Source organism: Nipponia nippon, unplaced genomic scaffold (genome assembly GCF_047370975.1).
Source record: "Nipponia nippon isolate SJK-2023a ecotype South Korea unplaced genomic scaffold, ASM4737097v1 scaffold_1, whole genome shotgun sequence".
Lineage (NCBI taxonomy): Eukaryota > Metazoa > Chordata > Aves > Pelecaniformes > Threskiornithidae > Nipponia > Nipponia nippon.
In genome coordinates this window covers 63,110,543-63,254,721 of record NW_028262290.1, presented here as the reverse complement: position 1 = coordinate 63,254,721, position 144,179 = coordinate 63,110,543, and the positions used below count along the sequence as shown (strand labels likewise).

At 36.9% G+C, this 144,179-nt stretch overlaps 1 protein-coding gene across 5 annotated transcripts; it reads left to right on the top strand.

Annotated features, from left to right (window-relative positions):
* Positions 1–51,083: 51,083 nt before the first annotated feature.
* Positions 51,084–136,894, top strand: NETO1 (neuropilin and tolloid like 1). 5 transcript variants are annotated; one of them, XR_015704741.1, is made up of 12 exons: positions 51,084–51,418; positions 54,968–55,021; positions 56,641–56,778; positions 66,434–66,682; positions 90,852–90,893; positions 91,013–91,140; positions 102,581–102,809; positions 113,819–113,932; positions 116,223–116,781; positions 117,968–118,042; positions 131,021–131,208; positions 134,378–136,894. XR_015704741.1 is itself a non-coding variant. In XM_087757652.1 (11 exons), the coding sequence occupies exons 1-10, from the start codon at positions 51,391–51,393 to the stop codon at positions 118,026–118,028; spliced, it is 1,602 nt and encodes a 533-aa protein (XP_087613778.1). In that variant the 5' UTR covers positions 51,084–51,390; the 3' UTR covers positions 118,029–118,042; positions 131,021–131,918. The 5 variants fall into 5 exon arrangements, 4 of the variants coding, with proteins under 4 accessions (XP_087613778.1, XP_087613793.1, XP_009469578.1 ...); XM_087757652.1 differs by lacking the exon at positions 134,378–136,894 and having other exon boundaries at positions 131,021–131,918; XM_087757667.1 differs by lacking the exons at positions 131,021–131,208; positions 134,378–136,894 and adding an exon at positions 119,284–121,597 and having other exon boundaries at positions 56,641–56,758.
* The last annotated feature ends 7,285 nt before the right edge of the window (positions 136,895–144,179 follow it).

Genomic DNA, 144,179 nt, shown 5'->3' with positions numbered 1-144,179 from the left:
TATGCTTAATAACATTATTTCTTCAGAGTTAGCCCTTTTTATTTTTTTTTTTTAAAGGAGATTTGGCATTTAAAAAACTTCTCTATCTCAGCAGACCATTTTAAGTGTTCCCTGAATGTTCATAAATTAATATGTTCTGCTGCTTTATCACCCCTGTTTCACTTTCAAAGACTATGTATAAATTTGCCTATGTGTACGTTACACATATAAACTCATTTTCCATTGCATCTACTTGTTAAATAAAGAATATTATTCCAATATTTTTGATCCAGTTTTATACACTGGTTATATAATTTTTCTGCTCTTTTTGTTCAGCCTTTTTTTCTTACCTATAGTGATATTTTAAAGCACAAATTCAGTGATTAAATAATCATAAAGATGCTGGGAAGATTAATTGTCCCACTGCAGATTTATCTCAAATATTATTTGTTCTCATGTGGGTTTCTTGTTTAAATTATGCATATAAGGGCTGAGAGTCATCTAAAGATAGTCAGCCATTCTTCTGTCTCACCCCAATATTAAGATAGACAGCAAGATTTGTCTTTGAAGGTGTTTATCTTTTACGACTGATAAGTAAGGAATGCAGGTAAGTTTAGATGCGTAATGTTATGGGGGATATAACAATTAAAGATTCTTTCAGTGCACTTTTTCATATTAAGTCCTGCATCATTCCTAAACTCTGCTTCTTCCCACAGTTGAATAACAAGTTCATTTTTTGAAAGCAGTCTAGTCAGAGACCACCTTATCACACATAACTGTAGAAACAGTAAATTTCTCCTCAAATATACACAGTGCAATTCAAACAACTGTATTAAGTGTTGAAATAGTCAAAAGCAAATAATGAAAAGAAAATAAAATCTAAGAAAATATGCAAATGTGCTCAGACTGTAGTTTCCACTGCTAATCTCTAACATGTACACTTATGACAAAAGACAGCAGTTTTACAATAATACAGAAAGTATTAGAAAGATTGGATTGATTTTTATAAGGCATACTGAAATCCTAATTCAATAAGGACAATCCGACATTTTAAATATCCCATCCCATGCTTATCCTTTAGCTTCAATTTGCATTCGCAGAACATGCCCCCCCCTCAAACCCAAAAGGGTAATTTTTCATTTGCTGTCATTACTCTGTGTGATATATGAGTTATTCATCCAATAAATTCAATTTACAAATAAAATATTGATGTTTAAGAAAGTCTCATGAAAAAGACTTGTGTGTTTTGAATTTTGAAAATAAAAAACTCCTGCTGCTTTTGTTGAAACAAGATCTGCACCTCCTAGAAAATGGAGGGTGGAGTAGATTATGGAAAAAATGCTTTTCTTTTCTCAGGCTCTTGTGGGAGGAAATATTTGTTTGCTTTTGTATTCAATCCCTTCTAATTCATTTCAGCCATCAGTCTGGTTGCTGTCTTAGAATTTGTGATCACTTAAAGTCAACATAATTATCATCCCCTGAAATCTGACATTTATTCATGATACTGTATCTGTACCATACACTTTTTAAAGCTTTTTAATCTAAAGAAAGTCTTATCATTCCTGGTCATAAAATATCTATCCAGAGTTTGGCCATTCTCAATATTTCACAATATCGTAGTGTAAAAATATAAAAAATAAACTGAACATGTTGAAAGAGAAGTAAATGAACAGATTTGTGGCTAGTAAATCCTGGAAGCCTCTTTTGCTATTAATTCTCTCAAAGGCAATAAGATACGTTAGAGAACATATATTAAGGAAGCTAAAGGTACATCTACACTGAATAAGTCACAGTGTATTATAGATACTGTCTGGTTTAAATTTTAAAATATTTTTATTATTTTAAAATGTCATTCTCCAAGGAAGGTAGATGGGAAGGGGCATAAGATAAGGAGAATAAAAGTGGCTTTATTTGTGGCATGGATTAGAAGGAGCTAATTATAAATGTCGTCAGTTGACTTTGCTAATTTCATTGCTTGTTTAAATATAACTTTTTTTTTCAACAAGGATTGCATGAGATTTCATCCCATGCACACATAAAATACACTATCAAGCATGATAGGGGACCATTTCCTTTTCACTTGGATGTTAATGCTCAGAAGAACATAGCTTCTCATTTGGGTGTTTTTTCCTAAATGTAAGTGCAAAGGGATGACTAAACTTCACTATTCCTTCATCCAGAGAAAGATTATTGTCTTGATGAGGGCAAAACAAAATGAACAATTTAAAGGGAATTCAGTTTGTGAAAGAAAACAGAAACTATCATCTGCTGCCTTTGTAAAATGAGGGAGCGCCCACTTAAGTTGTTCATAAAAAAGAGAAAACATGGGGGGAAAAGTAGGTCTTGTTTTCATTCAGCTATTAAGTAGACATCCCTAGCAATCAATGAGTATTATTTGGTCAAACTCAACAAGCCTGCTTGAGAGAAATCCTGTCCACAGTTCCTCTGCAAAGATAACTACATTTGCACTTTTACACCTTTCATTCAAGTTTTTTTCAAGCAGTTTCCAGTCAGCGTCAGGAAATTAAACCTTTCAGCAATGTTCTGAGATACTGGAAGTTTTTTATCCCTATTTTATGACTTGAAGTATAAAAGTTTAAAGCCTTAATCCATAAAAGGCCTTCAATTTCTGGTGTAACAGTTAAATGGAATTTTAGGGAGCCCAAATCCAAAACGTAGGTCCTCAACTCTTACTTTGCCTACAGTATAACCTTAATGCTTAAACTTAAACTTAAACTTAAAATTACCCTCTCAAATGAATTTCTTGGAGAGAAGGAGATATTGCAGGTAAATTAATGAGTGTTAAGATGTTTTAATAAATAACTGGAATAAAAATACGAAGCAATTGGACCAGGGATTGGAAACCAGGTTTCCTTCCTTTCAGGTGCGTACATCGTGAAACATACATAGTGTAACACGGTCATTCTCTTTTTCTCAAATTTTCCAGTCCAATGAACTTGTAGTTTTCCTTTGCAAAGTGTACATCTTCAAAAACAGAAATAGACAGTGATGTCGTACTGCCATGTGACCAAATCATTCTCCAGGGGTATAGGAGAGAACAGAATCAGATTCCAACATCCTGAATGGACTGTTCTGAGTTACAGACTGACATCTGTTCCTGAAACATATTTTAAAGATGGAATATGAAGACAAGGGATTCAGAAAAGAAAAGAAAAATTGGAAAGGAAAAAGGAAAATCAGATGGGAAAGGGGATGGGGCAGGGGAGTGGAAAGGGAATGGAAGACTGGGCAGAAGTGCCTATATACCATGTGCTAATAAATTAAGAACGGTATTACATTTAAATGGCTATACTGCTTCTACTTCTTCAAACAGACTGGCTATCTCTGTAAAGTATGGCTTTGCACAATACTGAGAAATCCATCACAGTACCTGTAAAACTATTATTAAACATAAGAAGACACCAGTTTGTGTCCAGACCAATGTTTGTTTGGATGCATTTTTTATATTTCTATAATACTACTAAAGAGAACTACTCAACTCCAAATGAGATAAATTTCAACTTTCTCCATGAGATGAAAGCAGAAACAAATCAAGAAATATATTCTAAAAAGACCTGGCCTGAAAGCAACATCATACTGCAGCTATGGTATAGCTTTTCTTCTAATCAGCATAAATGGGTAAAAATGACCATTATTTCTTCAACAAAATTCTGGAAAGGAAATTCTTTATTTCACAAATGAAAAGAAAATCCTACTTTTGCATTGGCTGTCCTCTGGCCATCTTCCAAGCACTTATACTTTTTCCCATAAAACTGATGACTCAGTCTGGCTTCAATGCTTCTGATTCTGTTGATAAAATCCAGGCTGGAATTTACAGAGGAATCACAAGTCATGAATTAAGAATAATGATGTGCATCTTAACTCCTGCTTCGACTGAACAAATGAACACTCTTTCTCAGAATAGCTTTGAAAGAATGAAGAGAAGTATTCACGTGTTTTAACAGAATAGATGAACAGAACAAGTACATTTCCTTCCATATATAGTTAACATGTCATATATAGTTAAACATATTTAATCAAACTAACTTGTCCATTTGCTTTTGCAAAGTCAGCATTTCTTCTAAAGTTAGTAAGAAATTGAATACATCTGCTGTGGAATTTGCAGGTTTTGTTTTGTTATTTTGTTACCAGTTGTATTTCTTTATTTTTATGGTTTGGTTTCTGATTTTCCACTATACTGTAAACTTGTTTTGAAGGTTGATCTTTTTTTTTCAGTGAAAATAAAGACTCCTATACTGTGCTTGTAGAGAGTTATTGGCACTATAAAGGAATGACTCCCACACTAGTTTATAATTCTTGGATGAATAATATCTCATGCTCCGTGTTTTGCATATTTGCCATCATCCTGCACATCAGGTTTTTAAGAAGAGGAGATAATGTTACTTTTAGGAACATAGGATTTGTATTGGTCATTTTTGGTATAAATAACATACTTCAAGTATTATTAATTGTGGAAAAAATAAAGCAAATCTATTATTGACATGTTCAATTGAAGACTAACCTTCATATATGGACTTGCACTAGCTCTCCACCTTCACTCCTTACTTATAATTTGCATGTTCTTTTCTCCTTTGTTGTTGTTGTGTTTGTTTCCTTGCTCCTCTCACTCTTGCTTTGGCTCCCTCTCTCCACTTCTGCTTTTTTCACAAGTACTGTCCTTTCCAGTTCCTTCTGCCTATATTTTATCACCCCTGTTTGCCTATGGAATAGCAGTGATCATGATGAGACACACACAACTGATGAGCATATAGCATAAACAAATACTGCTTGTTGTTAGCATTGTTTACCACATCAGGTTGACACTAAATTCTTTGAGTAAATCTGCTAATTTTCTTAAAAAGTACTGGGTGAGAAATGTACCTACTCTGGACTATCCAAAGGTTACAAAATTTGTCCAATTCCTTTCTCTCTAGCTCTCCTCATCCTCTTTCTCTCTCACAAGTGATGAAACCTATTATGTGCTCAATACCTCTAAGCTCTTCTAAGCATCTCATAATGAATAGTCATGAATAGTAAAAATATCTAGCTCCTGCAAGTACCTGTACTGTGGGAGTTGGTGGGGTTTATTTGCTTTAATTTTCTACAGTATTATATAGAACAATAATAAAATTATCTCTTATATTATAAACAAATACTTTCTGGTTTAATTTTGTTCTGTTGTAGAACTCGGATATACTTCTTAGAAGTTTTTGTTCGATAGTTTTCCATTTTTTTTTAGTTTCATATTCAAAATCTGAGATCCAAGTACTAAGAACTGTAAAATAAAAGCTAAGGAATATTTTTTTTTGGATCTGGATACCCAGGGCCTACCTGGAGCAGACAGTAGATGCTCAGAATTTATTGGAGTTCGTGAAAAATCATAGATGGTAAGTTTGCCTGATCACTGAATAGAGAGCATAATGGTTGCATTCTCTTGGAAATGTTCTACAGACATTGGTTGTATTTTTTAAAAAATACAGTAGCTGTTGACTTCAGAAATAACGACCATTTGTCTTAAGGAATGTTTGTTGCTTGTTGTAACAGTGCCCAAATTGCATTGCCTTTGCATTCTGAAAGTCTGCGACAGCACACTTCAAAAAAATTTCATCTCACTGATCGATAGATAATATGCATGGGTCACTGACCTGATGTATCCATAAGTTTTGAAAAAAATGTATACTGATTGTACTAGCGTCTGACTAATTTTCTTCAGCGCTTAAGCTCCTGTATTCCAAGTATCTGATTATCTATTGAGAACAATGAAAATGGCTTACAGGACGATTTTCTCATAGCATATTTTCCATTTCTAGTATCTTTTTCATAGGCATGCTTTTCACATGGTGTAAAATTGTACATAGTAGGTATTTCTCTATGTGTATTCAATCACAGAAATTGAATTTTGATCTTCCAATGACTTCTCCAGCTCTGAACAATGTTTGCTTATGTTCTACTTCCAACTACTTTATAGAACTGTTCCTTTCCAAGGAAAGCTAGCTCCCATAAAAAAAAATCAAGCAAGGAAGTTTCTTTTTATTTTTTTTTTGTTGAAAAGGAATGACATATATTGTATTTTCATAGAAATTATTTTAAGTTTTGTATACTTTTGAAACATGTACTGAAAGTGGAAGGCATTGAGTTAAGGTTGTCTTTCATTAAGGTTCAGAAACTCAACCAAATTTTGCCTTTTAGAGAACTAGCTACCTGTTTCATATCACTGAAAAGAGAAGGGGGAGATACCAACAGAAACAAATGTTTCAGTGCATCTAATTCTATTGTTTCTAAGAAACATTAAACAAACTGCGGTTTTTGTGATGTGAAGCTCCATTGAACTAGATACTTTCCAAAGTTTCCAGTATTTTGGATACAGTTTCTTGTCTTAATTGAGGCCTCTCTAAACATTTCACACTTTCTTGACATTTAGCTACTGTACAACTTGAGTTTGTTAATGATGTCCAAATTCAAGGCACTCGCTACCTCTTAGTATTGTAATACTTACCTTTTTTTTGGAGATAAGCTAACAGCTCAGCTTTTTCAGGACATTAACATATATAGTAGAAATATTTTAATTTAGTCACAGTGGAACTTTTGATCCCAAGGCACTTCATCCAGTCTATATTCATATGTACAGGAGGATATTAAGTAAGTTACAGTTTTGGTGTAAGCTGAGTTGGTTTTGAGTACACTTTTGATTGTACAGCTTGGTCAGCATCTCCAGTGTATCCCTCATATCAGATGGCATAGCAAATTCCAGTTATGTTAGCTTTATCACACATTTACTTTGTATCATGTCCTGAAATAATTCAATATGTTTGGCATGTATTGGATTCACTCTTTATGTGTAGCAATGTTCTGTGCATGGGCCGTGCTCATTTCCCAGGACTGTAGTTGTGCTGTAGCCCAGACAGCCAGAAATTCAGTAGATCAGTGCTAAAAGAGTCAGACCTGTGGCTAGTATTTTGCAAAAGGGCAAGACAAGAGGATATCATACTGTCTTTCTCTCTTCTCCCTTACCACCATCCACCAATATTTGTAGTTCATGGTAATTTTGAAAGAGGTGGTAAAAATCTTTGTTTAGGCTTTGTCTGAAAATCACAGTCAGCACTTCATCACTCATAACTGCCTGTTCCTCCCTGGAGTGGAGTGGGGCAAGACAGCTTTTGCCTAGTACGAACCTGAACAATTCTGCTATGGTAAGTATTCAAACCATAGCTATTCTTTTAACAGGTCCTAAAAGCTTCATTTTACTCTCTTGTGCCTTGCCTGTGATTCTTCTTCTGGCAGCAAAAAAAAGTGTCAGTCTGCAAATGTTTATGTGCTATGAGATGACCTTCCCCCGGAGAAGACTTGGATATAGGGAGGAAATTCTGTCCTCTAGAATACAATTCTGTGCTGCTACTTTAAACTCCAGAGGGCAAGTAGTGATAATAATTCATTTTGGGGTCATGTCTTCTCAATAATTAAGCGAACATGCTTAATTGACATTATAACCAACAGTGCCATAAATATTAAACCCCAGGAAGGGGGGAACACAGGGACTCCAAATAACTTGTCTATGATCTCATAGCAATTAAACTAAGATGCTAGAGTAGAACTGGTATTTTGGCTTACAGGTCACTGGCACTGTTGCATCTCAGCCTAGAGAAGTCGTATTATCTAGATTCCATGTTCTCAAGTCAAGTCTGAAAATGAGTCCCGAGTGTTGCAGTGGACAATGCAAGTCAGGTTAGCAATACATTCAACTTGAATTAGATGACAACATGCCTAATTGCAGCAACACCTAAGTTCATGGTTGATAATTGTAGTGACAAAAAGCTGCAGAATACATTGAATGGCCAGCACCTAGTACAAACCTGTTCCAAAACCACCAGTTTACGGCAGATCACCCAAAGGCACATTTTGGTGAAGATTATTTCTATTCTGAAATTTAACATTTAGTCCCTGGCCACATAACCTAGGTGTGTTTCAGGAAAATGCACCTTTTCTAGGTAAGTACAAAATGCTTCTTAGAAATAATAATGTTTTTTTAACAGGCCATTACAGGAATGCTTTCTCTAAATAAGAAATAGCGAATAGATGAGGCTGCAATCTAATCAGCTAGATGGTGAGTTCGAGACACTAACTCTAGTTAACCTGTACAAATTTAGGCCAGGCCTCTGCCCTTCAATATAGAAAGAAGTCTATTACCTGTTACTTGCAGAAGCTCACGGATATATTTTCTAAGAACGTAAGATGCCCACTGCAGGTTATACCAAGGCTCCAGCTAAGCATGCCCTCTGTCAACGCAAATGCTCCAGGAAAAAAATACAAATCAGCGCAAGTATGTAGTGATAATCCCTGAATGCATTTCCAAGAACCAGTGAGCTGAAACCCAGGGAGTCCTGGTGACAGAAGCAGGATATTCCATGGTGTATATAAAAGGCCATAGATCCTCTTCTGTGAAACCGTCCAAACCCTTTTTGAATCCTTTAGCACTGGAAAAGTTTTGTGGCAAGGAGTTTCACAAGTCCTCTATGCATGGTATATGGACATGTTTTCTTTAGGTTTTTTTGTGTCTGCTAGTTTATTTGATGCCCTCTTGCTCTTGGACTAGAAAAAGCAGTGAAAAATATTTCTTTTCCCCTCCTCTGTATCAGTCGTGGTTTTATTGTCTGCGAACCAGCCAGTCAGAGCATGAAATTAAGCAAGATATTAAACCCTAAACCCTTCAAACTTCAGTAATATTTTAAGTTACTTGCAACTTAAGTCAGATTTAGATAATTTTTTTTAGACTTACATAATTTGTTTTCAGTCTTATCTAATATAACAATTTTATATAGTCTAGCTAAATTTCCAAGCCCAAATCAAGAATTGAAAATATTGCTTTAAAACAGAAGTGTTAAAATGGGCTGCAATATTTCTAGGCACACAGCAAAAAATATTGAGAAGATAGTTTGCTTTTACTCTATAAATACATCTGACAAGTTTTCTGATACTCCTCTGCAAGGTTAACATTTGTGTCAAATGGAGAAACCTAGAAAACATTTGTACAAAAAATGAAAGTAATAAAAGACAGACAGACATGAGCTGATGAGAATGAAAACAGTTTAAGCCACCCTTAACTACCTAACCTTTTAACCAGTGCTTTTTTAATGATGATCTGGGAAAAATATACTTAAGCAGATGGTGTCATTAACTGAAGATGTAAATCTTCATAAAACTACTGATGAAGCCTGACATTTTCCTACAAGGTTAAAACAATGTTACATTGCTGTTTGTCCACTTCTGTGAAGGAAAATACATTTTAGAGGAATTTGATGAACACTAGAAGCCACTTAACTGAAATTACCCAGAGAATGACTTATCATTTTGATTATCAAGCTCTTCAGGTCTGCAGTCATATAGCAGCAGCAGCAACATTTTGTCTAGACCAGCGTAGCGTTAAAAAATCTGTAGTTACTGTTTGGGTGCTTTTTGCTCTCTGTCAAACCTTGCAATGCTTTGCAGCTTTGCAAGAGTTTACTCAGAGTACTTGTGAGCATCATGTTTTGGAAGCATTTAGGAAATACCACAGCAAGAGCCTTAGTTTGCAGGAACTCTAAAGTAGATAATGAGAAAGCTTGTTTGGTGTTTGGTGGGAAAGATGGCATTTTGACCAGTGCATAAGGGGCATTTGCCACATAGGATTGATATTACATCTCAACTTCCACTGGCAATTAAGCTACTTTTGTAGTAAAAGTCTCATTTAAAACATAGGTAATGGTAGGTAACGGTATGTAAGGTGAGAGAGCAAGATCTCTTTCCCTTATAGTAATGTCCCACGCCTTGTTTTGATTCCAGTCAGAAGGCACAGAGCACATCGGACCACAACTGCAGCTAATACTCTCCTTTGATTTTATTTTTACTTGTGAACTATACTATAGAGGTTAACTAAAGTTTACTTTTTATTTTCCTGTATTTTCTGCATAATTTTCTGGACCTTTAATGCAATATTTGTCAAGTCAACATATTCCAAAGGTGCCACTCTGTGTAACTTTCTGTACCATTTCTTTTTCCTATGGTAGTATTTCTTTATATTAGCCGGTAAAATGGGATATTTTGACATAGCAACAATGACTGTGGAAATTTTTTTCTGAGTTCAAAAATTGTAAGTTGTTGGCAATATACGTGCAACAAAAGTGATCAATAAAAAAAGACAATTCAGTAGAAGATACCTCAACAATAGATTGAAATATGTTTCACACATTCACTGTTATTTAAATTCTCTGTTGCTAATAGTGTTTTACCAGGTGCAGCAATTTTGTCTTGGCAGAAATTTAATTCTCCAGAATACTGAGCTTTCAAAATATCCTTATGTAGCTGGAAAATTAAAAATATTTAATCTAAAATCTGAGTGACTGGTATGAATCAGTCACATGATGCAAATCACAATTCCATGTAATGTTACAGTGTGGCAGTTTCTGTCTTACTCAAGCTTCTGGCTCATTAACCTCAGACTAATATTAAAACCAAGATCTAAGTCTATTTAATCTATGATGTAAAGAACAATATTTCTCTCTCTTTATTGCCTCTCCTGTCTTTAGAATATCTTCTATTTTTAACATCTTCTAAAATGTTACATGGTTTATTACTATTTTTCCTTTGTGGAAATTATTACTCTTTTATATTAAGTTTTGGGAAATTTTTTTGTTTATCAGCCTGGAAAACATCACTTTCATTGAATAGTTGTCCAGCTTATTTTGGCAAGGGTTTACCTATTTTCTAGCAAATCTAATATCCACCACGTGAAACAAGTCTGACCACAGAATTTGTACATGCCATTGTATCCTCTTCATTCTATGCCTGTAGCTCATTTAGTTTCTCTCTAGATGTAATCCATCTTCCCATTTGTAACTGACTTGACATGGTTCTCTAATTTTATCTGTTCCACATTGTTTGTTATTATAAATGCCTGGTGCTTCTGGTATCAGTGTATAATTGGGTTCATTGTCTCTTTGCTGGCACTTGCTAAAAAATGCTTTGGTATTCTGATTCCATTACCTTTTATATTCAAGTTATTCAAAGAGTCAAAATCATCTTCTCAGTTGTACTGTGGAAAGAAATGTGCCACCATCTTTGCACTGCCCATGTGCTGTCTGCTCTGTCTTGAGAGTCTCTTCTTGGTTCCTTTTCTGGAGTCTGTCTTTCAAGTGCCGAGATTTTTGTAGAGAGCTGCACTACAACAGTAGATCAATAAATAGGACAACACAATTTTTTCCCAAGAATATCTTGAACAGCTTGATTCACTTATTCCTTTGCTGCCAGCCAGTGTCCAGGATGGCAGAAGGTATCATTCCTCCTGCATCATTCCTCCTGTCTTCACTATCTGAATAATTAGGTGGTTGAAACATAAAATATTAAAGGAACTTGGATCTCACTACCACCCATTTTCTGCTCTTCACTTGTCCTTGAAGGTATACACCTAATTGCTGAGGTGGAACTGAACCTCTTTGAAAGTTTCCAATGTGAATGTTTTAAGTTTATCATCTCACTCAATCTCAGTGTTCAAAATGTGTTCTTTTCAGAAACATAGATGGTTTGCTGACAAACTTGTTCTTGGAGGGTTTTTTCAGCCTGTTTGTCTTGTGGATACTGTTGACCATCTGTAATATCAAACTTTAGAATTTAGTTTTGGAATCCTATCACTACTGCATGTAAACAATGTAATAACAGACAAGTAGAATGTCCCTATGCTTGAAGTTTGAAAGCATTTCTCTGGCATTTTTGTGGCACTTCAACAATGTTCTGGGGTTTTTTCAGTAGGGGGCATAGGGGAAATAAAAGGAATGGGTATTTTTTTATTTTTGTTGTTGAAAAATGCTTTTAATATACTTGTGTGATTGGTCTTGCATGGTACTGAGTTTCACAGGAAACTTTGTTACTGATGATATATGTTCCATGAAGATGTATTTTGATTGATACTGCAATTTTGATTAACTTCAATTTCTATGATTCTGATTTCCAGAATCCCATGGGAAGGGAAAGGAAGAATGAAATAGAAGCACTGAGATGACTCTTCAAGGATTTTTTCAGACCACCTGGAAAATTCTTCCACTGCTTAGCATTATTGTTTTTTTTTTCAAGTATGTACCTAGCTTTCAATACTGCTTCCTATATGTGCAACCCTCTTCCTGTATGGCTATTGTATACCACAAAATGTGTGCATGACATCTTGTGTTTTTCTGATACAGGAGTTGGTTATGTTTCTTTTTCATCCTTTTCCATGTGCAAGTGATAGTGTTGGATAATGATGGTTTGGTGTGCTTTTGTGACTTTCTTCTCTCAGGAAGTTAATGAGTTCCTTTTCCAGGATAGGCTGCAGACACTCACTTAGATACATAATATAACAAAGCATAAAAAACAAGGTTTCATCTCAAAGGTTCTTTATTTTTCTCTAATAATTTATTGTGATAGAAGGCTTTTAAAATTGTCTTAATTTTAGTAATGAATAATGGATGTTGTAATTACATAGAAATAGCATTTAATTATGCTTTTTTTCTTTGCATAATATGACCTATTAGCTACAGTTATTGAGGCTCATTAAACTGCAATAGACAATAGCACTCACACAGTGTGTCTTGGTCATACCAGAAGCCTTTTGTATCATTCTGTACTGCTTGACATTGCTTTATTATGTTTGAGTGACTGCAATGAAATATGAACTCTATTGTAGCTAAAATTAAAAATTCAAAACTAATTATTATTTGAAATAAATCTTACTTTGTAATCCTAACATTGTTCCTGAATGCTAGCGCTTTATGGTCTTTCAGTACAGCTTTCTAGTGTATTGAACTAAAAGGAATAATTATTTATTAATGGAAAAGTATATGGAATGTTAAACACGTTTAGCTAATTCTACTCATGAGCCATAAACTACCCTTTGCCCTAAATTAACACAATCCTTGAAAAATGTATAGGATAGCAAACAGTTAAAGAAATCTGAAAATATGAATATGTAAATGAAGGACTGTCCATTCAGAGTGACAGATATCAAATTTGGAAAATGCAGTGGATTTTTTTGTAGAGGGAGCAATCATATGGATGAGGAATTGGTTGGATGGTCACATCCAGAGGGTGGTGATCAATGGCTCAGTGTCCAGATGGAGATCAGTGATGAGTGGTGTCCCTCAGGAGTGCGTATTGAGACTAGTACTGTTTAATATCTTCATCAATGACATAGACAGTGGGATCGAGTGAACCCTCAGCAAGTTTGCAAATGACACCAAGCTGAGTGGTGTGGTTGACACGCCTGAGGGATGTGATGCCATCCAGAGGGACCTGGACAAGCTCGAGAAGTAGGTCCATGTGAACCTCGTGAGGTTTAACAAGGCCAAGTGCAAGGTCGGGGCAACCCCTGGTATCAGTACAGGCTGGAGGATGAAGGGATTGAGAGCAGTCCTGCCAAGAAGGACTTGGGGATACTGGTGGATGAAAAGCTGGACATGAGCCGGCAATATGTGCTGGCAGCCCAGAAAGCCAACCATATCCTGTGTTGCATCAAAAGAAGCATGGCCAATAGGTCGAGGGAGGTGATTCTGCCCCTCTACTCTGCTCTGCTGAGACTCCACCTGGAGTACTACATCCAGCTCTGAAGCCCTCAACCTGTTGAAGCGGGTCCAGAGGAGGGCCATGAAAATGATCAGAGGGATGGGATATCTCTCCTATGAGGAAAGTCTGAGACAGTTGGGGTTGTTCAGCCTGAAGAAGAGAAGGCTGTGGGGAGACCTTATTGCAGCCTTTCAACACTTTAAGGGGTGCTTATAAGAAAGATGGGGACAGACTTTTTAGTAGCGCCTGTTGTGATAGGACAAGGGGTAATGGTTTTAAACTAAAAGAGGGTAGATTTAGACTAGAAAATTTTTTACAATGAGGGTGGTGAAACACTGGAACAGGTTCCCCAGAGAGGTCATAGATTCCCCATGCTTGGAAACTTTCAAGGCCAGGTTGGATGGGGCTCTGAGCAACCTGATCTAGTTGAAGATAACCCTACTCATTGCAGGGGGTGTCAGACTAGATGACCTTTAAAGGTCCCTTCCAACCCAAACTATTCTATGATTCTATGATTCTATGATTCTATGGTATGAAGTAAACGAATGAGTAGGGAACCTTCTCGTAAGAAATAAGAATTCATTCACTTGTATCAGTGAAAGTGCTGCAGGACTGATAAAAAAATAAAAAACTTTCCAGTGAACTGAAGACCTGAAATATAATAAACGGCAAAACTATAGAAAGTCAATACCAATGAAGTGCTATGAGTAATACTCTTCACTGTCTGCCTGAGAGAATCTGATCTGATTTCTGGCTTTGTTCTTTTTCCTTATCAGGCCACCAAGTAACTGCACAATTCTAGCCAACATCCCCTTTCGCTAAAATAAGCCTATGTCTTTGGATGTTGTCCAGCCTTTGCTGAAAGCATAGTGACTGCTTTATTTTTCCATATAGTTGGTGCCCCTTCAGTATTTAACCCGTACCTGGTAAAATACATCTGAGCACCATGAGTGAAAAGAGCTACTTAGGAACCTAACTATTCCCCCTCAGGTACTTATGGGAAAGGATGCTGGAAAAAGAGGTATAATTCCAGGGTGTGAATACTCAACGAAATTCACTCCAGGAAATCACAATCTGTCTTTAATGAGAGCAGGAAAAGTCAAGTATAGCCTCCATAATGAAGACCAAGATACAAAGCTATGAGATTGCTGTCAGAAAACCATGTTTGTACCCTACAGCTGAGCTAGTTTGCCAAGCTTCACAAGTTTTTATTTATTGTGAGTACAAAGTAGCTAATACACAACTACAGTACAAGTAAGATCATACTGTCCTTAGCACCTCATCTCACTCCACCTCTTTGAGAGCCTGATGCTACAATCCCAGCTCAGACAAACATCCCTTGCAATTGTGGCTAGCCTCATCCTTTGCAGTGGATGTCAAACAGATGAGGAACAATTATTTCTGTGAATAGAGTGCACAAAGGTTTAAATATCTCATTGAGAAGCAGTTGCTCAAACTGAGCTGAAAAGGCACAGAAATATTTAAATGTGACCCTTCAAATACATAAACCACACTTTCACAAAGGTAGAGGAGTCAACTTAGAGAAAATCTTTGCAAGGTCTTGGAGCTTTGCTGAGTAGCTTAACCTCCTTGAGGATGAGCCATCTCCGCGAAGTGAAATAAACCCGTGACTACAAATATGCAGGGGTCTGAAGTATTTCAGCTATACTAGTCCAGTTCTGTTTTACATATACCAGACTCTTTATATATTATGTAATAAGGAAGAAGTACCAAACGGAACTGTTAGAGTTTGATTAGAGTATCAGTTAAGTTTTTATCTAATTTCTATTTAAAAAGCATAAAAAAATGTGTATCTTGGAATCTGATCTTCAGAGTAGACAATGGCAGACTGAATTTTTTCATTTGCCACTTGAATTTTTGTCATTACATACCACAGTAGTGCTGGGGGTAAAACTCACTATTTAGTAGGAAATGCCATTTATACTAATATGAAACAGTGGCTTAGAATTGCTGCCTCTAGCGTTGCATGCAGATGTCTGGAGAGCTACTGTTCTCCAATGTAGTGCTAAGGTTATGAAGGTTGAACAAGGATAAGGATTTCCTCCGTTTCCACAAATTTACAGGTATTGAATCAGAATTTTTTTTTTATTACTTCAATATGTTCTCCTTGAGAAATAATGTCTTAAAAGAGTAAGATAGTTGTACTTGCTAGTTAATTTTAGGAAAAAGCACTTTAAAAAGCCTAGGAGAATCTCTCATCTGATTATCTTTTCATTTGAAGAGCAACAAACCAAAGTCACTTGTACATATATTTGGCAGTGATATCAGCTAAGATGATTAGGAGCTTTAAAATCCCAATGAATTCTTGAGGCTTGGCAAGCTGCCAATGTGACTTTCCAAACTCGAAAGCCTCATGCAGGTTATGTAAGACAAGATACAGACAGAAGGCTAGATAATTCCAACTGTTTGACACAATTTACTCATACAGTTGTCAAGTATACTGTACAAGACAGTTACTCTTTGGGATGCATTTAGTATGCTGCAGGTGCTTTAGTGCTAAACCATAACCTTCAAGTAATGACAGATATGATGCAATCTGGGATGCAGCAGCTGCTAATGAGTATTAATACTGCATAGGAAAAGCAATTGTTTTTCTTGGCCTGTCAGGCTGGCTTTGATTAGAGAAACGCAGCAGAAATATTCAATTAAACAGTTCTTTCAGAAAAATGGCCTGTCCACCTTGTTCCTTGAGTATTTCCAGTGTGTAACTGGACCTGTATAATTTGCTGTCAGACTTGCCAACTCCTGTTGAGTTTTAGCTTTTGTTGTGCTTTCTTTAAGTATTTTTCTTTTGCAGGCTTTTTGACAAACTGAATTAAAGTGTCATCGCAATCATTACTGAGTGAATAACACAGACATACCACAAGGACCACAGCAGAAGGTAAGGAGACTGCGCTAGTAGCTATTGCAGGGATCTATGTATTTGCAATCAAATTAGTCTTGTCTATATGGTGTATACTTGTCTTTCAATTTTGTGTATTTTTATAAGCAGTGGATGAAATGCCTTGTTTTATTTAAGATACAGCAATGATGACATATAAATCTTTGCTTCTCTCATCAAACCTTCACTATATGACTGGATTGCATTTCCTATAAAGTGAGAAGCTCTTTTCTAAGGGTCTGAGACATGACTGACCTTAGGAGCCCAGACTCCTAGTCCAGACACAGCAGCTGCCTTCAGGCACATTAAGCAGTCCTTTGCCAGCCCCTGCTTGCCAGCTCACTTGGGAAAAGATTTGAAAGCACAAGTCTAGAGTAACAATACTTCAACAATTTCTATTATCAGGGCTTGTGAGTCTATGTGGAACCTGTCATCTCCTCAGAGGTTTTATACACATTTAACTCACAGCTCAGTGTCTTGGTTACAGGAAGGCTGCGGGTCAGAGACAAAACACAACTCAGGTCCTTCCTCTGTTTCCACATAGGCTATATTTAGCACATTTCTCTTCAAATGTTAACTAGAGATAAAGACAAGGAGCCGCCGTCTGGGCTGTGTGATCCCTCACCGTAGTTTGGGCCCCCTCTGAAAATGCCCTTATTAAGTGAAACACAGCAAGTGGGCAAAGAACACAAACATTCTTCCTTCACCTTGGGGTGAAGGCCTTCTAGGCTGGAACTCCATTCATTGACAGGCTGGCAGTGAACTCGCCTACTTAACCTGTAAACCAAAGACATGAGTTTGTAGGACTTAATGCTTTACACAAGTTGTACAAATAAATGACTGTTTTCCTTCCCACCTCTCATCCCTGGAATGGGTAACTAGTGCGTGCTAGAGTTAGAGGAATGAGCACAAGTGTGAGAGTGTATCACTGTGTATTTGCAATGGATAACACATGTATTTCTTGAAATATTTAATTTCTTTTGTCAGTCTTTGATTTGTTTTTTCCTTAGTACTTACCTTCTCATATCTGTCCTACTTTTAACTGTGATAATATTGCAATAATCTCTATGTAGAAGTATGATTTTTACAAGATAATAGACAGCAGCTGTCAAAATGGAAATAGCTTCCATTAGTGGCATTCCAAAAAAATCCTCTGCCAGTTAGCATGGCTATTCCTTTCTGAGTCTGAATTTTATATAATATGTGTATATAACTTGTTTATTTCCTAAATAATGTCTTTATCAAAATCACATGAATTGTGGAAACATTTAGATATATTTTGTTCAGCTTTGCTAGCTTTGTTGAACATAATGGAGTGAAGGATGCTAATTTCAGCAGAGATCAGTTGATGTACATTGTTTGCTATTCCTGGAGAAATTTGGTCCTGTGCCTAAGTCCCTTCAAAGTACAAAGCATGATAAGTGATGGTAAAAACCCTTTTGTTCCTTGTGAATTTGTGGCAGTAGATCTACTCTTTTGCTTCACAGCAGCCTGTGTCTTCCTGTTAAATAATTTTTTTTTGATTCCTTGACTTGCCAGTCTTATCAGTCAAGGAAAAAAATCTAAAAAATATAACAAAGTGTTCATATCTGTGTTGTGTAGGTCCTCCCCATACTCAACTTATAAGAAGCACAACCTTGTGCAAAGCACTGCAACATATATATACCATTGTGCATATGGGATGGGGAGAACAGAGATTCTCACTTCTTTTGCTTCTGTTGTAATTTAAGAGTGCCAAATAGAACTCAGATTTTTGGACATCAATTGTTCATACCCTTTTCTAGCCAGTATCATATAAAATTGAATAATGTTCTTTTTTATTTTTCAGTTACCAAAAGGCTCAGTTACCTGTAGGAGGGGAAAGTAATAACTTAGAGTGAATCCTTTAGACAGGAGTGTATCCTAAAGGGCCATAAAAATTGGAGACTTGATGTCTTGCTGTGAAAAGGTGCCAAGCCATTTTCTCTGAAAACTTTGTTCAGTACAAAGTCCAAAATCTTGTCTTTCAAAAAAAAAAAAGCTGTCCTTCCTTAAACCTTTTAAACACAGCTGTCTGTCATGAGATTCATTTGCTGCTAAAATCAGAATCACTTTGAGCCTGAACAGATACCCAGGATGCTCTTTCTCTCAAATGGTCTCTGTAGAGTCCTTAACTGTAGATCAATGTTTCTGAATTTTTATACAGGCTTTAAAGGGAGTATTGAAAGGAAATGCTCTGTTTCCTAGAGCTAGTCATGGGCTGTTACATTTGGAGAGATTTTACAAAGTAGTTTTCTTACTGATTTGTCAGTGTTATTACCTGAAGGGTGTGTGGGGCTTAAGTTGATGTACCTCATTCTTTCCCATCTGTCCGCACTACTAGACAGGGATAATATCCCCAAATTCTTTGTAAATATGAAAAGAACTCCCAGTGCTAGAAAGACTTCTGGAGAGAGCAAGCAAAGCAGATACAGGTCACGAAAAATGAAGGGATTCCTCAAAATAAATGAGGAGTGTTATGGAATAGGATGGAGTGCTCTTCAGATTGTTTAAGACCATGTTTGAAGGGCTTTCTTGAATCAAGGTCAAACCTCATTAGGTATAGGAGCTCAAAGTTTGATTTAAAGTGGCATACTCATTTTGCTTCTGGCCTGATAATTTCAGGCAAGCAACCTGAACAAAGAGAATTGGACAAAACACTTATTTCAGATTTTTCAAGAATTCCAAAAGTACTTATGCTCCTAGTTCTTAGTTCATTCACGATCTCATCAACCTTGTTACTAAGAGATTTATTTTCTCTTCCAGTCCCAAGAAATAAACCGTCATTCTTGTAATTTTCTTTGATGTTCTTTGAATGCTAGCATTCCAAGATGTTAACCTAGTAGTATCTTACAACTTTTCTTATTGGTTCATACAATTGATTTCTGTAAAATATTTATGCAGGAAATCCATAGGGTGTATACTGCCGGCTTCTGAAATCACACATCTGTCTTCAGGTTTCCATTGGCAACAGAGATCACTGAGGAAGTTATACAGAATTAAAACCAAAAATCAGTGCTACAACATCCTGTCTATAATTTATGGTAGTTGGGGTTTGGGGGGGGGGGTGTGTTTGTTTGTTTTTTTGTGGTATTTGGTTTGGGTTTGGCTCGTATTTGTGGTTTTGTTTTTTTAGTAGTTTTTTTTTCTGGTTTTGTTGTTTCTTTTTTTTTTTTTTTTTTTTTTTTTTTTAGATGGCCTAAAATCTAACTGAGTACAGACATAGGCAACTTTGTATTTATGGTGTGTTGAACTAAAAGTCTATATCCAGACCTTTCTGAATTTCAACCTTTTGCATACTTACAGCTTTGAGGGTGAATGTAAGTGCTTGGGCTGATTTCTAATGCGTTGGAATTTGTGAACTAGTGGAAGTATTTAACTTATTTTTCTCTTACATTTTCTTCCCACTTCCTCTCTTTTTCATCCACCTTTCCCAGTGGAAATAGAAAGAAGGAAATGTAGAAAAATAATACACTTGTCAGTACCTATATTTGATGGGGTTTTGCACAGTTTAAACTTTTAGATGAGGAGTGATCAGGATCCAAAACAGAAATCTATGTGAAATGGGAACTGCAGTGAAATATTACATTACAAATAGGAAGAAATACGGTAAACTTATTTACAATTTTATGAGCATGTAGTCTGATTTGTGATATGATACTCGCTACTGATGTCCAATGAGGTCCGTAGGAGAAAAAGTATTTTATTTTCTCACAAGACTCAGTATTAACTGAGCAATACCCTAATAAAGGAACAATACTTGGTGATTGCTGTTAAAGGAGCAAGAGAAAAGCTGATGTGTCCTGCTGTATTGTCATAACTGAAACCTTAGTAAAGAATTGATCATTAAGAGAAATTACCTTTGAGATAAGATCAGAGCAGTACAAAGTATTTAACTGGTGCTTTGAACACAAGCAGAAATTAGTCAGTTGATGTCTATTCATATGGGAAGCTTGGTGCTGACAGTTTTATTCTGTGTGACAAATACAACTGCAGATAAATGACCTTGATTTCCAGAGTTTAACTTGAGTGCTTTTCAGCAAACTAAACTGCAATTAAAGAAAAACAAAACAAAGAAGTGTGGAACACAGGTCTCCATTAAGTTATAGTGATTGATCTGAATAATCACTACCACTGTTTCATTTTCACTGATTCAGTAAGATTTCTGGAAGCACAACACACATGCATGCACACACACAAGAAGGTGGCTTATCTACTTGTCACATTGTTTAAGCCACTGGTTGTCAAGGGACCTGATCAAATATAATGAAGAAAGAAATCTCATTAGTTACAACAGACAAACAGATACACACACAGGGATGACTAAGAGGGAAATGGTTTCCTCTGAGATTTCAGGAAGTTCTTTAAAAAATATTTTATTTTTTTCCACAAAGAAGGACATAAAGATTCACTGTGGTGTTCCCAGGCTCAAATTTCCATTCTACCTGAGCCACACACAGAACTTCAAATCTGTTCTCCCAAATTCCAAGTGCTCTAACTTCTACGTTTTGGGGATATTCTGTTAGAGTCTGTGTAAATAATTAGTCCTAACAAATGGACAAGAGTCACATCTCCCGGTCAAATGTATTCAGTTTAATGAATCAGCAATACACCACTTCTGAGTCTTGCCTTGTCAGCTTCCCTTAATTCTGTCCTGGAAGTACATGAAAGAACAATTTATTCTCCTGTTAGCTACGTTGTTGACCTTTGCTAAGTGAGCTCACAAGATACTTAATATCAACCACTGTAATAATTTTTTCAGCCTTGATTTACCCACTAGGTAGATCAGTGAAACACTCACATTGACAAACATATTTTCACTGAAACCCTTCTATTTATAATCAGCCTGGATAAACTTGAACCAGGTTCTTGAAAAAGGTAACAAATGGTTGTTACTTCATGACACAGTCAGGAGTCATAGTCTCTTCACAAAGGGTACCCAAAGACGTTCCAAAATTACTGTGGATTAGCCTTTCAAGTGGACTAATTAAATTACATTAAACCTCTGTGTGGTGATGCTTAATCAGAATTACAGGATTTCATTCAGTTCAGTTTAGTTTAATGTATTTTTAAGTGAACTGCACCAAATCAATTATTCCATTTAAATTTTGCATGAACATGTTCATATGAGTAGTAGATGGTGTTAAGTAATCTACTTCAAACTCACACCTTTAGTTAACTTAATTAACTTTTTGACCATGTCCATGTACCCTCAGTCAATTTCAACTTTTATACAGGCACAAGGAAATTTAGCCCCCATTCTTTTACCTTTTTTCAGGCCAATATTTTAGAATAACTGGAGAGAATGTAGAGTTACTTTTTTTCTGAAAATACTTTCTCCCACTGACTGCTTGATCAAATCAGATCAAAAAGTTATTGAACATATTTCACAAATTAAAAATTACAGTAATGTCTTAGGTGCTTGATCTTAAAATAACTAAAGAAATGTATTTCTTACTTAGGTAAGTAGCATTCATCAAAGTTGATACTCAAGGAAAAAAAATAACCCTTCTTAATAGTTTCTGTTCTCTTTGCACACAAATTAGGGAAATTAAATCAAGTTAATTTATTGCCAATTAGCAAACTTTTTATTACTGATTCTTGTGTTGAAAAATAAAAACAAACAAATAAACACTTAGGGAAAACTTGTCAGCTTTCATCTGCACACATCTCCTCCCCCTTTCCTGGTCTCCAGTCCACTTGCTGCAGGTTATACTCAGTCCCTTTGGGGACGTGACGGGTAGCACAGGAGATAGGGGTCAGTGCATTGTGGTTCCTACTCAGCTGCTCCAGTGTGGGTTCCTCCACCAGCTGCAGTGCCTTTGTGGTCATGCCTCTACCTGTATCTGCTCTCTGTCCCCGCTTGGGTGTCTCTCTCGCTCCTGCCCTGCTCGGCGTGGTTAGCTTTGCTTCGATGTTTTTCCTGCTCTACCATCCCTCCTGCTCTGGCATATTTCTTGCTTCTCTCCTGCCCCTGCCCTGATGTTGTCTCTTGCATCTCCTCCATTGTCCAATGTCCCTCCTTTGGCACTGTTTTCTTGGTGTTTACCATCATTACTTAAATGTGTTCACAGAGGCACCATAAACTCATCACATATTGCTTCAGTTTTGGCACACATTGCGTCTATGTTCTTTGTTGTGGAGACGGCTGGAAGTGGCTGTGTCTTGTACAGGGCAGCAGCTGGCCCCCTTCTACACAAGTTCCCCCTGTCCCCCTTCACTACCAAAACCCTGACAGTTATGTGCAATACAGTAATGGGCTCCTAAATTTCCTGTTTGGTTAGACTCTGACAATAAACTTGTCAAGATTTTTCCTGTGAAAGACCTTTAGAGAATCAAAAGGTGTACACTGTAAATAACAAATTATCTGATATTATCCTGCACCCTTGTATGCCTAAGGCTATTCTGCTTCTGTCAGTGACCAGTTTAATAACCCATTGACCTTTTTTTATAGTCTTCATCCAGACAAAACTTTCTTGGCTGCTAGCATGTTGATGCTTCCAAAGTGACACAGAAATGTCTCCTTATAAACAAATAATAAAGGCCTCACCATGTTTGAGACATTTGCTTGCAAAAGTGGTATCTGCTGGGAAAACGCAATCTGTTAAGAGTGAGATGTTCATCAATTTCAATACAGAAATAAATTCAGAATTTTTTTCAGTTTCGAATTTCAATTAGACCTTGGCAGTCCCTCCCTAAACAAAACCAACCTGAGACGATGGGCATTGCCCACATCAGACTTTCACCATGAGTTGATAGTTAACTGGTGAACTAAATCAAGAAGCAAAATAAAAAATAAAGCCAGATCAGTTCCTGCATCTGATTCAGTGTCACACAAAGGCAGAAATGTGTTGCTAGGCTGAAGAAAAGACAAGGCTACTTCTTATGGAGACAGTGATACCTCATGCTGTCTAATGTTTTCATGAAATTTTGGGCTAAATCTTCCTGTTGCTTCTCCCTGGCACATTTTGGGGTTTTTTTGTTGCATTCCCAACAATCACTTCAAACGCTGTAAGGCTCTTCAAACCAGTCCACTGACTACAGTAGGGCACTATTTAGCTCAATATTTTCAGTGGGAAATGTATGCCTGCCCTGTCTACTCATCACCAAAGACCAGAATATTTTCTCACAGGTTAAAAAGTCAGAAACAATAGCTCTGCTAACAAAATACGATCACGAACCTAAAGCAAGTCATAAGTAAAGTAGAATGAGAGAAAAGATGCATCAGTAAGAATGAAACTCAGAGGGTTTCAGCATAGTTCAGAATCTCAGAAGTGGAAATCAGTTATGCATGTGACTGGATGTAAGATTTGTACTATGCAGGCAGAGCTGAACTACTTACAACTGCCTAGTGGTGCTTGGATCCAGGATTAGCTTTTGCATCTCATCCCTAAGTTAACTCACCTGAAATTACCATTTTCATATTAAAAGGTGGAGGACTGTAAAATTAAATTTTGACCCACCAGTCGCAGAATATCTGAGTGAAATACTAGGGCAACATGCCTCAGTCTTTGCATGTCACTACTTGACAAACCTTCTAAAATATGATAGGTCAGTAACTTACTGTGGCTACTGGTAGATAAAAACCATGCAGGGCATCCTACGTCACTATTTTTTTCAAGTGAAACAATTCCAGGATCCCCAAATATCCTTTCTACAGTTACCTAATCTATATATAAACAACTTTTTGATATTTCTATAATAGTTCACATAGCTGTATAATCATGAACATTTTATTTCAAATTAAGGAACATGCATTCTTAATTTAAGTATATTTTTTACTTCACTGCATGCAAATGCATCCAATATAATAAGAGCTAGGCTAACTGTACTAAGTATTCAGGTTTTTCACAGCTTTTAAAGACCTTTACAAAACCAGTTTTAAAAAGTTTTCCTGTCCTTCTCAGTGAGTGACTCTACTAGTTTGTAGGGCAGCAGCCGAATATGGTTTTGTAACGAAAGCTTCCAATGTATGAAGGAAACTTTAAGTATCATTATGCAGATCATCATTTAGCAGCCACTCATATCTGAACAGATGGTAAAATAAATTCAAATGAATATGTAAACATATTTTCAAAGATCACAGCACCCTAAAGAAGAGTGCTAGAATTTATTTATCTTGAACAATTTTTGATGTCTTAAAATAAAACAGGGATAAGACTACTGAGACAAAGATTTTTCACTGATAATTGCCATTTTAGATGCCTAAATCCAAAGTTTAGATCCTTAAAAATCTCTTCATAGCTGCAGAGGTTCCAGAATTTCTAAAGTACCAAATTTTAATGCCAAAAGGACCCTTATAAGCCAACATTTCTGAAATGGGGCATATTTCTATCTGACTAAATTTGGCCACTGTTTGATGCTTAGTGTACAGTGAGGGTCCAGTAATATTCACAGCTTGGTGATTTAGATGTGTTTCTTGGTTCAAAAGGCATGACCGGTGCTACTTCTCTACCTCTCTAGTCAAAATTTGAGAAGGTGCATGCTTTTCTTACAAAATACAATCCACTTACAATCCACCTGGAGAGCCCACCTGGAACATATGAGACCCAAGACTTGTCCTGTCCTCTCCTGCACTTCCCTTCTTTTCCCTACCTTTCCTCCCTGTCACTGTCATCTATGCCCTTCTGTTTCCCTAAATTCTGATTTTAAAATCAGTTGCAGGCCATTTATGACTGACTGAAATCATAAAACTTCATTTTTCTTATGATGATAGACTTCAAGTGTTGCACTCCATCATTCTGGAGCAAAGCAAGACCTTGGCCTTGTTAAGAACACTTATGGTAGTTGTATGCAACTACCATAGAATCAGCTTGTCATAGCATACATTAAAAATCACATTTATTATTGCCAAGTACAGCCAGGCTGGAGTTTGATTTAAGGCAGTAGGTAATCCCTTTAAACATTGAATGACCTCTCTGTGCGTTGTTAGCAGATGACACAAACCTAAGTCCTGATTCAGACTTGCACTTACCCTACTTCCCTACTGTGAAACCACATCTATTATATTGCATTAAGGGCTTTGAAGGTTCAAACTGATGATCATAGACAGAAGCGAAAAGCTTGTTGCTTTGATGAAATCTAGTATACATGTAATGAGAAGTTGCATTTAGGATATTAATTCTTACAGAATGAATGACAAAGTAAATAATTTTTCAAAATCCTCTTCCTATTTTCATTGAGTCTGAATGGCCATTAACTATTTTAAGAAATGGGATGGTTGCTCATATTTAACTATTCACATAATGAAAAAAATGTGAATCTTAGTATTTTCCCTGAGATCTCTTGGTATTCTTGAATAGTAAAGCAAAGACATTTATTGCAGATAGCTATCTTGTTACTTGCTCTTGCTGAATTATAACTTTTTTTTTCCTAGTATACCAAGATGTTTGAATTAGAAGTGATGCCATTTATGGTGTGAATACCAGCTCTTACATTCTTTAAAGCCTCAAGGCTTTAAACATTTTGCCAAACAAATAAGGAGTCCATTCTCCTTCCCTCTCTTCACTGCCTAATCCCCAGGTCCTACCAGAGTGCCTCTGTGAAGAAAGCAAGGACCATCTTTTACATGTATTTTGCAAAAGGCACATTAAATCATGCACAATCCTTATGTGTGACATTAACAGTCAGAAGAGACAATTTAGCCATCATGAAAATCTTTTGAAGTGTAACTGACTAACATCTCTTTTCATCTTCTCTATAATTTCAGTCTCATCTGAAACATGTCTAGTTAACAGGAACAAAGAGTATCCTTAAACCCATCTTGTCATATCCTTTTCAACTCTTACTGAACCAAGAGTTCCCATGTCAATTCAAAACATCTTTTTTTTTTAATTCCACATGCTTTTTTTCCTTACTACCCTACAGTTGTAAGTACAGCAATTCAGAAGAATTTGGCCATAGAGTTTGCATATGGAGAGAAAATACTAGACAAAGAAAATCACTTGCAGTTAAGCAATTTTTCCTCTTGGCAGCGGTCTGTGTCTACCTGTGTCTAAAAGCAGTTTCCCTGTACAAAAGAAAGCCAGGCTTTCTGACGTCAATGACAAACACTGTGTATTTATGAACACACACACACACACACATATTTACATAGATGGACAATAAACAGAAATCTTATATTGAAGGAATAATTATGAATTTATCATCAACTATAAAAGAACATTATTTGTATGACAAGTTAAACAATTTACCTTTAAAATACATTGTACAATAGTTGATTGGAAAGAAAGGTAAACAGCAAAATCATGTTTTTTCCTACTCTTACAGAATAACCAAATTTTTAATCAAGCCATGCAGTTTTATCATTTTGTTTGTCACAGTATATGTCTACTGCGGTCCTCACTGTAGACAGAGGAGCTTCCACGGATCTGCTGTGTAACATAATAGTAATTGTCTGAGGTTAAGAAATATCTTGATCGAATGATCAAGTGATAGGAAAGATTGTAAAGGCTGAAGAATTTTAGGACTCTAGAAGAGTAGGAAGTAGTAATAGCAAATTGAGGGAATAAATCAAGAAGAACCCATTAATTGTTAATATCTTAGCAATCTTTTTTAAAAAAAAAAAAAGGTTATATTTTAAAGTACACTTTTCCACTCACTTTTTATATTTATTTTTCCTTTTTCTAAAGCTTCCAAGTTTCTTTTGTATCTGATCGAAAAAAGGCAAATCCCATATATCTGCTGTAGCTCTAGAAAAGTGCTATTGCAGCTCATCTAAGAGCAGAAAAATATGGAAGAGGAAAAAATATGTATTAAAAAAAAGAACACTTTACTGTCTGATATTGTAGAGAACTTCAACTGTGTATCATGTGATTATACCGCCAAAAAAATCTTTCTTTGGTATGTGCAACAATCTAAGATAATTATCAAAATATTATTGGGAAAAAAATATATAAGCAAACATTTTTTTGCAAATACAAACTGGAGATATTTAAATTTTAGTTGGCATTGCCTGTAATAATCAAGGCACAGAAATGCCACTGTAAGTTTACACTCATTGCCAAAGGCCTGAAGAGAAATAAGATCAACAACAGCTGAAACATTGTCTGCCAGTATGTCTCTCTGTTAGATTTATATTTGATTGGTTTGATAAATCCCTTTCCTGAAACGAGATTATGGCAAGATGTGGTAAGATCTTTGCAGCAAAAGGCTATCTCTTTGCACCAAAATAAGCCTAATAATCTAAACCCCAAAAGGTGTAGAATCCATGAGACAGACTCCTCACTTACTGTCAGTATGAACTGAGCCACTACGTTAGTCATGGAAAAAGGAGGACATTTAGAATACAAAACTACTATACAGTAGTTCATGAACAGCAGAAGTTAAAGGAGTTCTGGTGTATTTCATCTCACCCTGTACAATATAATGAAATTATTTTTGCAATTACTGCAATGCAGCTGGAAATAGGCTACTGAATTTTTACTGACTGAAAATCTGCTGAAACCAAATGCAGTGAAACTAATAAATAAATAAATTCAATGTATGTTTGGGTAATTGAACTTTGAATGTGCATGGCAGATGATTTCTCTAGATATTAGAAACCTGTGTAACATAGCACCGAGACAAGTTTTCTCATTCCTCTTTCCAATCAAGAAGTTTCTGTCTGCCTACAATTTAAAGAATTGACTTGTCTGATTTGTCTATTTAAGCATGCTCTCTGGAAAACCTTAACTTATGGTTTATTCTTTCTATAACGTTTGATGGTTTGTGACTCATTTTTCAGGTGGCCAATCTACAGGGATTTCTTAACGGAAAAATACTACTTCTGCTTTTCTAAAATCATTCAGGGATAAGTTGCTCATCCCTAACTGGGAGACAGTAAGGTCACAAAATATTTGTAATTTTGAGGAAAAGGTTAGGAAGCTTACAATACATAAGCAGTAAAAATCAGGATAACCAGGTGAAGAAAAAATTTTGTTTGTCAGAACATTTTTGTATACTTTTTGTTCATAGAAGCACTTCATTCATTTGTACCTTTTTACTTGTGCTGTTAAGACCTGTTGGTAGGTTCAGAAATCTGCTTTAATTGTCACTAAAAAATTACTGGGCATTGTCCTGGCCATAATCCCCATTCATTCTTCCTGACTGTCACTGGACAGAGAAAGTAAGATGGCTCAATAATTTATATTAGTGCCTTAAGTACCTGGACAAGCTTGTACCCTTCTGAAACTAGCAAAACTGCCATAAAGTTTTAAACAATTTCTATGGATGTGTTTCTTTAATAGGCTAAACATCTTCATCTGCCTTGATTTAATGTTGATTTTCCCTTAAGACTGCAATTATCCAGCTGGCAAACACAGGATGGTCTCCTTAGTTATTCCTCAGCTTAAATTTACAGAAATTCATCTAAACAGAGTCTAGCAACTGAAATATGAAGCTGCTTTGGAAGATCAGGGAGAAGATAGCTCTTAATACTTCCTCCTGTCACTTCTCAATGTCTTTCAAAATAGAACTGCATGCATGGGTAATAATTCACATATGAGTGAAATGCAAGTTATGGTGCATGGAGTAATGCAGGCTGGGAGTATTGATATTGCGTGGTAGCTTGAGCTCCTGAGGAGGACTTTTGAGATCAAATTTGAATGTGCCATCATCTGCACATGCAGGATACTTGCCTAGTCATAAGCACATATGATTATAAATGTTTCAGGAAGTATTTGGAGAACATGAATAGAAGCAGATTATGTAGCTGTTTCTTGGATCCTAAAAAATCTCATTTATGTACTTTTACAATTCAGTGTCTCAATTAACTAAAAATTAAATGAATGAAAGTATAACCCCCTACTGTCAGTAAATATGATCAGACTTGTTTTGCTCTGGACTGTTAAACTGTATGATAGAGAACTCTTTCTTTGCTGCATTTGAAAGAAAAAAGTTCTTGCCAGGCAGCATATACTGGCTGTAACTTTTAGAGGTCTTCTGAAAGTGTTTTGATAAAAATAGATCAGAGTGGAGACTCTGAGACAAAAATGTGTTCAGAAAGAAGTATTTGTGACCTCATCTTATGTCAGAACATTTTTTGTTGTATTGCATTGTTTCCCTGTGTTGGTGAAAACGTTATCTCAGGCCAATTGCTCAAGGTCCTCACCTGCAGATAGAAGATATTTTGAGTGAGATTTTTCAGTGCAGACCAAAACCTGTTTTGAATCTTATCATCCAAGTGAATACCCTAACCTTTACACTTAAAAGGCACACACTTAAAGCATTCAAAGGCTTCTATTTTATTTTGAATCAAAAAATGAAAATAAATCATAAGAAGAATGCAATTATTATCTTCTGCTGTGTTTTATTCACAGATCTTGCAGCTTAATGCATTGATCTATATCAGCTTTACAGAGGATTACAGCAGTCACTTGGTAGTTCATAAGACACTGGAAATTCAAGTGGTTGCTTATTTTGAACTTGTAACTAAAAAAGGCCCAAGGACCTTTTTAAAGGTTATTAAAATTACTTTATCATTCATCACAATTATTAGGCTGCCTTTAGCAACATTATAAGTGGTATTTACACATGAACTGGTAATTGAACAGCTTGTATAATATGTACCTCCCTCAAAAATAAATCACTATCAAAACTTTCATACCTCCAGATATGTGACTATACCATTAGCAATGGCTGTTTTCCTGCGTGACCTTTTTCAATGTATTCAGAACTGTCTTATTATTCTTGACACTACCAGCATTTGACACCATGTGAAAGATTTCAAAATAAGTGTCTGCAGGTATAATTGCTAAATGAAATCTTGTCTGACTTTTCATTACCTCCTGGAAGAGCTACATTCTCTTTTCGCAATGGCTATCCTGTAGAAATTGTAGAATATACTGCTCAAGGGTATTTTGCAGACAGACAGGCATTTTCTGCACACAGTGTTTTTACATTATGGAATATCTTGTTGATTTTGAAACTCTAACAGTATGTTAATATATCTGAAAATGTAAGACACTCATTACCACACGAACATTAGTCGCAAACCTAGATATGTCTTATCATCTCATTTTTCAAGCTACTAAAGAATGAAGAGATAAACTGCCACACATTGATTGCCCCAAGGACAGTGAACTGTAGGTGTCAAAGCAGAGAAGACTAATTAGTCACCTCTCACTACCTCAAGGTCAGAGGAACAGGTTTTTGTAGCTTGCATAAAGTGATCATCTACACTCTCATATGGTCAGAATGTCCCTCTCCATTTCCACCCTCCACCCTGTACCATCAGTATGGGCAGCCATGAGGAAAAGACTGTGATACTGAAGTCCTATTTTTGCAAAGTGCTTTGGTCAACATCAAGTCTTTGCGTAATAATTTATTTTCTTCATGGAGTCAGTTGATCACGCAGTTATCTTGGCTGTATTTTAGTAAGTAGGTAGTCTGCCATTGAAGTCTGTTTATCTTCGCATGCATTGTCATGTGTTTTGGATCTTTTTGATCTATGTCAGGATTCTGCAACTTTGAAGACTAAAGCTATCTTGTACTTCTGTGTGTTTAATGTGCATGTGTGCTTTCCTCTTATGATGTCTTTGACATAGCTTAATGCTACACTAATGCTGAAAATAAGTTCTTCATCATTTCTAATGCACTGTGTGATGTCTGTTCATTCACAGCTGTTTAAAATTTCACCCAGTGTAAGATTTTTCCTAGTCAAAATTATTTTCTTTAAAGCAACCTGTAACAGTCACATTTTGCACCATTCAATATTTATCTAGCCACAACTATTGCTCAAGTAAAAATTTCACAATTTAATAATTAAAAAAAAAATCTCACTGTACTCCTGCAATTGATAACACACAACTACAACACAGAGGCACATATTCTTTTTCAAATGGGTTTATTTTACCTGTGAAAATATGACAACTCTTCAAGCTTGGCCATGCAATTCCAGTCAGATGGTCCACAACCATATACTTTAAGAAGGGTAGATAGGATGGGTATGTTTGTTAGGTTTTCAAGAGAGAAGGGGCTTCCTCTTGTGCTGTAGGAGAATGAAAACAAACTTGTGACAGATGCTCCAGGAAGAGTTCTGCTTATTCTGGAATATGGCCAAATCTTATTAATGCAGTTCTCAAAAATGTCAGCTTCACCATGGAACAAACACTCCCTTCCATCTATGACATCTGTAAGGCACATAATAAAATAAATCTACTAGCTGGCATCTTCATCAAGCTTTTATTTTTTTATTATTCTGTTCTCTTTTAATTTAGTCAGTTGTACAAATAGAACATTGGCTCCCATCCAAACCGCAGTGTCCAAAACTAAATTATTTTAAAAGAAGAATCCAGTAAGTCTGTAATTAAGCACAGGGGAAAATATGAATATCGGTTATGGGTCCATGTTAAATCAAGAAAAGAAAGGACATTCAGTCTGTGATTAAGGATGAGAGACTGGCTTTGAAAACAAGAATTTAAATAACTTTTTTTCTAATGTATAGCTCAGTGTATTGCGTTGTATATTGTGATTATAGCAAGATTTTGGGAATATCATTCATTCAGTGCATTCAAAACACATATAAATGCAGAGTACATTGTGGACTAAATAACAGCAAAACTTCTGAATGAATTGCATTTCTTTCCTTTTGTGCCGTGAGTCATACCATGAAAACGAATTTCATTCTTTCTCTTTTAAATATGGCCTTTTCATGTGGCATTATGAAAAGAGACAAATATTAAACAAACTCTATTTTACTCAGGATTGTGAAACAGAGAAAAGATTTGACTCAAAACGCAGCTTTTGTTATAGCCAAACTACTAACTTTTCTGTAAAGTTCTGTAAAATGAGTGTTGATCTGTTGGGTTTGGGGGTTTTTGTTTGGTTGGGTAAGGTTTCTCTGCATTCTTCATAGGAGTCTGTAACAGACCTGAGTTGTAGAATTAACAGTTCGATCCCTATATTGATTAAATTTAAGCTGAGATTTTGCCTCTGGGAATGTAAATGAATCAGATCAAATAATTAAGTGTATATTTCAAGCACTAAAGCTGTATAATTGACTACAGGTTTTTATCCAAATTGCAGAATAAGCACAGGCTGTGAGACATTACTGGTGTACTGACAGTGGGTCAGGATTTCCAGACTCTGTAGCTGCTCAGTGTTAAATCAGGGACTCCAGAAACCCCAGGAAGGATGTTTGGCTGAGAGAGGACCTTCTTGCTCACCCCTAGAGTAGAAAGAACCTGAAAACTCCAGACTCTTAATCACATTCAAGGGCACTTTTAGGAAGACTAAGAGCCCTTGGGACTTCTAAGTACCTCAGGAAGCCTCAAATATTGCAACAGCTCTGTGGTCACCAAGGCAGAGGAAGATTGCTTGGTAGGACTCCCTTGGAGCTTGAGAATCTGAATGTCTTCAAGTCCTTGTTACCTACTTGAGAACACACAGGGAAAAAAAGGAAGAATCTTTCAGGTTTTTTGTAGCAGTTGGTTTAACTAGATACCTGACAGGGAAACAGCTAGCTTTGAAAGAACCAGCATCACCCAATGGAAGTCTGTACCAGCACATACTAGTACTTGGCCAGTAATTCATGTGATATGACCAAGTCCAGGTAAAAATTTCCTTCTTTTTAGACTTACCATACAGAATGCATGTAAATAATACTTTGACATGAATTTTTTGAAACAGAGCCTGAAAAGCATGCTAATAAGAATATTTTAAAAAATTATGCATTGCATCAAACCAAAATCTTATTCAATGTCCTGTCCCTCACAATCAACAAGAGCAGATTCTTAAAGGAAAAAAAGAAATAAAGTATTTATCCTCCAGCTTTCCCAATTCACCCACTTCATGTCACTGATAATTCTGTGGGGCCCCCATCATATCTGTTATCAGTGGTCTCTCTCCAAAACTATAGAAGCTACTCCATTTCTCTCAACACACTTCCTAACTTTTGATGCATATTTTTTCATTTTAATATAAGTTTTTTGAGACGGGATGAACAGGACTGTAGGCAGCATATAAGAAAGTGCGTTCTAACCAAGTTACCTATTTTGTTCTTTTTTCTATTCCTGATCATGGCTAACACTCATTTTGCCTTTTTGCCTGCTGAAAATTTTATCTGGTATTTTCAAAGAGCTACTCACAAAAAATTCAACAGCTCTTTCATTCATCATAACAGTCTGTTATTGTATGTCACTGGGTGATTTTTTTTTTCAATTAATTACCTTCTATTATCTCATTTGAGTTGATCTGCCACTTTATCTTCCAGTTTCTTGAGTCTTCATCCAAATATAAGGTCCTTTTGTTATACTTCACATTCAGCTTTGACTCTTCTGCATGATTTTGTATTCTCAGCAAGCTGTACCACATCATTGCTCACATAATTTTCAGATTTATTTGTGAACATATTTAACAGCAGAGACCCAAAAAGGTTCCTCTGAGAAGTCCCTGTGACTGTGAAAACTGACCATTTATTCCCGTGTTTTGTTTCTTACCATGGGAAAATCTTACCTGGTATCTCTGATGACTTAGTTTATTTAGGAACTTTTGTGTAGAATATACTGAAAAGCCAAGAATGGTCTATTAACCAAATTGCCTTTCATTTTCTCACAAGTTTATTGCTGTCTTGGAGAACTCTGGTGGATGTATCAGACATGGCTTTCTTCTACAAAAGCTGTGTTGATTCTTTGTAGCATGCAGTATTTATCCTCAGTTCACCTTTTCCTCTTGTTTCTACCATTTTGCCAGCTGTGGAGCTCAGGCTGATCTCTAGTTATCCAGATCATTAACCAGCTTTCTTTCACAAGCTGGCACCAATTCCAATTTAAACAGTACTTTAAACTCACCCATGAAGTTCCAGAGAGGAAACATCTTGACCTCCTCTGTGATGAAAACCAATACATAGAATTTACGTACTTCTTTTTCTGATAAAACGTTAGTTTTCTTGGATATTCTTTATATATTGTCTGTATCTGCCTTACATATATGCCTTATATATCTGCCCTGTCAGGTTTTCATTAAACAACAAAGCAATGGAAACTAAATGAACACATTCCCTTTTCCACTATATCATGTATTTCTGATTCTGAAAGTAGTATGAAATCCAATGCTAATCCCATTAAAATTTTCATCTTATAACTCAGAATGTGAATGCAGCTTGTGGTGGACTTTTTTGGCAAATACAGCATTTCATTAAATTAAATGAGTGATATGTTTATTCAGTTCAGATCTACTGTAGCAATTAAACTTGATCAATAGGATTTTTTTAAATTGAAATAATTTATTTTGCAAGCATAAGGACAACTTACTGATGAATTTGGGTCCATTTTTTAAAGCGCATTTCCAAGAAAAGTTAAGGACAGTATAAATTTTGTAACACAATAGTCATCATACAAAAGGATGAGAAGACTATAACTCTCAGAGCATTCTTGAATTAACTTTTGAATCATCTCAGAAATGTTATCACCTGTAATTTCTCCCTTTCTGTATGACAGGTAAGTTTCTAAATATTTTGAAAGTGAACTGGTATTATTTATGAGCATTATTGCTTTATTATTTTCACAAATGCCATCATCTGACTGTTCCTGAGATTTATGAGAAAATGTAGGGATTATCTGGGAATTATTTAGATTCCAGCAAGCATGTTCTAATCACAGGGCCTTGTGCTAGACTATGTCTTAATATTATATGCTGTGGATAAAGCATAAAGACCTTTGTGCTTACTTCATAATTTATCTTTTTTCTTGTTTATTAAAGCTTTATGCAGAAGTGGGCTATCAGAACCAAATTCTGACTGGAAGCTGCAACCAAAATGGGAAAGGTGAGCAACAGTGAGGGGCATTGTCTCATGTGCTGTACTAGGCAGCCAGGAGGAAAATGTGGAAAGAATGCTTGGCATCCCAAATGTCTCAGGTATGTGATGTTATATTATATCCTATACCACAAACAGCATAAATGGTATAACTGAACTAAAACTGCAATGCTTTCCATAAACTTCTGAGAAATCACTTAAAGTATCTCATATATAAGCTTGCAGGGGCAGTAGCTTGGCAAAGAGTTCCTCTGTAGGTAGTTTGGTGGGAAGGACTATGAGCATTAAGCCCACAGTTTATGTTTTAGTTTACCTCTTTCTTGTACTCTTCTTTTGAGATCTCTGTTTGAGCCAAAGACTAGACTAATCATAATGTTTAAGTGCAAAATCTAGTTCCCTTAATGGGGGAGTAAGCTTCAACTGAGCAGCAACACTGCACCCAGAGCAGTGTAAGCCCAGAGTCTCGTGATGCTTAAACACACTCAGCTGGCCTGTGGCATTTTGTCAGTATATGGTGGATTTGCATTCAGAAGGATTCAGACTGGATATTAGCGTTACTGTTTGTAATAACAGGGTTACTGAAGCATGGAAAGAAATTGCCTGTCGAGACTTTGTTAACTCCTTCACTAGAGATTTTTAAGGACTAGCTACACAAACATGTATGAGGAAAGACAAAGATATAGTTCATCTTGCCTTGTGCCAGAGAACTCAGTGACCTCTTAAAGTCCCTCTCAGCTTTATTTTCCTATGATTCTATGAAGATTTGAAAATAAATATAATAAAAGCTTCAAGATGCTCACAGAGTGCAGTAATGGAACCATATAATGTTTTGAATAGATGACACCAATGCTGTCTTCCTGGGACTTTTGCCAGGTAAGTGATTTTGAACTACAGCTTTTGTGAACACTTATACTACTGAATCCCTCAATTTATTTCCAGTGAATCCTTTGTTCTTAAATCCATATGAATAAATCAGACATCTGAACAGAAGGGAACACATTCTGATTGTTAGGAATTGATTATTATGCTATGAATGGTAATAAATATAAACACCTCTATAAAGAACATTTCTCTGATTTAGATCATTTCCTTTTTGACCTTTGGAGACCTCTTTCAATTCTGATCACTGTGCAGGTCATCTGATTAGTAACATGCACATGCAGATCTCAGAGGGCTATATGAGTCTTTTGTGGCTTTCAGGCCTTTTAATATTGTCAATGGAAAAAGGCAAGTTTTCTGTGGTCAAAGGCTCATTTTAGTATAAATTTTAAAGATGTGTTAATTAGTGCAATGTAATTTAGTTATGGCAATGTGTATAAAATTGATAACTACCTTAAAAAGTACTTGAAAACATAAATATAATATACATTTAGAAGTTAGGTATGCTATATGTCAGATTGTTTGATATCTTAATAATATCTCTCATTTGTATAACAATAGTATAGATCCTAATTAATTTATCACAATCTATTTTTTTCTAAAAAGATTTTTTTTTCCACAAGAACGAAGCAATAGCACCATCTAGAAGAAGTATACTTTAAGTTATATGTTAGTCTTTTCATATCTATCTTTTTCCTCTTTCCTTCCTGCTGGGTGGAAGATAGCCCTAATGTGTTTCTCAGTCTCCTAATTTGGTCAAATTTGGGTAGTTTTTTATTACTTTTATTATTTGTATAAGGCATTAGAAATTTAACTTAAATTCTTATCTCTCTATTTAAAATAAGTCTTTATAAATTTTTTTAGTGAAATAATTGTTATAAAGAATTAATTAGCAGAATTTTTCTCCTTTACATCAGACTGAGAAATGGCTGAACCACTCTTGACATCTTTCCAAAGTATGAAGATAGAATCAGATACTCGGCAGAAAAAGCCTACACAAATGGATAAAGCTTAGAAAAGTATAAGAAACTGAGAATGGACCTTAAAATTGAAAATGCTGAAAAACTTGAGATAAGCCTTGGTACACCATCCAGGATATGTGCTTATATCATGGGCTCATATCACTGGGACAATATTAACATGTCACATGACAATAGTGTAACTTGCAAAAAATTCTGTCTCATATAATACCATGATAATCCTGACAAAATTTTCTCCCATAAAAAAAGATCATGACATAAAATTTTATCTGTAGGCAAAGAACAGTTACGCAAGCGTGCAGTACATCAAAAGCAAGTTTCACTGATCCTGGATTAGCGAATGGCCAACTCACCGAATAGCTAATCTCGTTCTCTGAGCAGAGAATGAACATGCTTCTCCGGGTATCTCTGCTAGTAATGTAAATTCAGGAGCCAAATTCAATAATGCTCTTCATATGGATATTTATGCTTTACATTTGGAGTTTCAGTCTCTAATTCTGCAATTGATCCTACCTGACACCTGAGCTGAAGAAGCCTCATGGACTGTCCAACAGTTTTTATGTTGCACGAATTATTGTGACTAACACCATTTGAGTATTTGATATTTCATTGTCTTGAGTATGCAGTGGAATGCTTTGCTTTGTTTTTTTCTAGCTTGCAAATGTATTATATTTTGGAAGGGCTAGGATTTTTCAGTGCAGCAGTTTGTTGGTTTTTTTATTAAAACATAATGACTTGTTGAAGTGAAATATATTGTGGCAAGGAGCTAGTTTCACGAAGACATATTTTGGGAAAAATTTCTTCTGTCCAGCACTGGATTTTCCAGAAAAAGTAAGTAAGTAAAACAAAAGGCCGTGGTCAACATCTTGATAATTACTTAGGATGCAGCACCCCTAGATTAAATCTGTAGTTTGAATCAGGAAAAAAAAACCAACAAACAAACCAAAACCAAACCAAACCTTGAACAAAGTTTTCTCAGATTCCAGATGCAAGTTTCCTGTCCAACTCTAAAACTGTGTTAGAGAGAACAAGGTCAAAGAGATAAACCTTGTAGCTGGGAAGAAAGGGGAATACTATTCTGTCCTTTGCTTCATAGTGATGACAAAACCTTGTGTCAGTTTCTTAAATTTTATCTGATGCTCTTACAGGCTAGACCTATAATCTACAAAAAACTTTTGATTTTTTTTTTTTTACTAGAAGAGTAATCCTGTTGTCTGTGTCTTCCTCCCCAAAATTTGATTTGATCTTTTAGTTTCCCTGGGCCTTGTCCATAAAGTAGCAATTGAATTAGAAATTATAGGGAAAGTCAAGTATCATGGAGAGGGAAGGAAAAGCCTAGTCTTGTGTTCTTGTCAAAAGTATGTGCCTTTTAAATCTTCTTGCACGAGCTGGAATTTTTTCCACATGGGAAATTTTGTAATGCACAAATTACAAAATTTCAAATTGAATTGCATTACTGCAGTTCAACTACAAGCACGGCAGGCATAAGTAATAAGGCATATGTTGTGCAAAGGAGCTTCATATATAGATACCTGAGCTAGCCCCAAGCAGTGCTGATACAATCATGTGGCACACACAGTGTCTTGCTCTAGAAAATAAACCATGTTTCCCATGGGTGACTTGTAGCTCAAGCTTCTTCAGGCCATGGTGTTTATCCTGTTGGAGATTCCTGTTTGGCAGCGAGTGGGATCAGTGTCAGTCTGGGAGCAGCCATGCTATGCTCTATGGCATTCTGCAGACATACCTGCTGAGACTTTCACTGTTCCATGGGGAGACAGAATTGCCAAACAGAAGACTGTAACATTGTAGTAGAAACTAAACTCCTAAAACTCGTGTTTCTTCACATGTAGAGTGTTCTTCACATGTTCCTTGTGTATAACCTAAATTTTGGACAACCTGCAGAAGGTATAAATTTACAAAGCATAGAAAGCACTATTCTACAGCTTCAGATGAGAAGTGTTTTGGACCTTATGTCTTCTGTGGACCTATAGGAGGCAATTGTCATAACTACACAACTGAGGTATGGCATCTTATGTGACATGAATATGGTGAAAAGACCTATTATATACCAGTTGATTTTCCTACTCAGCATAAGTTTGAAGAGAATCAATAAGAAAAATGGCACAGCATAACCAAGAAATATGGTATATGATCTCTCTAACTTTTGGTTTTTTTTTCTTTTGAGTCAGTTTATAAATAGCAGAAACAGGACATATGCCTTTAATATATTTCAACTTACATTTTAAAAGTGTGAAATGTAACTGATTTAGACTTTTTTATTTCATGTTCTAAGTACAAAGAAGCAGGACATTAGTGTTTAATGTTCTTTTAATTAAAATAGCAGTTTACTCTAAGCCCTGGAATTAATTACTTTTTTAACTGCTTCTTGGCTTTACTAATAAAGTTTGGCAGTTTTAATATAGAACAACTAAACTTGAGGCTATTCATTTTAGAAAGCTTATGCAAAATACACTGAGTAAGCTGAACTGGAATTTAGAAAACTGTCATGTGCAAGTGCATGCTATTCATTTAACCATGAAGACCTCTTTGAAAATTTGCATATGCACACTGTGAATGAAAGGCCATTCAAAAGATGGAAATCAAGGCTAATTTTAACATTATTGACCTAATGATACTAAATTTTGCCCTAGCTATGACTTTAAAGACAGACGATTATTTTTCCATGAGCCCAGCCCTTGGAAAGAAATAGTTTGCATTTCACAGGAAATGTTTACTAAAAATGTTAAGTTTTAACATATTTTTCTTAAGTATGAAGAAGTGTTACAGGACTTAAATGACAGGACGTGCATTTTAAACCAGAAATTGAGAAAAGTTTTCACCTGGTAATAACTTACTGATGTAAGTAATAGTGAAGGAAGGACTCTGTATTCATAGTTATCTTCTTGGAGAAATTACAGCCTTAATACCTACTAACACTTTGTCCTAAAGCATAATACAATCATTTTGCCTCATTTATAATATTTTGATGCCAGTCCCCTAAAAGTAAAACCCCTATGTATCCCGAACAAGAAAAACACCCCAGATAACTTCAGGCATTAATAAAATAGGCTCCTACATAAGACAACTGAATTCTGGAAGCAGTAAAAAGACCCCAGTAAGGACAGACGTGGCATCAGTGTGTCCTGTGCCACTATAGACAGGGACTGGCTGTATGAACCACATGCGATACTGTGATGGTTTGACCCCAGTAGGCAGATCAGCCCACACAGCCGCTCACCCACTGCCCCCCAGAGGGAAGAGGGAGGGAATTGGAAAGGTAAAAGTGAGAAAACCTGTGAGTTGAGATAGAGACAGCATAATAGGTAAAGCAAAAGCTGCTCATGCAAGCAAAGCAAACCAAGGAATTCATTCACTACTTCCCATCGGCAGGCAGGTGTTTAGCCATCTCCAGGAAAGCAGGGCTCCATCATGCGTAATGGTTACTTGGGAAGACAAACACCATAACTCTGAACATCCCTCCCTTCCTCTTTCTTCTTCCCTACAGGTTTTTATTGCCGAGTGTGATGTCATATGGTATGGGACATCCCTTTGGTCAGTTGGGTCAGCTGTCCCAGCCATGTCCCCTCCCAACTTCTTGTGCACCCCCAGTCTACTCAATGGCAGGGTGGTGTGAGAAGCAGAAAAGGCCTTGAATCTGTGTAAGCACTGCTCAGCAATAATGAAAACATCCCTGAGTTATCAGTACTGTTTTAATCACAAATCCAAAACATAGCACTATAGAAGCTATTATGAAGAAAATTAACTCTATCCTACCCAAAACCAGTACAGATACAAGGGCAACAATCTCTTCTAGACATTTGGGGTGTTAACGAACACTCCCTGCAGCAGCAGGCACCAAGCCCACTTGTGTAGGTGCTGCTAGGGCAGTGACTCTTTGCAGTGCTTTTCAAGTTGTGCCTGGGTCAACTGTTCCCATTTTGGGGATGCTACCACTCAAGTTTGCTTGTATTGCTGAGAACCTCAGTGTGATTCTCTTTTCACTCATGGTCACTGTGTTTAAAACTCAAACACCTCCTGGAGGGTGTAAGCTGGGTGGTATGATCCTGAATGAATCTTACACTGGTGGAGGTTGTCTCCAAGTACTTCTGCCATGTGAATTCAGGTCCTCAGAAGTATTTAGATTTCTACTGCCAAATGTTGATCTGATATTTAATAGTGGAGCTTCCTGGATTTTTAAGTATTTGTAATGAAGCGGTCTTACCCAAGAAGAGTTAGGTCTGCAATGTTATCCATTAATATCCAAGTATCTCCATTCGGAGTATGTCACACTTGCCTTTCATATATGTACTCTTTCCATCCCCTGCCTCCCCTTTCCTCCCCACCTCAAGATTAAGAACAGAACAATACAGTGAAAGTCTAAACTATATGTTAATATAGAAACTAGCAATTAAAATAGGACTTCATTTGGACTGATAAATGGGTGTCCAACATCTTCAGTGAAATTTTGTAGATTTACACCTGCTGACCAAGCTAGGCTTCTGCTTCTAATTCAGTGTTCCCGTATAACTCTTTCTCTTTTACTGTCATCTCAATCTAGTTTTCAGTACATCATTTATTTACTTGTAGCTTTGCTGTATATGCTACATATATAAGTTGTGTGCTAGATATAGCAAAGATGCTGACTTGGCAGTTAGTAAATTGCCTGCAGCATTCAAATTCCTTTTCTCTAAGAGATTATAAATAAGTGCCCTTTTTGAACCAGGTTTACAATAATGAATACTTTCATGGTGTCTAACAATAACTAATTTGAGTCCAAAATGTGTGACCTGCCACTTTCTCTCTCACTTTCTCACAAGGATGAAAAGTCTGGTAAGACAGCATGATTCATGCTCTTCTTTCCATGGCATGATATTACAAACTTTCCATTTAAATAATAAAGATGACCTACCCTGCCTCCCTAGAGTAAAAAAGACTATTTGTCTTAAAATGTAAATTGAGTCCTTTTAACAATCTCCTGGAAAATTTCATTTAATCACAGTATTCTGCTGGAACACTAATGAAATAAAAATTAGTTGAAATTTCCAATTAATCCTTTTAAGATTCCATACTATTAGGTAGGAGAAACGGTGCTGTTTTTTCTTAATAAGGAGGTAATTTCTTTTGTCAATGACAAAGAGAATATTTAATGAGCTTCAGGAAAATATGCAAGTGTCTTTATAACTAAATTAAACTTTGCCTTAAGATGCAATGAAGTATATACAAGTATATACAGTCCCTACATATGTCACATTATTTTTAAATACAGCTTTCAGGTGGGACCCCCATTTGGTATTTGGATATATTTACCCTATATACAGTTATAGGAAAAAGAGTCCAGGGCAAGCTGCAATGGGATGGCTCAGAGGTAAGTGCAGATGAATTAGCTAATACTTAATGTCACCAGAACACAGCTATACATTCTACTTTGTCTGCATATTGTGCTGAGGTCCCAATGGCATCAATCTTTTATTATTTTTTATAATTTATTACCACAATAGTTATCTGCCTTATTTCCAGTCATTTTCTATTCACACATGGCAGACCAATAGGCAAATGAGTGCTCTGTTATCATATTTGCATATAACTAGTTAAAGATGATACAGGAAGAATTTGCTATTCCTCCGTGACTCAAATGGGAAGGTGCTCCTTCAGAAGAGCAACAGGAGTGAGGCCCAGAATGGTCTTACTTGCATGAGCAGAAAGTTCCTGCAGTTCATCAGCAGCTTCTATTGGCTATCTACAGGCACTGGAGTCCTCCTATGGAGTATGCAGTCAGACGATTTTATTGAGAAATCCATCCTAAAATTCACATTTCACTCCTCCACTTTGGAGCCCTGCAGATTTATCAGATGCTTTCATTTTGGATTAACATTTTCTACAGCTGGCATCATATGGGGAAGATTCTTTTCTCTCCCTTTTTTTAGGATTGAGCAAAATCTCAGCAAGGACTTCTTTTAATTCCAGTAAATATGGAAATGAATGCTCTGGCTTGTATAAGTATTCGTACTTGAACTGGCATAGTTCAAAAAAGATGAAGTTAGAAACCTCAAAGTTGGCTTATTTCTAGTCTTCATTACACAAGATAAAACAGTGCTATTTTGAATACCTAATTAAAAAATTCTGCATACGCATGTTTATGCATATATGTAGCATTTGATTTTAGGAAGATTTAAAAATGTGAAATTTAGGATATAAAAGTGAAAGATAGCCTAGATATTTTACACATTTGAAAAATTCACAGACTTTTGTTTGTGTAAATATGAATCACAGAAGAGCATATTTTCCCATCCACGGGATTACTTTCAGGATTTAAAAATAGGTATGTATAACAGCATTTTGAACGATTTTTAATAATTCTTTGAATCCTTTAATATCATACTGTTCTTGAATCTAACATAGTCTTTCTTAGTATTAAATAGCAGGTTTAATAATAAAGTAATTACAGGACTGTTAAAATATTTATCATTAATATATACTGATATATTTGTAATTTATTACTTCATAATAAATATCATATAATTTTAATTCTTTAATGTATTTGCCCAACATAACATTCTGCTGAAAAGTGTTGTATTTGATTTTGCAATAAATCTTAATTTATTATACCAATTATTGATTATATGGTGGTTATCAGGTTTAAAGGGTCACCCTGAACTGTGATATAAAGATCTGAGTCTTCCATCTCAAAAGTGGGCCAGTCAATGTTATGTGGGACCCAAATTTAGTAGCACTTTCTTACTGTAATATTAGTGGTTTGAATTAGACTGATCTATGTAAAAGAGATTTTGACTTTCACAAAACATGCCCATTGTGTGGAAACTAGCTGGAAGTTATTCTTTAGAAAAAATGCAAGGAGCAATTTTTAAATGTTTTCATTGTGTGGTAAGTTATAGAAGTTTTGTAAGAAGTAAGTTATCTATTTTAAAATTAATTTTAGCTTCTGCCATTTAAGTTTTCAGTTTTCAATTAAGCATATTCCCATAGTTTATCTTCCACAGTTGTCTTCAAATTCTTAGCCTGTCCTTGATGATTCAGAATATAATCTTGGGAAAGGTTTACCATGAAATTCATGTAGTCTTACAGTCGTTTCTTTGAAAACTGATTATTTATCATTTTTTCTTGTTCATTCTTTTTTTTTTTTTTAGCATTTATTATTTTTGACAGAGAGTAGTAATCATAAAATTCCTACTGAATGAGTTGGAAAGGAGAAAATATTTTCAAATATTCCTGTTTAACAGCTTTCTTCCAGATTTTGTCAATAATGAGCACGGAATTTCTTGAGTTCTTTCAGATAGCAATATGTCTATGTTTAATTCATAAACCAACTCACCAACATGTGAATTGAAAAAAAAAAAATATCCCATATTCTGTACTAAGAAATTCCGCTAGGAATGACCCTTATTCTTGAAATGGTAAAATCAAAGGTTCTTGAAACCCTTAATTTAAGTGCCAAATATATCTCAGCCTAAAAATTGGAATCCTGGCTAGAACTTTTGCAAGTACCACTTGCTCCAGAGAGCATAGCTGGCAGTGGTTTTCTAGGTCAGTTGTCTCCAAACTTTTTTGATCACGAACCCCTGTCAGTAAAAGATTTTTAAGCACACACTCCCAATATATGTGTATTTATTTATTTACAAATTATATACATATGCTACTGTATTAAAGTATTTTATACATTATAAAACATATACAAAAATAGAAATTAAAAAGGATGAGATAAAGATGAAATAAAAACTATTTAAAAGAAGTTTTTAATTTTATTTATTAATGGTACAAAAAATATTTTCTTCCCACACCCAAGTGGCTTGTATTGTGCACCCCATGAGTGCACAATCTCCCCCCATTTTGGAGACCACTGTTCTAGATAAAACAAAGAAAACAGTACAGTAGGTAACCTTGCCAATTCCTGTATCATGTGACAAATACTTTTTAATTCATTCCACCTCAGAGTGAGACTAATCAAATGGGAAGAAAAAAAAAAAAAAAAAAGAAAAAAAAAACCTTAAGCATCCTGTAGAAGAGAAGTCTGTTATCTCATTGAAATTGTGGGGTATCGTGTAAATCCAAATTGCACTTAGTAAATCCTATGGTAATTATGAGTAACTCTGCAAATAAAAAGTATCAGATTTTTCTTCTTTCCTTGTTTAAAGTGTTTTCTCTCATATTTAAGTATTATCACCCAGACTGGCTTGTAGAAGGAAAATACACTTCAATTTCCAAGAAAAGTTTGTGAGAAGGGGTGTTCTAATCCTGTTGTGTTCAGAAGAGCCTTTGTTGGAAGGGCACAGACCCAGAGTCCTCCTGCACCTACAGGAGAGAGGTCTGCAAATGACCAGAAAGTGGATAATGAGAGAATATATTTTATTTTAAGGGATCAAAAGGTGCCATTATCCTGATATCAAACAGGGATATATATATTATGCCTCTCAGTAGGTGTTTCATCACGAAAAGAATGGAGTGTATTTCAGTTTTTCTTGCTTCAGATTCTATCCCAGTTGAAAGAAACATTGGATAAGTCCACATTAATAAGCAACCCAGTGAAAAAGGAGCTTATCTGAAAGGTGAAATGGTTGGTACTGAGATCTCCACACCTTCTCTGTATCTGTTTTAAGGGGTATTTATTTAGCATTAGTTTTGCTCTGTTCCTGTGGACCACATGCTCTTTAGAAGTTGAAAAACAGACTGCTCCTGGAACACATCTCTCAGCTTAGTTTCATCCATAAGTAAAACAGCTCACACATTCAAAGACTGTTCCGATTTGCAATCCAAAATGCAGTAAGTGGGGGCAATTGGGAGATTCACTTTAAAACCACACTCCTAATCTGAACTAAAACACGAACGTAGATGTGCTGATCGGCTTGATGATTCATTTTAGCGTTTCCAAATGTCACACTGTGTATAGCTATATAATTCTGAGCCTGTAGTTTTGGATTTGCTACATTCTAGCAACAAAAACCATTCACAAAGAGATCGTGACAAAAAGTGCATCTGCGATTACATACGTCAGCACAGAATCCACACTGCTTTTAAAGAAAATGTAGAGAAGTGAAATATCACTCTCTTATTTCTTCTTTCCCACCCTCAGATGGGTAGATTGCTCTCCATATAAATCAGGATATCAGTGTCTCCTCTGTTTCATAATTTCGCTGTTTCTTGCAGTTCAAGGAGCTGTTCAGTAGGAATGTGGGAGTAACTCATGGCTACTTTGAATCCTTTAAGTCTTTTATCTACACAAAGAGGATTTAATTCACTTATTAAGGGGCGTAGTTAGAACAGTAGTCAATGGCAGAGCAGGGATAGGACAAGACTATCCAAAACAGCCAAGAAAAGGTATAAATGCTGAACAGATTCTGTTTTCAGAAGAAAGAGTTTAACAGAGAAAGGTACAGGGGCGATTTACCTAGGATGCCTCCATGTTGGGATATTTTTAACTGAGACTGAATAATTTTCCATTTTAACTGAGACTGAATAATCTCCTGTGGTTCAAGAAGAAAATAATCCAGATATATTGTCTAATTCTGTTGCATGTTACAAATGAAAGCAAGCTAATTCAATCCTGAATATTAAGGAGCTTCTTTTGCTCATTAACCATTAAAACAAAACTTTTCCCCTCTGTTATGCTCCATTGTCCCCCATTGCTTACAGAATCACAGAATCATGGAATGGTTGAGGTGGGAAGGGACCTCTGGAGGTTGTCTGGTCTAACATTCCTACTCAGGCAGGGCCACCTACAGCCAGTTGCCCAGGATTTACTTCTGCTATATGTCATATAAACACAGAGATTAACCACAGAAGGGGAAAACGAAGCAGAATTGTTTTTTTTCTTTTCTTGTGATTGAAACACCAGCATAACAGTTCAGAGGCGAAAGCTTTTCTTCTAAGTGTCCAGTCTTTCACTTAGCTTTTAATAAAAGACTGCACACTACTGTTTCTGACAAAACTGTTAGAAATATTTTCATAATTGTTTGTCTTTTTTCATTTTGTAATCTCAATTAGAAAATGTTCCATAGTGCTTAAATTGGTCTTGAAATGGTTGACCTCCTTTCCGCCATGCTAACCATCCTCAGGCTGATTAGTGTCTTAGGTCAGCCTAAAGATGTTAGACCACAGGAAGGAAGTGCTTCATGTCTTGCTGAGTAAAATATTCTAGGTTCAAACAAACTCCCATAAAAATCAATAGAAAAACTCAGCTGTGAAAGTGAGAGAGAGAGGCTGACAGAATGTGCTATATGAAGAGATTACCATGTAATGGATGGTTTAAAAGTACAAAAAATAACATTATATGTACTGAATCAAGGAACATAATTGTGTTTGGTTGTCTTGCTTATTCTTAAAAAATAAGATTTCAGCTGACATCCAATAAAGGACTAATAAAAGTACATTTCTAATCTAAAAGTGTAGCTGTCATTCCATGTAATAAAATAGGACAATGTTCTTACTCTAAGGAAAACGCAAAACTTCAAACTTAAAAAAAACTTAAACCCATTTAAAAATCAATAAGACTCTTACCAAGTAAAATCCAAAGGATTCCAAACAATTCGAAGATGTCATTTGAGATGATCGTTTATGGTCACTATTCTTTTCCATTACTTTTTTTTTACATTTTATGTTTTATTAAGTGTGAATCCCTTTCTCCCTTTTTTAGTTTACTGCCTAGTAGAAATGTAAGGGCATGGTTATTGGCTAATTAAGGATGCAAAAAACTACACACTAAATATATAAATATTTACTCATACAAAACCAGCGTAGTGAAAGGTGCATGCTGGCTATGCATGTGAGCTACTTCCTTTTTAGAAAGAGTATTTACCAAAACCCAGATAAACAGATTTTGCAACAAAATGAGACGTAAAACAAAAAAAGGTGGTGGTGAAGACTTTAGCAGTTGTATGTTCAAAATTTCAAACTCTCTACAAGAGGGAGGTCTATTGAGGTAGAAAGTTATTTTGATGAGCCTCTAACTTATAAACACGGAGTGCTTGCTTATAAACACGTCTGAACAAGCTTTTAGGATCCAGCTATGTAAATCCTGAGGTATCCCCTTAAGGTCTCATTAGCAGAAGATGCAATGGCCACTGTGGCCATTCGTCAGCTATTTTGTGGATGTCTCACTCCACAATGATGGTGATTGATTACATTTTGGCATATTTTAAACATACCTCGTATGTACCACATGCTATTTGTTGATATTATTGCAATGGCATCCTTAAAATTAAGAGCGCCGATCAAGAGAGATCTAAGATCTTTGAAGATGAAAACACCCTATTTCAGAAAAGGAAAAATGTTGAAGCTCACTGTTACATGATGTGACACAGCACATTTTCCCAGAACAGCAAAATCAGCTGTTTTGTGCCTACTTGTTCTATAACCTTTTTTTTTTTTTTTAAGTAACTATAACTTGAAACTTAGCCATATGGATGTCTGCATCATCCTGCAGAAGAAACATCTGACTGTCTATAAACACTCCTATGACTGTTTTCAACACTATCCTTTTTCAGTTACTCTACTGTTGCTTGACTAAGGCGGACTACACATCTGTATTATAGAAGTTTATTCTATGGATAAATCAGGTGACTTTCAACTACTGCACAAATAAAGTTCCTTAACTTGAGGCAGGAGAGAATAGGGAAGGTCAGAGAAAGTGCTGAGAAGGTTAGAAAGCAGAGTAGGACAGTTTATTAAGATTAACAGCTGCAGACTTGGTGTTGCTAATGGCAAGACAGATTACACAAAACATAGGTGAATCCTTTCATGAAGCCTTATATCTTCTATATTCCTTATTATAAGGAGCTTACTGCAGAGCTCTGTAGCTGAATCCTGTGCCCTTCTCACCCAGCAGGTTTTTTAAATGCTCAAAGTCAGGCTGGCTGGGGTGATGGCTGGCTGGCTGGTTGCATGGATGAATTCTGCTAGCCAAGATCACCTCAGACTTATCCTAATGGGCATGCTGCTATTGCTGACTGTCTGCATTCGTAAGCATCGATGGCAGATATATTCATCATTTCAGAGTACAGAGCAGACAATCCACAGGCTGAAAAAAAGCCCTGAGGTTCTTTGTTAAAACACAGCGATTTACTGAAAAAAAAAAATTTAAAAAATCGAGGCTTCCTCATCATTCACCTTCTGGAACAGCAGTTGTGCTGTTCAGTGCTGTCCCAAAGGGAGTAAAGGTAGCCCCCTCATTAAAAAGCTGCCCTAAAGACAACAGGTCGCCCACTATGTTATTACTACCCACCAGGTAGCCGGCAGACCCCGGGCTGGGCCACCCGACCGCGGCGGGCAGCCCGGCTCCGCGGGTGCGCACCGCCCCTCCGCGCCCGGCCGCGGGGACCGCCTGCAAACAGCCATCCGCGCCGTCTGACCTGCGCTCGCCTCCCCTCTGCCTTTCATCATCCGCGCAAAGGTGGATCCCGGGCTGCATTTTATTTTTAATTGATTTTCAGCCTCCTCCCCAACACCCTCCCGACCCCCGCCCCGGCTGCGCTCTTCCAGACACACTTTTCTCGTTGCAAGCAGCGTCAGCATCAGGTGCGGGCAAGGAGGAGCGGGGACACTCCTGCCTCCGAGGTGCTGGCTGCGGCGTGGGGAGCCCGGGGAAGGGGCTGGGTGTGCCCCGGGGCCCCCGGCTCTGCCCCCCCATCCCCGTGGGGGACGGCGGTGGCTCTCCCGCGCCGGCTTTTCCCCAGGCTTGCCGCCGCAGCAGCGGTGCAGAGGGGCCGGGGGATCCCATTCTGCTCCCCTCTCACTTCTGTGGCACAAACCTTTTCCTCGGCTCTCTCCGCCGCCCCAGCCGTGCGCTTCGCCCCCATCTATCCCCTCGCCCTCCCCTCGCCCGGGCCGGGGGGTGACGGGGCCGCGGCGCCGCGGGAGGCAGCTGCCGGCTGCCGCGGCCCTGCAGGGCCGGCTCCCAGGGCCAAGAGGGGACACTGCCCTTTCTGTCCACCCGCTCCTCCTCCTCTCTTGATTTTCTCTGAGGTCATTTCAGCTTCACTCAATACTCTTATTAATAATATGTTCTCCGTACTCTATTCTTCCTCCCTCCCTTCCTGCCCTGGCCACTAGCCTTCTGAAACCTCGTCAAAGGGATGGGTGTTTGGGGTGGGATGTAGCTGGGGAGGAAGATAAGCCTGAGAAAGGGAGGCGGGAGCGAAAGGGAGAGATTTTGCTGTCGTCTCCGGGCTGATTGGAAGAGGCAATCATCGTATCTGCGACCGGAGGATTAGCAGCTAAACTTTTATTGCTCCCTTTTGCGCGTGTCTGTGTGTGTGCGTGTGTGTGGGGGGTGTAAATGGAGAAGTCGCATCTCAAGGGAGAAAATCTTTTCAATTTCCCTTTGGCCGGTGCAGTTCAAGGAGGAACTCATGAGCATTTTGTCTGATCCATGAACTGATTAGGGGAGGGGAAACGATCCCTCTCCTCTTACTCTTCCTTTCCCAGTTTTGAAATCATTCTTTCCCCACCACCGCCACCCTCCCGCCCTTCCCCTCCCCTTCCCCTTCCCCTGCACTGAATGAATGGAGGAGTCTCCAGGGTTTTCTTCTGCTTCTCGCCCTGGACCGGAGAAGTGAGGGGACATCTCTCTATCCTCATCCATCTCTCTCTCGCTCCATCCATTCCCGAGAGGATTTCAGACGGTGCAATGTGTTTTCAGCCTCTTGCCGCTGCTGCCACTTGATACTATGCTACGCGCAGGGAGAGGTTTTTGCGAAAATGGATTTGTTCGATTTTAAAGGATTTCTTCTCTAATAAGGATCGAATTGCACACAAATATGACTAAATCCCCTATTTGGTAAATCTTTCTTCCTCCCACCCCTCCTCTTCGGGTTCCCGCCCGCCCGCCCCCACCCATTCAGAGGAGCAAGCACAGGGAGCTGATGACGGACCCATTAATCCCTTCTTCAATGCATCAAAAGAAGCCGAAAGGCTGGAAGTCGCTGGGCTCGGAGTCCTGCAGGAAATGCTTCGATCTGCTTTTGGTTTTGTATGAAACTGGTGACTAGGGGCTCGGCTCGCCCCGCCGCCGCCGCCCGCCGGCACCTGGATGCGCGGGCCGCCGCCGCCGCCGCCGCCGCCGCCTTGCCCGCCGCCGCGATGCAACGCTTATGGTGGTGCTGATGATAGCTCGGGTGTGATGGGATTGAGCCGGCCGTGATTATTTGAAGGCGGCGAGGGAGAGCGAGTGAGAGGAAGGGCTGCTCCGCTCTGCTGTGTGTGGGCTCCGGGATTTTTTTTTTTTCTTCTTGTTCTTTTCCTACTTCCATCCTCTCCCCGCCACTGGAAGTCCTCCCGTATCTAAATGGAATTAGTGGAGACCGAAGCCCCTTGTGTAAGGAACAGACATGACCCATGGGCGCAGCTTCTTTCACAGTGAGTATCTCCCCCTTCCCGCCCCCCCGCCGCGCACGGGCTCCTGCCCTCCGCTGCCTCCACAACTAGCGTAACGGGACGCCCAGACCTCCGCGGTAAACTCCCCCCACGCACACACAACACCCCTTTTCCCCGCCACTCCGCGGTGCAGCGGAGGGGAGCCGGTGTCTGTCAGCGCTGTGGGGCGGGGGGGCACGCTCCTGCCGGCGGGAGGTTTTTACCTGGGCACGAAGCGTCTGATGGCTTTCGGCGTGCCGGGGGAGAGAAGGGGGAACGGATCCCGCCGGCCGCGGCGGTGCGGTGCAGCCCCAGCCGGGGCTCGAACCAGTGGCCGAGGGGAGAGGGGTCGCGGGGCAGCGGCGAGCGCCGCGGCGGGGACGGCCCCAGCGGGCGCGGATCCCAGAGGGCTGCGGGTGGGGGCGGCCTCCTCGGGCGAAATCCTCCAGGAGCAGCAGGGAGGCACCGAAATGTAACAATTATTTGTCGAAGACCCCCAGGGGCCTCAGGTTGTGCGGATGGGACCCCCCTCTCCCGCCTCAGTTTTGCAGAGGGTCCACTCTACCAAAGGGGCTTGACTGGCCACAGTTCCTTCCAGCACCTCTTTCTACACCCACACCTATAAAATAGCAGCGCTATGGCCAGGTATTGCTTGTCCAACAACTCTTCGCTAGACTAAGCCATGTCTATGCCAGATCACAGCCTCCAAAAAGCTGCCTGGCCAAGAGAGAAATCTCTTAATGTACAGCTTGTAATGGAAAAATGCACAGATCAAAAAAGATGCAAAGATGCGTAATCAGAGTGGCACTAGAAAGCATGATTATAATTACACCCGTGATTAGGAGGGAAAGGAGGAGGAGGAAGAAAGAGAAAATGCAACAAGAAATTTGGTGGGAACTTCTTTAAAATAATTCCCAAACCCAGATAATCACAATATTGTTGCCGTACTGTCAAAGCTTCCCAAGTGATGGTTTTCAATGACTGATGATGGCATGATTGGTCTCTTCGGGGTCTTTTTTTTTTTTTTCCCCCCTCAGTGAAAAGCACTATTCTTTTCCTGTGGCTTGAGAAAGAAAAAAGCAAGGGGTCATGGAATAAAATGGACTGCCTTGACTGCTTTAGTAAAAAATATTGTGTTATCTTCTCCCATAAAGCCCATAATTTTAATTACTTTCTGGCAATATACAAATTTTGGTGATGCTGGTGTTAATGCCACTAAATCAAGAGGCTTTTTCTTTTTTTGAAATATGGGAGAAGCATTTCACTTCATCTATCCAAATGTTATATATGATATGGCCAGAAAAAACCAGTACATTTTATTATCAAGATTATTTGGACTCCTTATTAATAATCAATACTGACATGATGATATGTAAGTATAGCTCCCTGCTTTGGAATAACACAGCTCTGTGACTTGGAAGCACCCTTTCTAGCGGTTACAGCTGGAATTGAAAAGACCTGTGTTTTTTCTGTCATCTTGGTAACAATATCTCTGTGACTTGGACCTACTCTACTTCTCTGAACTTCAATTTTTTCCATGTAGAAAAGGAGTGGAGAGCCAACAGATAAAGGTTCTTGAAATGAACCTGTAAGAATCAGATATGAATTTTTATTAATTGCCTAAGAAGAAACGTTTCTTACATGGGGTTTGTTTGGCTGTTGTGTGTCCTATTCTAGCTTCCATAAATTTGTGGGCAGAAAGAACACCAGCAGCTGGCTCCACATTCTAACACCAAAGCACCTTACGCTATTGAGAAACTAGATTTTAACTGGTGAGGATTACAGGCATAGATGCAGTATGTTCACTGCATGAAACACAGCTAAAGTAAATGAGCAACTTAGTAAATGGGCGAATCCTGCATTGCCTTCAGATTCTGACACAGACGGCAGACAGAGTCCCAGCTAGCACATATTTCTAGAATCCATCCCTGAGGAGAGTAAAGGCATGAATAGTTGGGTAGCATTCAGACCCGAGCAGAAGATGTAATGTTCTCACTTAATGCCCATGACACAGAAGAGTTTTAAACTACCAGCTCTGCCAACATCCGTCTCTGTTAGCTGAGGGATTCAAAAAGACACACGGGCTGTGATCCTGACCAAGCAATAGTGAATACGCTGCCAAGCCTTCATTTTCCCAGAACTTTAGCCTTTCCCTGCTTAATAAGGTAGCCATCATCCATGCCTTAGACCCTCTGTCACACGGGAAGGGTAGAAGGCATAGAAATAGAGATCTCAATGCTATCAGAATACTGGAAATATGGAGACTGGCTTCCTTCGGGGTAAAAAATTGCACACAATAAAAGCTGAAAATGATGAAAGCACCATTTTTGAAAGGATCGTTTAGGTAGCTAGTTATTAGCCCATGATGACTTTTGGTGTCTCTTGGGGATAAGAAGAGGAAAGTGTGCCATTTAATTACATTTGTTAAAGACCACAGGTCCATCAGTTCCTCATCATAGTCAACAATACAAATGGCAGTTGAGCAGAATAAATACTCAGAATAAACACGCAACTTCGTCTCCACTTTTAACTTCAGTGCAGTCTGGGCACTATGTCCGGGCTTAATGCCAAACTAGCTGGGGTTAAAACCCTGAGCACTCCAAGAACTGATGGATCTGTTCTCTTATGCCCTTGCTATCCCACTTTCTCCAATAGACAAAGAAGATATGGGTGATGACAAGAAAATGCTATCATCAGTGCATGATTTCTTCATCAGGTAGCTAGCTAGTCACTTTGATCTTCCAAAGCAGTCTCATTATGACTGACCTAAGTGTTTACCTCTTAGCCTTTTCTAGTAAAAATGTTATATTCGGAAACTCCCAGAAACTCAGGAATTATCTGTAGGTAGAAGTCCACCTCAGAAAGGTCACATTTGTTCCCAAGGGGCATAGCTGTCCTATCATGGTTGGAGATAGGAGATTTCTATTTGTAAAATGGGCTGTAGATTCACTGCAGCACAAAGCAACACCCTCTTGACAAGTCAAATAAATGAGATTAATGAGACTGTTAAGCACACACAATAATTTACTTCACTGGGGATTTGCAAATGCTTTGATGGATGTGAAGAACTCAGCCCCTCACTTCTTTCATACTCCCAGTACTCATTTTCAAATTTTATTATGCCATAGTGAGAGACATTAGTGAGACCAGTGACACTGAAACTTAGCAGGCCTTTGTCTCCCTCTGTTAAAAGCAGCCCATTTTCTATTACTGGCCTACGCTATGATTATAGAAATAAATATTGGTAAAATGTTTTTCTCTAATATTAAAAAAAGAAAAAAATAGGAGGGAAACATCAGTGCCTGAGGATTTTGTTCTAAACCCAAAAGATCTCTTCCTTATTTGGATACATTTACAAAGATAAATACTTACAAGAACAGATCGCAAAGCAACTTGTTTATACAAAATGTGTAATTTAAAGATGTAAGTAAACATGAAACATTTTTTTACAGTAATTCTATTTAATTTGTATTCTTCTAAAATAGATGTTTACAATTGACTTGATTGCAGACACTATAATACTGTGGTATCTAATGCATATTTCTCTTTCAGTTGTAGCAAGTCTAATCATCCTACATTTGTCTGGGGCAACCAAAAAAGGAACAGGTATGTAAACTTCAGGCATTTTTTTCAGACATTATATTAGAGTCCAAAGTATGGATTTGAGTCGTTAGTTTAGTTCTTGAAATTTTTAGTAGTTCACCTACTTCCAGTGTCTGTCCTTTTTTCATTTGCTTTGAGTATTAATGTGCCTGTACACACACAAAAATCCAGTGGTACTTTTTTTAACAAGTTAGTGACTTGGCCCACAGCTAGATCTAACTAAAGACTCAGCCTCACTCTAACTAAAGACTGTAAAGTGCCCTCACTTTCAAACTGGGAAGTTCAGTTTGGGCACTGAGTTACCTACACTTAAGATCTTTTTGCTTTTTGAAGTAGAATTCAAAATCTGAAATTGGGTATCATGGGTGCATTTGTGCAAGGTAGGGATAGAAAGAGGTTCTTAAAAGCCCTGGATGCTAAGTGTGGTGACAGCCAAGCAGAAAGTTGCTAAACACAGTGCATGTCTGAACTTGTGTCTGAATGGTCAGTCCCTGCAGGCCTGAATTAATTTCAGGAAATTAGGATCTGTGTTGTACTCAGCTTGGATACAGACCAGGAAGAAAGAGAAATGCTTGCAGAGCATAAAGCAGATCTCAGGTGGTTAAAGTCATCCTTGGAAGGTGCCTGTCTCCCTCCATTGATCATAAGAGGGAGCCTCAAACAGCTCAGCTCTACACATCAGAGGCTTAAGTTAGATGGGACACTCCTTGGATATAGATACCTCATTCAGAGTAAAACACTGGAGTTCTCTTCAGACACCTGTGTGGGGTCTAAAACATACTATCCTTGCTTTTAATACCAGCTTAGGTATTTTTCCCTCTGAAGAATCCATCTTATTTTAGCCTACTTGTTAAAGCATGATACCCAGGAAGTGGTCCTTCATCTTCTTCAGCCTGAAGAGACTCAAACCTTTGTCTCCAGGCTCTCTGCCAATGTGCAGAAAGGAGTGCAAGAGTTTCACGGATAGGAAGAAAGCAAACAAGAAGGTCTGACTCTGCTCTCTGATGATTCATCTAAGAGGAGGAAAGTTCTGGGCTGTGATTCCTGGCCTCAGAGCTATTTATTAATTTTACAGCAAACAGCAAGATAAAAATAATCTATGAACCAGGATCCAGGAATTCCCCTGTCTATCTCTGTCTAGTGAATATAGAGTCAAACTCCTGCAAATTTAAAACAATTTCTATATTCTGCCATAATTCTGTGGTTTTTTTCTTCATTTTGTGACTCTGATGTATTCCTGTATTACGGCATGTAGCTTGCTGATAGAGCACACGCTTGAGCCTTTTGAGATATACGAGTGGGTACTCGTGTCTCCCATTTCTTGAGCATGTGTTTTCCCTACAAGGTTACTATTTAAAATGCAAAATAAATATGTCTTCCCCTAGACATCTAAGCCTCTTCTCTGCTTTGCAAAAGTGTTTTGAGTAAGAATTATATGTTTGTACCCCTAAAGAACAGCCTCGTTTTCCCCCAGGTCAATGATCATACTTTTAGTGTCAGCAGAAAAAAGCTGAGGCCACTGACAGAAGGGACTGTTTTATTCTGTAAGAGAGTTCTAAGTGTCATAGGGACATAATAATTTGTGAGCTAATTATGTAATGCTTGATGTGATCATTTCACAGAAAAGCAAACTACTTCCGAAGGACAGAAACCAGTGCAGTGTGGAACTTGGACAAAATATGCAGAAGGAGGCATCTTCACTTCTCCCAATTACCCCAACAAGTATCCTCCTGACAGAGAGTGCGTCTACATTATAGAAGGTGACCAGCCAAAGAATCTTTATATTCTATCATCAACTGTATATATAAAAAAAAGTATTTTATTTTATGTGAAGAGTAGGTAAAGCCTATATGATCATGATAAATCTTTTCAAGATACAAGATTTAGAGAAGCTCTATCTCTGCACTTTTTCTTTTTCTTTTTCTTTTGTTTATTGTAAAAATTTTTAAAATTTTGTAGATCATACCAAGAAATACTGGAAAATACTTGATTTATTTCCTGACATCACTCATAAATTAGTTCAGGTAGTAAGTATGCATGAGTCACTTAGTAATAAAAAAAGTATAATTTATTTCAGGATATTCAGAGAATGAATAGAACCTAAAATGCTGTAACATAACAGAAGAAAGAATATTTCAGTGAGTAAAAAAGTGAGCACAGGAAATGAAAATGCTTTTGACTTTCATATAGATATTTTAAACTTATCATAACTGAATCAGGGATAACAAGCATAGCTAGGCAAAGTACAGTAAAAAAAGTCATACAGAAAATATCCATATAGTGAGTGTAAAAATTATTTTCCATCCAATTGTTCATGAGAAATGAAAATAAATGAAAAAAAAAACAAAACCAAAACAAACCCAGGAAAGAATAAACATTAACACTGAAGAGCTGTAAGACAGTTTTTAAAGAGTTGCAGGCATGGAGGTGATGTAAGAAAGGCTAGAGGTGTGTTACAAGCAAGTTATACAGTTTCTTTTCATCAGTCTTAGCACAATAGACGTTGAAGGGTTTGTTGTAAAAATGGATCTGTGGAAAGTAATAGAGATTAGATACTGTCAGAGCTTAGTAGCAGAAAAGACGAATCAGGTACAGAATGGTAAGCCATTGGAACCAAGAAGATTCATTCACGAGTTCTGAATACATGCAGAATACAACATTGACGCTTGTTCTATCCGTGCTTGGTTGGACAGAATTATTAACTACAAGTGATAGAGCTAGGAATTATAGAAATATTTATTTTACTAAAGATGCAGGTAGTATCAAAAGAGATTTCCAAAGGTGTATAGCTGATGCAAGTTGAATTAGCTGCTTTAGAACCCCCCACTAGGCCCTTTAGAAACCAGTCTGTCTTTCCAAATCTAGTACTGAGTTACAAAAAGAAATATATTTCATAAAAACCTTCCAGGGAAATGATGGATAGTAAATGTTGTATGTATTGTTTAGGAAAAAAAAAAAATTATAACAAAATGACTGAGATCGCTGAATTCCACTTTAGTGCTAGGTAACCTGACTGAAGTCAGAAGTAAAGAGGTGATTATAAATCACGGAGTCAAAAAAGCCCTTTAAAGAAAATTTATGCTTGTCCAGTCTTCCCACCTGAGTCTGAAATTTAAGCAGATGTGTGGTAAACATTTAAGTTCTTTCATAGTTTAGTAATTGACTTAAAAAAACAATAACAAAAGATAAATATATAGGTTCAATATGTACTGTCTAGCATTATATTTTTTGTTACACTTTTGTTACTTGATCCAGGTCTGTTTGCATCTATTGCGTATATATTGCGTATATTGATCAAATTATCTTTCTAATATTCCTGTGAGGCTGGGAAGAAGTAAGCCTATTTTATCTTCAAGGATCTGAAACACAGAGATGTGTTTTATCATTAAAGAGAAAAGATGTGGGAAAAAAATAAAATATGAGCATTTTTGTAAACCCTAGTCCAGTATCTCAGGCCATAAGGTGTTCCTCCTCTTAGTAAAAAGGTGCCTGAAAGCTCTTTACTGTAAGGACCTTTGTCTTTATTATAGTAACTAAGCACTTATAAAAAGATAGTTAATAACGTGAAAGGTGGCAAAATACGCTGTTGAAATAACCTGATTTAGAATAGAATCATAGAATCATAGATTCATAAAATTGTTAAGGTTGGAAAGGACGTCTGAGGTCATTGAGTCCAACTTGCTGACTTAACTGCCTGGTCCACCTCTAAACCATGTCCCTAAGCAGCACATCTACACGTTTTTTGAATACTTTCAGGGACTGTGATTGTGCCACTTCCCTGGACAGTCTGTTCCAATGCCTAACCACTCTCTCCATGAAGAAATTTTTCCTAATATCTAATCTAAATCTCCCCTGGAGCAACTTCAGCCCATTTCCTCTTGTCCAATCACTTGTTACTTGGGAGAAGAGACCAGCCTCCACCTCACTACAACCTTCTTTCAGGTACTTGTAGAGAGCAATAAGGTCTCCCCTCAGCCTCCTTTTCTCCAGGCTAAACAACCCCAGCTCTCTCAGCCGCTAATCATAAGACTTGGCAGTGATAGGTTAACGGTTGGGCTCGATGATCTTAAGGGTCTTTTCCAACCTTAAGGATTCTATGATTCTATGATTCTAAGACTTGTGCTCCAGACCCTTCACCAGCTTCGTTGCCCTTCTTTGGACACGGTCCAGCACCTCAATGTCCTCCTTGTAGTGAGGGGCCCAAAACTGAACACAGTACTCGAAGTGTGGCCTCACCAGTGCCGAGTGCAGGTGCACTATCACCTCCCTGGTCCTGCTGGCCACACTATTCCTGATACAAGCCAGGATGCCATTGGCCCTCTTGGCCACCTGGGCACACTGCCAGCTCATGTTCAGGTGGCTGTCAACCAACACCCCCAGGTCCTTTTCCACCAGGCAGCTCTACAGCCACTCCTCCCCAAGGCAGTAGCGTTGCATGGGGTTGTTGTGACCCAAGTGCAGGACCCAGCACTTAGCCTTGTTGAACCTCATACAATTGGCCTCAGCCCATCGATCCAGCCAGATCCCTCTGCAGGGCCTTCCTACCTCTGGGCAGATCAACACTTCCACCCAACTTGGTGTCGTCTGCAAACTTACTGAGGGTGCACTCGATCCCCTCATCCAAATCATTGATAAAGATATTGAACAGAACCGGCCCCAATACTGAGCCTTGGAGAGCACCACTCGTGACCAGTTACCAAATAGCTCAAATTGGAAATGTCTAAGAACAATTTAGGAAGGAAGATTCCATCAACCAGCTTCTATGATGAAGATGAAATTCCATGTTGACAAGTTTGGAGCAATGTATAGTAAAAAGAGTCATCTGAACTCAACAGACATCTTGTTATATTTTATGGGAAAAATCAATCTGGCAAAAACTAGTTGCACATAATTTCTTACACACAGATAGTTTCTGCTTCCTGTCCAGCCATAATAAACAGTTAGATTGCAACTGGGTATTTTAAAACTCATGATGATAGCAGCTCTCTCAGTATATAATTTGATGAGGACCATGCATATTGCACAACATTTTCAGCTCTGATCTCCCTGTGTCTATTTCTATCTTCTAAAAAGATCAGGAATAGTCATGTCTGAAAAATGTCACAAAAATAAACAGAGATGTAGTAAGATGTCTGAGCAATGATATTTTAAAAAGTGTCAGTTTTCAAAAAAGGCAAAAGGAGAAACACTGAAGGACAATAAAATCATTTTGTAATTACAGTCAATTATTTGTCCATATTTATTGTTTTTACAACATATAAAAACAGCAGAAAATTATAAAGAAGGCTAGCAAGTGAAAACTTTTCCCCGTATCTTTTATATTCTGTGGAACTCATTGGCATAACATATTGAAGTTAAAGGTTTGCAAAAAAAAAGTTTGATTATTTTACTAATAGCAATATCTTTGAGGTCAGATAACAATCTGTGGAGTGGGTAATCCTTGCTAATCCAGGTCATAAACATCCATGGGTTTCCAAGTAAGACAGAAACATCTCCATATGCATCTTATTCCTATATTTATTATTGAGATTCCAATACACTTCAAATAGCTTCTGGCTGCTGTTGAATACCAAGTACCAAACTAGGGGGACTGTCGATATGATCTGTAATAGCATTCCCACATTGCTATGGCCCCTTTGTATGTCTTAGACAGTTCAGCATACCAGAACTGTATATACCATACTGACAGCTGTATGATGTGAGTTTAAATACATATATGAATCAGCAGGTTCCCTCCTGCCTGCTTGTTTTCACTCCTTCATTTTTTGCTGTCAAGCACAATGTAGGGCAAATTCTGATGGCTTTCCTCAAACACAATTCCTGACTTTAGTGGACTTGAGTGAGGACTCCAGCATGTAGTGTGTTGTAATAAAATTGAATTTCATTTCATGATACAATTTTTTCCCCCACATTGTAGCTCATCTTAAATGTATGCAAGCCTTTTATCATTTCAAAATTACTTTGGTGAAGTAAAGGAGCTGGCAAAAATTGCCATGATCATAGACTGTGAATTTCTAAAAGAGAAGAGGATTTCTGACTGCAGAGGCTTCTATCCTAGCAGTCAAAGGCATAAGCAGATCAAACAGCTAGAAGTTTCTTTTTCTTTTCCTTTTTTTTTTTTTTTTTTTTTCTTCTATTTTAGTAGTAATGATAATTAACTATTGGAACAACTAGGAATTTTAAAGTCCAGACTGGACGCCTTTCTAAAAGAAATCCTTTAGGTCATCCAGAAGTCATGGACTCAGTACGAAAATTATGCTATAGAGGAGTTTCTGGTGAATCCCATCTGCCTTTCAAAATGCTTGAGAATTTTTTCTTTTTTTTTTCTCTCAGTCTTGTTGAGCATATAGAAAATGTAGGAAATAGCTGAGTGTACACATAAAATTCCCTTTTGGGTCCAATTTCACCCTTGTTTTGCATATTCATGACTCTAACCTGGCAAAATTCACAGCTGCCCGGAACAACCGCAGCAGTGGCAGCATTAGCCTTTGCCAGACTGCAAAAAATTTGGCATGTGTGCTCCAAAAGGAAATTTGCACAGATTTTGTAGGAGCAAAGGCTTTTGTTTGTGTTACAAATATTTGGGGAGTGGAATAATCATACTTCACACAATATGTCTTAAGAATTGGTTTGGAAATCCTGTAAGTGAAATACTTGAAAGATTTTATCCATTCTTCAGTTCTTAATAATCAAATGCCTGTTTATATATATATATAGGTATGGACTAGAATTGCTTTACAGAGATATGAAGTGAATCACCCACTTTATGTGTTTGTGGAAATTTAGAGTTAGCTCTCTTGAAGGTCTTCATCTTTTCATTAAAGACCATTAAACTCTTTAATCCTAGGTCTTTTACTGGTGTTAGAAAATGGTCACCTATTACTGTATGAAAGATTTCTGCTCAAAGTCCTTTTGTATTTCACGGTAATTTTTGTGTTCAAAGAGTTTTCATCAAAACAAGGAAAGAATCTTCTTTTAAAAGGAGGATATAGGTGGCTTTCTTATCAGTAATAGCTGGACAACCAGAAAGACCAAGGATTATTGAAAACTATTAGCACTGTAGCAGCTCAGATAGATGGGGGTAGGTGTTCAATGTCTCATTTCCATGCAGTCTGATAAATTGAAAGAGATTTTTTGCTTAACTTTGGCTGTCAGTTACACAGAATTAGAAGCTGGTCAGAATTAAAACCTTAATTGTGTGGTTTTGCTGCAACTGTTCTACCACAAGTTGGAACCCAACGTCTTTTTTTTATTGAACATAAAATCTCAAGACAGCACTGTGTAAGATAATTAGATGAAAAATATGACAAGACATGCAGGCATTAAGTAGTCTTTCCATGGTATTAAACATTTCTGAAGAAAGATAATTGGAAGCTAAATATGGAAGATTTTTAAGTTTTGAAGTATAATCATTTTATGAGACAGCTTATTTCATTTGGACTTGACAACAACTTTTCCTGACATTGTAGCCACAGAAAAAGTTCTGAGGATGTGAATGGGCTTTATGTGTGAATAAGGGTACCAGAAATGACCACTCCATCCCTCCTTTTCTGATTAGATGGTCAGATTCCAATCCAGTCTGGAAGAATTGCATATTCCGGGCTTTTTGTTCGTTTGTTTTGTTTTATTTTTTTCTGCAGCTATACATACATCTATACATACATTATTGTTAGTCATTATTCTGGATTTGTTCTCATTGTATTTCTGTAAGTTTTACTGTGATCACATTTGCACACACTTTGTTGCAAAAGCCACAGCACAAGATGTGTATTTATAGAACACCTGCTTATTTTAGCTTGCGTTTGGCAAAGAAACCCTTTGCTAAAGCCGGAGTATAAGTCTGAAACGATACCTTTTTTGCTAAAAGGAAGTTAAAGTTGGGAGTTTGAATTGTGTGCTTTCATCCCTTATGGTCATTTCCAGGAATATTTGAATAACTTTTTTTCTTAGGTAGATTATTGCAAACAAAACATTTAACCTTCAACTCTAAATATCGTACAAGATGAAACATAGAGATGCATTTAAAAGGACATGACGAAAATGTGCATTGATGCTTGTATATCACCCCTTTGCCCAATTGCTTGTGATCACCACAGTCCTCACAGTTACAGAAACACAAAATGTTGTGTTCCTCAGGAGAGTTAGGAGAAAGGACCTTGTCCTGTTTGGACTAGGTTGCAGAGCAGGCTGGGACACAGGCAGTACCTATACTAAGACCTAAAAGAGGTCAGGAAATATTCACTGACCTTAAGGCTGATAGGCACAATCACACATGTACAGATTAACTCCTTTCACCTTCCCAGTTAAGAGTACAGGTACAAACTGCTTGCTGTGAATGATGCGAACCACCACATCATACCTAAGAACAGGGTTTGGCAGTTCTGATTGGCATAGCCAAAATGGTGCCAGGAGGTGATTTTAACATTTAAGGAGTGTGAATGGTCAGTGGTCCAGCCCTCAAACTCATTCCCCAGCCTTGTTTTATTTAGCAGTGGAGAAATGGTGCTAATAAATAGTCAATGCTCCATTCTTAAAGTGCAGCAGCCTCTACATATGGGAGCTTTGGGGGAAAGTAGAAACTCTTTCTTGAGTGCTCCTTGAGCTGATGTGATTCTCTCTGATCCTTTAGCAAGAATTGAGCTTCACTAGGAAAAGCCTCATCTTGACTTTGTTGAAAAAAAAATAAAAGCAGAGAAGAGTAAACTATAACAGTATTCTGATCATAAAACTAGTTTGCAATGTGAGATTCAGAGAGCTACAGGGAAGTTGTGGAAATTGTGCAGTTTTTTCTCAGGCCATGCTTTCACTGAGCCAATAGATCTCATGCATAACTCTGTAGGCCTGAATCTCTTTTACCCGCAAAGACTCCTTTTGTATTATACTGAAGCTATAATTGGCTTTAGGGCTCCTTTTCAACACCAAAAATCATATCAAATGACTGAGCTATAACTCAGACAGGGCTTCATGCCCATTTTTATCAAGTTACATGAGTCTTGGATTCAGAGGAGATCTCTTAAGGGTTTAACTATGGGCCAGCACTTGTAAGCCTCCTCTTGGTATGAAATAGAGTACTAAAGGCCTAACACAGGAAGTGTATGAAGGGCAAATATGTTATATTAAGGGCGTAAGCCATTTTTGAAGCAGGTATCTCTTTGTTGCTGTGGAAAGCAGAGCAGCCATACACTGTGGTATGATGCTGTCTGACACTAACAATACTAGCAGAATTCATCTTCATATCTAGTTTGCAACATTACAATAAAGCTTCAGGTAGGTTAACAGCATAATATTTGAATAGTGAGTATATAAGATTTTCAAGCCTTAATGAGCATTCTTAAGATTATCTAAAGCATTGGCAGGATGGCATTTCTGATACCTGACTCTGCAGTCCCTAGGTGAATGATGAGTAGTTCTCAACAAATCTTAAATGGAATAAGCGCATACAAAATATGATCCCAGACTGAAAAGTGCTGATTGCTCTCTTCTCCCTTAGTATTGCTTAGTTAAGTTTAAATCAATATTTGTTATAAATATGTGAAATCAAAGGTAGAAACATCTGAATAAAATTAATCTATGATGTCTTCCAGTTATTCAGTCTTTTGCTGTAATCTAAAAGATTTGCTTTGGTCTTCGAACCTCACCAAGGGTAGCATTAATAAGATCTTCTTTAACAAGCTTTATTATCTGATTTTAATTTTGTAAGTTTTTTTTTATATTTTCAAAGTAGTTTCATTTCCATGGACTGTGAATTTGGTGCAATTATATATAAAGTTTTAGGTTTTGATTTTGCTATTGAATTTGTATGGGCACAAAGATCACAAATTTCCTGTAAACTGGTATAAATAACAACAAGCCAATAGTAAGTACTTCTCTAAATGTGAATTTCTTCAAATTGAGAACAGTAGATAAGGTTTCTTTCTTATGTTAAATTAAATATTTCAAAAAATATCAATCACCCAATGACATTAATATTGAAAGTAAAGCTATTAAAATAATCTTCTCAAATAACGTGTTTTATTAACTTACTTTCTCAATGCTTCTTATAAAATGAGACTATTTATTTACATGAAATAGCTGTAAATGGGATCTTAGTGTGTGCTCTTATGTAAAGATTATAAGATTTACCTAATGTCTTCTTTTTTAGTTCATTTTAAATAGTCTCCCTCTTATGTGAGTAATGAGGTCATCCCAAAAGCTTCTTCAAAACATTTCAAAATACATACAAAATCTAGGTTCTGGTCACACTGGTAGTTTTCCTATTATTCCTGAGGAAAGAAATGGAAGGATACTGACCGCTGGAGTGGCAACACTTTCCATGTTAAGTTTATGCACTCGTCTGGGACTTTGATCTTGCATGTTTTCATGTGAAAAGAACGGTAACTCAGGCAAAGCTCATAGAAATTTCAACCTCTTCTAATATGCGTAAAGTATAGGACATGATCCCATGAGAGGCACAGCAGGCAGTGACACAACAAGCCCTTGTCTTAGCAGAAGGCTTTGACAGCAAACGGCTACATAGAACCATGATCTAGACACTGAATGCATACATTTTTTGTTATGGACAGGATTAAGCATAGGAACACTGCACCCCAGGGATGCTGCATCTGTTAAAATTTGTAGACAAAACCATGATTTTTTTTTTCTCCATTTAAGAAAATACTATAGTTCAACCAGTAACTATTTTGCTTTATACAGGAGATGCCAGGGAATATTTGTTTTAGAGATCATTCTTACTGCTACTAGCCTAAGTATCTGTGAATAAAAATGTTTTTTGTGTCTAATTAAGTGACAACTATAGATTTTCTTCAAGGTTTTCAGTAGAATATTGTTTGCTCTTTAGTTAGACATTAATTTTGCTTCATCCTTATCTAGTTTCTTAAGTGAGAATTCACTACACTCGTCCTTATGTTTCAAATGAGATGATAAGTAATTCTGAGTATAAGCAATTACACTCAAGCTTGTCATTGCAATACATATAGGAACAGAATTTGTCCTTACTATAGTGCAGTTCTGATCAGTTTTTTCTTAATCTTTGTGAGCATTAGGTAAAAAAGTATTCTGATTAACATTACTCCTCCCAAATATAAGAAAACACTGAATTTCCAGAAGCATAAGTTTCTTAGAAAGATTTTGTGTTTGAACCAATTGTTCCTAAACTGTATTTTGCTTTACATCATAGATATCTCTTAGTTTTGCTAAGAACTGCTGTCATGAGCACTTTTTTAAAGGAAAAGAATAGACAAGTAAGCTGATAGTATAAAATCTATAAAAACATAGATGTACTAATTTTCAAATAACTTTTTATGCAAAGCATTAAGATGCATACAAAATTGATATATTTGTTTTTCTTTATTTTTGTTTTAGGTTTGAGGGGTCTTGGTTTAGAAAATAATAAGCTAATTTTCTTTTCATCTCTAGCTGCCCCTAGACAATGCATTGAACTACACTTTGATGAAAAATATTCCATAGAGCCTTCTTGGGAGTGTAAATTTGACCATATTGAAGTACGAGATGGACCTTTTGGCTTTTCCCCAATCATTGGACGTTTCTGTGGACAGCAAAATCCACCTATAATAAAATCCAGTGGCAGATTCCTATGGATTAAATTTTTTGCTGACGGTGAGCTGGAATCTATCGGGTTTTCTGCACGGTATAATTTTACACCTGGTGAGTACAAACTTTTTGATAGAAAAAGCTTAGCATAGTAACTTTGCTAATGATGTAAAATTGTGCTGTTGAATAATATCTTTAACTGCGACTATGTTTTTTATCAAGGAAAGTATTAACAGATAGGAAAATGATAGAAGGCATATATATCTTTTGCATAACAACTAAGGCTTATTCAAGGAAGAAATTTTCAATACAGTTTTGTACAAGATGCATATATTCAGCCTCTGCAGTTTTTAAAAGAATTGTTTTCAATCAAATTCTATTATAGAAAATAGAATCATAGAATCATTAAGGTTGGAAAAGACCTTTAAGATCATCAAGTCCAACTGTTAACCTAGCACTGCCAAGTCCACCACTAAACTATGTCCTCGAGCACCACGTCTACCCTTCTTTTAAATACCTCCAGGGATGGAGACTCAACTGCTTCCCTGGACAGCCTGTTCCAATGCCTGACTACCCTTTCAGTAAAGAATTTTTTCCTAATATCCAAACTAAACTTCCCCTGACACAGACTGAGGCCTTTTCCTCTCGTCCTATCACTTGTTACTAGGGAGAAGAGACCGAGCCCCACCTCACTACAGCCTCCTTTTCTCCAGACTAAACAACCCCAATTCCCTCAGCCACTCCTCATAAGACTTGTTCTCTAGACCCTTCACCAGCTTTGTTGCCCGTCTCTGGACACGCTCCAGCACCTCGATGTCCTTCTTGTAGTGAGGGGCCCAAAACTGAACATAGCACTCGAGGTGCGGCCTCACCAGTGCTGAGTACAGTCAAAACATTTCACGGGAATTTTTGTGTTTTATGCTTGATTTTTGACTGTGCAGCTTTTCTTTCAAAATTATCTTTAATAAAGTATTCTAATAAAAGAATGTAATTCTCTCAGAAAATTCCATCATTGCTTTTCCACTTCACCAATCATTTTCCCAACTGAGGAGCAGAATAGTTCTTCCTTTTCAGTAAAGCAAACTATTACAAGTATTGCCAGAGGAAGTGTGAGGTTCAAAGAGTAAAATGTTTTTTTCTAAAAAAGATGTAAATCTTAACTGTCATTGTACAGTTATTCCTTGTCAGTTTTTAAATTCAGTTCATTAAAGTAATACAAAATTCATACTCATACTTTCCATTAATTCTCCTCCCCCCCCCACCTTATTAACAAAAGATTGCTGATTTTAAATTTCATTTTTGGCTGCATCTACACTATACTGCACTGCACTGCTGGATTTGACGTAGTTCTGTACCTTCTTAAGTACTGAGTGATGAATCATACCTTAATATAGCTCGCTCTAAAGCACTGTAATTATTATGTAATTTTGTCAATTATGTCGCTATTGTTTCAGCTAAATTGTTGTATTAAGTGGAATAATATTCTTTAGAATATCTGCTAAAATTAACAGGCCCCAAATTCTGCTTGCTTAATTATTACAGTAGCATCATAGAAGATATCAGGGCTACTTGAATATTCATCTATGTGGTTTTCTTTCCCTTATGCAAGGAAAATAGTTATAAAATTACCCAGCATAGTTCAATTTTCTTTTAAGTCAAAGATACTGTCTCCCAGAGGATAAACATATTTAGAATGTTCAAACAGCAACAGAATACAGAATTTCCATAGCAAATAACCTGATAGCCAGATATATGTATCTATTGTAAATGCAAAGACAATGGATGAAATTTTACTATATCAACACATACTTGTCTCTGAAAAGTGCGTTAAATTTGTTTCTCTCATTTACCATGGCTCTGTGGGCTTTTGCCATTTTCCTCTCCACCTCCGCCAAAAGTTCTTTGCCTTAGACTTCATGTCCTTCTTGTTTCAAAGGGTTATGTATTGTGCTTGAAAAGATGTTCATAGCACAATCTGCAGCTTATTCTGTCTAAAAAACTCTCAAGTGAAAAACAATTTCATGGACTGTGTTTTATCCTTGTTCCTTTTCTACTGATGTAAGGTGGCTTTCTACACAGAGATCAATGCTGGTAAATTGCTATAGCAGCATAAATTATTCCAGACTTCAGATGGAATAGCTATATCTTGTTTCTTTCTGTTTTTTTCTTTTTTTTCTTTTTTATTTTTTCCTCCATAGATTGGCCAAAATGAGAATATGATTAATCTGACAAGTGCAAAACAGCACTGCTGCCTCCTTGATCACCAGTAACAGGAAGCAGTTCTCATTCAGCATGGTTACTTGACCAGTCCTTTATTATGTAGGCATGGATAAGGCTTGACATTTTGAGATCTGTTGTCCAAATGTGTGCAGTGGGAGGGGTCACTGTCAACTCATCAAAAAGAGCGATGGCTTTCAAGAGTATAAAAGAGTAGCATAGAGAGGCATTGCCTCTAGAAATTATCACCTAAACCATCTAGATCCATTTTGGGTAGTGACAATTTATGAAATTAGATTATGAACAAAGGAGAGAGCAGAATAAAAAATTCAGCTAACCTCTCTTTAAAGAACATCAAGAAAATGATCCAAAGCTAAGACTCATTTGGAAACTATTGGTGTCTAGAGCAGCTGAACACTCAGGAGAGATACAGTTTGTTGCATCCATCTCACTGGACACAAGCAGCACACAGCCTAACTGCAGCCTGCATAGGAGGCTTTCTCCAACCCAGTGAGAAGCACAACAGAGCTATTTCTTTAGTACCAGAAATCTTTGATGTTTCCTACCTGTGTGGTCCCCACCCACCCCTGAAGTGTTCCTCAGATGACACTTTTGCATTTGATATCTTGATGGAGGCTGTGGTTTGTTGATAAAGACAAGAAATGTGATGTTGAATGTGTGGGTGTGTGGCCAGATTGAAAAAAATTAAGTAAGTAAATTTGACTAAATTGAAGCTGCAAGCATTTATTATTCTTGGAACCATACCTGGAGAAGCAGGGAAGGAAATTATTTACTATGTCTCCAGGGTGTACAAAAACAGCTAAATGGATGAAATTGAAAAAAATATCAATTAGAGTATCAGGAAAAATGTTCCAATGAAGATGTATTAGTCTGTGCAAATGGAAAGAGCCCTGTCACCTGAGGCATTTTAAAACTAGTTTGGACTAAGTCCTGAAAAAAAGAAATTATATAGAACAATCCTAAGGAATAGACTAATATTTTGCAATTACTAGAACTTTTCTGTTTAATAATTTCTTTGACTCCTTAGTATTGAAATAGTTAGAACTCCATGCACTGATGCAAAAGTCCAGTGGAGTTTCAACAGTCCCTCAACATGCTGGAGTTTCAGGCATCTTGAAACAAACATAGTTCTCTTGCCAAAAATTCCATTCCATTTTAATAGATTTTTTTTTCAGAGCACTTTTCAGCACTCTAAAAGGTGAGACCTAGCAGAAGAAACAACTTTAATGACAAATCCAGAACTACACACAAAACCACCACAAACACACCCAGTAAGTGGTAAAACCACTGAAAATTCTGCAGAAAAGTTCCTTATTAAGCGGATAATTTAGGCTTTCATTTTTGTGATTTTATAAATTATAGGGTTAAGCAAGATGTGGTTGAATGACGCTGTATGTATGGTATAAGGATTGACTATTCTAAATGTCAAAACTCTGGTTAAGGGAAGAAGTTGTCTTTTTCTTTTATATTATTACAGCTGAATACTAGTAATAACTACATGCAGTCTGGATATAAAGTAAATTTTCAAGCATTTTGTACACATGAGAGTTTATAAGAAAAACAAAACATTTACTCTTTATGTACTATTTTAATTTTATTTTTTATTGTTAAATGCTAATTAACTGTGATCATTTCTAAATGGAACTATCTGAACCTATGAAACCTTCATAAATGTATATAAACATTTTGTTGGGTTTTTTGCAAATCTCATGTTTAAAAGAAATAACATATCAGACTACAATATTTTCAGGTTGCTCTGGTTCATTTTGAATGCAAATATGATTGGCTAGGGAAAGACACATGAGACAAGTCACATGATAATTATTTCTTGCTCTTGTTTTGTCATTCTTTGGGCCATTGAAAAGCTTACACCTGAAATTTCATTTCACATCTCTAGGTCTTTGGACTCAATCTGTTGCCCTCATTTTTCCTAAAAAGTTATGTCTTAAAAGCATTTTCCAAAACAGTGTTGAATCACTGGTTTGTGTAGAAAAAAATCAAGTATTACGTCAAGTATTACAACAATCATTCTTTAAAATGAGTCAATTTTTTAGTATAGACAAAGATTCAGACAGAGAGAGGATATGTTCATTTCAGCTTTCTTACTCAGCTAGAATAATCAGATTTCAGATTTTGCAGGACTGTGGCTTAAGATAGCACATCATTACTTTCAGTTCCTTCACTTAGTAGCAGCCATCTGTGTTTTTATTTAGCCTCATTAATATAGAGGTCAGTCAGTAATGTTTTCTGTTCAACTGTCTGATAATGGAAAAAGAAAAAAAGCTTTATACTCCTATGTCCTGAAAAGTGGAGTGTAAAACACTGTCTAATCAGAATAACGGTACTTTTACATCCCCGTTGCAGTGATACAAGTAGCTGTAGAATGTCAGACTAATAGAATAATGACATCATCTATCTTGAGGGGAAAAAAAGAAACAAACCACAATCCAAATTTTTCCTGATTGGGAAATTTCCATGTTTTAGGACTGATGACAAATTTAAGGTGAATTTATTAAATTCAGTCACAGTTCTAAATAACTTAGATAAGATACCATCAAATCATTTTGCCATCTAATGTCCATGTCATGCCTCGTGTGTATTTAAGGAAGGGGTATTTCCCAGGCCTCTGGGACAGCTGAATACTTGTGGCAGCTTGCTCACTTGGTTTTATTTATTTGTTTATTTCCTGTTCTCTTCTGAACTTGGTATGATTGTTTTTAAGTTAACATCAGCAGTGACAACAACTTTTAACCAACTTGTAATCCAGTTCAGTTTTTTGAGAAACAATAAGCAATCTCAGAGCCATGTGACTTTGAATAAGTCAATCTCTTTCCTTTGGGATCAGAGTTGGTTTGAAATTATGAGAGATTATTCATTATAACTCTTCATTTAAACTTTTGAGCCAGAACCTTTTGATGTTTTTTTTAAAAAGTGTGAATTTGTTTTATTTATTGACATTTCTAGCCCTCAGCACTTCAAACTGTTATAAGCAGCTTCCTTGAGTTATGAACTTTTAGTGTGTTCATACAAGTGTGCAACAGTCAGGCACTTCATTGCTGTTTACAATGTATTAGGGCGTCTGGTCTTGTGAATGAGAAGGAATTTGACTGTAACACCTAGGATGATACATTTGCATGCTACATTGAAAATCATGATCAGCTACATAAATATTGTCTTTTCAGGGGAATGTGATTTGTGTTGTGCTGTTATGTAGGATCCATTACCTTACAGGAGCTGTAGGATTAGGACCAGAGTATTTCAGTACCATAAATGTGAGAATGTAATGGGATAAGATGTTTATTTTAAATGTCAAGTGAAAAATAATTCCTTATGTGGAGCAAATGAGTATCTAAAAGATCTCATGGGATTCTCAGGTCCCATATTACCTGTTGTTATCACATACTTCTATTTTGCTTTCTACAATACCCAAAAGACAACTACAGAACTTCCTGGTTTAGAAATCCCTGCATGCTGGCAGTATCGTATTACCAACTGAAAGAAGTTAAACACTTAAGTTCCTACCTTGTTAAGCTTTGCTGTCAACACAAAAGCAATAGAAATACAAGACATAGTTTTAAGTACTCTAACATTGGAAGAAAGAAAAAACCCAAGAGCCACATTAACTTGGGACATTAGAGTTGCATTTGTATTGACTGTGTATGAATATCAGAGTTAAGGGGCTTTCCAAGTCATGTAGTATTGTCTCTCACACTGGGACTGCACGCAGCAAGTTTCCAACTCATGTCATAACTGTTTAAATTCATATCCCTCTATTGCTAGATCTTTAAAGACTTTCAGAGTTAATTTTATTTGGGTATTTTCTGCTTCAGCCACTGTTATGGAAGACCTGTTCTAGGATCCAAATTATTAGGAATGTTCCTCTGATTTCTTACCTAAAATTATTCATAGCCACCTTATGTCTTTGTTGTCTTATACCAATGTTACTTTTTAGCTTTGAAACTTCTTTTCTCACCAGGACTATATACAACTGCATCAAGAGCTTAGAGATTACAGTCATCTCTTTTTAAAGATGTCAGTTTGCTTGTCTACACAAGCCAAATCCTTGTACTGTCTTTTTATGCCATAGGCTCTTTGTTCCCCTTGCCATCAGTACCACCCCTCCTCTCTCCAAGAATCTCTCCTCTGTATCCATTCCACAACAAGCTGAACACAGACTTCTAGACGAGTTTTACTAGGATATTGTACTGCAGTACAGGTACAAATAATTTTTTTCTACCTCCACAGGAAATACCTTTCTTGATATGTAGGTGATCTCACCAATAAAGGTGATTATGGTGTTGCATTGCTAAATATTATTTACAGAGAAACCACATTTCTCTGACAAAAAGTCTGTCTTTTTGGAAGCACCTGGGAGGAACCTTTAGCAAGCTTAGATGTGCATGCAAAAATAACACTAGAAAATCAACATTTTTAGATTAAGCTGCATTTTTACACCACCATTGTCAGCATTTTCAAAATAGTTTATATTATTACTTGTTACAGAACAATTAAAACTAATTCTTAAAGGCAGGAGAGGATTTTCCTTAAATATGGTCCTTTTCTTATGCTCTTTCCCCAAAGGATATGCTTTTGGCTTTATGCAAATACTATACTGAATTAGCTTAACCTTAGGTCTGATAGAGAGTGGCTACCCTTTGCGTTAAACACTTGCAAAATGTGGAAATAACCAGTGAGCCCTGGTCATTTGTTTTCGCTATTAATTCTTGATTTATCTATAATATTTGTGAAGCACTTGGAAATGGCAAAGCTGGGAAGATAATATGGAATTTGCACTGAACAGAAAGTCTGGGTTGTCATCTTCCACAAGTGTTTGGAAACAACATGTTTACAATGAGAATTTTTACGACTAATATGCATATTCAGAATAGCACCTCCAAAACCTGTTGTTAAGTATCTTACTTGGTAGTTCTCATTCAAACATTTTAACACCTATTTCTTCATGGAAAAAATGAGAAACTTCGTGCCTCATATGTAATGAGTAAGGAGTTTTTGAATACTCTTCAAAGTTGTTCCAGATCGTCTGACTTCCTTATCTGGCAGATTTTCTAACAGCTCTTTCTGGGATGCACTTCTGGCTGATTGTGTTGTGGCCTCATCCTGGCAACACTGTTGTCTGTAATAGTTTCTCTTAGTGACCTTGGCAATGTGGATGTCTGCAGAGAATCTGCTGACATTGAAGCAATTCTTTTTCTTTACTTATCCATTCCTTAATCCGTTGAATTTTCATCTTTATGTATTGTATCTACAAGTTTCTGAGGTGTTACGGGTATAGCAAATAAATCTTGACAATCACCTCAGTGCTTTTGTCTAATCAGCATGACTGTGGACCTTCTGTTAGGCAGAGAAACTATTTTTTATTCTAGCCACAGAGTCGCAAGTGGTCTGATTCTTTAGCTGTCTGTATAGAAAATGATGCTTTTATTTTAGATACAAACACATGTTTATATCACTTGTTTTCAGTCACCCATATTTCTTAATTTGATATTTGCATAGGTTCAATTAACTGTGACTGTTGATTTTTTTATCATCTGTTTGTTTCACGAAGTATTTCTCAATTCTAATAGCAATAAGTAAGGATCATTATTGACATATTTAGCTTTCCTTAACAGATTTTTTACTCTTTGAATAGTGCTTCTAGCTAATTCTCCTAAAAGAAATGCACACAAACCCCTGTTAGAAAGTTTCCAGTCCTCTGTAACTAATAAAAAGAATTCTTCCCAATAATTAGTAGCTCTGATTCTGCACACTGTAGTCTCTGGAAAAGTCAGTCATGTTTCTGTTTCTAGAATTGAATATTTTTGCAGTATGCAATGGTTAGTAAATTAGCAAATGTGTCAAATTCAAAATATATCCCCTCTCAGACTTTGTTGTATATATTCGTCAACTGTTTAGCATTGGTTCATTTTCTGAGGGTAGTATTCATATTTTTTGTAAAGAGGTCAATCCAGAGAGTCTCTTTTGCTTACCAGTACTGAGGTGAATGTTATTGAATATTGTTTTGTGTATTTGTAGTTCTAGCAGGTGTATGTTGTCACCTTAATATATCTTTTGTGATATTGATGGCTATGACCAATGTTGATTTGTTTACTGTCTGTTCAGAAATGCAGGCTATGTAATTCTTTCATCTCAGATATCACATTTGAGCTGCTTTGGTGCTCAGGTCCAAAAGCAAGATTGTGCCTCCTTCAACTTTGATAGAAATTTTGTCCTAACTATTTTGTAAATAAACATTTAGCTGGCCCATTAGAGTATCTATGCCTTTTATCTGTCTTCTCTTTCTCTCTTATTATGTGATATCAAAGAGCCTTCAATCTTTAATATTATACCTCTCTCATGGGGTAGAGAAATACTATCATGCATAGTCTTTTCCACATGGGGATAGAGAAATACTATCATGCCTAGTCCTTTCATTGTGAGGAGCAGACATACAAAGATTTCTGTGAGAGGTAGATGTCATCTGTATGGCTAATTCTAGCCAACGTATGTATTGCTAGACACAAATCTGGTGGAAAATTAAGAGCTTGAATCAAACCTCTGAACACCCAGACTTACTCCTATCTGTTTTTTCCGTTTCTCTCTTTCACTCTCTCTCTGTACAATTATAACCTATCTCACCTCAAGCTACTGACAAGCTCTTTTTACTATATATATCTTTATCTTATACATAGGCTAAGGAGTTATGAACAAACCTCATCTCAGTAATATTAAGTGATGTTATGTATACTGTTAATGCAGATAAGTTATCCTAAAAATGATTGCAACAAACTGAGGAAGTGAGAAGTTGAATTTTTTAAGTCCAGTCTTAAAAGAATCCAAACTTTAAAATATGAAAATCTATAATGAAGAGGTATATAATGGTAATAACGGGTTCATGCAAGTCACCTGCTTATTGTAAGTGTTGTTTAATGTTTGTAAATGCTGAGTAGATTAAAGGTTTTTTTTTCCTTATAAGATTAATTCACATTATATAGAGATATTACTTTAAAATCTCGTAAGTAGCATATTCTTCCGGTCAACAGGGTAAGGTTGACAAAAAGTTCAGCCACCAAATACAGGATGTCACAAGTGTCTGACATCCCTGTTTAAAGTTTCAGAATTTGCTAGCCTGCTGTAGTCTGTTTCTATAATGTCAAATAATGTAATTTACACTGTATCTTGTAGGTGTTTTATTAGTTAGCTTTGAAATAATAAAAAAAAAGTCATATAATTTTCATTCCTGAAAATCTTTGAAATCATCTTTACGTGCAGAATGCCACTATCATAACTAATGCTTTTGTTGTGTTTGGGAAAGCCAGTAAGTCATTTTTGTTCAATTTCTGTTCAAGGTGTAGATATTTTCAATTTGCACGCGTTTTTTATTGTGGCAAGTCCAAATGCTAGGTGTCTTTATTTTTTTCTCTGCAAAACCTGTTCATTTCACTAAGGCCCTTGGGCCAAATAAGAATAACAGCTACTATAATTTAATGCTGTAATCCATCAAAAATCTCTGAAATTACTTTCTGATATGCCCAAGGATAATTCTAAAGAACAGTTGCTTAAGCTTACTATACTCAAATGCTGCACTGACAAGCCACAAAATCTAGTCCCAATTTAGGAAAGAACTTCAGGAAGCCTACATTTAAGCATGTGCCTAAATCTGGGCAATCTCTAGGCTTGGGTACTTGCTTAAAGGTAATTACCTTTAAATACTGTCCTCTACCTTTTCATCTATAGAACTAAGTCAATATGAAACATTAGTTTATTTTGGAGAACTGAACTACTATTTCTTCAACTCTTTTCATGAATTAAAAACTAGTTTTCTACCTTTACACAGGTTATGTGGTAGATATATATCAATTCAGTGTTTGTCTGTTTGATCAATATCACACTAATATAGCTTTAAGTAGGCTCAACTGATTCACTAACTCCCAGTTTTCACTTGTTTTCATATTCTGTTACAGTAAATTGAGTTTTTGTTGAAGTTAGAACATCATGATTAGCGATTTGTCTGTCTTCCTGTGCTATTCTTCCTCTAGATATCCTTGTCCCTAAAAAATCACCTCAGAATCATCTGAAATGAAATTATTTTTTGTATGTAAGAATGTATAATTTTCTTCAACCATGCTTAGAATTGAATTCATTCAGATAAGTTTTTTGGTCCAACTTGCTTTGTCAATCAGGTTTACAAGTTGTAAAATGAAGTGATACTAGTTCTGCAACCATTTGCAATGAGTACTGGTTCCACACCTTGAATTTCAAATCTTAAACATAAAATAAAGTTTCCAATAGATTTTTACTACATTCCCACTACTTAAACTTGTGGTAGTGCATCCATTGCCAAATGGGCTTTTTAAAACAAAAATGGAACAGTACTTAAGGATAATTTTTTGAAAGGGAGAACTATTTATTGATAGGAAAAGAGGCCTGTAATTTTTTGTGTTATCGTGCATTCTTTTTTCTAAAATTGGAAGTTAAGCTCCCAGAAAAAATCTCCACAAAGAAGTGGTACCTAGGGAAAGCCAAGATAATCTTTAGTATCTTGCTCTTTCTGCAAAACGTCATCTCCTCACTCTGGCTGATTTTGGAACTCAGTAGAAGTTAGGACCAAGGAACCTTTATTGAATGCCCTTCCAATAATGAAGAAACTCAGATCTCTTGAGCCTGAGCTAGCTCAGCTGCAGATCTTCTAAAAAATGGTGTCTGTCTTCTATGCTGTATGGTGTTGGCAGCTATGACTGTTTAACAGTAGTTTATTTACTCTTTACTCATTCATTTATTCAGCAATCTAATTCAGCAGACATTTAAAAGCACCTACATTCTCTGTTCATTTATTTTCTCAATTCATTTAGGACCAAGCATAAAGACTTTTAGGTGGTGAGACATCTGTTGAGATAAACAATTGTTTAAGCAAAAGAACTGGATTTAGGAAGATTCAAATTTAAGAAGTTCATTTTCTTTGTGGACCTGGCACTTCATTATCTTTCAGTTATATTTTTCATATTTGTATTGTCTGCCTTTTCTTTCCCCTTTAGCTAAAAAAAAACCCAAACCCAAAACTTGATTGTTTGCTAGAAATTACATTCTATTAATAAAAATGTGATATTTTTATTTTATTACTCTAAGGAAATATTTAAAACTACTTTCAAAACTTGCATTTATAATTACTGAGTGAAGACTACAGCACTCCTTAACCCCTCTTGTCTTCCTAGAGTTTTTTCCCAAAGTGTTTTTGCTGCAGTCCAGTGTTTATTTAACTAGTATAATCTGATGCATAAAAGCACTATCTACAACTTCATACAATATAGAAAAGATTTCAGCTAAACAGACCAAATTCTTCTCTGGTTTAAGAATGAGACTTCTATTCATACCAATGAAGTTGAATGCACAGTCAGGCAGGTTGGGTTTAGTCTTGTATTCTGGTCTGCCATGATATATCCAACCTGATTTAAGAGTGCTTTGCAATCGTATGGACATACAGTCTAATTGAGAAACCTTTCATTAAGAAGATTCTAGTCATTCATAATCAAATCAGGTAACATTACAGTCAGCAAAACTACTTCTACCCTTAGAGAGAAATTCTCAAGACAGACATTTTCTGTTTCTTACTAAAAATGCATGATATAATAAATACCAAAAATATTCAAATACACAAATATCTTTTGAAATTGAGAGATCCAGTGCCCTCAAATTATTCTTGGTCTGAAGACCCTTCTTGATTATGTCAAATGCACATTGTTTACATGATCACAACATAGTCTGTAATTCACTAGGTAAAAGAGCATCTGATGTTAGTGTTTCCTCAAATAGATTTGTAAAGGAGAATTTAACTTCAGTGAGAAAAAATATTTTGGTCTGTACTACACAGTCTAAAATGGACTTTTGATTAATTTTTTTTTTTAATGTTTAGGGTAATGAGATCTACCAAACAATTGAGAATGACATTGAAAAGAATAAATTCATTGCCAAAATGTGAAAATAAGTAAGCAAATGCTTTTGATCAACATTTTAAAAATATTGCTTCAGAAATTGTTACACATTAGAGATGCAGAATGTTTATTTGAATACTTTGATGTCAAAAGACTACATCTAATATCCAACAATTTGTGTTAAGAAAGATTGCTTGAGTCATGAGTAGGTTGATGAGAACAGAATTGCCAAATATTTTCTGAGAATTCAGATTCAAATAAACTGATATCTGTGGCATATCCATTATTAAAAATTTGTACTAGCATGACAGAAGCAGGCAGCGTGAAATGTGTTATTCCAGTCACATATCAGTCCCCTAGATGACACTGAGAAGCCAGAAGATGTTGTGTAACAGGACTTAGAAACATCATTTGCCAGATGTTATCTGATAGTTGAAGCTCAAGAGACAATGTTATCAAATCTGCTGGTTGCAGTATGTGGGTTAATAAAAGATTGTATGATACCACTTCTTGTTTTCTCTTGATTTTTTCCTTTCTTTTCTTTCCTGTAGCTCATTTCTCAACTCTACATAAAAATTAATATGAAAACAGAATACAGAAAATTATTATTAAAAATATTTTGTTCTTTAATGCTGATTCCATTATGTGGATTAGACAGTTTGTTATTAGTTGCTACCAACTACAAAGTCCATACTGATATTTTATAAAATAAGTTTATAGGTTGTTTTTCTTAATAAAAAGCATACTGGCTTAGTAGTTTAAAAATCATATTTGGGTAATTTGAATCTCTGTAATTGTATGTGCTCTCCCCATAAGAATCATTTGTAGCATTAATTGTATGTTTGTATTCCAGAATATTGCATATCAATGATATTCCAATATACATACAGATCAATGATTTGCCAAGTACTTTTAAATGAAAGGGTTTATTTATATTTGATTTTTTTTTTTTTTGTTATCACTAGAGCTTTAAATGACTCTTTAAAACCAAGCTAGGAAAAATCCTGCTGTTTGGCAGTCAAAAACTTGATCTGGTCAAATGAAATGTAATTATTGCCTGCTTGTTGGATAAGCGGCTGACCCATACTTAAAAATCCCAAGTGCTGTGACTGACCATCATGTTTGACCTGCTGCTGCTGAAAATGAAAACTGTCCTGATACCTCATTTCTTCTAAATATTACCACACCAATGGAAGAACTGGACAAACTCTAGTCAGTACTTACTTTGCTGTTCTTTTCCCAGTCTCTTCAGCCAGTTAATGGCAATATTGGATATTGTATAAAGTAGGCATACAGACTTACGAACACTGCCTTTCCAAAGTGTGATTCAGTGAATCACAATGGCTTTTTCATGTTGAATGTGATGCAAAGGACCAGTTTTCATTTTCTGTCTGAGGCTGAGCCAGTCAATCAGTGTAGCGTTCAATAAATCAATTGCTAAATTCAGCTCAGATTGTGGGCCTAAACCTGCTTCTGTTAGAATCAATATTAAAACTGTGAGCAAATCCAGTGGAAATCAGATTGTTGCTTCAGACTGGTAGCTTTTGAATAGAGGAGGAAAACTACAAGTCTGCTAAATTCCATGGAAACTATAATTTTTTAATCTAAATACTCAAGTTACGATAATAGAATTAAAAATTTGTTAATCTAAACTGAATGTAATCACTGTTCAGGGATAGCTGGATCTGGAGTTTCTGGGGTGAAGAAAAGCCAGCAGTAACTGAATTTTTATAGACTCAAATCTGACTCTATTCAAGCTCTAGATTACAGATCTCCAGTTATTCACAGACACATTTGTTTGCTGATGTTCATGACAAACCAGTTTGAGAACCGATTAGTGAACACAGAGCATGTGGCATAAATGATACTCAAAGAGGACTGAGGATCCATTAGAAGGATCTTGTTTAAAGAAAAAGTTTAAAAGGTTGAAGACAATAGCCTTTGGTTTAGAATTTATGATCCTGTTGATTTTTTCATGTTGGCATATAGCAAAACATGTCTTACTGTTATTGATGAGCAACAATCTTTATTCATTAATTTAGGTGGGAACCATTTGGGGCTAGGCTCGGTATGAATTATGTTTGTTTTAGTCAAATACATAGTAAAACATACAGCAGGGCTTTCCTCATCAAAATAATAAAAGCCCCAGCTGACCTAATGTCTTGTTTCTAACAGATTATATCTACACTAGGTGAGTATTAGCAATTAATCATGGTTTGGACTGTTCTCTGGCACTTTTAATTGCATGAAATTGGAGCAAAATGATATATTTGAACAACAGGGAATATCACTCTCATGAAGTTGTAACCAACAGGAAGCAGATGAACTGTAAGGCCAAAAACCTAGCTCTAAAGCCTTGCTTAACCAAAAATGTATCAAAATGTTTTCTTCCTACAATCTCAGGAGAAGCTGAATTTCATAATACTGGAATGAATGGAAGGGTTATTCCTCCCTTCCCATATATTATTTATATCCTTTAAATATCTGAATGCTGTCTTGTATAATAAAATGTAAAATTCATAAGTTTGTGGGTAATTTAAGTAGGAATTCACAGTTTAACATGCAGAGTTATCTTCTTTCTGACAACTGGACTATAGTGAAACTCTTCCTCAGAGAAAACTGCTACCCTATGCTGTTGAAAGATGAAGAAACAAATGAAAGCGCAAGAATATCTCCAAGGAAGCTCCACAGTATACTCCGTAGCTAAAGCTGATGAAAACCCATCTTCTCATTCTGCAGACAGGGCTTTGTACATTTGGGAAAACTGCTGGGGTCAACAGCTCAGTGCTCCCTAAAGGATAATTTCTAGGCAGGAAGCCTCCTAAAAGTAGCAGAAAAAGAAGGAAAGCTCCGGTGTCACTGGAAGCTATACTGCTATGGATGCTAAAAGGACAGGGCAGAAGACTTATTTTTCCTGCAGTTGTTTCTGGGGCTTGGTGTTGATATGCTTTCCTCAGCAATTCATTGAGCTATGTAGCTTTTACAGTTCCTCTTCTTGCTCACTGAAAGTGTCTGTGATGTACACATATAATTACAGTTAGAGTTGACAATTTAGTTTAACAAATGAATTTCACTCTTCCTTTTATACATTCCAGTTTTTTTTATTTTTCCTTTAGAAAGAGAGCATTCAGGCTCCAATGGGGATGAAAACCTAAAATTCTCCCTTTGCTCCTAAACACCAACAGATTTCTACTCTGGATATGGAATACATTTTAAAAACACCCTGTGACATTGGCTTTTGGAATTATACAAAGACTTTGTTATAGGAGAGCACTACAACATAATTAATCCAATAACTTTCAAAAATCTAGCAGTTGCACAGTATACTAATGAATGGCTTTCTGTCTATGGCTATTTCATTTGTTTCCACTCTAAGGATCATATTTTCTGGGGTATTGTGTCTGGTTCGTCTCTTTCTGGTATCTTATATGGCCAGATGATTAAGCAATCAGTTGTTTTTGCACACACAATGCAGTTCCCTTACAGTACTCTCTAACACATTTACTCACTTTAGCGAAAGTCCACCTGGTGCTTTGCTAGGCTGTAAGAGAAAAATATTTGGAGACAGTGCAAGAAATCTCTTGTTAAAGTGGACAGTGAACTCTTCATGTGTGGAAACTAGAGGAGATATTTGAGTTTCCCATGTGGAATGCAGTTATCGCCAAAGAGATGCCAATGGCATACATACTATAGCTGGCATGGCCAGCTACAGCAGAGGAATGTTAGTAGGTGTAAACATTATGCTAACATTTCTATTTGTATTGGAAATGTGTCCTAATGTGCAGTCAACTACAGGTTATTCAGTACTATTTGAAGTAGCACGAGTAATATATTCTGTTGACTATAATAGCTGAAAAAGATGTAGCGCTTCAAAAGAATTGGGAACATTGCAGTGAATGTATTAATTCTGTTGAATGGTTTGAGGTAAAACTAGGAGAAAGCATTTCTCCTATGATAAAATAACAAAGGTTACTTTATATTACCAGGTTATTCCCATAAGTCCCCTCTGTCCTGGGAAATCCACTCTATGGACTGATACAGCATGAGTGGCTTCTCTGAAAAGGATATGCAGATTTAGCACTCAATGGCAGCAAGCAGTAACCATGTACAAATTGATTCAATATCGGAAGAAGTAACGCCTAGCAATCAGTTGTGGCTAAACCCTCTGGATCATTTTTCCCTATACTTCTGCCATGAACTTAAAGTATTATTTCCTGGGGCTGAGCTAGGAGTCATCTATAACAAACCAATGAGACAAATCCCAAGACTTACTAGTATTGTGCTGAAATTGCACGACTAGGCCATACTTAGTATTTAGCATCATTCGGGAAAAGCTCCATAGCACTTTTATGTTGCACATCTTTCTTCCTAGTCAAGTTCAGAGACTATTAGTCAATCACAGGAAGGCACTGGCTTATTATCTTGGGGAGATGTGTACAAAGTGCTGCCCCTGACTGATAGTCAGTCGTGGTGGTGAAGTCAGCTGCACTGTCGCAGCAAGGCTCCATTGCTCAGATAAAGTGGACTTCTGAGCTCGTTCAGTCTTGTTTCACATGTTTATGGGCAACTGGCAGATAAAGGTATATGCAGCCCCTGAAATATTCGTCATTAGGATCATTTTTCCCTCTGTTTCCACACCCAGTGTGCTGCATAAGGGGAATATGATGCCTAATTCGAGCACTCAGCTGCTAGTGTAAATATTTAACACAATAAAAATGATCTGCCAAATAATCCCACACATATCATCAAGGCTCCCAGACTTCCTCTTTCCACTCAGCAGCCTGAGAATGACATTGTTGCCCATTTTTGCTTTCGTTTCTCACCAGGTCAGTTCCAAGAAGCACTTCTCACTTCTGGGGTTTAGGTGCACATATCAAATAGTCCAAACACTGTTTGAGGATGAGACCCAGGATGTCATGATTTCTCTTACCTTCTAACATGGTTCCTGCCCATACAAAAGTTCTACTGGAAAAGAACCTACTCTAAACAGTTTACAGAGTAGACAAGGGAGGCAAGCAGGCTAAGATCTCAAAGCCTGCCATTGTGTGCATGAAAAGAGAAATCTGGGTGCAACCTCTGCAATCATGTGGTCCATTCCAGTGGAGTTCATTCAGGCAATTCTTGTCTGCTCAGTTTGACCAATAGTCAACTTTGCAAGAAGTTACACAAAGACATGTATTTTCTTTTTCTGAAGATACTGCCTTTTTATTTCCAAATAGATGTTAAAGAAACAAGTATTAACTTTTGGTATGCAAATGCTCAGCTATTACTAACACTTGCAGTATATCTTATCTTAATGAGGTCACCATAGCTGTGCAGTTTGTAAATCAGTATAATATATTAATTACACTATAAAGATACTTTGATTGTGAGTATGAGCTGAGATTAGTAAACGTGACAAAAGAAAAAACCTAAAAAATAAAAAATATTTTAGAAATCAAACTTCTGGGCAGAAGTTTGTGTTATTTCAACAATATAAGGAATCTGGTTAAAGTAACTAGAGCGGGTTGACTGTATTTTTCTAAATATCATTTTACTTCACCTACTACTCACAGCAGTCATTTATAAAATTTCTTCTTAAGACAAATAGTAGCTTTAGTGTACTTTACTAGTGAGTCAGATCACCAAAAGCAACACAAAGTAGTGTCTTCTTATGGAGCTACATCCTCAAGAACAGAGTTTCTCAGACTGCTTCCAGAGTACAAATCTTTTTTGGCTTATTTGTCTTCATATGACTTCTTGCTGATCTAGTAGCAGGTAGAACTTCAAGGCGAAGTAGCAGGTAGAACTTCAAGGCGAAGTAGCAAGAGTCATCTTCATTTCTACATTTGCAATTACCACCTTTGAGTTCTTTCATGACTGTGCTAAGGAGTGAAGAATTTGAGAAGCATTGTTTCAGATTAAAAATATGTAGCCCCCAAAATAGCTGCCCTTGCTCACAAAATTGCTTTTGAAAGAAAGAACACAGAAAACAAAGAGCAAATACAGCACATACTATTGCCAACTACAATTATTATAGAACTGGTTTTCAGGATGTCTAGCAAACTATAGGCTTTCTTTAAAGATCCTTTGGTATCTTTAATACAGATATAGACATATATTTGGAAGTTTCAACAAGACTACAGATCTGAAAAGATTCATCAGAACAAATTTCATTTTTGGCTAAGAAGACAATAATTTGTGTATTTTTGCACATCTATTTCACTTAGTAATTTTTTTACTTAGTACTTTTCCTTTACTCTTCCCAACAGAATAGATAAGTCCCCTTTGTTTGCACACCTCACAAAAATGTTTACTTATAGAAATGGTTTTCTATTTTAGAATTGCTTTAGTAATTCTTCGAGCAGATTTTTATGCTTTTAAAATCTTTTGGTCATCATCTTCCAGTATTTTTACTGTATCATCAAATACTAGGAGGCAACCGCATAAAATACTTTAGAATAATCCTGCTGTTCTGTACTGAGTTCTGCAAGCTCTGCTTTTACAGAGAATTATATTTAACCCCTCAAGAGGGCAGGACTGGTTTAGGCTCCCAGAAATCATTGTAAAAGAGCCTGACTTCATAAACTTGAAAATAAATAACTGGTGGTTTGCTGAATGGTGCAATTCTCTTTACTTTTTCATGAGCATTTACATGTAAATGTATCATTAGGTAATATGGTTTCTACGTATTGTGACTCCTTTGTGTATACATCCATTAAAAAAGGAGGAGTTTGTGTTCACAAACAGCAAAAACTCCTTTATGTTTCACATATCAACCCTTTGTAGTGTATAGTTTGATCAAATAATTCCTTCATTTCTCATTTATAGAAGAAAAGAAAGCAAAATGCCTCAAAAGTTCATCACAATCTGGTCTCATATCTGCACCAAGATTTTGCAGTACACATTTCCTTCATCTTGACTTCTGACCATACAGTAATTGCTCATATTGTTCACTGTATATACTGTACTTCAGGTATAAAAAATTCTGTATAATTAAGTATATTCTAGTCCAGATATGCTAAGGAACATACCAGCACTATCTTCCATTTTTTAAAAGAGGTATTGAAACATCTATTGACTTAAAAACACTTGACTTCCAGGAGTGAGATATCTATTATTGCTATCAGAACAAGCAACAGGTTTGATGTTGACAGTGTAAGAAAGTGTCAAAATGAACTTTATATGAAAAGCTAAAGAAACTGATGAATAAAATGTGAGAGTTTTACTCACAAATTTGTGTGTTTATAAGAAAGAAAATACTGTAATTTTTCTGTATGACTTACTTAAAATTACTTTTAAAGGCCTTGCGGAATCTGTCTTTGAAGACAAGTTGAACAGTTTTGATAACTGTGGATTTTTTATTCAAAATTTTATCTTTTTAAATAGATTTGTAATAATACCAGCAGAATATCTTGTTGCTATTAATTACTGTGAACTTTATGCATTTTCCCTGTTTCTGTTAGATACTATCTACCTGTCTCTTACAGAAATCACTCAAGTAATAGAATTTTAAACAATTTCACTTTCTGTGCAAGTGACTTAGAGTAAGAGAGTGTATGCATACATGTATGCATAGGTGGGTAAATGTGTTTCTGTGTGGATATGCCACAGTTGGGCAACCACATAAAATGCTGCAGTTTACTTGTAAACAAAGGCATTTACATACTTTGTGAAGAGTTAAACCAGTTAACCTACAGACACTTTTTACTTTACAATTTTCTTTATTTCATAAGATTTTTGAGCAATTTTTGCATGTAAATTCCATGCTTGCCAGCTACTTAGAAAAGCCAGACTTGTTGCATATTAACAGTGAAGCTAAAAATAAAGAAATGCAGCACGGTTTCCATGGGACAGGTATAGAATAGATCCCAGAGCCAGCATCCAAAATCTTTAGAGGCTCCCATGAAGACCTAGTGGATCCATTTGAAACCAGTCCTAAATATTACAGATTTCTCCAGGTTGGATATATATGTTGCCATGACTCAATGCAAATTCCACCAAAACAAGTCTGCATTGTGATAGAGATTTGTCTAACCTCTGTTATTACCTTAGATTTGTCTTTCAACTAGTTATTTCAATATTAGCCAATTCAGGTGTTTAGTTAATACAGAATCACAGGATCACAAAATGGCTGGAGTTAGAAAGGACCTCGGGAGGTCATCTTGTCCAACCCCCCCTTTTCAGGCAGGGCCACCTAGAGCCACTCGCCCAGGACCACGCCTAGACAGCTTTTGAATATCTCCAAGGATGAAGACTCCAACTTGTGCCAGTGCTCAGTCACCCTCACAGTGGAAAAGTGTGTCCTGAAGTTCTGATGGAACCTCCTGTGTTTCAGTGTGTGCCCATTGCCTCTTGTTCTGTCACTGGACACCACTGAAAAGAGCCTGGCTCCATCCTCTTTGCACCCTGCATTCAGATATTTATACACATTGGTAGGTTCACCTCTACCCTTCTTTTCTCCAGGCGGAACAGTCCCAGCCCTCTCACCCTTTCTTCATATGAGAGATGTCCCTGAATCAGCTTCATGATCCTTTGCTGGACTGTCTCCAGTAGCTCCATATCACTTTTGTACTGGGGAGCTCAGAACAGGACACAGCACTCCAAGTGTGGCCTTACCAGTGCAGAGTAGAGGGGAAGGATGACCTCCCTCAACACGTTAGCAACACTCCTGCTAATGCCACCCAGGATATTAGTGGCCTTATTTGCTGCAAGGTTACATTGTTGGCTCATGTTCAATTTCGTGTCCACCGGGACCTCCAGGTCCTTTTCTGAAAAGCTGCTTTCCAGGTGGGTGAACCCCAACATATAGTGGTGCATGGGGTTATTCCTCCTCAGGTGAAGGTATTTGCACTTCCCCTTATTGGACTTCATAAAGTCAGCCCATTTCTCCAGCCTGTTGAGGCCCCTCTGGATGGCAGCATGACCCTCTAGTGTATCAGCCACTCCTCCCAGTTTTGTGTCATCAGCAAACTTGCTGAGGGTACACTCTGCCTCATCATCCAGGTCATTAATGAGGATGTTAAACAGGATCAGACCCAGTATTGAGCCCTTGGGTACACCACTTATTACTGGCCTCCAGCTAGACTTTATGCTGCTGATCACCACCATCACAGTCCTGGTTGTTCAGCCAGTTCCCAGTCTACCTCACTCTCTGCTCATCCACTGCATTTTTTTACTGGTTAAGGAAATTACATATTATCACCATTTTCTCCTTCTGTTTCTCATTCTGCTTGTTTGCCAGTAACTCTAAATAACCTGGCACAGATTTTTGCATCTCACAAGAAGTTTCAAATGCAATTCTGTGCTTCACAGAGACTTTACAGAAAAGCTTATAGCAATTAAACATTGCAGGATTCTATTATTTGTGGAATAAGTTGTAATATATCACCAAAGGAAATTTCTGGATAACCTTTATTTTGTTGGTTTGGGTTGGTTTTAAAAGAGACATTCAATGCTTCAGGAAAGAGCCACAGAGCTTCTTTTGGATGCAAGGTCTTCCATTTATATAACCTTTACACATTTTCACATTTCTTATGAAAATTCCTGGTTTTGTCTTTACATACTTCATTTCCCCATTAAGGAGATCTCCATAAGAAATTTACATGTATTGCATTCCCTTCAAGGCCTATTGCCTCCTATTTCTCTCTCTTATTATAGGTGACCAATCTTATTTTTCACAGCACAATTTTCCTGTCTTGGGAGGTTTTCCTAATGGGAACATGATTTTCTTCAGGACTATGTGTCTATCGGAAGATCTAGCCAGTCAGTGTTTAGATATCATTAAAAGGGTTCTGACTCAGCCAGACTGATAATAACAATTTGACTGAATTACACACAGAAGAGCTGCTAAAGTATAATCTGTTTAATGGTAGACTATTTAAAAACCAAACATTTTCTGGGTAAATATGCTTAAACATGGTTGAATTTTCAACATCTCTGGTAATACCTTATTTACAGATTGTTGTTTTTATTATAATAATATCGGTATACTATTAATATTTAATGAAGTGTATCACCTCAGGTGTCGTAGATTTTATTTCACTATCACTCCTGAGATGTTGAAAGGTTGCAAAAAGTTTATTTTTAAAAAACTGAGCAAGATCTACCATATTTCTAGAATTTTAACAGATTGTGCACTTCTATGTGCATTGCTACTGATGTTACTGTATTGCTAACAAACGAGAGCTTACTTTCAGAATTGTTTTGTGGGTCAAACTGCATGGTCTCAGTTACACTTCAGACTGGATTCTGGCTACTAGCACTCCTTTATATGAAAACTCCTTCATATGGGAGAAATCCTGTCAGGACCTTTTTCTCCTTCTTTCTTCCTCTGTACTTTGTCAAAGTGGTGGAGTGCTTTCAGTAAATCAGAGTGATCCTTGCAAACTCAGCAAAAAGAAGAAATGTAATGGTTACACTAGGCACGGTTTGGATGTTAATTTGAACCAGTAGTCAAAGTAGGTTTTCTTTAAGTATCTTGCTTTCAGCACTAGATATCAATGCCTGAGTACATTAACTGAAATCTTTAATTACATTTATTGCTGTTGCTTATCATATCTATCTACTGATCTATAAAACTGCTCAACAATTAATGCTAAATGCCTACTCAGTTATTTTGCAGTCCCTTAAGTTCATGAGTATTTATTCACGATTTATATTGTACAACTGTAAAAGATAACTGGGAAGAACAATAGCAGCCAGGTTATAGAGGGACAGTTTTAAAAAGTGATTTTACAACTCCAATTTTTGAAGTCAACACATTCTGACTGTTCAGGTTAAAATGGCTGATCTTGCTCATAGCGGACTAGACTTTTTCAGGGTATTATTTGGTCATGATCCTTACTGTCCTGACTCGACTAAGGCTAGAGGAGAAAAGCAGTTTTAGTGGTGGGTTGGGTTTTTGTGGGTTGGGTTTTTTTCACTTGATACCTTTCCTACTTCCAAACTTTCTCTTAATTTTTTTTATTTATAGCTTTTTCTACACTGACCCAATCCTGAAACAATAAGATCAGTTCTATGAGTAGACTACATGGCTCAAACTCTACCTTGGTTTTCCTCTTGTGCAATCCTTTTGAGGCTTAAGCACTATGTATGTGACTCAGGAGAAGCTTAATGCAGAGTGTTTGTATATAAGTGTTTAACTGATTTCAGAAGACCAGATCCTATCAACTTTCCAGCAAAAAAGTAAAGGCCAGTGGATTTCTTTCTTTCTTTGTTTTTTTTTTTTTTTCTCCTGAAAATGAGAAAAACAGTGCAGAACATTCATTTTAGTTAGAAAAGCAGTGCAAGTGATAAAAACCTCCCAGAAAAGACCAACCTATTCTGAAGAAATCATCTTCTCTTGAAAACTTTAGCTTCTTTCACATTTCGGGTTTTGGACAGTATCTTCAAACTGGGCCAAATTTTGTGAAATGATGATTTGTCTATGGATAGTTATCTATTGAAGCATAGGTCTAAGACCAAACTAATTTCATCTATGGTTATATCTGGCTATAAAAGCATGATACAAAGCATCTCAGACAGTAAATATAATCATGTTTATCTGATTGAAAATAGCACACGTATTAGATTTATTACCTTGTTAGCACAATGAATTCCATGGTAAATCCTTATGGTATTTATTCCATGAAGACCAAATGGATGCTTCTGACAAAGAAAGTGTCTCCTCTTTGTCAGTAGGGATGGCAGAGTATTCATAAACACACAATGAAGTTTAGATTTCTCTAGTTAAGTTGAGTGTTACACTGCAAAATGCAAAATAGGCAAAAGGATTCTGAATGGATCTGTAAATATATCTTCTTTCATTAGACTGATGTATTAAAATATCATGGGGTTAGCTGTGTGATGTTCTTGCTTGCTAGTGTATGCAGAAATATTTTGAATTCACTCTTCTGAAAGACACAGAAAAGCAGGATTTCATAAAGCAGGATTTCGTAACAGAAAAAAAAGAACTTGGTATGATAGTATAAATAATTTCTGCATTAATAATTAGTGTGTTGCCATACTTTTGAAACATTTCTCATTTCCAAGAAATATATATATAATTATATCACTGAAGTGCATTGTCAAATTTTAGCACATTGACAGTATAGCCAAGATATTGAACAAAACTGATTTTCTCTTTCTCAATTTTTAAGATCCAGATTTTAAGGACCTTGGTGTTCTGAAACCGTTGCCAGGTTGGTATGCTGTTTTGTTGTTGTGTTTTTTTTTTAAGTTGGAGGCCTTTGTACTCTGCTGTAGCAAATATTTTTGTTTGCTGTTCAGGTTTCATTTTTTCTGGTATTTTCTTATTCAGTTTGTGAGTTTGAGATGGGAGGACCTGAAGGAATTGTGGAATCTGTACAAATTGTCAAAGAAGGAAAAGCTTCTGAAACTGAAGCAGTAGACTGTAAATGGTACATCCGAGCACCACCCCGATCCAAGGTCAGTCCTTCATCCAGTTGCTGATTTGCCATTTAATTTAAGAAATTGCCTTTTCTAATATGCTGTGCATTTCTTAGTACAGTCAGATCTTGTTTAATAACTTTACAGCTTGAACTTGTAAACTATTTTTTTCCTTCTGCCGTGGAAGGGTAATTTGTCACCTCAGCCAGAATAACCTTCTTTCTCTATAAATAATGATGTGGGCAGTGTTAATGTGCTTTTTGTGCCATAAGTAATTTTCCTAAATTAATCTTTAATTTTTCTAATAATTTTAAAAAATCAATGTGTTTTCTTAAGCAGGAGGTAATCTTATCACTTTAATTTTCAATATATTTCAAATACCTAATATAGAGACTAACAAGGGAACACTGCTGGCTCCCTAAGGTCATCATTGTTTCTCATCTGGACACTGTGAAAATGGAGCCAAGGTAAATTCACGTTCCTCTGTATAAGACCTTTAGTTCCTTTGGTTTAGAGCCACAGACAAAAAGAGATAGTGTTTTCATTTCTCTCCCACCACAATCAGCAAGCCATGCCTTTGTAACAAACAGGAGAGGGCTGCAATGAATTTAACAGTTCTTTTCTTGGATTCTGTTTGAGTTCCTCTCTTATCCATGGCTTATCAGTTATTATATGGATTATTTTTTGCTGGCTACACTACCATTTCTCCTCTCTTTGCAATTGGAACAGCTTTGTGCCTCCCACCTACTTTCATTCACTGTGTGAAAGACAACTCCACATTATATTTTTTCCAGCTGTCTTTTATTGGACAGGAAAGGTTTTACAAGGTAGAATTTATATATCCACTAATCTCTGCCATCTTTAAACAGATAAGGGCTTTTTTGTATAATCTCAGAGCAGACTGTACTGAATATATCTAACTGTTCCAGCATTTGGTATTGAATAAGCAGGAGGAAGGGTTTCCAGAAGAGAAAGTCATTATTATCAGCGTTTTTCTATTGTGAAAGTTTAGGAGAGGAGTTGAATAGTTGGCTCATAAAGACTGCAGATAAATTATTTCCAGAATATACTTTAATCTCATGCATTTTTTTACTTTTGGATAAATTCAGTATTCATAGATGCTCTCAATTAAGAAGATGAGCTTCCCACTTTACTACAGTAAGTAGCTATAGACATGAAATGACGGGGCCAATGAATGATTATTGCATATGTTATATACTTACCTATTAGTAGAAAGAAAACAGGTAAACACAAAATTACAGTTGTGTTTATTAGAATCAGCACAACTAAATAAACCAATAAAATTTTCCTATAGACTTAATTTCAGTTTATGCTTGATTGGTCAGATAGCGTCATTGTGATATTCTTACTTGATCTATCTCTAAAGTTCTGTATGATTCCATATTTACTTATCTGTAGGATTTATCCACACTTCAGGCCTGATGTAAAAATACAAATTGTGTAGCTACATAACCATAAACACAGTGTGTAACAGAAGAATGCCACACTACCACTGTTAACAGAGGATTAAGGATTGTTTAGTTCTTCATGATTGTTTAGTTCTTCTATACCTGCACTTAGTTGTGTTGCATTTCAAAAAGTGTATGCCAGCTGAAGAGCATCTGGAAGGGAGAGCGATGAGAGAGTTCTAGAAAACCTGAGGAAACACTGGAAGTTATTAAATGTCATCTAGAAGATTTTGTGAAGGAGCATGATAGCAGAAAATAAAAGGATTTTATAACGAGGAAGGAATGCTCTTATGCCCGTTTCTATAGTATAAGTCATGGTCCTGCACTCTGAAAGAAAGATTCAGGTTAGATACTAGGGAAGAAAATTTCAAACAGCAGGGAGGGGATTATGAATGATTGATTAAGAAAGTTTGTTCAGCCAGCATTGCTAGTGGTCTTAAAGTGCAGGTTAGGTAACAACCTATGGAAAATGAGAGAAACCTTACTAATCCTACCTTTAGGCTGGGTCATCTCTTGATGAATCTTGTTGCTCCCATCTTACAGAATTCTCTGGATAGAGAGATAGGACAATATAAAAGCATATAAATCAGTGTTTCCTAACATGTGGAGTTGAAAACTTTATCAGCAAACTAGGAAAAAAAACACTTTTCAAGCCCAGATTCATCCTATAGGGGTAAGTCCAATTTAGCATTTGAACTTTCTTAGTATGGTTTTCACACATATATATATATACACACAAATATATATGTGTATGTATACACACACGTACATACACCTATGGTTATGGTATCGCCATACTGGGACAGGTTGAAAAATTTTAAGATATTAAGGAAGAAGTTAGTGGATAAGATTTTAAAAAATCTTGTATGAAGTAAGATTTATGGTAAGATTGTTTATGGGCCTGATTCAATTGTACTGGATTCTATTGTCTATATTTTACAGTCAGCTTCCTTTGTGCTTATCTAACCTTGAACTAATGACATATTCAGTACAATAATTCAGGGACATCATTCTAATTTATGGCAGCTTGCACCTATGAAAACAGGCTCTCCTGCTAAGAACAGTAAGAACCCAGCAGACGTCTTTAAATCCACATGTTCCTGTACTCTGGGCTGCACAGTTTGTTACTGGGAACTATGCCTAAAAGGCCCGAGTTTCTCAGACAGAGTTTGGGTTGGATCTTTACATCTTTAGTTTCTTAATTAAACTGTGCCAGAATGTGGGCTGCTTGCAATTTCATTTGGCTTAAGCTCATCCAATCTAAACTGTCTGCAGAAGCAAGTCCTTTCCTTGGTTTGTATTTCCAGATTCAAGCCAAGTCTGAGCTCAACGTATGAGCAATAAGATCAGTCAGGGAGTATGAACTTAAGATCTCTAAGCCTGAGCTTCAAACTGACAGTCTGGGTGTAACGCTGCTGCTATCCTCAGCAAGATGGAATGGGACAGAGAACTGCAAATTTTTTTCCACACCCTTAAAATAGATCTATCGCTGATTACCTTGTAACACAAAAAATAAAATGCTGAAAATGCATGGAGAACTGAAACTTTCTGGAAGTGCAGAAGACAGCAGAAGGAAGTTTAAACACAACTTCAATCTATAGGCAGACCTAGAGCCTTATATTTCACAGTGACTGGTTGCAAAGTGTGTGTTTCTTGTAATCACTCGAAGTCAGTTCCTGCTGAGTCAGATATCTGTGAATCTGGAGTTCAGAAATCCTGGGGGTTCTGCACTTTGTGTAGAAGCTGACTTCAATCAGTAATCAGAGCAAGAATGGAAAATGAAGAAGAGAGCTGCTGACTGAATGTGCAACCCACCCAGAACAGTAAAGAGCTGGAGGAACCTCCCCATCCCAAAATTCTTCACTGTAGGACAAAGCCCAAAGGAGGAAGTAGATAAGCTTATTGCAATGGAATTTGAATAACTTTGGAGATATCGTTGGCTACAGCAGTGGATAAGCAAAGAATCTCTATTTGTGAATAGAAAATAAGAAAATGAAAAGAATGATGGTATTTTCTCATTTTCTGTTAAGGGTGAAATTTTGGAGAATAATATCGATAATATTCCATATTGGATGTGTCAGCAGAGTTTGACAAGCCCCCCAAGAAGACAGAACGCATGTTTGTGCTCAGGTAGCGCTCTCTTTGGTGTATTACTCTGCCAGCAAGGTACCATTGTGTCATGCTTGTTCTTTGAGAAGTTTTGTAGAAAAAAAAGGACAGGAGAATTTGACAGTAAAAGTAATAAAACATTTACAAAGATGATGTTCTGATGCTGGGAAAAAACAGTAAGCAGTGCTTATAATCAGAAGCTCTGGGCAGCTTGGCAAAGAGCATCCAAACTACAGATGGACAAGAATTAATTTGAATCCAGTCCAATGGAAGTCATCTATTCAGGAGGAACGAGCAAGAGGTACATTTAGACTGAGCAAATAGTGAGGCTACCCTCCATACGTACACCACGAGAAATAAAATGAAGTTGTAAGCTAGTTAGGCAAAGTGATGCCTAATTCTCCTGCCCCACCTAAGCAAGCTACTGGGCAAAGAAGAGATCTTTACAGGTTACAGGATGCAAGACTTAACAAAAAGCTTAAGAAACTGAAAGGATTAATTAATGAGTATCTAGTTTTGACATATTATTGTGGTATCCTTAAACCTGAGCTGCCTATGAGCGGTGACGTTTGTTTCAAGCAGAGCTGTTGGGGAGCAGTGGAAGGGGGATGCGCAGCACATGGAAGGGGCCAGGGTGAGAGTCGCCACAGGGCCAGGACAGGGCTGATGAGGAGAGCTGGGCAGGCCCAGCCATGGTGGCTGGGGTACAGTGGCGGCTGGGCTCGCCCGTGGCAATGGGGTCAGCCCCAGCCCATGCCAGGCAGCAGCTCAGTGATGCACTGGGGCAGTGAGGCACAAGTCCGGGCGTGGGCCGAAAGCCCCAGTGGGACCAAGACACTTGCATATTTACAAAGGATAGGTATTGCTACCTAGTAGAGGCTCTAAATCACTTTTCACTGTTTTCATGATGGACCTTGTATCCACATACCTGACCAAATAGAGAGATGATGCTTTTGGTTCCAGGTGCCTGACTTTGGATTTAATGTAGTCTGGAGAGAGACTGGGTTGTTGTGCATGCATTTCCTGGCCAGTTAGGAGGAAACATGCAGTGAAGCAAATTGCAGAGCTGCAAGTCTGTATAAACAAATCTGACTAAACCAAAACAATTTCTGTTCTCACATGTGAAGTGGAAACTTGTGCTCTTGGATGAGACCTGCAAGAAAAACAGTTTAAGCTGTCAGCACTGGCAGACTAGTATATCCCTAAGTTTTGGAGGCTTCTTAATCAGGTGTAGAAGAGAAGCTTTAAGTAGTACACTAAAATTTAATAGGAGCCATTTGAGTGGTGATTCCTGAAATGTTAAGAAAAATGAGATTTAGGGACTGAAAAACCTAATAGCCAGAGACACTTCTACAGGCTCCAAATGAGTTTCATGTCTGAAGAAGTTCTGAAGGTTGCTAACATACAGATAATGCAAATAATACTATGAATGAAAAACACCTAACACATTCATATGGCATCCCTGGAACAAGGCGAACAAATTATGTTTAAACAAGTAGAAAATATTGTTTACCTATGTTAAACTATTAAAATCACTTCTCTGAAATAGTTTTATTAGATGAAGATGCACAACAAGTGCATGTGTAGAATCTCGTATATAGAATCTCTTCTAGGAGGCAATGGTAATACACATGCCAGAGTAGCACTAACAAAACACCACTTTAAGTTAGCATAAATCTGTTCCATTCAGGTATAGAAATATAACCAACCTCAGCATCCTCAAACCAAATAATTGTTAGGAACTGTGATAAAAAAAAGCTACTGATGAAAGTAATAAAACATCTGTCAAAGAGAACAGCAGAATCAGGATGTGATCTACGGTTTTCAGTGTTAAAAAGCAGAACAGCACCAAGGAGCTGTAAAGGATGTCAGTTGTGAGCATTTTGCCACTGTACAAGAGAAAAATGAGGATGACTTGACAGTTAGAATAAATGTCAGTTATTGGAGACTCACAGAAGTCTGAAGAAACAAATAGGACAAAGCAAAGGAATCCAAAGAGCTTCACTTGTCCAGGAAAATAGTATTTTGATGTCTGAGCCTGGCTGTGAATCACAGGGTGTTAGAAGTACCATGTAAGGTTGTCACCTTCAACAGACAGTATTCTCCAAGCCCCAGCAGAGAGGAAAATACGAGGTATGGAGTTCTCTGTTTGCACAGCATGGTCCCAGACTAATAACAGAAGGCCCAAAAATGTTAGAAAAAAACTCCAAAAAAATAAATAAACAAAACATGTACTGTTAACACTTTTGGGCTGAAGTAAAGTTGATTTAAAAAAAAAAAAAAAAGTTTAGGATCCAAGCAACAGGACAAGCTACTTTAGAGGACAAATCCAAGTGCTGTTAGTAATATGCTTTTTAGGCTGGTATACTTGTCGCCTTCTTGCCTTGAAGGAGATTAATTAGTGTTGCAAAATCTGCTTTAAAAAACTGGGCTTCCCAGGCCTAAATACTGGAGGTAAGATCTTGAAAGTCCTTTGTTAATCATGTAGAGCTGAACAAGATGCAGAATAAAGCAGGCACTGTAACTGATCATTGAGCAATGGGGAAAGACATAGGACCATTTAACCCAGTCCTGTGCTTACAAGAGAATTAACTGAACCTAGAAGCTGAATATGCAAAATCTGGACCTTAGACCCTTATGAAAAGGAGGTTTTTGATGTATCTAAATTACTTTAGGCAGTTGAACAATGGCTTTTTGTTTGTTTGTTTTGGTTTTAAGGGACTGAATGTCTGTGCACGTATATTAAGCCTGATATGCTGGGATATGGTTTGAAGCTTATTCCTGACTGGCCTGATCAATCATGTTGTCAGCCCTAACCTTCAGTGATTGATTAAAAAGCAGAACTCATCAAAAGTGATTCACTATGAAGAGATTATAATCTGACCATTTTACTGAGGTGATATATTATGCATAGTTGAAAATCATTCTTTTTTTTTTCTAATATATGCAGTCAGAGATTTCTGTTGTTTTCAAATTTAAATAAAAAATAGTAAAACTTATTCAGCGTTTCCTTTTTAATTATTATGATGACAATACAAACCTTAAAGGTGACAAGACAATTATTTAAAATATAATGTGACCAAGTGTAAATTATATATGCTAAGTTTTGTTGCTAATGGCATTGGCATTTTCAGTGACATCTCAAAACTCAGTAAAAGCTAATACTTCTGCACTAGCAACCTGTTCTTCTAAGTAATGTGGAACTGATGATTTGAGGAAAGTGTCTTATTAAAACTTTACAACAAAAATGTGAAAGAAGAAGATATGGCAGTTATGCTGCTCCTTTCAAATAAAATGTTCTCTTCAACAAGAATGTCCCGATTATGCTAATATAATGTGTCAGTATCTACAAAAATGTTATCATTCCAAAAGCTCCCATTGGCATCAATGAAAAAATGCTTAATGAAGGCAGATGGTGGCATTTGAGTTTGTGACCTCTTTTTTGTTCATTTGTTTTCTTTTGAGGGAGCAAAGTTTCTTATTCACTGCTGGTAGAAGTAATGACTGAGATCTCAGTAAATTAAATAACCAGAAATATTGATAATTTTTCTCTCACTTTCTGCTTAGTTTCTTTCAGTGAGATCCACATACCAGTGAAAGTAATGAGAATATTGCTACTGATTTCAGAAAACTATGGATCAGGAACATTGTGCTTTAGATAAAAGTTTGTCATATAATCAGTTTTACTCTTTCCCTGGGGAACTCAATTTATTAGTCATTTTCTTCTGCCAGTGTGGGTCTTACAGCCAATGACAGGAACAATGGCAAATACATAGTAGTAAAACCATAAAAATTGGCAGAGGCGTGCAGATGCAATTAAATTATTCCAGCTCTTTAAAACAAAATCTGGTCCAGTGTCAGGCTGTCAGTTTGTGTAATCAGTTTCCAGTTTTTTAAAACACACTGCAATCTTAATCTATAGGTGTGATCCAAATAAGTAAATGGAAAGATACCCACTGATTTCAGTGAGCTTTGTATGATGTCCTCATTACTTTATATAAATTTCTGGGAATAGTCATCTCTGAAGGAGACTAGGAGAATGAAACTCCAACTCACCTTAGAATATCAGGAATTTATTTTCTCTAATTTATGAAACTTCGTGCCATTGGAGAAGGTGCCATCTTTCTTTTGAAGGATGGATATAGATTTTCTTCTGAAGGATGGTTCCAGTACCTATCAAGTCTATATATGTTATGATCTTAGCTGAATTTATCACACACAGGAGTGAACTGGTGTGACTGACAGAAGAATTCAGGCTTGGGAAGAACTGAAAGTGTTGGCTTCTTCCCTGAAAGACTCAAAGTGAAATGCTAAGTTATTGTTCTCTTGATACCTTCTCAGAATTTATAACTGCTACTCTAAGAAATATTTTACTATTTTATAAGATTAGCATGCCACCAGAAACTAGAGAATGTCAAACGATAAAGCCTATAGAAATAAGACTTTCGTTGTACTGTTATATGAACAATCTGTTTGAACACATCAAGAATAATTGATGAATGCTGGAAATTGTTGTGAGAGCTATTGTTTTATAACCACAGTGAGGATTAACACACATTTCTTGTAAGAATGAAAACTGACGTAAATTACATCTCAATACTGAAATGGGATACCCTATACAAGATATTTGTGTGCTTATATATATGTACACACACATACATATGTACATATAAATATGTATCTAAGACAGCAGGCTAGAAACAGAGAATATGTGAACAAGCGTAAGAGGTCTTTCCCCCATTAGGTAAAGTACAGTTTTACTGTTCTGCAGTCAGACTAATTTTTCTTTTTTTTTTCTGGAGTAGTTAAGAGCTTTCCTGAAGAGTGGAATAAGGTAAAAATGTGATATATGTACATTGCATTATATCTGTGTGGTCTATCATATCTATGGTATATTGTAACATATAGATGGTATACATATGATAGGTATATATGGCATAATAGTAATGATTCATGACAATAATATGTTGGAAGCCTTCTGTGCTTTCCTATGAGACATTTATCGGACATGCTTTTCTTTCTAGAAAACAGTCATGGTATACAATATTGCATATAGTCAGCTGCAGAAGGTTTTTATTGCATTCCCTGTGACAAAGCTGGCAAATACTGAAGCATCCATCTGAAGCAGGCTACTTCTGTTAGTAGAGGAAAGAAAAGTAAGGTGCACATTTAACTCCCTGTTTTAAGTGAAATGTTGTGCAGAGATGGACTATGGACAATCTCAGCAGCTTCACAGGAGAGGCTGGCTGCTCCTTGAGCAGGAGCGACTGGTCTCTAGAACACAGAAGCAGCTCTCCAGTGTGCCTGAGATACAGCCGGTTTCTGGGTGTGGGTATCAGGGCTCTGCCTCTTCCCATAGCTCCCTCCCTCACTTGTAATCTTGCTCTGGCAAGACAATAGTATGCCTGTGCCGCCTGGACCCCAGGAGCTGCTAGTACAAGAGGGTCTTATCAAACCATGAGAGTGAGGAGTAAGGCCCCATCTCACATTGCCCACCCCAGTTCTGCATGGCTGTGTTCAAGTCACTGACTGGTCCAAAATTCTTGTCTGCGGTTCTCTCATTGGCCTTTTGTTATTCATTTTTGCTTGGTTCCAGTTAATTTCTGCATGTTTTCATACACTTCCTATCAGAGGTACAACAGTTTCTAGGAAGTAGCTGGCAGCGAAGGTCAGACATCTGCCTGGTGGCCATGGAAGTGGCTGATGCTATATAAACAGAAAAGAGCAGGAGCCACACTGAAAATGAGGTTTACCTGAGGGGTTAAAGTAGTCAGGTATCAACAAGACAGAAATGCTCTAAATAGCTGGAGAACACCAAGAACAAGGATTTGGAGCACAAGGAGTAAAGGGTCAGGTGCCTGAGCACCTGGGGAAGGGAGAAAGAGAGCAGAGAATGAAAGAGAGACTTGTAAAGGGATGTAGCCAGTGCAGATGAACTTCAGAAATACATTTTCTGCACTCAACAGATCTTCAGAATCCAAAACAAGCCTTTAAGTATGACTTTGCCAAGGAAGTAGGTGACCTGTTTTAACAGGAATGGAAACTGCATATCCCCCAGTAGGAGAGGAAATGGTAAGACATTTCAAAACAACACATTCATAAAAAGTGGTGGATACTGTGAGAAAATTTCAGCAATGCCAGAACTCTAGTAATTTTTCATTCCACTGCAGGGGTGGAGCAACCAGTAAATGAAATGAAAAACACTATAAATAGTATTCCTTGATGTAAGATATTGTCATCTGAATATTACTTTGTGTATTGCTGTTAACTGTCCCATTTTGTAGAGATCAATACAAGCAGCTTCCTTATTATACAGTATTTAAAAACCAGGATACATGGTGAAAGTAAAATTCACTTAACTGCAATTCAATTGAAATACGTTTTGAGTTCTTCTGGAGGATGGGAATGTTGGAACATAAATAAGGATTATTGTAAGAAATAGCATACTAGAAAAAGGTGAGGCAAGCAAAATGAAACTTAGTATACCAAATTTCATATGCTAGTAAAAATTGTTTTACAAATATTCTTTTCAGAGAGACCAGTTGCAAAGCGTAACAAGGAATGAAAATGTACCATAATACACTCCTGAAAAGGCTCATTTAAAAATCTGAGCTATTATTAAACAGTGGCAGACTGCTCAAGTCAAACATAACTCTCAAACCATAAGAGCTTTAATATATTAATGAGGTGGTGAGTCCTGTTGCTATTAGGATACGTTATGTTTGTGTACTTTATGCAAAACCAGAGATTTTTAAGCAATTGTTCTGTGCATGTAAAAAACCACCTGAAATAAATAAGATTGTTTGTGAAGAAGTATATCTGATGTCTAATACAGTGGAGTTTCTTTTTGGTTATTTTTTCAAGTGAAGATGCATATAGCTGGATGCTGGATATGCTTACTGGCTTTTTATGCTATTTCTGCCCTACTTCACCTTTCTGTATCATTCTCCTGAAGTCTCCTGGGTGCACTTGGCAGTTTGATTATGTATCATGTGTCTATTGAAAATATTACTTGCCTTCTCTGTTACTGGAATATTTTATGTTGCTTGTATTATCAATTGCTTTTAAAATGAGTGGTTTTCCCTATTAAAGTCCATATAGAGTTGAATATCAAATAATAGCATTTTCTGCTCACCCCTGCTTCTTTTTGAGTGGATTTAAAGAGTACTTTGCAAAGGGCAATACACCTATTACATTTATGAGGGAACTTAGCTTGTATGCAAGAGACATTTCCTAAAAAACTTTCTAGGTTTCTAGCAGTTTCCATGAAATATGCTTGATTTCGACCCCGTTAAATTATGAAGATATATACCATAAAGCTTTGTTTAGAAAAGCTGAGATGGTGGCCAAATTGCTTGAGGAAACATAAAAAGATTAATGATTGAGTTCTGCCTGGCTCCCAGATTCTCACTTCCTGATTCAGTGTAACTGAGACATATCACAAAGATGACACATATTGACTCTGGGGAGGGAGCAGCAATTATTTGCCTTATTATTTTCCATGTCAGGCAAGTAATAGAGCAATATTGTGCCAGCCAGTGAAAGAATAAATTTCTGGCTTGTCTGTCCTTCAGCTTGAAGGACTGTTGTACATACTTCTCAAAGACAGGTATATATTTTGAAATTAGGACGTTACTGCAAAGAAGAACAAAAATATCTAGATCTTCCACTAGATTCTACTTTGAAGTAAAACAAAATACCAGGAAGTATAAACAATGCTCAGTTCCCATATTAATGCCCTTCCAGGGAAGTCGCCTATGGATCACCAGCTCCAGAAATATTATTTTGATGGTAGTGTTGTGTAGTCTTTCTCCCACAAGGTAGAGCAAAGGTGTTTAATGTTTGTTTAGTCATTCTCAAATGTCTGTACATGTTGCCTTTGTTGTTTGTTTGTTTCATAGATCTATTTGCGATTCTTGGACTACGAGATGCAGAATTCCAACGAATGTAAAAGGAATTTTGTAGCTGTTTATGATGGAAGCAGCTCCGTGGAGGATTTGAAAGCGAAGTTTTGCAGCACTGTTGCTAATGATGTAATGCTGCGGACAGGTCTCGGTGTAATCCGTATGTGGGCAGATGAAGGCAGTCGAAGCAGCCGATTCCAGATGCTCTTCACGTCTTTCCAAGAACGTAAGACCCTAACCAATGCATCTGCCTTTCAGTTTGTTAAATGATACAAGTCCCAAAAACTGTTAATATTTTCTTTCTGCAGAGTAGTCCCTGAAGAATGTTCCCAAACAAGCTATGTAGATATTCAGAACAGTTTTTATTCCAAGCATTTATAGTGTGCAATAATTTGTAACTCAGAGCACAGGATTCAGACACAGGAAGACAGGCATGAGTAGTCATGCCCTGGCATGTTGTATGACTGTGACTTTTATCTGATCCACAAGCTACCGGGCCTCTATGTCTCAGTTTTCCGTTACACAATGTGGAAAATAACACAGCTTTGAAGGTTTTTATCAAGCCTGATCCTTTTCTGTGAAATTGATTTTTTAGATCTCATTATGATAGGCATTTGAAAAATACATTATGATTATTTTATCACAGATGGTGGGTGTGTTTATGCATATTCCAGAATGCATATATCAGTAAACATATGTCAGATATTGTTAAGAAAAGGATTTAATTAATTTTTAGTAGTAACAGAAGTTTTCTGAAAGCTTTACATGACATTTTGGTTAATATTCTCTCTATGTGCCTTGCCTGCATTCATATGTTTGTATGATTTCTGAACTCAGATAATAAGCAAAACAGCCTTTGAAAGAAACAAAAGGTCGTTTTAGCCAGTTTAAAACAAACAAACAAACAAACCACAAAAAACCCTCAACAAAACCCAATAATCCCATTCACTGATGCAGGTAATCACCTGTGAAAGATATCAATTCATTTTCTTTGATGGAAATAATGCATATTTGGTCCCTTGAGGAAGGAGTATACGCATTTATTTTCACATGCTGATTCATGTTAATTTTTAATATATTTTTTGGTTTGTGCGTTGCATGTCTGACAGGAAGATTTCTGTGTGGTTGTCAGTGGTTGGAATGAAGGTGTAATCCCACCAAACACATTCTTCATCTGTATTCTGTGTGTGTGTATCCTGCAATGAGGCAATGAGACTCTGTTTAGAACAGCCTCTGTAATTCCTTAATTATGGCTCTGATTAAAAATCTCTGACACTCTACATGCCTGAAACTGCATATGCCACTGTACTCTCACACTGCAGCCTTAGGGTGGATTATATTTTTCTTGTCAGTAAATCAGGCCAGGGTCTAAAAGATACTGAGAACCCTCAGTCAAGATGATACTGCCCTTTTCTCATTTCTGCAACTGGAGATGTCTTGAATATTCAAGATTTGATTCATTTTTTTCACAAGGCATCCTGATCTGTTACCGTAGAAACAACTGCATAGACACTGGAGGTTCACAGCATATAAAGAACTGGAGAGTGAAGCGCTATGATGACTAACTTGAAATGAAGGTTTGAATAAGTGTATGTTTGCAAGGCTTTCATATTTTAAAGGAAAATAAAAAAAAATATGTTTTTTTCTCTTACAGTATTCCTAATACGTTTACCTGACATGCTACATCTTATGAGCTACACCATTCTTGTAAACAGATGATAGTTTATACTGCATGGTATTCTGACTGGGAAGCTGAAAATATTAACATGATGTGTTTTCTGTAAATTTATTCTGAACAGTCATTGCACGCTAAAAGCTGAAAATTTATTAAGGGCTAAATTATGCTTTCAAATATGTATACACAGCCTGCTCATAAATAGTGGAAGAAACTGCATCTGTGGTTTTAATGCTAGAAATTGACTTTAAAGATTTAAAGGTGATGCAGATTGTACTTTCTGTGCCATGTCAGTTGTCCCTAAGTGCTGCCCTATGCCGCAGACTGGTGCTGGCTGTCAGGAGTCAGGTAGAGCAGATATCCGGTGTGCGCACAGCAAGACACAGCTCGTAGCATGTAAACTGCAACGTCTTTCAGCAGCGTGTGGGAATAATTAGATCATCTGCATGGAGGAGAAGGAATGTCAGACCTCGTTCAGGGAGATGTTCATCAGGGAACAGACACCTGTGTCTCTGCTCGCAGGCAAAGAAAAAGGAAAAAGGCTATTTTGTTCACCTAGAGCTGAGAAAGAAACAGAATAGAAGATGACATTTATGTTGTGGTTATGTGCATGGGAAAGAGTGACAAAGTAAAATTCCTGTATTTACTGTTGCTGTGGAAATGACCAGGAGGCGTTGTGATCTGTAGCTCCCCAAGTTCCTCTCCTTAGTGTGGAGTCAGTTAAGTTGTCGAGATTGTGAGTCTTCCCTTACACAAGGCTCTGTGAACTGAAAGTGTTTTTTTGTGGAAACATGCTACTTAGCCTGAGGAATGTTTTCTTTCTGTGTAAGCTTGTTCGGTGTTAATTCTTGTTATAGAGCCATTTGCTGGGGACTTGACATTTATGTAGAACAGAGAAATCTTAAAGAAATTTCTTATATGATTATTTTCATATGGTTTGATCAGTGTGCTCCAATTACCTTTGAAATATATATGCTTTTTTGTTGGCGTCTAAAAAGTGGTCTTACAAGTTTCCAAACCTCTAGCAGTGATGCTCTGCAGAGCAGCAGTGCTAAAAATATTTCTGAAGTAAAAGCATACAATGCAAGATGATGTTAAATTTCCTACACCAGAAGAACAGTAATCATTCTCATATCATCAAAATGGTAGTAGAGCTCTAAGTAACACTTAATAACTGATAATTTAGAGTGATGATCTGATATTTCGTGATCAGCATTGTTAGCTATTCCAACTACCATTATGGGTTTTGTCTGCTTATGTCCTTACCTTTTTAATCTTTAATATATCTTCTAAGCACATATATCTGATCATATTTTTGTGTATGGTCGTCACAATCTACAATACATTTCAAATATCCAATAAATTAATTTAAGAATCAGAAAAAGGAAAACAAGAAAGCTGGTATCATCAAAAGGTGTCTGTTCATCTGGTAAGAAGACTTGAAAAATGAGTGTTTTTTCACCCGCTGACTAACTGTTCATTTCATTTTCCATGACTGTGAGAGTGATCTCCAGCCTGATTAATGACAGACAATGCTACACCTACAGCTTCTTCAAAGAGCTGCTCCTGAGCAGACACATCTACGCTTTAACCTAAAAGCAGATTCATAGAACCAGGGCATATGGGATAAGAGAAAATCCCTCTGTATACAGAGCAGGCAAGATGTTAGTTCTCTCACCTCTGACTGCTATTTGGTAGCACTGTTTCCTTCTCCGTCTGTAACCCTGCATCACAAACCCCAGACCAGAAAAATATCATTCCTTCTCTTATTTTGTTGCCCCTTTGAGCTCTAAGCCTGTTTTCAAAGCCCTGTCACATGTGGCTTTCCTAAAGGACCACAAGTTCTATCATCATTATTTTCCTTTTATTAACAAAACCCATATTTGGATAGAAATCTAGGGCCATGTTTAGAAGAGTAGTGCACAACTTTATCAAGTAACAGCACTCAAGTCCTTGTTCACAGCCAGAGTCCCTGAAGATGATTACCCCAGCATGGGCAATTCTCTAATGGGGAAAAGATACTGCAGGTATGCAGTATTAATGACTGTGTTTATTGTGGTAATGCAAAGGGAACTACTGAGAAAGGGAACAACAAAGTGACAAGTGCAACACGTGAAGAGATGGTTTCCCTTTGCAAGGATTTAGGAGTGTAAATAGATTGCAGCTTTGCTGGTTTTGCTCTCTGCTTCTACACTAATTTTTAAAAAAGAAAACATTGGGCTTGCCTCCTTACTGGTGAGCACTCATCTGTGATTATTTTGAGCACATGAGGAGTAGGTGTGAAATGTCTCACGAGTTCAGTGTAAAATATTTCTCACATCTAACCATTGTTAGGATTTCAGAATTTTCCCATTCAACCTCTCAAACGCAAGACCTCTCAAAAATGTTATGACAAGAAGGGAAGGGGGAAAAGAGAGAAGCCTAAAAATAGCAAGTAGGGTAGGGCATTCATCTAAGATTAGCGAGTCCTGGACTGAAATCCCTGTCTTGAAACAGGCTCAAAGGGTAAATCCACACGGTTCAATGAAGTACGACATAGACACCCAAGCTAACTTGCTCAGAGCTAATTCACACCCTAGAAGCAAAGGAGTTGCACTAACTCTGCACGGTGCTGAGAAACAGTGTAAATACACTGGGGAAAGCATCGCACTGAAGTGGAACAGCCAAGCTTCACACCAGGTCCGTAACAAGTCAGCTTTTGACTTCATCTTGTAAAAATGTTTTGACCTGGCCATGTTTGCATTTCATACCCAAAGTATCCTGTAATGCCCAACAAAATGATGCCTAACATACACAGATAATGTATTTTATTATTAGTGTAATAACATCATAATAGTATAATAATTATTAATAACACAGATAATATCTAATTGCTATAGTGCTTTTTAAATATTGTTATTTTATGGTATAAATATGCATGTATTACTTGTGATTATTTATTTTATTGTCTCAGTGAAAGCAGCCACTTTTTTAAATACAAAATATGACTGCTTTTTTTTCATGGTACTTTGTAAACATGGCATATGGAAGAACTATTAATGCTCTTTATGTTTCTCTGCCTTAGGGCTATTCAGGATTAAAAGACTTTATGATCATTTTGCATTAAAAAATTAAAAAGTATAGATTATTGGCTCCATGTACATTCCCAAAACCTTCCAATAGTAAGAAAATATAGATAACTCCATTGGCTCAATTTTTATAAATTTTGAAAGCAGTAACTGTCAAATACTAAGCTCAGGCTTTTTTGAATACTGTGATGGTAACTTTCTGGAAATATGATCATTATAACCATCTCCCAACTTGTACTAGAAATGAAATATATTTACATGCTAGATAACAGAAATAGGGTTATTATTATAGGATTTTTTAGAGTATAGTTTTCCTAAACCTGAAAAAGACTCTGGGATATCATGTCTATTCTTGTTAACTCACTTGCTTATATATCTTCTATGATAAGTGCACCATCTTGTGTTCAGTATAAATACTTGTTGCAAAGCAGAAGATATTACGTTATAATTAATTCAGTAACTATAAAATCTGTTTGTATATTAAGATATAAGGTATCCCTACACATACCACAGAAATTTTTAAAAAGAAAATATTATCATTAAAAATAATGTAGAATGAAATGGTTTGAAGTTTTTTTGTTTTGTATATATTATTGTATATAAAATATAATTTTACATAAAAATAATTATTGGTTCAAATCCAAACTGGAAAAAGAACCTTTAATAGTAATTTTTTTCTTTAATTGGTGATTTAATTTGAATTATAGGGTTTTCATGTTGTAAAAATCCAACAATTTATCAAAGACTTAAAGTTATTAAAATACATCAGGTTGAATGATATTTATACTTCTAATTTGCTCGCTTGTGTTATAATCATTATGAATAGTTCATTGTGCTGAATATGCTATCTCACTTATTTCTAGGCCAGTACCCTGGCAGAGCTTGACTCAAGGCAGCTTTGGGACACAGGAGAAATAACATAACTGTGTGTTCCCAGCTGTTACATTTAATCTAATTATGAAGCCATCTTTTCAGAGAGTCACAGAATGATTGAGGTTGGAAGGGACTCTGGGATATGGTCTAGTCCAATCCTCCTGCTCAAGACAGGGCCAGCTACAGCAGGTTGCTCAGGGCTGTGTCCAGTTAGTTTTTTAATATCTTCAATGGTAGGGACGCAACAACCTCTCTGGGAAACCAGCTCCTGCACAGTGTTTCACCAGCCTCAAAGTAAAAGTTTGTTCTTGCATGTAAGAGGAATTTCCTATATTTCATTTAGTGCTCATTGCTTCTTGTCATGTCACTGGGCACCGCTGAGTAGAGCCTGGCTCTGTCTTCTTTACTCCCTCCAATCAGGTATTTGTACACATTGATGAGAGATGCCCCTGAGCGTTCTTTTCTCCAGGCTGAACAGTCCCAGCTCTCTCTCCCTCTCCATATGTCAGATGATCCAAGTCTTTAACGGTCTTTGTGTCCCTTTGCAGACTCACTCCAGTACGTCCATGTGTCTCATGCTGAGGAGCCCAGAACTGGACACAGCACTGCAGATGTGGCCTCATGAGTGCTGAGCAGAGGGGAAGGATCACATCTCTCAACCTACTGACAATGCTCATTCTAATGCGGCCCAGGATACTAGTGGCCTTCTTTGCCACAAGGGCACATTGCTGGCTTATGGTCAGCTTATTGCACACCAGCACCTTTTCTGCAGACTTGTTTTCTAGATGGTCAGTCCCCAGCACATACAGGTGCATGAAGTTATTCCTCCCCAGGCACAGGACTTCGTTTTTGTTGATCTGCTTGAAGTTCCTCCAGCCTATTGAGGCCCATCTGTACAGCCACCCAACCACTTGGTCTATCAAACAGTCCTCCCAGTTTTGCACTGCCTGTGAACTTGCTGAGGACACACTCTGTCCCATCATCCAGGATATTAATGAAGAGGTTAAAGAGTGTTGGCCTCAGTACTGAACCCTGGGGTACATCACTAGTGACTGGTCTCCAGCTGGACTTCGTGCTACTGATCACAACTTTTTGAGCTTGGCAGTTCAGCCAGTTTCAGTCCCACTCGCTATTTATCTAGCCCTTATTCATCAGTTTGTCTATGAGGATGTTATGGGAAACAGAGTTGAAGGCTTTTCTTAAGTAGAGAAACACAACATCCACTGCAATGACATTAGCCACCTACTGGGGACATCACATGAGGGCCCATGGGCTTGTGTCTGTCCGGTTTGTTTAAATATTCCCTAACCTGGTCCACTTCCACTGAGGGCAAGTCTTCCTTGCTCCAGGATTTCTCCTTCATCTCAAGTGCTTGAACTCCAAAAGGCAAATCCCACAAAAAAAAAAAAAAAAAAAGATGGAGAAGTACCTCATTCAGTACCTCAGCCTTTTCCATGTCCTTTGTCACCAAGGGACAGCACCACCTTTGCCCCATTCAGCATCACACTCATATTTTCCCCCACCTTGCTTTGGCAGCTAACATACCTGTAGAAGTCCTTTTTGTTTCCCTTTACAACCCTCACCAGATTCAACTCCAGATGGGCTTCAGCTTTCCTAACCATACCACTGCATCTTTGGTCAGTGCCTCTACATTTCTGCTGGGGCCATCTGACCCTGCTGCCACTCTCCTGGAACCCCTATCTTTCCAGGACCACCTCCCATGACATTCTTCCAAGCAGACCCCTCAACAGTGAAATTTTGCTCTCCTGAGGCCCACAGTTGTGATCCTGCTTTTTTCCTTACTCCCTCTTTGCAGCATCCTGAACTCCACCATCTCATGATTGTTGCAGCCAGGACCGCACCTGACATTCACATCCCCGACCAGTTCTTCCTTGTTTGTAAAAATATGAGGCCCAGCAGAGCTCCTCTCAGTTCCTTGATTACCTGTATCAGGAAGTTACCATCAATGCATTCTGGAAACCTCCTGGATTGCTTGTGCCCTGCTCTGTTTCCCTCCACAGATACCAGGTGGTTAAAATTCCCCATAAGGACAAGGGCCCGCAAACGTGAGGCTTCTTCCAGCTGTCTGAAGAAGGTTTCGTCTACTTCTTGTCCCTGATCAGGTAGTCTGTAGCAGGCAGACACCAACTACAATATTGGTAGCTGTGGGCCCTCACTGGGCTGCCCACTAATTCTGACCCAAAAACTCTTACTTCGTTCCTCGCCCAACCCAAGGCAGAGCTCTGTGCATTCCTGCTGCTCTCTCATATAAAGGGCATTTATACAGTCATGGGGAAGACCATAGACATATAGAGTAGGGCTTCTGCTGGGTGGAGAGGTTTGTGCTGTTTTATCTAGTTGAAGCTAATGATAGCAGTAGCTTCCTTTCATAAAAACATCCACAACCTTTCCTCAGGTTTAAACATTTACATATTGAGGCATTGCCATAGATGGTGTTCAAGACTCAGGTTAAGCTATCAAGTATTGCTGCCACAAACCTTATCTGCTTGATTTCACTCCCACCCTGGGTTCTGTAACAGCTTCAGGAAAGCATCAGGATCAGATCCATCTTGCTGTAAAGGAATCCTCTTTACTACCAGTTCATTTATCTTTTTGCTATTACTAGAATGTCCTCGATGCAGCATCCCACATGGACACAAAAACCCTAATTCCTCCAATGTACAATTGGACTGACAAGTTTTCAGTTTCCCTTGATGCTTTCATTCATTCCAACAAAAAGCCTTCATTAGAGTGGGGAAAATATATTGATTTCTTGTCCAACTTAATCACTCCAGGTTCAAGGGACCACAGAGAGGACTTGACTATACTAATTTTATAAACATGAACAAGAGGGGGCTGTTTGTCATTAGGTTCAGGAATCTTACATTTGGGTTTCTCTCATGCTAAGTTTGCTGTACTTTGAAACTGCTCTGCCTCACTATTCATACAGTTTTGACATTTATTCACATACCATCTCTTTCCTCCATAGTTCAACAGCATAATTTAGAGAAACTGAAATTTTCTTTCTTTTTTCTTCCTTTCTCTTCCCTTTCATTTCCAGATCTCCCTGCCATCACTTTGCATAATTATCCCTTCTTAAATCTGCAAAAAATATCCTTTGTACTGCTCTTATTTTTTCTCACTTATTTCTGAAACATTTCCTAATATTTTTCGTTTGATATAAAATCTCTTGTCATTCTTTTCAGCGCAGAATGCCTTAAGTGTCATTTATTGCTGCTGTGCAGTTCTCTCTTCCTCTTCCTTTCAATTCATTTACTACCTTCCTCTAGTTCTCCTTTTCTATTTACCACCACTATACTTCTAAATTCCTTTATTTCTGCCTCACACAACTGTCCTTCCTTCCCTTAAATTGTTCTCTATTCTTCTGGATGTTGTTTTTCCATTATTAATCTTTTCTTTGCTGTTGCATTCAGGATTAAATCAGACTGATTTTAAAGTGTCAAGAACAAGTCATAGACACCTAGGAAGTTCTGCCTGCTCAGACACAGCACTCTGTCGTCATCACATTACTTCTAAGGCCTTTCATGCCACTCTGCATGTTTTTTGGTGCTTTGGTGGGGTTTCTTCTTCTTTATGGCTTTATTAGCACAAACTTTCCTAATCATGCACTACTTTTTTTTTCCTTGTTCCCCTGTCACTCCTTGTGCTTTCTCCATTTGGGTCTTCTTTTCTTGTGCACTTCCTACTTATTACCATGTATTTTGAATGGGTGGCTACTTAGGTTTTCTTAGGTTTCCCTTTCATAATTTCTCTCCCTCTCTGTTTCACTTTTTTGCTTAGAGCAGGCAATGACACTCTTTCTGTGTTTTGGAAAGGATCAGTCCCAAAAAATCCTCACCTTGCCCAGAAACAGGGATTGCAGCTAGAGTGTGAAAGGATGATAGTGCCTATGGTGGGTTCCCTATATGATATGTCACATCATGATGTGACATACTATCCTCCAGGCTCAGTCGTCACTGTCCCCAAATGACAGCAACAGATAGATAAGGACTGTTGCAAAGCACCCGTCCTTGCTAATATGCACGTGTGCTGTTCTGCTCTTTCTGTCCAATTTAAAGTAAAATCATTCCTGTAACAAACTTAACACCTGACCACGGTCACTGAAGTTTAGGAGATGGTTTACTAGATTTTTCCAAAAATTGAACTGTGGTCAGAACCAGTCTGGCTGATCAGTCTTCTGCATTGGCTAGGAGATACAGTATACATATACTGTTATATGTGAGTGGATGGTTGCATATTTGGGGATGTGTACAAGTTTTGATGGCATTTACTATTTGTTTAACAGACCATAACTGCTCTGAAGAACAGATTATAGTCAGTTATGGATATCTGAACTTAAGCACTTATTGAAAAGTGGATTTCTTGACATGATATATGGAGTCATTAAGTTCTACACTATAAATCCTTTGTACTGTCCTTAGTTAGCAAACCACTGAAGCAGTCATCTGCTCTGAGCCAGTCTCTGCACTATGCATATATGTTGTCATAGGAACTGTTTTTAAAGTTTCAGGGCAGAAAAATTACCATGAAGCATCAAATTTAAGTATTAATAATATGATTATAATAACTCCTTTCTGATTAGTTAAGAGCCTTAGTTTATTTTTTAACTTTCCCTTAAAAATAATTATAATAATGCTTTTGGGTTGTTTGAGCTAAAAAATGCATAAGCAGCTCATTTTTACTGATTTAACAGTGATAAACTTTGTAGCTCTTTTTCTAAATGGAGGAAGATGTTCTGGTTTGATTTTAATAAAAGAAATATGAGGAGTAATTTATCTTTACTATGTTATATAATTTTGGAGTAGTATCTTTACAACCCCAACACCTAAGGATCTCCCAGCACTTGAGTTAGTAGCACAGTTCAGCAGCATGTACAATTCCTTCTGATGGCTTCCAAGCTGCTTCTTCACAGTAATAGTATATGGCCTTCAGTAAAGCCTTCATCCTACAGCTTTAATCTGCATGATTGTCCTAGACCATGGGCTTCGGGAACACTGAAGAGTGTTGCTTTTTTTAATTTTCACACTTGTGATCAAAGGTGTACTTTTTTACTGTAGCCTTTCTTATGACCAAAAGGTTTTTAAAATAATTTTATTTTCTCTGTGTATAAATGTTCAAGTACTGTTGATATGGGCACTAAAGTATGTCTTCTTTGAGTCACACAAGTTTTCTTATAAAACTGGAGTTTCAGCAACAAACTTTAAAACAAATTATTTCCCATACACCAGATCTGGCTGGGATAGAGTTAACTTTTTTCATAGCAGCCCATAGGGTACTGTGCTTTGGATCAGTGGCTAAAACTGTTGATAACACATCTATGACCCCCACCAATGTACAGCGTGCCAACCCACTACAGCTATGAGAGTCAGACTATGGGAAAGTCCATCTGTCTTAGACAGAACTGAAAATCTCTTGCCACAGAATAATAAACAGTGTGTGACTGTCAATGCTACAATGTCGAATATTACATCTGCTCAAGGAACCTGTGTTGTATAGCTTTTTACTATTACAGATTACATGATCATTCCTAGATGTATTTGTTGTGGAGAGCTGAATGATTTACTACTTAATACCAGCTTTTTCCCTCTTGTTTTTTAGCCCCTTGTGAAGCCAACACATTCTTTTGCCACAGTAATATGTGTATTAATAATACATTGGTCTGCAATGGACTCCAGAATTGTGTGTATCCTTGGGATGAAAACCACTGCAAAGGTAATGTGTAGAATCGGAAATGACAAGTCATTTAGACTGCATGGGATACAGCATATAATCCTTAGTTTCTTGTTAAGTATGTGCCAGATGGGTCAAAGCTCAGGAAGAGTAATTCAGGGAGAGCATACATCAAGCAAGAGAGAAAATGAAGAGTGGTAAAAATACCAATGGATTTTACTTTCAGTGTTTACATTTGTTTTGCTTGGTGTTGATTTGTGTTGGTTATGTCCTTCTGGCTGGTTATGTCCTTCTAGCAGGCTTTCTGATGGCTTGGTCTGTTTCCCGTACAATCTAAAATGTAATTAAAAGTCAAATTTTGGTTCCTTTGTCATAGTTACCTTTGTGGTGGAGTAACATATGGGTAGCAAGTGTCTTTTAGCTGCATGCCATGCCCATAATAGCTGAGGTGGGCTAAAAAGCCAAGGTGAAGTGTAATTAACACTCTCAGAAAGCAAACAAATCTACCTATAAACAAGTGAAATTGCAGAGCAAGGAACAAGCACAAGAAATTAGGTATAATGTCTGTTTCATAGGCAGGGACTGATGTTCCTAACCAGGTGCTGACAATGGTTTCTAAATATTGCTCTGTGTTTCTCAGAAAAAAAAAAAAAAAAGTCAGCATCTGTGTTGTCTTCAGGGAAAAGAGCTTAACTAACTTACATTGCAGGCTAGGGAAACAGTTCACTTCCCTCCCGCCCCCCGCCACCACCCCCCCCCCCCCCCGCCACCCCGGCCACTGCAGATTTGTTCCTGGAAACAGGGGATATGCCAAATTTAGGAACCAATCAAGAAAAAATTCAGAATGAGGTGGATTAGCAGTCAGCCCATAAGTCTGTTGAAGCCTGTAAAATCCTGACAAGCAGTGCAACAGGGTAAAACACAAATGAAAACATACTTCAAAAGAACACAGCAAAACTGTGGCATGGCATAATATTCTTCAAAGAAACTGAACATACTATTGGGGAATAATGATCTATTCTCTACTTCTTCAGCACAGAGGAAAACAGAAAACCTTCCCCACTATTTAATTTCCAAAATGATTTTCATCTTTCATTTGCCAAGTGTCTTTTTATTGGGTCTTGTGCATTTATCCTCTCTTGTTTTTCTGACTAGAAAAAGGAGGTTTGCTGATTCCAGCAAAAAGGTTGTTTGCTTCTGTGTTGCTTTTTCTAACTCTGCTGCTTCCCCACAGTTTGTGTCAGTCAGAGAAACCCCAAGTGAATCTACAAAAGTAGGCAATGGGGAGTACTTAAAAGTTCATTTTTGGTATCTAGGAGATTATGAAGAGATGGATGTTATTATTTTGGTGCCAATAACTTTCATTTCAAAGGCTTTTTATTAAGTCCTTTGATATGTTTTACGTTGTGAGGAAAAATGATACTAAACTGGGTGCTGAAACTTAATCACAGTTGTTGAGTCTTGCTATGCCTGTGAGACACTGATGTGAATGCGTTCAGCTTGGATTTCTACAAGGCTCAGTTACTGTCTCATGTGTCTGCAGCCATTTGAAAGCAAGTTACAGAGAAATACACACAACAGTAGGGTAAAACTGGTTTACTTTTTATTATTTCACTGCATATTTCCTGTTTTTCTTCATTCATAATGCTGAATTTGCTGGCTAACATCCTAGAGGCCCCTGAGTAAAGGATAGTAGGTAGGATCAGCTTTTGGATTTTTATGGGTGTTTAGAAAAGTTGTGGTAATTAATAGATCTGAAACCTCAATTTGAATAACTTTTCTATTTTATCCTGACGTAGCTTTTTCATTGAATACTGTCAACAGTCCCAGTCAGCTCATAAATATTAGGACTTCACTAAAGTTCCCAATACAAAGAAGAATTTATTTTTAAATCCTGTAAAATCTTGCTCTTTCATTGGTCCTAATGTCCTAGTTGCATATATTTACTGGAAGAGACAGAAAATAATGAAGAGAACATCTGTAACAGTCTTAGGGGCTTTAGCAGGCAAATGGGGTTCAGAGGTGACACTAAAGCCATCTGCTTGTTATGGTGGTTGCTTTTTATAAAAAATGTAAATAATTCTTTTATCTAATTAAGCTTGTAATATACCCTAAATGAATCACTTTCCAAGTGAATAGGCACACAGAGGAGCTGTGTGTTATTTGGTTTTCACGAATACCTGATTTCTTCCTTTTTTCTTTCTGTCAGTGAGGTTGATTAAGTGAACTCAGACATAGACTAGGCTCTGCTTTGCAGTAATCTGTGAACCCGTCATGGTTGTTTTTATTCTTGAACTGCAATTAATGTTGTGCTTTTTCTCCTGTCACACAGAAAAAAGAAAAGCTAACCTATTGGACCAACTTACCAATACCAGTGGGACTATAATTGGGGTGACTTCTTGCATTGTGATCATCCTCATTGTTATCTCTGTTATAGTACAGATCAAGCAGCCTCGTAAAAAATTTGTCCAAAGGAAAACAGACTTTGATCAAACAGTGTTCCAGGAGGTGTTTGAGCCTCCTCATTATGAGTTATGCACTCTCAGAGGGACAGGGCCTACAGCTGACCTTGCTGATGTTGCAGATGACTTTGAAAATTATCATAAACTGCGGAGATCATCTTCAAAATGCATTCATGACCATCACTGTGGATCACAAGTGTCTAGCATTAAGGGCAGCCGTAGTAACCTCAGCACAAGAGATGCTTCTGTCTTGACAGAAATACAACCCCAACCTGTAAAACCACTCATTCAGCCCATGAACAGGAGAAATATCCTTGTCATGAAGCATAGCTACTCACAAGATGCTGCAGATGCGTGTGAGATAGACGAAATTGAAGAGGTACCAACCACAAGTCACAGGCTGTCCAGACATGATAAAGCTGTTCAGCGGTCAGTATCAATAGATTTTTGATGAAGACTATTGTGTAAGGACTTGATTGCCCAAACATATTCACTCTTTATTCAGTAAAGACGTATTTTCTTTCTTTATTTATTGTTTAAATTTCTGTTTCCTGATAGCACATACCATTATATTATCTCTCTCTTCCTGTCTCTCTCTCTCATCTCTGCTCCTGTTTCCTGAAGGATCCTGTATCTCAGTTTTATCTTTCTACTTTATATCTTTCTTTTTCTTTTACTATTTTACACATACCCAAATGCATATACACACAGGTCAACAGAGAACAGGTACAATTTTTAAAAACCAAAGAAGATTTTGTCTGAATCTAGTTTTTGAAAGAGCCACATACATGTGGCTTCATTGTAACTCAGGTGGCCTTGAGTATCATCCACTGTTGGTCTAACATCTCTAAATCAATACATCAATACATCAATAAATGAAAACCACATGTATCCATTTTGATGCATGGCACAACAATGAGAAGCACAATCCTGGGGTGAGGAAACCCCTTTTCTCATGAACCATTATCTTTTATTTAATGAATGACAATATTTGCAAAACTTTACCATATCTGTTCCATTATTAATCACAGTATCTTGGCTTGTCATATTAACATATATATATATATATATATATATATATCAATGAGAACATGAGACAGCATAGTGAATAGAGAATACTCATATATTTACATGATAGAATGTAGTTAAAAGAAATCTTTCTAATCAATAAAGAAGTAAAGTCAAGCATGATATTTTTAATAAAAGAACTATTCTTACTGTATATTGCACTTTGAATGACTGTAAATATGAATGATTAAAAGTTTACACGTAAAAGAAAAAGAAAAGCAGAAACATTTATGAACCATTTATTTGAAAAAGAATACAGAAACTTTTTGTATATATTTGTGTTTTCTCTTGCATGCATTATTTATGTACTTCTTCTGACTGTTTACATGCCCTCCATATTTTCTTTGCACATTAAGGCATTTCTGTCTCTTAAAAAAAAAAAAAGAGTTATTTGATTATCCTAATCTAATTACATGCCAGTATAAATTACTTCATGAATATTGATCTGATTATCAAGGTGTACTGTTTATTAAGTATCTATATGCATATATTTCTTTTTTTCTATGCAAACATTATTATTTTGAATGAAATAGCCATAACATTCCAGGTTCTGCCTCATTGGGTCTCTAAGCAAACATGAGTCTGAGTACAACACAACTAGGGTCTAAGAGACAAACTTGAGGTAAGTAAACATACCTATACAACAATTGAACCATCTGTTGCTTTCCATTTTATTTGTTATATTGCTAAAATGCATGTTAGTTCTCAAGTTATATGTCACCCTGTATGGACAGAGCCAGGTTTAAATACTGAGAAAACTGAAAGACAGATGACCACTTTAGCATTGTAAACTAAGAAAAATCTATTAATTCCTTATTCTTGACAGCACTATAATCATCCCTTAGCTAAATACAATCTTCATTCCAAACACATTGTGAAGACAGATGCTTTGCATGGCTCTGGTGTTTCATTTATTTTTTTATTTATGAAAATAAAATTTAGAGTCCCAGCATGTGAAATAGTTATGTAAAACTTGGCAATCTAGACCAAGCCAGGAAGATGTGGAACTATCTGTTTTCAGTTAATTTTATTCATTCAACCTCATGAAGTGTTGGGGGAAGGGTATGTGGTAGTACTGATAAATTTAGAGATTCTGTAGCACTAACGTTAATGTTTGCAAATTAAACTTCCTTTTTTGAGTCTTTTCCTAGGCTTTTCATTTTGTATAATTTGTTATCAACACTTAATCTCAATAAGTGTAATCTCAGATATTTATAATGAAGTTATAGATAGTTGCTAGTCTGACAATCTATATATATATGTGTGTATATATATGCACATAGATATATGTATATACATGTTTATATGTGTATATATGTATACAGCAATTTTACTGGGAAAAAATCCATTAAGGCTTTTATTGCTTCTAGATAGGTTAGGTAAATATTTTTTCTGTATTTTTCATCAGAGAGAGAATGTATTTTAACTTTGTTTTGCTTTCAGACAACTATTTATGCAGTCATGCAAACTCTGAATGGAAAAATCTATAGTGAATTATTGCAGCTGTCTGAAAGAGAGACTGGACATGTTTCTAATTTCATTTCATTGCCTTTATCCAAACCTAAGAAGTACAAACATGTTTTACTTCCTTAGCAAGATATTCCCATTGCACAATAATATGTTTCTTTTGTAATTTGGTTACTGGTCACCAAGTGCTCCTTAGTTTTTAAATATATTTGGAGATTTGCTGCAAACTTGAAGAAGAAATTAGCTCCTAACTGAGACTGTCCTTTTTTTTTTTTTTTTCTTAGTTTTATTTCAGCTGATACGTTTTATGTCTGTTATTTACTTGTATGTTGTGTGGTATGTGGAAGAAGATTTACATTGAACTTTTGTTATATGTACATTGTTTTCATTATATAGACTGCTTGAGAATAGTGCGCTCCTGGGTGATTTTGAACATGCTACAATGAAATGTGAAACTATCGTCCTTGGAAACACCAGCTAGAGGTTTTATGGACTCTCTGACCAGCTACTGTCATATCATGACAAAATTCAGCAAACAGTGTTGAGTAAAATTACTAGAAGGCAATAAGACTTTGTTTATTATGCTTATCAGTCATTTCTCTTTTTTTCCCTCTCTTCTTTTCGTTGCAAGTTAAATTCCCAATTTCAGGAACAATTTATTGAAATCAGGTATTTAGCCATTCATAATCACTTCAACAGAAATGTTTGTTGGATGCGCATCTACCAATATGACTGAATTTGACATTGAGAAAAAAAGCTGCATGTATGTTACTGAATATTTGAGTTGGCAAAAATCCCTTTATTAGATACATTGTAAAAAGCATGCATTCACAATTAATTATTGCTGTTACTGTTCCATTTCTGTGTCATATGCTTGCTACTTGTAACTTTTTATATAAAGATACATAAAACAATGTATAATAATTTCTTACCTTGAGTTTAATGGCAATGTTTTCTTTTAACAAATTTACAAATCTTGTGTAATTCAGAAGATTAAGCTCAAAATGTCACTTCTAGGAACTTGAAAACCAGATACATCAGAGAATCAGCCTGTCTCTCATCCCTCACTTATTGAAAAGCAAAATACATTAATATTTTAAGATTTAAATTAATTCATAATATATAAAGTTGATCACCTAATTTCAGTTAAAAGGTTTGTGATAACCTTTGTGCTCAATTCTGTACTCTTAACTAATTTATTTCTATGACAATTATTAGGAAGTTTGCTTCAGTGTAGCGGAGTAGCAGGTTTTTATCAGTTATACAAATGCTATGGCTGGGCTCCAATTTTAGAGATACAGATATAAACCACTTCACTTCCTTATGCAAGATAAAATATTCATAATTCAAGCTATAAACATTAGTAACCAACACTGAAATCAAACCTGAGACGTTAAGTTATTAAGGAATTATTGTAGGTTGAAAAGCCACAATTATGTAAAGTTGAAAACCTCCTCATTTAAGAACTCAATAAACATGCATAAAATCATAGTTTCATTATCTATTTAAAGTGTTATCTTTCAAATTCTGTTTCAGAACAAATCCCAGTTTCTTCTTAAACATATTGTGTCATTCATAGTTGTTAGATTTTCCTGTATAAAAATTTTGCTAGTTTTATTGAAAAAGCGGGAAGAATTCCATGGATATTCACAAAGTATAAATAGATGGGAAAAGAGAAAACCTGAAAGACTAATATAAAAAATAAGGTGATCTATATCAGCTATTTAAATATATAGTGCATAATTTACATAATTAAAAATACAGGAAATCTGATTTCTACAAAACAATTTCTACAAATGTGATTTAGGAATGACATGAGAAGAAGGGTTTCAGATATTTGCCTCCTTTTTTTTGTACACTATATTTGCAATCTATTTTACATAATTTGATTTTAGCTTGATTAATTTGTTTGTTATCACATATTAGCTGCAAAAACCACTCCTCCGTCCTCTGCAGTCAATGAGTCATTGAGTCATCTCTTACATGGATTTTTAGCATGCACTGATAGTTCATTTCCAGGTCTATATCTTTCCAAGTTCATATACATTATCACTGTTTTTTTCCTTAATCTTTCCAAGTCCTATCTCATAATCCTTTCTGAAGTATATTATTTGCCACATCCTTGCTTAAAATGCATGCATCCATGCATCCATTATAAAATCAAGGAAGAATGAAAGACTTGCTGAAATAAATGCATATACATGCACACACACCTTTATGTATATTTATAAATATTTACTAATGGAAATCGTGTATGAATAAATATATAAGGAGAAATCTAAATATGTGAACTTAGCTTTGAATGAATTATATTGGTGACCTAGAAAAATGTTGAAGCCTTGGATTTTAAAGTTGCTATATATTTAAGTGCCTAAATTCCACTGAAACATAGAGTTGGTCTAGTCCCTCCTAGACAAGCACACAATGAAATCCATTTTATGATTTTTCCAGTGAAGTGTTGACTGAGAGAGCTTAGCTGGAGAAGATATGGGTATTAATAACTATGTTGCATGCAAATCCTTGCTTTCTTAAAAAAACCCTAATTATATCAGGGAAAATGAGTGAGAAACATAAAAACATCTGTAAATAGAGCAGGTCAAAGTGAGAATGGTAATGCTTACTTGATTTTGGAAACTTCTTTAGAAACATGTTCTCTAATGAATAGGTATACCCTTAAAGAACACCACCATTGTAATTGACAAAATATGTGTATACTGGGGGAACAGGGTCAAATTATAAAATTATCTACTAAAAAATAAACAACAATATATTCAAACTCAATTAAAATATTATAATTGAAATATTTAATTTTAAGAAAATATATTCTGTAAATAGTCAGTGTAAATAACAGCCTAGTCCACTATACTGCAAGCAGTAAAGGTAACTTTTGCTTGGTATCACACAATAGTAGGATACCTTAATGTGATCTATAAAACTCAAAATATTAAAATAAAAGGGGTTGTTGTTGAAAGTAAACAGTTTGCCTTTCCTATGAGTATTTTTTATTATTATGAAGCCACTTTTTTAAAAATAGAAAGCAGTTCAAGCAAACGAGTTCAAACAGACAAGCTAGTTCAAGCAACTTCAAGTTCATGCAAGTTCAATTAGCTATAAAGAGAATACTCAAAACTGGTATTTGACCACATACTATAAGTGAAATTTAACCTATTCTATTACACCTTTTCCATTTTATGGAAAGAAGGTTTGGCTTGTTAAATTAACACAGCTATATGTATTCTGTATTACAATTTAGTAAATTACTGTGGATTAGCTGAGCTGGTAGTGTTAGCTTCATGCATTTTACCTCATGTTTGGCTTAAGCTAAAACTAAGAACGGTGGATACTAGATCATTTTGGTTTGACTGGTGTAGTGTGTGTGATGTAGAGCCATGTTGACAGTATGCTTATTTCTTATATATTTTTTAAAGATGAGTTTTTGTTATCACAGTGCATTGCCATATTGTTCATAGTTGTGCTTGTTTGTTTTTTGGGTTTTTTTTTTTTTTTCCCATGGGTGTAGTGTTATGTATATACTTTTCTTTTTAGATGATTGTGTGAACAACTACTCCCAACCATTTTTCACTGCTCCAGGAAATATGGACTTTTCAGTTTGTGAAGTCTTCTCTGCAGCATCATTTAAAAATCTCAGGAAGTCCATTTTGTAAACCATCCCAGTGTAAATCCTATCTTCCCAATTCTAAAAACAGCTTGAAGGAAAAAAAAAAGGCTCTGAGAAATGTTAGTACCTTATCCTTCTCTTTTTCTCCATTTTTATGCTGGAGATATTCTCTTGAACCTAGCAACAAAGTAAGCAATGGGAGGGAATAAGAAAAAGTAGAAAGGTTTCCTGTTCAAAAGAAATTGCTAGCACCAAAAAAAAAAAAAAGGCAGACAAAGAAAAGAAACAGAGAAAGGTATGCTAACTAGAGGAAGAGTATGAAGGATTGTTGCTCATACCCATTCACAAATTTACAGACACATTTAGGACAGATAAATTCCTTAGCCACCAAATAAAAATATACTATCCATGTCCATCTCTAAAAGATAGCTGTAATACCTGTGCTTTATAGAATACTGTCCTGCAAACAAGAAGCTGGCTTTTTCTGTTTTCTTGTCTTCTACTTTATGTGCAATCTTTCTGCTACCAGAAAGATATTCTAGCTGAGGGAGCACAGCTGAAGAGCTAAGTGATACAAAGGAAAAAAACTGTATCATTCAAAACTCTTTTTAACACAGAAGTTTGTATCTGATCTGGAAGTCTCTTATCTCCTCACTCCTGACTCAACATTTGATGTGAAGTCCTGGACTCATGGTTCCACTGCTCTTCCTCATTATTACTTTGGCATCGTCTCTCTTTACTCTTTGATGATCATTTTACATCTTTATCACTGCTGCCTTTCATTTCTGTCCATAGTGAGTTTAGTTGTGTTCCCTTCTCTCCTCCAAATTACCTGCAAATGCTGAAGTCCTGTCAGCTCACTGACCTTGTGTTACCCTTGCATCCACCTGGCTCTTTCCCATCTATCACTTCAGAGCCATCTTAACCTTACCTTGCCTATAAACAGAAAATGAAAACATGTGATCACAGCATATCTTAATTATCTTTAATTTATGCAGCACAACAAAAGCTATGAAGATAAATTGGAATGAATTGGAGTAGGGGCTTATTAGGGGTATTGGATTTGCATTTTAATGACTGTGCATCAATGTTGTCTGGGCCATCTACACCTGGGTTGGCATGCCTGCTCCTGCTATAGTCATACCTCAATGTGCTGCAAAGAGAAACTTACTTCCACCCCTTTTCTTCTCCCAGTGATACCTGCACGATTGTCAAACCAAGTTTTATTTCAAGAGCTTCTATCTTCTCTCCTATGCTGTATTTATATTAGTATGTCCCTCCACACAACATAAATCCCTGTCCTAGCCTCCTTCACATGCCTATTAAAACACATTTCAGCTGCATAGCCTGGCAAACACCTGTCAGTGGTGTGGCAGAGCTATCATCAGCAAGGTAAGAACATCAGCCACCAGGAGAAGCAGGAGTTGCACTTCCCTCCATTTGCTTTCCCAGGAAAAGGAGTCATGCTGATCTGCATTCTCCCAACAAGGTCACTATGGGAAAAAAGGGAAGATGCCATCCACTTCTAGCAACAAACTGTAACTAGGAGTAGAGAGACAATCTAAGCAGCCCATGATAAAAAACAGAAAGAACAAGATTGCTCAGATTTCATTGCCAAAGTAACAGGCCTGACCAACACCATGTAGCAGCATTGCATCTCTTCATGCTCAGATAAGGGAAGACTGAAATGCAATCTTTCTTTATCCCAGGGAGCAGGATACTGCAACTGTGAGTACCGATTCTGTGCATGGTTCTGGAAGGACTTAACAGCTGCTTGCATACATGTAGGCAGACAAAGGCTTACTGGGCCTATAGGGGCAGTCTTGTGCTGCCACATGCAGTGGACAGCTCTGCAATATCTAATTACTTAGACCTTTTAAGTTTGCCGTTCTTCAGTCTGTTCTCCTCAGCTCCAGTGAGACATAGTAAATGCACTTTGTTTCTAAAATGGTGGTTTCATTGGAAAGTGATTACTTGGCATTTAATTTAGTTGGATGCGAAAGGCATCCATGGCACTTGCTGCAGCTATTGTAAAAAAAAAAATAAAAAATTGGTGTTTTTTGCACACATCCTGGATACATGTATCTGGTTAAATGAACAATTCAGCTGCATCAACTGCATCAGTAAATGAAGACACCTTCCATCTAAGGTTTTGCTAATAAAACTGCAGGGCCTGATTCATGTTCTGTTCACATCATTTCTCTAGATCCTCATTTTTTCTGAGTTCAATGAAAATTTTAATTAGGAAAAGTCGGTTTGTTGAAAGCGAATGGCTTTCACCATCTTTAATGAAGCACAGAACACAATTTACATTGGGGAAGAAGAGCTTCATTCCTCATTTCTTGCTTAGTACTAGAGGAGTTTTCAACACCAGTGAAAATATAGGTGAGCTGTTCTTTCCCTTTGTTTGACAAATCAGTGATTCAATGCAAACTTAATGTTCTATGCTTAACTGACCTGGGTAAGTTAGAAAAGGAAGTAAAACAATGAAAGAGAATGCCAGAAATCTAAAGTAAACATATTTTCCAAATGATCAATACAGCAATAATATTTTTAACAGTTACAAGACTAACAGCTGAACACTTAGTTACTATACAAACCCAATCCTAACCCCCATTTTTGTAACAAATTTCATATTATCATAAAATGTCATTCAGCTGAGGAATACGAAAGATTTTGTATTTGTATACGAGTTTAAAATTACAAATCTAACACTTAAAAACCTGTAACAAGGAGATTATATCCTTTATTCTGGGACAGACATTTTAAATACAACTGATTTTTCTGGCCAGAAAGAATTATTGTCTTCTTTTTTTCAGAGCCAAGTCTCTGCATTTTGAGTTTTCCTTGCCAAATGGAAGAAAATTTTAATCCCTTTCCAACTTTTTCACTCCCAAATTCTACTGACTATTTTGGCATAGAAAACACCCATGGGGTGGATTTGTTTGATATTCTGAGCATGTCTGCACCTCTTTGGTAATGAAAAAGTACATTACAGCTTTGCCTGCAGGAGGAATTTCTTCAACTATTGTCTAAGTTGCATGGCAAAGATTCAGGCGCAGAGACTTGTGCTGTCATTTGAGAGTAACTTTAGTGGCATAAAGGATCTTGTTAACTTTTAGTGTGTCGGTGGAAAGTCTACACTGATCTAGGAAAATATTGAGCATTTCTTAGCTAGTAATAGCTCAAATCTTAAATTATTAGAAATAATATGAATATGGCATCTCCATTTTTTAATATCGCCATCACATTAGTGATTGGAAAAGAGAGTGATATTAGCATGGGCAACTTTCAGTTCATAGCAGAAGGGAGCAAGGATAATGTAACCTTATTATTACACATGCTAGGGTTTTCAGATCTGTGATTCTTCTCCTTAAATTCAGCTAGAATTCTCAGTTTTACTCCTCCTCCCCCTTTTGTAATGCAAACTTTGTACTATGGATATGTCTATGGGATGAACATCATTTTTTGCAATTCAGTAGCTTATCTTGGTGGGGACTCAAAAGGAAATAATATCTGCTGTGATAACATATAATACACAGCTTTTTAAAAAAAGGCTATCAGATGTCATTAGAATTCAGCTGAATCATTTAATGTGTTGCTGGAAAATTATTAGTTCCTACATGCATAAAAATAAAAATAGGAAAGTACTCTGGAAGCTCTGCATGATTTTAGTTCTCTAAGATTTTATTGTTCAACTGGCTTTGATCAAAAGACAGAAATCTCAACAGGGACATAAACTTTATACAGCATAAAGTTTTAAACACACATCTGTTTGGAGTATATGAAGAAAAGAAAGGGAACATTTAGGAACTTTTTTAACGGTTTGAGAAAATGAGTGGTTCTTCTACCTCAGAATAGTCAAAGAGACTTTGCACAGGCTCCTTTCTGTAGAGTCTGTGCATTGTGATGAACAAAACATTTAAATAGGAAGTATAAATGCAATCTTTAAGAAGGAACAGAAGTAGATCATGGTAGTGAAAATGTTTAGAAGTAAGGTGTGTGATTCTGAACCTAGTGAATACTACCCTGAAATACTGCAAAACAACAACTCCCTTTGGTTTCCTTAGTATAAGGCATATGGTTTCAGGCTGCTACACCAAGGGGGTAATATCCAATGAAGTCGCTAGGAAACTTCTTTTCTCACTGAGGCTCTTGTCTAGTCCCTGAATCAGGATCTTGTCATCCAGTCTTTAAGGGTGGGCTCACCACCCTCTGTTGCTGATGACACTAAATGGGCTGATTGTTCACAGGTGATGCTCTTCGTGACAGACCTGTTGTCATTTTTGTTAGCACTGCAAATCCACCTCTAGCTATGCTAGTAATAACAGAAGTTAGTGGGTGATGGAGAACTTGGTCTAGTTAAGCCTTAACTATATATATATCTGTGTCCGTTTCTATATTTTAGCAGTCAAAGTAGAAATAACAGGGTAGCTAATATACTTTAAAATGCATTCTGTCACTCTGCTTGGATTTTCTTTAGCATTGTTGAGACATATTCATTGATAAATACCTATCTGGAGTATATCTTGTTGAATGCCATGGTTTAAATGACAATTAGATTGAGCATGAAGCTCTGAAGATCTAAATTTTTGTATCCCTCCCTCCCGCCCCCAATATATATTAACGTTTTAAAGCTCTCCAGGCCTCTCAGGAACTGTTATTGAGTTTGGAGCTGACTTTTGTCAGTGATGAGTACTAGCTGGGTCAGAAGAAAGAAGAAAATCTTTGCATCTAAACATTGCCAATATATTTTCTCAATGTGAAGAACCATCTGAGTACTATAGCCACATGGATCCTTCTACTGTTAGGGGAGGAAAAAACCCTACAGTTCCAACTAGCTAGGTTTATGTCATAGTTGTATTTTCGCCATGTGAAAACAGTCCTTATTATCCTCAGTTTCAAAGTACATACAAGAGAAAGTGGAAAGCAAAGGAGGCTGCTAAGGAAAAAAACATCCAAAACCCCAACAGTGGTAAGTAAATAAATCATTGTACACTTGTGCATAAAATACATGTATAGTATACCATGGAGTGGAGCCACTTCTCTTCCTTTTGGACAATTTGCAAATCCTCTAATGAGTTTATGGGGTTTGTTTTTAGACATGGATCAGGCATTGTCTGCTAAAATTTTAGGTATGTTTGCTTCATCTAGTTATAAGAATTATGAACTCTACATTCCTAAATATTTTTTAAACCTACTGGCCAGACAGTTCCAACACCTTCTTCTGGTCTATGTATTTCACAGATCATTTAGAAACAGGAACTATACTATAGAATTCCTGTTGAGCCTAGCAAAACATTGCATAGCTATGGCATCTAGCCGGTACTGTAATCATAGTTCATTGTTTGAAAAATGGGGAAAAATGCAATGATGTAATATAAGGTCACATTTGAGGACCCAATCCACAGAACCCTGGAAAAGGACATTTTAGTGAAAAGGCAGTGGAGAGTTATTTCTGAGAAGCTTGAATTTGTCCTTTTTCGTATGCTGATGTCTAAAACGATAACAAGCATTTTGAAGGAGAAAGGGAGAACAAAAGCATAATCCAGATTCTTTTCTTTCATGATAATAGTAGGCTTATCACTACATCTACTGCCTGGATGATGTATTGTTTGGGGAGGATTCTGTGCTGATACAGGCTTTTTATCATAACATGTAATGCTGATGCTTATGCAAGCCTCCCCCAAGCTTTTTATTGAAGTTTCATAAAATTCATAAATCCAATAAACATGATATGAGAATATGACAGCATTTCGCCTTTGCTGTTTTCAACAGGAAATACATTCTAGATTAAAAATTTGCAGAAAGCTCAAGTTTGAACAAAAGTCATGAATCTCTCCCCTCCTCCTGGTCATACATATAGTGGAGTTTAACACTGACTAATTTGTAAAAATGTGGTGCATATGCTGACATATGCAATCCATTTTCTAATATAGCATGCTTTCTGTCACTTAGTATGCGTATTTCCCAGGTACATGGATACTCCATTATGAACACAAGAGCTTATATGTCCCCAGACAGCAATAAACAGTCATCAGATTGCTGAAAACTGCAAATGTGCCCAAGCTAATGCTGCAAGTATTTGGACTGATATTGCACAAAGAAACCGGACAGAGAAATACAAAGGCAGGCTTTTATCCATTTCCAGACTATTTCATGCTTGGCATTACAAAATGTGTTTAAATTGCTATGATGATGAACATAAATTAAAAAGATTTATCAGTTCTCTTTGTGAAGATTCTGGTAGTATTTTATTCTGGGGAAAAAAGATGCAGCTAAAATGTCATGATGCTTAGAAAACATCTGTTCTACCAGATCATGGCTAAAGCAACTCCACACTTACTTTATTTGTGTTTTGTTATGGGCTTTTATGTCTTTCAGTCACTCTTAATGAACATTAAAAGCTGCTAGTCAAAGGTACATAAAGTCTCAAAGCTGAATCTTGCTTCAAGAAGATCTTGGATGGATTGGACCCTTACTGGGATAAATACAGCAGAAGCTAAAGGGAACAATGGGTACCTGGTATTTCTTCAAGTCTGTGCCACTGCATGGAGAGTAGGGAGGGAAACAGCATTGTCTGAAAAACTTCTAGAGTTTTGTTGGACTCCTTAACCCTATTGTATATCAGAAACCAAAGCACTGTAAATAAAGTCCCTCTTCTGTAAAAGTACTTCTTTTGCTGCCATCAAAAAGAATATGAGAGGCAGATTGAAGCTGTCTGACATTCTTATAGTTTATTACTAGATGATTGTTCATCTGCATTAGTTTTCATGAAATTGAATTGGTCTCTCCTGAAACTGATCTGGGAGGTTTTAAACTTAGTCTCGCACATGGAAAAAAATGGCCTCTAACCACTGGGCCAGGGAGTTCGACTCTTCCTTACTCCTCTCCCTTCAGTTTCCCTTTTGTTCTAATGAATGGTTGTCTTTAAACAGAAAAGAAATAATTCTCATGAGAGTAATTTAATAGAGAACTGTGCAAGAACAGCTAGAGCGTTCATCAGCACTTGCAGATGTTTAGTTTTGGAATTATTTCCGTTAAGTTACTTGAATTCACAGCTTTAGGTAACACTATCTGAAACCTTCCAGTTGAAAGGAGGCTTTGATATTCCGTCTGTCTTTCCATGTTTCAATTCTGCTATTCCAGTAGAATTTGGAAGCTCCTGCTTCTAAGGGCTGGAAGAAAATCCCTACAGAAGAAGGGCTGCTCCCCAACATATGCCTTAGATAGCTGAGTCTCCCTTCCTCTCAGCTCAGTCACCCTCACAAATGACCAAGGTCAAAGAGGTTGCAGCAACCAACACCAGTTGGAGGAATGAGACCCTGAAATATTGTTGTTGGCAAAGGCAAATGGAGGTCTTTTCCTGGTCTATTATTACTGGTCTTTCACCAGTGACAACTGATAAGTCATCTTGCATCCAGTAAAAGGGAGTGAAGATTTCTTTGGGCAGGTCCTCCTTATGTGAACTTACACCTTATGCGAATTTACAACAAATGCTGACTGCCAGAGAGGACTGTAAGCACAAGGGGATGTGCCTTTTACCCTCAGCTAATTCTGTATACTTTTTTTTCAGGGAAAGGTTCAATATTTATTTTGTTTAAATAGAGCTACCTTATCAGCAGGTTAGACACCTCAGGTTTTAGTGCAGGACAGGTTTTAGACACTTCAGTAAGTCAGTCAGTTTCTATCGGAAAGCTCAGTATCCAGCATTGTTATTTCAATGAATCCAGCATTACTTTCCTCATGAGTACTTCTTTCTTTTGAAACGGGTCAAAACAAACTCAATTACCTGCCTCTGTGACAGATTTCAATAAATCTTTCTTATTTCTTTGTGCTAAAATGGGAAGATGAAGGGAAGAATGTAGCATATTTTATCTGAAGTCAGTTCCTAATTCAATTAGAGCTTCATCTTGGCCCCATTGAACTCACCGGGCTTTTTGCCACCGACTTTAATGAGGTTAGAATCAGACTCATAGCACGCAGTTTCTTATTTCTTCCAGATAACCAATTAAAATATTAAATATCTCAGGGTGAATGCTTCCCTCTCGTCTACCTGTCCCTTGATATTGTGTTATTGCTTTTTCTTCTGTCCTTCATTAAGTTTTAATTAAGAGTTCCTTTGTGTGTAGGTAAAGGGGACCTGTTTTATTTTAAAACTTTTCAGGATATGCTTCAGTTTTGATGGTTTCTAAACAGAGAAAAAATATGAGCATGATTTTTTTCTAGTGGAGGCCTAATCTACCAAATGTGCTTCTCTGAGGATGAATTGGGAAATGAGATGATGAATAAGGGATATGAGAGCAAGCATGCACTCTCTTTTAATTAAAAAAAAGAATGTATTTGATTAATAAGAATCCTGGTTCTCATCAAGGCTCTCCAGAGAAAGTAAACCTCCTTTCTATTTCACAGAACATCCATTGTGAAAACAAGATTAATATTACTGATAGTTGTTTTCATTTCTGAAGCCTCATTACATTCATATCCATTCATTCTTCTTTTTAAACCTGTCAGATCAGTGCTTACTATTTCGCATCAGTGACAACTACAAGTAATGCCTTTTGATCCAGTTCGTGGCATTGGTTGCTGTGCCTGACAATACAGGTGAAAAAAATGTGATACCAGGGACTACAGATACAGATAAGAGCGTGAAGGAGAAGATGTGGGCAAAACAACACCTCTAAAAAAACACTTGGATGCTGGTATGTTCTTCTATAAAGAAGGAAGATATTTACTTGAGTGGTGGAGAGAAGAAGGGAAAGAGAAAGGAAATGATTTGGCTTTATTTTCGTTCAGATTTGTTCTAGTGATCATGTACCTGTTAGGTTGCAGTATATGTATCAGTAATACTGCCTTGCTGATACTTGAACGAATGTATGTTGCCCTCCTTTCAGGTAAGTATTTGAAAATCATATCTTTGGTCTAAACAAAGATTTTGCACTACAGTTACTGACTTAGGCCTTATGTGCAAGGCCAAAAAGGTATTAGTTCTCTCTCTTCTGTGCAGGTACACACAGCATATTGGTATATGCAAGATGATAGTTGAAGACCTTTGTAGAACATCTGAAATTAATGAAAAATTAAATTTTTACTTGGATTTAATAACTGTAGGGGGATAGAAGGGGAGATGGTAAAATGCCACCCAATCTATTGACTTGCCAAGTCAGTAAGAAGTTGTTTCTAATGGTGTGCAATATAATTAAGTCAACTAACTTTTTTTATTCTAAAAACCTAAATTACACAGTCTAGGGTGTTAGATGCATGACAGCGATTCCCTGTTCTTGTAGGAATTAAATTGTTGGCTGCTTACAAGGTTTACTAATGACAAAACTGTCTAGTGAATTCATTATGGCCTTGTTTATCGATTTCTCTAGGTCTCTGGGGAACATTACTGACTGATCTGACATTTCTGTCTCAGATGTATATTGAAAGACTTAGAACTGCTGAAAACAATCTATTTAATGTACAAATACTTTTGTCTAATTGTTGACTTTAAAACTAGCTTAAACAATGTATTGAATGTCATCGTGGCGTTACCTTTTGCCTCTGATGAGGGTGTTTGAGCGGCCTCCTGCATGCTTTAAGTTCCTTGCTGTAGATGTAGTAAGGGCAAGAAAGAATTTTTCTCAATACAACTTTGTGCTGTGAAATCCTCTCCAGTAAAGCATTTTATCTTTCCTAATACTTTTTCCTTCTGTCTGGAAAACAATGGGGAATGTTTTCTATGCAGTGTACATCCTGGACAACTTCCAGGGTTTGAATTTTGGCTAGTGTCACTGTGAAACTCTAGGAGCAGGAATTTAGCATTTGTTTAGTTAAATGAACTGGGAACCATAGATCAAGATGTTATTTATAATCCAATGTCCCAGGCTAATTTTAGTAGCCAAGCTATATATGCCTTGAGCAAGCAGTTGCTAAACCTTGCATAAAAAGCTTTGATGTCTATTGATCTTGCTGATTATAGTCATACCTTTCATCTGGAAAGTGGTAAATGGACATCCTTGGATAAATTAAAAACCACATTGAAGCAAATTAATGGCTTTTATTTAAACAAATAGATGTGAAACTTTATTTTGTCTATATTGGCTCCAGCCAACAGCATATAAACTACATGAATTTTCTTCTTTTTTCACCTGATCCAGGTGGTGGGAGGCTTTAATTTTCTCCATCAAGTTTAAGAGACTATGATTTGAATGAAACAGTACTGACTAGATATCAATTTAAACAAGAATGAAGGGATGGAAAAAGATATTGAATCAAACTGAAAACAGACCTTGTACTTCATTTGTTCAACAGGCTTGCAATTGGGTTCGCTTTTGTGTTATTAAATACTAGATTCTAATCTGAAGCAGTGTATCTGGCCAGAACCTGTTAGATGAAGAAGAAAAAGAAATAAATGTCACAGACATTTATCTCAAAGCAGGTGTTCCTTGGTGTCACTCGTGACTATGTGAGTTTTAGATATGATTGAAGTTATGCTGTAGGACAAGGCAAATTTTCCTTTGCCAGAAACTGGCAAGATATATAAAATGACACAAGTTTATTTTACAGGAAAATAATCATGTGATCATTCCTTTTAATTCAACAAGAAAAAGAAAGAGACCTAAACTACACCATTTTATTATAATATTCAGGTGTTTTGGAGAGAAATACCTGAGTCTGGGGTGATTCATACCATGGATCCAAATCTGAGGTTTTTCCATATTTTGGGAGAGTCCCTGGATAAGCAAGTTTGTACTTTTGCATATGAAAAATAAATCTATTCCTCTGGAAAACTGGCATATTTTGATACAGAGATTTAAGATCTCCTTCCTTTATCTCTAAAACTCATTAGTATAAATGGTATCAGCAGGTTTTTGAGTTGCCTGAAGCTAAATCTGAGTGGTCAAACAGTATTGCAGAAATGGCTCTGGTAAAATATCTGAAGTAAAATGAAGGCAAAACCAGTTCTTCTTCAACTTTAATTGATCTATTTCATTGCCTTAGATGGTGACATGTCTGCAAGCATTTATAAATCAGTGAATGTGCTGATCCATTAACAGTAAATCCTGTTGAAATTATGGTAAATTTACACTGATTTAATTTTTTTTTTAAGTGCTAGAATACAACTTTAGAAACAGCTTTATTATAAAGTGCATGGCAGCCTGAATGATATTTTTAGTGGAACAATTAGTAATTAATTACAAAAAGAAAATGCTTCAACTTTTGAGCTATGTTTGTCAGTATGAATAGCCAAGGTTAAATCATATGTACTGCTAATGGCAATTTAATGAAATGTGAGCAATGGATAATGCTAGAGATCTTTTGGAATGGCTGATCTATCCAGTGGTTTATCAGAAATACAGATTTTAAACAGTTAAAGCACAAACTATGTTTGTTTCAGATTTTTATTTTATATAAAACTGATCACAATACAGATGTATTTTTATATGTGATTTAATTACACTATAGTAATTCTATCCATTTACTGTCTGTCAAAGTTTGTACTTATATAACATTCACAATTCACATCTGCAAGTTCCGAGAACTTAAGGGTGTTATTACTATTTGTAATGTTAATATCTTTCTGCCACTTTTCATTATTTATGAACGGATTGTGCTTTGTTGCGCAAACTGAGAAAACACTTTGAGAAACCTTATATCTTGCCTTGTCTGTTAGTTTAAAAAGAAATACAACCAAAACTTCATATAGTTAACTGTGCTATAATCTTTTAATTTGTCCTTTGTAGTCAGGCTCTACGCTGATCTCTCCAAAAGCATCAACAGGCATCTGTTTATTGATCAAATCAGAGCCTACACTGTGTTTCTGAAGTATGCACTGAACAACATATATTTCTTTGGCTTCACTTGTTCTTGCTGTTTTCTCATTAGGATGCCTAAGGATTTTGACTGAACTGGTGGGACTGAATATAACTAGGAACTGAAAATGCCCCCAGTTAAGGTTTTCTTGTCACTGAAAAAGACCTTGGCTTCACCTTTCACATCCCAGTGGACGGCAATCTAAAGTGAAATTGTTCAGCTGAAATTGCTGGGACCTTAGGTACTTCAGGCTACTGGAAAGACATCTTATTATTAACCCTGCATTAATGAAGAGATCAGACTTAGGGTATGATCCAGAGCCCATTGTAGTCAATGGAAGTCTTTTTCCATTGACTTCAGCGGGGTTTGGATCAGGCCTTTACTTCCTAAAATGAATAGACTCCCAGAGAAAGCCTGCTGTAAGCAAGTGGCATCCTTTCCTGAGATCTTAGAAGATGCTGAAGACAGTAGTATACTCATACTTTGCTCATGAGTATCGGTATATGCACCCAGTGTATCTTAAAAGTAAAGAAAACCCTTAAAGTCTAAACGTTGCTAGTCACATTCAGAATGCTTGATCTAGAAAGCAGGGATTTATGTTCATATAATAAATTGGTAAATTATGAGAAATGATGTAGATACATTTCTGAGTATTTCTTAGTTCCAAAGGGAAAGGGGAGAATTTAAGTTTAAAACTCCCAGATCTCTAGTATGTGAATCCTTGACATTCAGAAATAAAAAGCAATGATATCACTAGAGACTTCACTTTCTGTCACAATTACTGTAATGAAAAGTAATAGTACAAACATAAAAACATTGATTTTTCTATGAGGAGTGACCATTTTCAAAATTTCTATTTCTATAAAAAGGATCTAAATATGCTACAAAATTGAAGGAAAAGAAAGAATTTCTTTAAAAACAGCAAGTAGCAGGGGGTTACAAAGTTCCTGTTTTGTTGTTACTGTTTCTCCAGAATAAGTTTAAAGAATTTCCCTAAATTGAAGAGCAAGTAGAAAAAATTTAAATCCTCCCCTACCTCCTGAACCCACGTACTTTCCAAAGAAAAAGTTCTGTTGCAAGTCATGTAAATGTCTGAAATCCAGAATGCCTGAGAGCACAGACTGAGCAATGGCTTCAAGGCTTTTGGCTTCATAGACTTGATTAGTTACATGATGTCTGACTTAGATATCTGCAGGACTGTCTCTATGTCTGAGCTATTCGGTCAAGATTTCCTTTACAGATAGCACTTCTGTAGCAGAAATCTTATCATGCTCATGCAGTTGTTTAAAGTCGATCTGATGAACTATGGCCCAAAACTCCCTCTATCTCTCCACTGATTATGAGAGGAATAAATATGACAACTCAAAAATACATGTATACATTTGAGCACATGATTTGCTTTCCTCCCTCCTCAGCTGGTACAAAATGAGAACCTTAAAACCTTGTAATCAGGACCAACAAAAAACTTGTAATCAAGGTTAGAGGTTCAAGAGTGAAGTGGCTGAGAAAGCCTTTGGATTTCCAGCAATCCTTATGGTAACAGTGAGAGGACTTGGACACTGCCAATTGCCATTTCCACAGTTCTAAAACAAGTGTTTTGCAAAGGGAAAAGAGGGAGCCTGAAAGATTTCTGCCAGAAGTTCAGAGACATCTCAAGTCCAGACACTCCCAATACCTTCTTCACCTTTTCCTCTTTCCATATGAGGGTGCTCATAACTTCCATTTCTGGCCAACAGCCTGAAGCAATTATTTTCTGGTACTTTGTAGAAAATTCAGTCAAAAATTTTCATTTTTTAACAGAGAGTTCTGTTCTCCTTTCCTAGACATAATGAGGTGCATAGAGAGAAATAAAATGTCTCTGAAATTTTTGTTCTATCTGGCACCTCTGAAGAGAGTTATCTGTAGTGTTTAATTAGCATAATCTTTGACCAAACTAATAATTTCTACTGAACAAATAGTATGGGGCAGGTTGTTGGTGCTTCTGAGGTGGTTTCGTTCCCTACAATAATTCCATAAAGGTAGAGTCCTCTGGCTGACTGCAACAGGACTTAAATGGAAATGGAGCTGCTTGAAAAATCTGTTTTGGAAATCGAATGATACAGTGAAACTCCTCAAGAATTCTTGCTTTTATATCTGATCCAAATTTAATTTCTGATTACAAGTTGAATGCATTAATCTTGTCAGTTAATAGAAATTTTACAGGAAACTTTATAGTCAAAGTATGTATCGTAATTGGCATCATTATTTCACCTGACAATTTGCTTTCTTTTAAAAAGTTCCATTCCTAGGTGACTCTTGTGACAGTTCATATCTCCCTTGATTGATATGACCCTATCTGACCCCATTTGTGCAGTTTACAATGTTGTATAGGTCAAAAATTCTCTTTGAACACTGGAAAGGTGCACTATTAAGTTTTGCAGTTATATTCTGTGGGGCAGATTGGCATGACTGTAGTTTATAATGCAACCAAACTTAAATCTGTATATGTTAATCATAAATAAGGTCTTGAGTTTGACTTTGGGCTACTGGTTTTTGAAGCTTGCTCTTATATTGTATAGTTTCCTAATAAAAGTTACACTCGTTCTTTTATTTGATATAGTCTCTCCTCTTCAGTTCATCATTTTCTTATTGCTAGCTCTTAGACTTCATGCAAGAACACTAATTAAAACTGGTAATATATTGCCTACTGTAATGAGTCTCTTTTCCTAACTTGCAAGAGAATATTGGTAGTATACCTCTTTATATTATTGAAAAAATACTATGATAGCACTGCCAAAAAGTTTTGGAATTGTTTTCCTTTATACACTGTAAATTATTTCTGTCATCTATGTTATTAGATTTTAATTCAGTAAAGCTGAGCTAACAAACTATGAAGGGCACAGACTATAAACATTTCAACAGCTTTGTCAAGAAAAGTCACGCAAGAAAAATACGTGTGCAAATATGAATGGGGATTTGGAGGATCAGCTGTGTGAGTGAGTGATATTATAAAAGAAGGACTGTATTTAGTATTATGGATGTTGATTTACATCTTCAGCTTGAATAAGAATCTGCATATGTTTTACAGAGTGTGATAATTCAAAGTGACCAAATTACAGGGATGTCAATAAACTTCCTTTTCTGGTGTCTACCTAAAACAAATCACTTTTTTTTTTCTCTTTTCTTCTATTGCCCCAGCTCAGACAGAGCGTTCTGCAGTAAAATTTACATGTTATCTCTAGAACTTTGTTATCCACAGACCACCAAAGAGTTGCCGCAGTCTTAGTTTTAAGAATCTTTTAAGTGATGTTAGCTATGTAGCTATCCATTGGTGAATGAAGTCAAATCCAGTTGGCGGCCGGTCACAAGTGGTGTTTCCCAGGGCTCAGTACTGGGGCCGGTCCTGTTCAATATCTTTATTGATGATCTGGATGAGGGGATCGAGTGCACCTTCAGTAAGTTTGCAGATGACACCAAGTTGGGTGGAAGTGTTGATCTGCCCAGAGGTAGGAAGGCCCTACAGAGGGACCTGGACAGACTGGATCATTGGGCCCAGGCCAACTGCATGAGATTCAACAAGGCTAAGTGCCGGGTCCTGCACTTGGGTCACAACAATCCCATGCAATGCTACAGGCTAGGGGAAGAGTGGCTGGAGAGCTGCCTGGCAGAAAAGGACCCCCAGGTGTTGGTTGACAGCTGCCTGAACATGAGCCAGCAGTGTGCCCAGGTGGCCAAGAGGGCCAATGGCATCCTGGCTTGTATCAGGAATAGTGTGGCCAGCAGAACTAGGGAGGTCATAGTGCCCCTATACTCGGCACTGGTGAGGCCGCACCTTGAGTACTGTGTTCAGTTTTGTGCCCCTCACTCCAAGGAGGACATCGAGGTGCTGGACCACGTCCAGAGACGGGCAACGAAGTTGGTGAAGGGTCTGGAGCACAGGTCATATGCAGAGTGGCTGAGGGAGCAGGGGTTGTTTAGTCTAGAGAAGAGGAGGCTGAGGGGAGACCTTATCGCTCTCTACAGCTACCTGAAAGGAGGTTGTAGTGAGGTGGGGATCAGTCCCTTCTCCCAAGTAACAAGCAATAGGACAGGAGGAAACAGCCTCAAGCTGCGCCAGGGGAAGTTTAGGTTGGATATTGGGAAAAACTTCTTCACCGAAAGGGTAGTCAGGCATTGGAACAGGCTGCCCAGGGAAGTAGTTGAGTCTCCATCCCTGGAGGTATTTAAAAGACAGGTAGACGTGGTGCTTAAGGACATGGTTTAGTGGGGGAGTTGGCAGTGCTAGGTTAACAGTTGGACTTGGTGATCTTAAGGGTCTTTTCCAACCTTAGCGATTCTATGATTCTATGATTCTATGATCTATGAAACTATCACTGTTTTGAATACATCAGGAATATCTTATTTCTAGTTTCGCATATCAAATTAATGTGTGTACATTAGCTGAGAACAGAGGTGAAATGGCTGAACATTCGAAAACCTTTCTGATAGGCAAGTTGGCAAAGAAAACTAACCAAAAATTATGGGGAATTGAATGTTTATATAGGTTTGTTTTCTCATTGATTAAGGTTTATTTAGGACAATAACTCAAAAGCGTACAGGAAAATAATTCATCCTCTCATGTACAAAAAGAGAAAAAATGTGCACTGATATGAAAATTAATTACTTAAATAGCTATTACACACAGGGATATTGAATGAAGTATTGTTGTTGGCAAACTATTGATTTCTTTATACTGCATGTAATGTTTGAAATAAGGCTATAAACCAATCCATTAATGAGGAGAGACATCTTTTATGAGTACTAGAGAGCGATAATGTTGATTTTGTACAGAAGTGATGCATATTAGAAGAGAAACCATATCAAGGCCTCTTAACCTGAGAGTTTACACCCAGAAAGCAGAATAACCACTTTGATTCACAGTTGATAGTCTCAAATAAATTTAGGTCACTGGAAATCAGTTTCATTGTTCAGAGTTGGTATATCCCAAAGTACTAGCACGTAGAGAATCCTATGCCTTGAGAGCTTGAAAGAAAATCTCAATTGCCATGCTCACCTATGCAAGGAAAAAATACTGTTCCTTAATTGAGCTGTGGAAATGTGGTACACAGAGAGACACACAGACACTCAGACACCCTCTTCACACATAGTTGATACATTTGTTATTCTCTGTTTTGACGACTCAGTTTCAGTACTTCTGGTGTATTTTATTTTTGAGAGAAGTTTTTGAAAGATCTTCCATGAATTATATCAAAAGCAAATAGGGATATGATTTTGGCACATGTAAGAATAAGGTGTAGGAATAGAATCATAGAATCATAGAATGTCCTGAGTTGGAAGGGATCCACAAGGATTATAGAGTCCAACTCCTGTCCCTGCATAGGACAACCCCAAAATTCACAACATATGTCTGAGGGCGTTGTCCAAATGCTTCTTAAATGTTGTCAGTCAACAGTCCCTTGTGAAGAAGCTGCAGACCATGATGAGGTCTCCCATCACTCTCCTCTTCTCCAGGCTGAACAGACCAAGTGACTTCAGCCGCTCCTCATATGACTTCCCCTCTAAACCCTTCACCATCTTCGTAGCTCTCCTCTGGACACTCTCTAGTAGCTTTGTATCCTTTTTGTACTGTGGTGCTCAAAACTGCACACAGTACTCAAGATGAGGCCGCACCAGTGCTGAGTAGAGCGGGACAATCACCTCCCTCGACCAGCTAGCAATAGCGTTTGATGCTCCCCAGGACACGGCTGGCCCTCTTGGCTGCCAGGGCACACTACTGGCTCATGCTTAATTTGCCATTTACCAGAATCCCCAGATCCCTCTCTGCGAGGCTGCTCTCCAGCCTCTCATTCCTCAGTCTGTACGTACATCCAAGGTTGCCATGTCCCAGGTGCAGAATCTGGCACTTGCCCTTGTTAAACTTCATATGGCTGGTGATTGCCAAACTCTGTAATTTGTCTAGATGTCTCTGCAGGGCCTCTCTGCCCTCGAGAGTGTCAGCGGCTCCTCCCAATTTTGTGTCATCGGCAAACTTAGCTAGTAAACCTTCAAGTCCTGCATCCAAGTCATTTATGAAGATATTGAAGAGTACTGGCCCCAAGATGGATCCCTGAGGAACCCTGCTAGTGACTGGTCGCCAGCCTGATGTAACCTCATTTACTATAACCCTTTGAGTGTGACCTGTCAGCTAATTGCACACCCATTGCATTATGTGTTTGTCCAGCTCTATGCTGGACATTTTGTCCAGGAGGATACAGTAAGAGACAGTATTAAAGGCTTTACTGAATAGCTTCAGTTTCTATAGTATATAGTCCTAGAAACACAGCTGTGTGGTGGTACAGTCTCTAAGATGATCTGCAGAAGATGTTTATTCAGCCTGGCAACCTGCATTGTTGGTTCTGTTAAATCTTTCCCATGCAAGCTGATCAGAAGTGCTGTTGATCAACGACCTCTTTATTTTGATAGACACACAGACCTGCATGTTTCAACAGTTTCACTTGTGCATGAAAACTGCATCCTTTGAGTGACTACAATGGGTCTTTCCTGTTACTCTTCTAACTATTGAAGCTCTCAAAATGAAATATCTTAATATTACTTTCTTCCATATCCTTTATAAATTGTTATCATTAATAAATTCTGGAGCTGAAGTTCTGTATTGTTGTCAACTGTTATGAACTGCCAAATAAAGTTGCAAATTGTAAATGTCATGTGACTATGATGTTGAAGAAGACAATTACTGCAACTACTAATTTAAATTTAAAATTATCTGTTGTCAGTATTCAGCTATCACTTAATCTTCTAGAGTAGTAATGAGGGCGTGATTTTTTTTTTTTTTTGATAGAGAATAACCTGCCCATATATTCTCTAGGGTATATTAGCTTGGAAACAAAGATGATTAAGGGTAGTTTAGGTTTAGACTGACAGACTAGAATATTTTCATTTCAGTCTCTGCAACATTAAAATCCTAAACCCCGAGCTTCTAAGGGCCAGAGAAGAGACATGTTTTAGATAAATTACTTTTTATTTTGAATCAACTTCTACATACCACACTGAAGATACAGAACATAATTTTGTAAGGAGATCTGACAGGTGAGCTATCAAACTTATCTTTTGCTTTATGTCTTTCATAAACTTACCAGGTAAAAAGGAGGTAAAGGTTTCAACAAGGCTCCTTCATTTTGTCAGGTACTCATCTGTTTGTATGTGTTCTTCTTAAATTTCATTTTTGTAGTTTATGGCACTTTCTCTTCCAGACTTCTCATTTATTTATTTGCCAGGAGTGACCTAGAGGAAAAATAGCAAGATGGATCTGATTTTGCATATTAATTGTCAGAGCTCTAACATATAAGCATAGGTGTTTCTATTGTTGTAGGAGATAAAATGCATCTTCTTAGCCTGTGGAAATATTGAAAGTATTGTATACTTTCACGATACCAGATGGTTTCTAGTTAGTAAGGCCATTGCCTGGAAGACTGTTTTTAGTCACTGACAAACTCACATCCTATTTGCATTTAAATGGCTCTCAGATGTACCTAATAGCTTCACAATATGCTGTCAGTAGGGACACAATTGTACACTCCAATTCTATACAGTAGCTTCACTGAAGTAGCTACTAGCCTGCTGGCTGTCTAGAAAATGAACATTTCGGATTGGGGTAAATATCTGTGGCTCTAGTGTGATAACTAGTTACCTTTTTCTTCATTCGTTAGAACAGGGCTTCCCTCTGCCCCCGACGATAAACAAACCTCTATCAACATTTCAACCTCTTACATCTCTTTCATTATAACTTTCCCAGGGCCAATTCGGTCTTCCCTAATGAAGTGAATTACTTCCAAGTACTACAGGTACTCTGCCTAAAAATATTCATTCTACTTAGAACAAAGAAAAGAAATTCCATTTGTTTATGTAAAGCTTTCATCATAGCACTGCCAATGCAGAGTCTTTATTGTATTTCATCTAAAGTTGACTGAACTTTGGTTCAAAAATAAATTCTATTTAGTGCAGATTAACTTCATAGAATAGATTGTACAAAACTGCACTTTGCTTCAAAGGCAACAACTTTGCTGTGTTGCTTGTGAATCCTGTGTTGGCAAAAAATTATTTGGAGAATGTGTGTAACATAAAAATATAGCTATTTAAAAGTTTAGGGAACAACTGTGTTATCCCCAAACTTGTATACTGCTGATCGCTGACATATAGAAACTTTTCTTTGAATATTGTTTCAAAGATTATGCTTCTGAATTTGACTATTCTAGGATCAAATTGTCAGAGAGAATTGTTTTTTGATTTCCATAATTTAATGAAGGTGATGAGGTGTCTATTAAGTGCTTATGTGACTCTATCTCCATGACATTAATTCAAAGGCAATCCTTAGAATTTTTCCATATACAGCAGTTTCATTTGTTTAAAAATTTACCATAAGATTTTTTAAAGTATTTAGTTTTTCCATTAGAATTCATAAAGGTGAGAAAAACACTAATTCCTTATAGTTCCATTATTCCAGCTAATGGTGTGTACTATTAATTTCTGCAAGCTCTTTCTTTTTAATTTCTGTTTCAGTAATAGACCAATATATCTATCTATATTGCTATAGCAGGCTTATATATAGTTGCTGTTGAACAATTGCAATGTCAACAAACTGCAGTGTCATACTATCATTGTCTCAAACCTAATGGAAAGACATGCATTATGGACAGTTTTTGTGAACTGTCAGATGACATAAGCATGTACTGATGTTAAAGGAATTGTAAGATGGACAGTTAATTGTGTGCACATATTGTATTGTTACTTTATGTACTTTTTGCAGTTTAGGGTTTTAGCCCACAAAAAGAGAAGCTTTTCTGGGACAAAACCTCAGTCCTGCTGAAGTCAATGTTAAAAGGCTCACTGAGCTCAACAGGGCAGATTTTACCTCTGGTATTTACACTCAATGGAGACCAAGGTAAAAGTTAGCGACAGCTTCTGTGTTGCTCAGTTTGTTTATTTTGGGGGTGGGGGCATGAAATTAGCCAGATATAAATGCAGACAGTTGGGACAGGATTGTTTTTATGAGTGAATGAATATGAATCATATTCTGGATCAGGAAAACCAGCTGCTAGAACTTCCAACACCCACACCTTTAAAAGAAATACATACTTTGCTGAGACACATTATTATTGTACAACTGGTGGCAGTAGCCCTACAGCTGGTAGTGCACATGACAAAGGATGGAGGCCTGATAACAGCTTACAGTGATGGGAATTTTTTCTCAGACTTCAATATGATTCTGGAACGAAATGCTGGCCCTATCTATAGTTTATCTACATCTCATTTTGCTTGGTTCCCCTTACAGTCAGCAGGAAGGCATAGGCCTCTCTAGAGAGTGATCAATTCCATCCAAAGGCAAGTGTGAAGATGTGGAGGGTGATTCACCTGAGTTATTTCATTCCATCCACTTGAAAGGGAATGAAAAACATGACTAATATAGGCAAGTCAAATATCCAGATCTCTAATGAATCTTCTAAATGGGATCTTCAAAATATCATGTTGAAAATGTTGACATGACTAAATATAACAGACAAAAATAAGTGTAAATTTAGTTTCAAGACCCACAGTCAAACTGTGCTCAAGTTTTCTAGCTGAGCAGGAGAGAAGGATGAAAACAGTTTTCCTTGTTAAGTCTTGTCTCCTGTATAAGGTGCTTCCTACTGTGCAGGCTGTTTTCTCTTCCAGTAACATTTTTAAAGCCATCTGTATAAACAGGAACTGTCAAGGGCAAAACTCCATTGGTGTCTGCCAACCAAACTGGGCGGGCATATGCTCTATATTGCTGGAGGGATATAAAAGCAGGCAACATCCCTTCCTGCTGTCTGGGAAGCAAACAGTCCTAAGAATCTACATAAAAACATTGTTTACCCAA

Excerpts from the sequence above, each read along its gene's own strand:
- NETO1 (XM_087757652.1), top strand. The coding sequence starts at position 51,391 with ATGACCCATGGGCGCAGCTTCTTTCACA. Across the intron at positions 51,419-54,967 it reads TGGGCGCAGCTTCTTTCACA|TTGTAGCAAGTCTAATCATC; the intron begins GTGAGTATCTCC and ends TTTCTCTTTCAG. Across the intron at positions 90,894-91,012 it reads TGTTCTGAAACCGTTGCCAG|TTTGTGAGTTTGAGATGGGA; the intron begins GTTGGTATGCTG and ends TTTCTTATTCAG.